Raw genomic sequence first — 144,179 nt, 5'->3', positions numbered from 1 at the left:
AAGGTCACAAAAGAGCCTTCTTGTTTTTTCTTCTCGCAATCGCGAGCGCCTCCTGGTGTGCCCGGAACTGAGAGCTATCGCTCCGATGTTTGGCGTTCTCTTCGCCATAGGTAATGCAAAGCGGGCATACTGGGCTGCTCCGGCAGTCTGCAGCCTTATGTCCCGGCTGGGAACAATTCCGGCACAGATAAACCTAACCTAACCTAACCTAGTCATAGTCATAGTCAGTTGTACGAATGTTCTCATCTATGGCTGATTTAAAGGCTGGCAGATCTGTGAACTTGTCGGATGGTCCACCTGCCGTTTAAAGGCAGTGCAAGAAGCACATTTCGCGGGTGCATCTCTATTTGTACATGTTTCCTAACCATGCCCCTCGGCAGCACAGTGTCGGCAGATTTCTACCTTTCGTGTGCAAGTGCAGCTCAAGTGCCCGTATAAATGGCACTATAAGTACCTAGTAGCGCCAACAAAATCGCGTCACGACAGGCATTCCATCCGATGAAGCAGTGTCCACAGGACACGAGCTGCCTCCTTACTTCAGCTCCAACTGCATAAATACAGTTTACATTGGGGCCGTCTCTCCTTTCAAACATAGATACTCTTCGAGTCGTTCTTTTAAACTCCGCCTCAGACACGGGTCCACTCACCTCGAAATTTGCTGAGTAAACCTCTTTCAAAAGAGTTCTAAAGCAGCAGTATATCCGCCCCCCGTCTGTTGGCCAGTGCTTCTTCTAGTGCCGCTTTGCAGCGGCCTAGATTCCACTGTTTAACTTTAGTCGTGCCGGCGATGTGTGATTGGATCCCGGTGGAAGTGGTCAAAATGGAACTAGCCATAATTGACCCTCTCTATTGTTCTCATCATCATTTTAATTCGGTAGGGACATTCCCTATTGTTGGCTCAATGCTTTGATGCTTCTGTCTTTCGTTTGGCCATTTTTATACGTTTCCAGCATCGGTGTTTAGCTTCTTGGTTTTTCTATGTGCATTGACTTGTTATCCCCTGCGCAGTGCAGGCAACGATCCTTACTTTCCATGCATCTGGCCACGGAGCACTGCATTATGGGACAACTGTCCTCGACTTGTACCCTCTGGTAACCAATGCTGATTCTACCCTGGTTGATCATTACTTCTCGAACCTCTTTGTTAACAAGAAGGATGGCATAACTCAGTCGCTCACTGTTCTTATTCCGAAAAGACCTCTGGATTTTTAGGGCATCTGTATTCTGGCCGACGACTTCAAATATCGAGTCATTCTGCTGGAGAATATACTCAATAATCTCGTCATCCCGGGTTTCCTTTTCGATACCTTTTAGGATGACTGTAGGTATTAGCCTTTTGCCTTCCTTTGCGATCAGGTTCCCTTTGGTCAGTCTTGGAAGAGCAGCCCTCATTGTATCAGCATCGTTGGACGTAGGGAGTTTGATAATTACCTTGTTGTCCCTGGCTGGTATGAGTGCGCTCACTCCGACTTTCAGTTCTGACGGCCTGACGTCCTGCCTCAGTGTTGCCATGATATCAGAAGTAGTCTTTGATTTGTCCGATGCGCTAACAATAACAGCATGGGAAGAACCTGACGCTGCTTCCTAAGCGTAGCTAATCGATCCTGCTGGATCGGGCCAGGCGTCTTGTTGGCCTTGGTAATCAGGACAAGCCTTTGCCTCTTCCAAGCTGCAACCTAACCTTACCTAACTGATCCGATGTTGGTTTTATAATTTGCCACAGCAAAGACAGAATTAATAGGCAAGTTACGGTGAGGTACATTAAGGTTAATCTGAGCAAGAATATTATGGGCATCTATACATTTAGATATTAATTTGTGCAAGAATATCAAACCAGCCAAAATCCTTCTGAATCCTAAACTGAAGATATGAAAGTACTCTAGACGATCATAATAGTTAATTATGAAAGTATTTGATCCAATTCTAAATATTCACCATTTAAAAAATTTACGTTGCACCGATTCAATCCTTGTTATATGAATATTATAATTAGGAGACTATATTATAGAATCAAACACAAGCAAGCTACAAACAAATGGTTTATACACAATGTTATAGCAATTTTTGGGCTTTTGAATGGCTTAGATATTCGCAAAATAAATCCACAGATGTTTGTACGCTTTCTTGGAAATGTGATCAATGTGATGGTTGAATTTTAGTTTGTTATCAAAATAAGTATCCCAAGATCTCGAATCGTCTCGACGCTCATTAAAATTGTGTTGTTGATTTAATAATTAAACACGATTTTATTTATTTTTCTTGTAAATTTAATAGACACACATTTATTTATATTAAAAAATAAGTCGTTTTCATGACACCAAGATAATTAAGAATAAAGATCATTTTGTAGTTTATGAAAGTCATCAATTGATTTTATAATTTTGAATATTTTAAGGTCACCCGCAAATAAAAGAAATTTGGAAAATTGAATTTTTAAAGCAATATCATTAGTAAATATCAGAAAGAATAGTGGTCCGAGGTTGGATCCTTGTTGTATACGGAATAAGGAGAGCCTGAAAAACCACTGATAACAACAATCTGAGATCTGTGCGTGAAGTATGTTTTAAACTAATTTGATAGTGAGCCATCCACCCCAAATCTCTGAAGTTTTAATAATAAAAGTTTATGATTGACCTTATCGAAAGCTTTACAGACATCAACTTGCAAATTGTTATCGATGCTGTCACTCAAAAATTGAGTATTGGATAAGATTTGTTGTTACAGATAGTTTGGAAAAAAAACTATGTTGTTCTGATAGAATATAATTTTTAACATGTGAGAATAATATATCATACAAGAGATTCAAGAATTTTGCTAAGGCATGATAATTTTGCAATTGGTCTATAATTTGTGAAATTCACCTTATCGCCTTTCTCAAATATTGAAGAGATGTGTGCAGTTTTCCATAATAATGGAAAAATACCAGAATCAGTAGATTTATTAAAGATGATATAAAGTGGTAGACACAAAGATTCGGAGCAATTTTTTATAAAAAGAGGAGGTAGACCATCTGGGCCAACACCCTTCCTGATATTCAATGATTTGCATTTTTTGAGAATACTAGACGGTAAGAGAGTGAATCTACCTATATTTGGGCACATGATATTCTGCTGGGAAAATATGAAAGAATCATGAGATGCATTGTATACAGATTTGAAATAATTAGTAAGCAGTGCGCTAATTTCTTGTCAACCGGTTGCAATTTTTTTTATAATTCTGGAATCCGTTGCAACTTCGCTATACATTTTATCGGGTAAACTCGATGACACTTTATAGCGGCTGTTAAAAAACTGAAGTATGCTACCTGTGTTACCTGTAATATTTTCTTGAATATTTTCTATATACTTTGCGTAACATCATTTGATCAATTTCTTGGTACGATTTCTTTTTACGTAGCGGTTACAGTTACAGTAACAGTTAATAATAACAGAAACAGTTCCGTCGTACCGTGAAGACGTCCGGAGGAAAGAATCTCCCACCGCTGGAATTTTTAATATTTACTGAATCCACATCAGTTTACTGTTTTTTTTTTTTTTTAACATAAAAAGAAATAATTGCTTTTTTATGATTTACCCAAATATTTCATTTTGAGGGCCATTTTCAACGAGTTGTAAACAACTCAATATTAGAAAATGGGAATCAAGTTGGGGTAGAGTGGGATTCGAATCATGGACCTTTGAGCCGTGAGTCCGAGACACTAACCACGGGACCACAACCCGACCACGGATTTTGGTACCAAAACGTCTCAAGTGCCAGTATCTGTTTACTTATCTGTTACTTTTACTAATACTGTTACTGTAATTGTTACGGAATATTACTGTTACCACAACTGTAACTGTTGTTGTTACGAATATTGTTATAGTTACATTGGGAGCGCTAAACACACTGTGTCCAAACTCACTTCATGCATCATATCATACACACACACACAACTTAACATCAACGTCACTGGATTACAACACCCTCAAATCTCATCGTCAAATTTTTCTTGGGAAACATTTCTATAAGCTGATTTCTGGAAGTATATATAATACAAATATACTGAAAGAGATCAGTTTGTATGTTCCCAATAATTATACTATAGATCTCGTGAACTGTTTTACACACCCAGAAGCCGTACAAATGCAAGTCAGAATTCACTCAATAATAGGGCAATTCGATTGCTGAATAAGGCTTCTGTAAATAATAAGGATCTATTTTTCTGTACATATCGAGAGTTTAGCAGCTATCTGCTTACTTGTGTTTACAGTCTACATTACGTGATGGGTTAAACAGCCCGTAAAGTAATGCAGACTACAATCGCCTTAAAATAAATAAATGTAACAAAAATATTCAAGATACTCTGCAATTGGTGTACCGATGCAGTACTCTATGCACTATTTGGTGTAGAAAGGTTAAGATGTTGGAAATGTCATACTATGTATACTCTCCTCCAATCTCGTTTGGTCGCTTATGCTGTTACGCATAGCATCTAAAATAGCCCTAATGTTACTGTGACTGTTACCATAATGGTTACTGTAACTGTTACTGTAACTAATACTTATACAGTTATTGTTACTGTTACTAATACCGTTACTGTTACGAATACTGTTATTGTTACATGGGAGCTTTAAACACACTGTCTTCGGATCAGATACTGTTACTAATACTGAAAACAAAGTATTTATTCGAGATTCCCGGTGTGGGAATCTCAATCTGTTGATAGAACTTTGCGGCAGAAAGAAAACACAAATGCGAGACAAAATATTTTAATATCTTAGTAACAAACAACATTCCATAATGTACAAAGATATAATATTTTTATACAAATGACTATCACAGATGAAATATTACTGAGTCTTACATTTCTAAAAATTATAATACTCGTATTGCACCTTTGGAATGACTTTTGTAATATTACTTTATAATATATAAAAACTAAGGATGTCGGAAAACATCAGATTATCATTTGATAATACCATTATCATAACTAAACATAACAAACAATAATAAAGTAATATTTTAAAACAAATATAAATAATAACTAACATAATAATACAATCATCATATTAAACATTTTTTTGAATAATTTACGATAGCGAGAGGACGTGTGGAAAATATGTGCTCACGCACGGGATCATGGCGCAATAAATAAACGACAGAAAAGAGTCAGGGAGGAAAGGGATGGAGGTAAGGATGACTGATGATTAAAGGTCTACAGAAAAGTCGACATTTCAGACGTTACTTGAATACACATGGTGATCGAGCATCTTTCACAATCGTTCCATACCTTTGCATCATGAACAGTGAAAAAACTTGAGAAAAATATGACTAGGAGGAAGCGAAAGGACAGCCTGTGCTCAAAAAGGTTGACAAAATACTAGACAGATATCTCGGCTCATTGGAATGATGAAGAATGTATTATGATGACAGCGAGATACTTCAACTTATCGAGATCTTGATTGTTTTAATGAACGGTGCCACATCATTTGTCTTCTGCTTGTATTGACAAATATAAAATAATATATTTCTCGCGATGAAAAAACCTTATACAATTCAACTGAAGTGAGAGGGACCTCATATGCATTTTTAAAATACATACTTTATGCTATTAGTGATGTCCCATCGCTGTTGCAATCAATTTCTTTTCATGTCAACATATTACAACAGAGATGAAGAACATTAAGGAGAAGTTAATACAGAAGTCTAGGCATCTACAGGGCTTATGACCTGTCAATGGCTGGTTTAAGTGGCCACTTTACACACTGTGTAACATTCACCATTCTGCCTATATTCGAACATCTATATTCCAGTCCTTGTCTACAAAAATTTGGACAAACTCAAAATATTGTTTTCTTTTCATGTTCCCAACTGTGTCGCTAGAAGTCAAAATCTGCTATTTATCAAATCTTCTAAGATAAACTTTTGTTTTTATGCCCCAATGTCCAGAATGTATAGATTAGTCAATTCGTCACACAACTTGGAATTCTTTGGGATAGATTTTCTGGCTTTTCGTTTTTTCTTTGCCACTAACACAGTTTGGGGTGAAGATGGATTGGCATAGGTTAGCTCAAAGTCACGTTGATCGTGATTATGAATATATTGTATACCATTATTTCATCGCCCTTGTTTGTCATTACTACGTAGTTTTACGTTCTTTTTGTTCAGTTTCGTGTACATGTTTTTCTTCATATGACTGTTATAATTGGCTTAAACCGTATACGTAATAAATAAATTAAAAAAGAAAAGAGATCGAGAAAATTTATGAGCTCTATTGCATTTCAATTATTCTATTTGTTATTGGAAAACTTATTTTATTCATTTTTTTACATGCTACTTTAAAATTTAAAAAACTTAAATGTATACAAAAAAATAAAGAAAAAGGATATAGTAAATATCAGAGAAAGGAAATAGAAAGAATTACAATTGAGAACAAAGACTGATCAAACATTCACAGTATTATTGAAAAGTGTCCCTACACCCTCGGTGAGGTGCGATATATTCAAAATTAGAACTGAATAATAATCGTCAGATTCTAGAGTGGATGTTAATGTGGTCTTATTATTGAATTGAAAGCTATAAGAGATAGACGAAACACGGTGATCAAACAAAAAAGACTACATCTCATAAACCATCCAAAATTCTAAGTTTTTAAATCATCACGCGTGGAGATTGTGGGTATTGGAAAAATATAAGAAACTGGTCCCCAATGAGCACATTGTACATATTATAGTAAAACACTCAGTACGGGGGTCAATCGATATGCTCCCGATGTGCGTGCATTATGTAGCCTAATATGGCTACGTGTAAAGTACCGAGCGACAAGTTACCGAGACAGTTTTGTTACAACAGGTCGCTCACTAGTGCAAAATGCTGCAAGATGTTGTTTCATGAGGACAGCCCACGGTGACTGCCACGACTGACGGTGACCACGGGAACATTTACGTGGTGTGCAGTTCGGACGCATTCGTTTACCAGGAAGCTATAGTCCAGAAAAATAGGGACTCTCATCTACTTTGAAATAGGTCGGCGGCGGAGCATATTGATCGACCCTTGCATATGTAGGTACATCAAAACCTCTAGAAATTGTTTTATTTTATATGAATATTATTAAAAATCAGTGAGAAACAATAGCCGGTCGATAATAACCGTTTGCTGATTTAAGATAAAGAATATTCCTGTAGAATTATCAGTCTAGACTTGGCGATACTATATTTCCACCATTATAATAACATTTAGAATTGTGCAATAATTTATTAACACTTGATCGATCACATTGGATACACTAAATTAATAAATATTCAATACTCACCTAAACTCTAATTGTAAATATAATTCATAGCTATAAATACTTTATCACAATAATGTCATAATATATCTTTATTTTAAGTTATTTTCAATTTAAGCTTTTATTTCAAAATGTTCCTACGTGCACACTTCGGTCTTATTGTAACAATACGGAAGTTGTATCTTTTTATTTCTTCTATTTAACAAAGTGATTCTATCCGTGGGTATTGGGTAATTGGGTAAGTCTAGGAGGGTTCCTAGACTTCATTCTCTAATGCTTCGATTACACTACAACTGCGAGAGAACATTCATTATATTTTTAAGTACATTTTTCACAATTTTAAAGAACATTAATAATAAAACTGACAGCCAGTGTCGTAGTTATGGCAACGAGTTACATGAAAATATGAACTAAGGAAATATGTTTATTCTCTTTCTGACACTAATGTTTGCATGTGAATAGTGATTTAATATCTCTTTATTTCTAATTGTTGAAGGCTACGAAATATTTGTCAAATATGAATAAGGCTAGTAAGGCAATAACGTGTCTATTTAGTACACATCAGTAAATTTCCCACTGGAATTGTTACAAAAAACGAGATGTTACAAGTTTCATATGGCATCATTTATCCGGCGAAGGATAATCAGTTGCGTTACATGGTCATTGCCCGTATACATATAATTGGCAAACTAATAGGCGGGAATAGGAATAATGTAAACGTTTCATATACACGTAGCCGAAAAATGCAAATAAGAAATCTACAGGAAACTAGAACTTTCATCACATACAGATGACAGATCTGTGGACTCGTCTAACTCACAAGATAGCCACACCGACATCGGTTAATACGTTTAGAAACTAGAGAGCCGGCACGGCCGAGCTGTCCACTTCCTCCCCCCGCAGCAGACGTCGGTCCTCTTCCTCTTCCTCCTCCGCCCGCGCCTCGGGAGCGTCACCTGTAACAGCGGACAGGTACACCATTACTACCCAAGAGAAACTGCGGGGTGAGGTGCTGGGGCGGGAGTGCGGTGCGGGAGCTGCGCTACTACTATCCGAGAGCAACATCCTGCGAGGGCGGAAGAGCGGTATGGGAACTATGCTACTACTACCTGAGAATGACAACCTGCGGAGGCAGGGGTGCGGTGCGGGAGCTGCGCTACTACTACCTGAGAGCAACTAACCACGAGTGCAGGAAGGCAGCAGGGCCAACGTAGCCAACAGTGCCGGTACTCCGCAGCCCAGAGCCACGGCGCGGCGGTAGAACTGCTCGTCTGCTCCCTCCGACCTGTAACCAATCCTCCACATTACACACTGTTCTAGAAAACAAATGTCTGGATGATTTCACGGATTAATGAAAGACATTACAGGTGCTGTATAAGCATGATGGCAAGTCCATTAGCCAGCTTATCCGTGAAACTCATGGCTCCGTACACAAAGGCGGAAGTAGATGTAGCGGCCCCAACCAAGTCGGCAGTGAACCCTAGGCTGGTCACCAACATGACCGCTCCTCCCAAACCTGCAATAGGACAAACAATAAGTGAGCGTGCCAAACACTGTTTTACAGTTCCACAACAGGCGATGCTAACAATATGCATGTTTTCGAGGTGGGTTTCGCACAGATTGATGAGTGGATCGAGCCAGATAAGTAAATATGGCGCTTATATGGTAATGTGTGTAAATAATGTGAAATGTTTCCCTCAGCAAGGGACACCCCAGTGAGGGAGCATTATTTTTACAAAAATTTTAGAAGGATAAATAAAATAAAAAATGTGAGTCCAATTTATCAAATCTCCTCTAATGTCATTTAGATAAATGATATTGATTAACATGTCACGCTTATTTTGTTAAAAGCGACACTCGTCAAGTTCCACATAGGATACATCTACATCTACGGGTAATCTTAGCGGCTTTTTAATGTCCGCTCTTCACACTGCACCCTGTACATGTTGACTATGTATAAGACATACGGTAAAATACAATTATCCGGACTAATGAATGCCAGACGCTATCTGGATAATTGAGAAAATGCAAAATTTACTGTAAGACCATATTTTTATTGCTTTTAAAATAATATAGCAAATTGGAATCACATTAAAAACTTACTTTAACATATCCAGCAAAGGTAATAGCTTTGATGAAGAAACTCATTTACAAGCAGCTAACGATCAGCATATTTAAATATCCAGTTTACTAGAGTTCGGATAAACGGACTTCCACAATATATTTAAAATGAATTAAAACTACAATTATACATACCGAATAAAAAGGCTACACCGTACACTTCATAAGTAGAATAGACATCTCCCTCGCCGAAGAAAAGCCACACGCAGGCGCCCATGGACAAAAGGGCTCCGAGCAGGAAGGCCCAACGCCGGCCCGCACGGCGGTTCAGGCGGCGAACCACAAGGCTGGCGAGGAAGGAAGCGAGGAAGCCGACTAGCGGCACCGACGCCAGCGCGGCGGCCGGCCGACGCAGCGCGCTGTGGAGGTACAGCGGCAGCAGCGCCTGCCACAGGTTGACAGTCAGACGCGTGCACATGTAGAGCAGTGCGAGGCGGTAGAAGGCGGCGCGACGCAGCAGGGCGCCGTGCGCAGCGGGGCGCGCACGCGCCGCGGGCGCCGGCTCGGGCTCCGCCAGCGCGCAATGGAACCACAGCGACGTCAGCCCCCCCAGACCGAGCCCCATCCACACGACAAGCTGGAACTTTCCCGCATCGTCAGGACCGATCTAGATATGTGCACAATTCGTTACATCAGTTTATAAGAACGACAGTTTGTCTTTGTTTCTGATATTTGAAGGTACGGTTGTAATTTGTGCCCCAAACGTCTATCAACACAACTACCCCGGAAACCAGAAATCTGTGGCCGGTTGCAATCATGATTGCCCATGGTTGCCATAACAATATGACGTTATAATTGATTGGCTATTACAAACACGTGTTCACATAAACTGTGGCGTTACAAAGTGGCTCATTTTTACTAACTTGTTCATGTATTTTTGAGAAACTTCACCGAAACAATCAAATTTTACCATACGTAAATTGGGTATTTTAAAAAATGGGGTATAAATACCCAATTTTTCATAGCACTGAACTTCCTCATTTACACCCTCAGAATGGCAAATATTTAGTGTCCAAAAACAGCCACCAAGTCTCTCTCTCGGCTGCCAGCTCCTGAGCATCCTTCCAAATCAGGTTTGTGTCCCACATAACTGCCAACGAAGTCAGAAGTGGACGTCCAGAATGTCGAGAACCGGAAGCCTTATAAAGATGGCAAGCACGGTTAAGCACGGTGGCAGCCAGCCTTATTGCCTTTGCTCAATGACAGTTGTATGTTGTACTAAAGATCAACATAAATAAATAAGGTATTTATTTCTTGTTGGACTTTGATTTGGATAAATTGTACAAATATGTTATTTACCATGCAAACTTTGAGTAAAAATAAAGCATAGACTTTAAAAATAGATGGACAGAGGAATTGCATTTGATATATAGTTATTAAAGAATTGTAACACAAAGGCTTAAATTTGAGCTTCTGAAGATAGGAATTAAACTAGCTTTTATCTTTGCTGAGAATGGTTAGATATTTGATATCCGCATAAGTGTTTCTACTACCAACATCCAAGTAATTTTTATAATATACCAATTTTGAATAGTCAATTAGATTTATATGACAGAAGCATAATATATACCTTTGCAATGGAAGCGCTAATTAGTCCAATAAATAAGTAATGATTTTCATAAATATTAATAAAATTACTCGATCAACTTTTACATTGTTTAGTTTTTTTTCAAATAAATGAAGCATATTTTAGTCGCCCTAAAATTCATTTATATTTTTTTAGCCCGCTCATAAAAAAAACTCGCACACCTCTGAGACAAACCAAAATCTAAAGTCTGGTCATATAAAAAGCAGGCTAAATCGAAGGCTATGTACGTCGGAATAAACACGTGTGGCATTCCATCCTCTCCGCCTATCCCCACAGAGAAACGGTCTGATGAAAGTAGTAATATTTTAGGTTTAAACATTATATTGAGGGCATGAATCACGAACCTGCTGCGAAGATCCCTCGGTCAGGTGCAGTACGAGCCACGTGGCGAGGTACACCGCCACGTTGGAGAACACGGTGAAGCTGTACCTGCAACACGTAAGGGTGCATCAAGGGCTGCGTCACACGAGCAGGCAATGGGGGGTGTTCCCCTCGGCGATCCTCACCTGACGGCCGCGAGGCGCGTGCGCTCGTCGGGGTCCACCGACAGCTCGGGGATGAGGGCGAGGTGTGACACCTGCACGCACGCCCAGCCCAGCTGGAAGATGATCACGAAGGCCGCGTAGTACACCAGCTGCGCGCCCCAGTGCGCCGTCGCGCAATACACGCACGGGGCGAAGACGAACGGGAAGGAGGCCAACACGCACAGCGTACCTGCAACACACGGCAGTGAGCACGCGACGCACGCGGACCCGCGCGGCGGCGGCACGAGACTAGCACTCACCGAACAGGTGCCAGGACTTGCGGCGGCCGTAGCGCGAGGGGGGCGCCGTGTCGGAATGGAAGCCGGCGAAGGGGGTGGCGAGGGCATCGGCCAGCTGGCCCAGCAGCAGCAGGGCGCCTGCGCGCGCCGCCCCCGCGCCCAGCACGAGCTGGAAGTACACCAGTAAGTAGCTGAACCACATGGAGGCGCACACGTCGTTCAGCACGTGGCCCGCCCCGTAGCAGAGCCGCACCCCTAGGGACAAGCGCTCGTACTCCATTTTCTGTAAAGAATGATATATGTGATACTATTGTAAAAACTAAGGAGAGTCGTAACCCACAAAGCTATAATGATCGCTTAACTTTTATTCAATTAGACAGCCGAATGAAGAAATGAGAAGAAATACAATAGACCTGATCTGACTGTACAAAATCCATCATTACTTCCACGATCATCACTCATCAGCAACATGGACTACGCAATCCTGGCGTAATGTTATAATCCCCTCTCTCGCGCGTGCAGGCATCACCTGCGACAAGGTTCATGAGCACAATGCGAAAGATATAACAGATAGTTTTGGTAATTCATTAAGCGAACTCAAAAATTATTTATGATCTGTAGGTTTCTATAATTTATTATGAAGTTTTTGTTTTCTTATGCTTTTGATTACTTTTATTTAAAAAAAAATATTATTTTTCTATTATTATAACAAAAGTTAGTTTTTTTCAAAGCTTTTGTACTTATTCTTCTTTTCAGTAAATTATTGTTTTTAACACCTCGCATGCTACGAACAATTACAAAGGGTAACGGGTCTAGAAATATTATATATATCTTGTTAAATACTATAATCTATGTATGTATGTCTGGTTGTCAGTCATTGTTCTTCAATAAAATAAATAAATAAGTTTATTGCACAGCCACCGGTCGCCGGTCGCTAGTCGCCGGCGGTCCCGAAGAAAGATAAACCAATTTCCGATAACAATGGCATTCGACGCACGATGACGCTCCGTGGGTATGTTATGCTTACGTGTAATGCAGCGTAGCGATCCGCTCCCTAGTTTTGTTATTATTCTATCTGCTACCGATACTTTTGACTTTCCGGCACTAGCGACTGCGCAGGCAGCTTTGAACGGTCGACTTTAGAAACACAAATTTACCGATATCACTGAATACCTTCACGCCATCAAACTATGCACTTTTATTCACCGATTATTTATGCTTGCTGCTTTATACACGATGTACAATAAATACTACAATTGTGAACTTTTGCGTTTGCACGCCACACACGTCAAACCGCAAATCTGCCACAGGTGAATTAAAATATAAATATTATACTCATTACCTATAGATAGGACAAACTAAACCTAGAAACTTCAAATGTCAATCTGACGTCTGCCGTCCGCGTCTGTGAAAAAATATAATTTGGTAATTTCTTTCTGCTCTGGCCACAGATTACACTAAACTGAAACCAGAGACTATAATATTGACTGAAACCGCTGCTGAAACTATGACAGGGTCTATGTTCATGGCGCACGAAAGGTATGCGGTAGTGTGACCCTACCCGGTTGTTTCGATACAAATTGGATGTCTATTTATGATCTTCGCAATGTGATGCTTATTGTATCCCAGGATAATATCAACTTTTGTTTTGCACGATTCCCGTGACATTGTTTTTTCATCCTTAAACATTTTTATTAAAATTATGTTTTCTTTTTTACCAGTATAACTTTTTTCATTTATACAACGTAACTTTATCGCTACTTTCTAATAGCTTATTCTTACTCCATGTTTATTTATTAAAAGCGGGTTGGATTGAACCAAATATGTACATATGCTTTCATGGATACATTCATGGTGTCAAAAGACAAAATCGTATTTACAATTTAGTTATTTATTTATAAAAATGCATAGCCACGCCGATATCTGTAGGGTTCATAGTCCATAGTCGATGACACACACGTGTTAATTTTTTTTTTTTTCATAGTAGGGATGATGTGAACGTACTGCAGGGCGATGCCCTCCGATTTCATGTGAAATACTCAGAGTTGCATTTTACGAATGTATAGGAATCGATTAAAAATGATGACATTGCATCGTCGGTCATTAGTCTCTTTTAGGTGAACGTGTTAAATTAGTTCACCTAAAAGAGACTAATGACCGACGATGCAACGTCATCATTTTCAATCGAATCCTATACATTCGTAAAATGCAACTCTGAGTATTTCACATGAAATCGGAGGGCATCGCCCTGCAGTACGTTCACATCATCCCTACTATGAAGAAATGAACTACAAAGGAATATGGTATATAAAGAGACCACATGACGCAGCCAACATCAGTCAGTCAGTTCAGTTCACGTCAGACCAGCTCGACGACCTCACACAGTTTCAGCATGTAGTTCAAGTTACTTCTCAACCCATCACATCATCGACGTAACACTCGTCCGACATAATTGTTTATTTATTCGCCATGTAATAAATACGCATTAAACTGCAACCTTCTCTGTCAATCTCACACAGTTTCAGCATGTAGTTCAAGTTACTTCTCAACCCATCACATCATGACGTAACACTCGTCCGACATAATTGTTTATTTATTCGCCATGTAATAAATACGCATTAAACTGCAACCTTCTCTGTCAATCTCACACAGTTTCAGCATGTAGTTCAAGTTACTTCTCAACCCATCACATCATGACGTAACACTCGTCCGACATAATTGTTTATTTATTCGCCATGTAATAAATACGCATTAAACTGCAACCTTCTCTGTCAATCTCTAACTGGGGTAGGAACTCCAACCCAAACCAACAACATTATCCTACATATTTATTATTTATTCATTTTAACACTTTATATACATATACAGTTTATATACATATAAGGGCAGGCATATTGCCTTAAGGCAATTTCTTCCTACCTACCCAAACCGTTCAGTTCGAGAAAATTACAAGTATATGGACATATTGAATCTTACAATTTTATACAAAAATTAAAAACAAAGATGAAAAAATAAAAATACGTTAAAAAATTAACACTTAACTAAGAAGAGAGGAGAGGGGATGGGAAGGAAAGAAGAAGAATAAATGAACAATTTAAATACTGAGATAGTGACATTTCAATCTTGACTTTAATGTAAATAAAGAAGGGGCGTCAATGTTAATTAGTGGGTAGATTATTCCACAATCGAGCAGCGACTACTGTGAAAGAGGAGGCAAGAAAAAAAAGCGATGAAAGGGTATTCAGGGGGTTCTCTCGTCACTAGAACGAAGAGATAGTCCGTGTTGTGATAGAGGTTGGAAGAGCTCTCTCAGATAAACAGGCAAAGTAGGATTATTTCAAATATTGTGAAGAAGTGATAGAATGTGAATGTTTCTTCTATGGTTTATACTGAGCCAGTGTAGTTGCGTGCGATATTCGGTTGTGTGGTCGAATTTGCGAAGATCAAAGATATATCGTATACAAACATTCTGCAGTCGTTCTAACTTATCAAGTAATTCGTTCAAACTTGTCAAGCCGATACCTATACCCGTTTTTAAAAATATTTTACCTGTATTTTCGGTTACTTATTCCCGCTGCCCTTGTCTCCTGTTTTGCGTGATAAATTCTTTATTGTTTTTGGGACCCTAAATACTATTAATTCATAGTATTATGGACCTCAAATACTTATAATTCATAGTATTTACATGAAAAGATAATTATAAATCTCTTCTTGTTCTTCTTTATTTATTGGCTCTATTACTTCCTTACATAGTTGTTCTAGCTCGTTTCGAGTTTTTGATAAATTTACACATGTGTTAGTGCTATATACAAGCTAGTGTGTTAGTATTTAATATTAAGTACACTATATACATATCGATATTAGATTCGAAGGATTTGAACATTTGAAAACTGTTGACTAATAAATGGGGGATTTAAAGGGAGCAAAAAGGTGAAGATGTCACAGTCGAAAGACAATTTTTTTTTTTCGTAATATTTTTTGTAGGGAGTATTTTAACAAAAACCCATCCGCCAAAAGATGTCTTCTCAATCCGAGTGGGCATCAGAGGCCTCTACTTGTAAAGCGTTAAGGCTGTAGTCTGGTAAAACGCTCGCAAAATTAGGAAATCATACAATTTTTCCATTTTAAAACGAACGTTTTTTTTAATCGCGCAATAATAAAAAAATGAAAAAACATAAATTAGGTAAAAACAATATTTTTCGAAGGTATTTCTGTTAAAAAATATACTTAAAAGTTTTATGTAACCAAAATATAATTACTTTTAGACCGGCAGATTACGCCATTTTAAATTTAGACTAAACTTAGGTATCTGGGATCTCAATAAAGACTAAGTATTGAACTAACGTTTGTTATAATAATTTAAAAATAAAAGTGGCCGAAGCAATTTTTTTTTTGTTTTTGAAAAGAAATACAAGCATTTTAAATCACATACGTTTTTGTGTCATTTTCCTTTATTTCTACGTAAAATTTTGCCTTCGGTAATACTTACTTAATTTAATACTACTTACTTAACTTAATACTAAAAAAAGTTATTGAAATATTTTAGTGAAAACTTTTTATTAGAGAATTGAATTCTCTTTTTTTTTAAAAAATGGTAATTCTATTATTATTAAGGTAATAATATTTCATTTATAACAACATCTTATTTACGTTTTTATGACCTTTAGACCTGCCCTTATCGTTTTCGGTAATTAATAACGTAATTAAAATATTGTTTTAAATTAAATATTACAACCAGAATTATCTATTTTTTTTAAAAAAAAGGAATATTATTCTATAAAAAAGGGTTTTAACTAAAATATTTAGATAATTTATTTTTTTAAAGTATTACCGAAGGCATAATTTTACGTAGAAATAAAGGAAAATGTCACAAAAATGTATGTGATTTAAAATGCTTGTATTTCTTTTCAAAAACAAAAAAATAAGATTTTTTGCCGCCACTTTCATGTTTAATTTATTATATTCAAATTATAATGAGTGTTGTATCGAAAATCTTCGAAAGGATTGTTAAAACTAGACTCCTTATCTTTCTTGAAAAAAAATGGTTTGCTGTCGGAGAACCAATATGGCTTCCGGGAAGGCAGAGGCACTGCCGGCGCTATAGCTGCTCACTCTTAAAATCACTCAAAGTCTTGATAGTGGTAAAAGAGTCATCGCAATATTTCTAGATCTCGCCAAGGCATTTGATACTGTGTCTCATTTATTACTTGTAAAAAAACTCAGACACGCTGGTATCAGAGAAAAGGCGCTTATGTGGCCAGAGGATTTTGTTACTTGTAGGTCACAATCAACAATACTCCAAACACCACAAGGAATTGTACGAAGTGAGGATTCCAATATCCTTTATGGAGTTCCACAAGAAAGTGTCTTGGGACCTGTTCTCTTCCTTCTATATATAAACTCTCTGTGTGATTTGAGTGATGGCGGAAAAACTATAGCGTTTGCTGGTGACACAGTTGTTTTGTTTGAGGCTAGTGACTGGAACTCTGTGTTTCAAAAAGCAAATTGTGGTATGAGAAGTGTTTAAAAACTGGCTGGATGACAATCTGCTAACGCTGAATGTGGATAAAACAAAATATCTCACATTTAGTATAAGAGATGAGTCACCACCAGTTTAAAGCTTCATATAAACTCTAGAAATTCGTGCCAATTATTGAAACCAGTTGATAATATAAAATATCTAGGCATTGTAATTGACAGAAATTTGCGATGGGAGACACAGGTTCAGTCCCTGGTATCTAGATTAAGAAAACTGTGTCATGTCTTTAGCTCACTCAGAAACATCCTGGACGTTAGCACTCTTAAAAATGTCTACTTTGCGCTTTTTCAATCGGTGGCTATTTATGGCATAATTGGCTGGGGAGGTTGCTCGACAGTTGTCATGAACCCCCTAATCAAGACGCAAAAACTTATTCTTTGAGTTATGTTTCGGTGCCCTCCGACCTACCCATCTGAACCATTATTTCAATTGTTAAAAGTTCTTGATATTCGTCAAATCTATATCAAGAATGTATTGACAATTTTCTGGTCAGGCGACTACGGAAGGAGGTCCCAACAGAATGCCCGTACGAGGTTTTCGCGTAACCTAAACTTCTTAATACCGAGAACGCGTAAAATGTTTGCTCGGAGACAATTTTCATATATAGCTCCAAGAGTGTTCAACGTCTTGGATGAACATATTAAGTTCTCCAAAACAACGTCTATATTTAAGATGAAGATCCATAATTGGATTGTATCGAGGGGTAGAGACCACTGTATGAGATTGCTTCGGGAATAAATGCATAACATCTCTGCTGTTTTCATTATTATCCATATACGTATATCGTATATGTGTATGTCATCACTGTCATACGTATTATTACATAACTTTTGATTCCATTTTCGACATGTATTATAAATTTTTATTATTTTTGTTTTTCTATTATTATTTTGTATATGGTTTTGATTATTTTGCATATTGTTTTGATTACCTGTATATTGTTTTAATATGTTAATTAATATTTTTGATTTATATATCGAAGAGTCCCGACTTAACACGGAATTTTCTAACAAGTCGGGACATAAAAAAACATATAATTGTGTCTATGTAAAATTGTGTATTTTGTACATTAAATAAATAAATAAATAACAACAAATTTTAGTTCAATATTTAGTCTTCATTGAGATCCCAAATACCTAAGTTAAGTCTAAATTTGAAATGGCGTAATCTGCCGGTCTAAAAGTAATTACATTTTGGTTACATAAAACTTTTAAGTATATTTTTTAACAGAAATACCTTTCAAAAGTATTGTTTTTATCTAATTTATGTTTTTTTTTATATTATTATTGCGCGATTAAAAAAACATTCGTTTTAAAATGGCAAAATCATATGGTTTCCTCATTTTGTAATGAAAATGTGTTCAAACGACAATTTTGCCCTTGAATTAATCATTCAATAAAGTAGTTCTTAGACAAGAACGCCATATGAGCTACAATTCAACAAATAACGGATGCGGGCAAACAAGGACGAACATGGAGATAATTTTGCCTGCCATCAAAAATTTTAATTCCTTGGAATCGCATTTAAATATGACTGAAATGACAATTGTAACCCAATTCAATGATTACCTAGGTCATTCTTACAAATTAAAAAGCAAAGCACAGGGTACACATAAAAAAAAACTGGCAAAATTGGACGGTTTCGTGGTACGCTAGAATAGTTTTTTATAATAACTCAAGGTTGTTTTAACAGCAATTTATCGTTTTTAAAGCAGAAAAACGCGAGCGAGCGGCATTCCGTCCGACGAAAAATGGTGGAATATGTATGAAAAATGCTCTGCTTACAAAAGAACCATAGAGTTATAATATTATAATTCTATGTGAATACCAGAAACTTAAAAGGGTGTAAGTGCCATAAATAACGAAAATGATTTTATTTAAGAAATGGATAGTATGTGCCAAGGCCAATGTCCTACAGAAGGGTATAAATGCCATTGTAGTACAAATAATATTTTATAAAAAATTCTAAAGATGGCGTTGGTTGTAAGTACCAACATCTGTTTTCCTTTAAAAGGTGTTAAGTGCCATCGCCAGTCATATGCTATTTGTATCAAAATGGTTGACAATGAACCGGTCTCTGTGAATAGTGGTGGCGTTAAAAGACGTAAAAAGGGGGAAAAAAGTGCCCAAGTGGCCCGAAAGAAGCTAAAAGATTCTGGACAAGAATATTTTACATCCAATAGAAAGTTGATTCCTGCAAAACGACCCCCAAATCAAGAGGTTTGTACATTGTTTTAAATCTTCACCGGTTGTCTCTACTAGATAAAATGTCACTCATCATGCGCTAGGGATGTGCCAACCTGTAATTTTCTGCCAACCATGACATAGTTTAAATGGAGTATTTGTATTGAATTCAATTTTTTAAATCTCCCGGTCAGAGGTATTTGGGTGAAACTTTATTTTTACTTGTTTTTAGGAGAGCAAAAAAAAGAATTTAAAAATATATTTTTTATTATAAATTCGTTTAAAGATAATTAAACCTTAATAATTATATTTTCATGGATATTTTCGTAAATATTATTATTAATGTGTAAATAACTATGTTAACGGCATATCAGAAAATAAGTTACGCCCTAATGATTGCAACCGGGAGAAATTACTATATCATTATTACACTCCACCACATTTAGTTCCTCTAGTTTAGTTTCTACTGAGTGATAGATATTGACCCTAAGTCCCTAAGATACGCCCACGGTTGCGTACCTATATTATCTATGTTGCTTTCATTCACTTCATTTTTTATTTTAGTGTATCTGCAAATGCAGCTATAACTGCAAAGAAATACCTTTCGAACAAAAGATGTCATTGTTCACGGAATTCTATGCGTTAAAAAACAATGAAAAGCAATCTTCTTTTCTGATGGGATTAATCCATTTGACAGAAATTAAAAGAAGAAGGCATGGAACCTATGAATCTCCTGCTCTAAGTAGGCGACAATGCACCGCATATTATATGCTTCCAGATGGCAAGGGAAATGTTGTCGGTGTGTGCAAAGCAACGTTCATGAACATTTTTTCCCTTTCTCCAAAAAAGATTCAAGTACTACTCGATAAAAAGAAACAAGGACATACAACCTACTTGGAATCAAGAGGAAACATCAATAAGAAAAAACGAAAATATTCAGACGAAGATGAGGATGAAATTAAACAACATGTAAATATGTTTCCCAGACTTGTAAGTCATTATGGTCGAGCGAGATCAGAGAAAGAATACTTAAGTCCAGATTTAAATATACATCGTTTGTTTAAAGCATTTAAGATATCTTTTCCGGAGTCAAAAGTCACATATAAGTTCTACTCTAAAATTTTTGGAAAGGAGTTTCCGAATTTAAAATTTGGCCAGAAACGAACTGATACATGTGCAACGTGCGACCTCTATGTTGCTAAAATAAATGCCGATCCATCTAATAAAACAATACTGAAGAATCAACTTGAATTACACCATCGAAAAGCAGAAAAAGCAACAAAACAGATGTCACTTGATATAAAAAAATCACAGATGCCGAGTAGTAATATATGCACTGCCGCCATGGACTTGCAACAAGTTTTGCTGACACCAACTTTAACTCATGGGCCCATGTACTATTCGCGACAATTATCAAATTTCAATTTGGGTGTGCATATCGAAAATACCGGTGATGGGTATATGCTTATGTGGCATGAAGCTATTACAGGAAGAGGGGGAAATGCGATAGCATCCTGCATTTACAAAATGTTTTCTAATAATTTTATAAGAAAGGAGAATCTCATCATGTGGAGTGACAATTGTAGTGGACAAAATAAAAATAAAATGATGATATTTTTATGGGCATATCTTGTGTATAAAAAAGTTTTTACATCGATAGAGCATAAATTTTTAATGAGCGGGCATTCATTCCTTAGCTGCGACAGGGACTTTGCTTTAATCGAAAAAAGGAAACGAGTAACACATTCCATTGTTCCTGCAGATCTTGTTGATATGATGAAAAATACTCGTGACAAGCAGCCTTTTAATGTTATTTCAATGACATCACATGATTTCATGGATTTTAAATTGGCTGCCGAAACATTTTTGAATACTACCACAATGCAGATATCGAAGGCTCATCGCTTGAAATTCGTAAGTGATAATCCTTTCGTTGTCAAAATGAAAGAGACCCACAACTCTATGGAGCCCTGGAAAATTGTAAGATTATTGAAGAAGAACAAAAAGTTATCGGATTTAGATAATTATTTCTTACCCATGCTGAATTGCAAGAGCAAAATAACAGAAGATAAGAAAAAAGATCTCAAAAATCTAATACCTTACTTGCACACGGAAGAACATAAACAGTTTTATAATAGAATTTTAGATATACACGATGTTGGGTGCTAAATAGTAATTATACTGAATTATAAATACCATGGGAATTTTCATCGTCGTCACATCACTATTATAGATAGATGAAACAGTGGATGTACCTATTTCTTTATTCTCACTAAGGCACTAACACCTTTATTGCTTTAGAGAGCAGGGCACTTTGGCCCTTTTAAAAGAAACTAACAACGGTACATGAGACTTTCTTTTAAATTATTTGTTTTTTTGATTTTATACTTAGTTTAATATGTCTTTTTTATATATTTTTTACTAAACTACATTAAAATATGCTCTTTTGTTGATTTGGCATAAAAATAAAATAATGTTTTCTTTGAATTATTATGTGTATTTTTAATTTCCCGTCTGCTTTCCTTTTTTGTCCATGGCACATAGAGCCTTTTAAGTTTCTGGTATTCATGTATTTTTTTTTATTTTATTAGGGAAATCAACAGTTCTACATACATATTTTTAGTAAACAAACAGATATAGTGTATAAACTCAGAACCAATAACAGATTTCCACATAGTATACAAAGTTAGTAAAGAATATATATATTACATATCAAATAAATACAAACAATTTATACATATAAAAATGTTATTTTCAAGTACTCAATAATCAAAGATTTTTTAAATATTAATTTTAAGAACATTAAGTTACTGTAAATTGGGCGGGATAAGACAAAAATTCTTGAAGAGAGGATAAGGAGGGGGGGGGGGAGATGTACATATTTATTATTATAATGTCTACTAAGTTACATAACACATTTTTAGTTTAAATTTTAAATCTGACAGAGTGATGTTTGTATAATCTATATTTTTAAATTTTGTATTGTACATTGAAAAAGTCCTACGAAAAAAAGCATTTTTAACATACGATGTCTTACTTGTTGGTACATGAAACAGGTGGTACCGTCTACAAATCCTGGCTGGCACATGTATTGTTATTAAACCAAGCAGCTCTGTACAGTCAACCATTCCTGTCACAATTTTGTAAAGCAGTAGTTGGTCCGCACACACTCTGCGGTATTGTAGAGAAATGATTCCATGGAAGGTGGAGGCAGTGAGAGTAGATACATAAGAAATACCGGTTTTGTATTTAAGGTACTTTATAAATTTGTTTTGAATATTTTCTATTCTACTTATATATATGGCATACTGGGGATTCCATATCTGAGAGGCGTATTCCAAATGGCTTCTGACAAATGTATAATATAATGAAATAAGGGCCTTTGGATTATCAAAGTGTTTACTCATTCGAATTATGAAACCTAACATGCTCAATGCTTTGGAGGTAATTTTATTGATATGCGATTCAAAAAGTAGTTTTGAGTCTAAAACAATCCCAAGATCTTTAATTTCGTGCTTTCTCATTAGTACATTATTGTTTAGTTTGTAATCAAAATTAAGAGTTTTTCTTTTCCTTGTGAATGTAATACAGACACATTTATTTATATTCAAAAACAGTTTATTTTCAATACAATAGTCAGTTAGACGATTAAGATCGTCTTGAATCATTAGGCAATCTTCTTGAGATTTAACTTTAGCGTATATTTTCATATCATCGGCATAAAGAAGAAATTTTGAATAACGAAAGCAAACATCAATGTCATTTATATATATAAGAAATAATAGGGGACCGAGTAGACTTCCTTGGGGAACACCAGAGGAGATTTCTGCCCAGTCAGATTTATACCCACCAATTACTACCGATTGACATCGATTACTAATATATGATATCAGCCAGCGCAGAAGATCACCATGTATACCTATAGCCAAAAGTTTGCGTGTTAAGACTGAATGGTCAACTTTGTCAAAGGCTTTGCTGTAGTCAGTATATATAGCATCAGTTTGGAAACCACTTTCCATTGTGTTTAAAATATCATTTGTAAATAAAGTAAGGTTTGTAACGGTCGAGCGTCCGGAGAAAAAGCCATGTTGTTGAGGACAGATATAGGATTTTACTGCATGGAATAATTTTTCATAAATAATTTTTTCAAATAATTTAGCGAATGTCGATAGTATTGAAATTGGCCTATAGTTGTTTGCGTCATTTTTTGATCCAGATTTAAATATGGGTGTGATGTTTGCTTTCTTCCATTGAGATGGAAAAACACATTCCTGGAGAGACTTTTTAAATAATATAAAAAGTGGGAGAGATAAATTTTGGTAGCACGCTTTAATAAAAATAGGAGGGATCCCGTCTGGTCCACTACCTTTATTTATGTCAAGTTCCTTAATGAATTTTCTTACGATTGCTTGGGTTATATCAGCATATTGGATATCAGCTGATCCATAATTAGAGTTATTTTGATTGAACAGAATAGGTATTGTTTTTGGAGTAAAAACGGATTTAAAGTAGTCGGAAAATAAATTGCATATGTCTATTCCATTATTTGCAGTTTGGTTTAGGTAGATAATTTTATTAGGAATAACATGAGAGGTATTTTTAGATTTTACATATGACCAAAAACGTTTAGGATCTGTAAGAATTTCGCTCTCAATTTTTTTATTATAATTTATATAACTAATATAAGATAAATGTTTTAATCTTGATCGTAATAATGAGAATGCATTGTAATCAAGTGGGTTTTTATGTAATTTATATTTTTTTGTATAGAACGAATGAGGCCAAATATGGTTGATAATGGCCTGTTTAATCGGATTCTGCCGCTAGGGGCGCCATGACTGCGAAGACTTTTTACATCTGGTAGTTATTGGTCACAGTATTTAATCCATACCCCATACCATATATTTTATCTATGCACTCGAGTTTTGCCAAATGTCAAATGTCATTTTTGGGCACGGCGGATTTGTGGTGCGGCGTACGACTCGAATCTGATTGTACTAATAAAAAAATCTCAGACTTTTCGAATTGTTAGGGCAATTTCGTCATACCGCGTTTCGGAAAGTCATCACGTTGTGTCAAAAATGATGGATCTCTTTAACGCACTACAACACAATTTCTGCAAATCGATGTGTTTTTAAAGTTCAATAAAAAAAATGTAAATATAGCATAATGTATTGTCTACAATGGCTAATTCCCGTACTGCTGATACCGAAGCCCGTAAATGCCGCGCTGATGCACACGCACGTCATGTTCATGGTGCTGTACCTCATCGGCTTCTTCCTGGAGAGGAAACCGTGCGCCATCTGCAGCCTCCTATTTCTGGCCGCCGTGTTCCTCATCTGCTACAGCGGCATCGGCAGCTGCCTGTTCTGGGCCAACCACTGCGACTTGGAGCGCTGCGACACCAAACACTAACCTGAAGCCCTAATAATCAACTATTCCAATCAATCTGTGTTTTATTTCCCGGGGCCCCCCCAATAAAAACAAGCGCTGGTTTACGAGAATGTTTTATTGCCTCACGCGTGTTGGAAGTAATCTCGCACGAGCGCGTGGCACTGCGAGATGGCCGCCATGCGGGTGGCCTTGCCCTGGAAGCGGCGCCCGTCGGCACTCGGAGCCCCGCGTCCCTCTAGGATGGAGCACACCCTGCAGAATTTATACAATTTTATTCATCCGGCTAAACAACGGCAATGGCTATGCACGTGGGCAGTATGCAACCCCGTCTTCCTTAGTTAAAATAATTTAAAACTACACTGGAACTTCTTTTCACACGGAACAGAAATAAAACATAAATTTATTTAAACACTAATTTAACCAGACATTCAAATTCCCTGCATCGCTTTTTTACTTACTAGGCGTATAATATATTATGATAGTGGTAGCGAATAATCTGTATTAGCAATTTAAACAATATTTTGTCTGTCATGTTTCCAAATAAAATTAAGGTACAATGAATAATAAACAATTCTTTTTTTAAATCTCAAAATTATTTTTATGCCAGGAAACCTATCCATTGTTCTTTTTTTTAGTATATTTTTTTACACGGTACTGTAAAAAAGAGGTTTCAGTTTACTGAATTCTCTAAATTTACAACCTCTATTATCAAAAACCAGAGGTTAGTAGAGATGGTAAACGACATCTATCTGAAAAATCAAATTCAATACTCGTGCGGAGATGTATTCCCGTCGGTACAATCCTTCGAGCTTGATCTATTCTGTGAATCTCACATCACTGAGCTAATTCTGTGGCGAGTAAAAACTCTTGCACGTTTTTATTCTTTCGTAACATATAATTAAGTAATTATTTTAATTTTAAAGTTTGCATGGGAGTCAAACCAGTTAGATCTTGACGCGGGCGACACGATATTTCGAACTACTCGCGTAGATTTGCAAACAAGCGGTCTTGTATAGAAGAAAGTCTTTATAATGTTGGCTTCAGCGACATTCTTCTGAGATTTTTCTCAAGCTGTATTATAGATCGAAAGCAGTATGTATCTTCAATCCGCAGTTTTTCACACCTCCTCGGGAGTGCCCCAGGAATCTAACTTAGGAGCAATGTTGTTCACAATATTTATAAATGACATTAGCAATGAAATAAAATTTTCCAAATTTTTATTATTTGCCGACGACTTGAAAATTTTCTGTGAAATACAAACTCCTTTGGACTGTCTGAAGATTCAGTATGACATTCAAAATATTCTTCAAAGGAGTAAATGAAACAAATTGTTCTTCAATGTCTCTAAATACAATAAAGAGTGTCCAAAACATTTCTTTCCATTTAATCATAGATGGAATAAAGCTTGAACGAGCGTCAACATCCAGGGATCTCGGAGTGCTGTTTGATGCTAAGATATCATTAAATCTACATATAATATCATGATGCAGTAACTCCCTTAAAATGCTTGGATTTTTTCAAATATTCAGATTCTGAAAACGTAGTATAATTCCTTGGTAAGAAGTCGCTCGGAATTTAGTTCAGTCATTTGGTCGCCAAATGGAACCACACATTCCTTAATAATAGAGAGGGTGCAGAATTTTTCTTTGCAATATCTGTATCTCAGGGAGTATGGATATTACCTGTGGCTTTTCCCTGCCGACTTCTTACTAGGAATGCTGGGCTACCAATCATCGTTGAGGAGAAGGGATATTCATTTCGGTGTCACTTTTTTCAACTGATCGGTGGTCGCATACATAATTCAGGTATTCTGAATGAATTCGCTCTATTTGTCCCTGATAATTATCTTCCACAAAGGCAGCACGGGTTGTTCTACCTACCACGATGTAGAACCATCCTGCCAATGGTTATGCCGGTAGGTAGATGTCAATATATTTAATGACAGTGGGATTTCTCTCAGGAAGGCAATTTCCAAATTGTAATATGTATGTTTATTTTATTTGTTTTTTTTTTCTCTTTTATATTTAATCAATGTGTTATGTATATTTTGTAATGTATCAAGAATTAATCGGATACTCTTTAATGTTCTCGATGTAAATGAAAAAAAAATTAATAAAATAAATTAAAGTTTATATTTGAAGCACTAACTTTGTGGTTATTCATTATAATAAAATAAATAAAACAACTTTGTTTTTAACCACTAATTTTTATTTTTTTATTTTTTTTTTTCACCGACCGGTTTCAAAGCAAACAAGCTTCTTTGTCAAGGTTTACGTAACTCATGAATTGATTCCTTTTTATTTTATTTCTATCATGTTCACTAAATACTACATGTGGACCCAATAAATCAACTGTTTTTTTTCTTACACGGGTGGTAATCTGAAATAATTATTTTCGAAGTAAGCCAGGAGAGGACTAAAAGAAATATTGTTTATTTGGTTATTAATTATTGTTTTCTTATTATGAATCGCTTTTTTAATTTCTAAGATTTCTAAGTTGTCTAATTTTAATATTTTATTCTCAACATGAAGTACTTTTAATCCAGTGTCTTTATTGAAGTTATGATTATTTTCTATCAGATGATTTGCAAATTCAGAAAAATTATTATTATTTAAGCATCTTAAGTGTTCTTTTACTCTAATATTAAAGTTTCTTTTAGTTTTTCCAATATATATTGAATCGCAATCACTACAATTTAATTGGTATATTCCAGATTTATTATATTTATGGACTTTGTCTTTGTGATTTTTTAGCAATGTTCCTATATTATTAGTTGTGTAGAAAGCCGGTTTAATGTTTGATGATAGGGAATTTGATAATTGTTTTGAAAAAATGTCATTTATAAAAAGAATCCGCCTCCATTGTTTACGTGGGTTTGCTTTAGCTTTTTGTTTGCTGTGGGAGTCAAATATAAATATTTGTTTATAAGTTTGCGTTTTTGTTTTTGATTTAATATTTTATCAATTAAGTTCTCATTATATCCATTATTATTAGCAATCTTATTATATTAGGGGCATTATTATATGATACTACTGGACGAATTGGATTATTTTCTTTGTGTATTTTCAATAAACCAAATAATTTAGGGGACATTGGATTGGGAGAAATTAACTGATTTCTGATTTTAACACTTGAAAAAAAGGCACTTTTTGAGTCTCTTATTGCGTTTTTTATATGGTCTGCTAATAATATAGGAACATTGTTAAAAAATCACAAAGACAAAGTCCATAAATATAATAAATCTGGAATATACCAATTAAATTGTAATGATTGCGATTCAATATATATTGGAAAAACTAAAAGAAACTTTAATATTAGAGTAAAAGAACACTTAAGATGCTTAAATAATAATAACTTTTCTGAATTCGCAAATCATCTGATAGAAAATAATCATAACTTCAATAAAGACACTGGATTAAAAGTACTTCATGTTGAAAATAAAATATTAAAATTAGACAACTTAGAAATCTTAGAAATTTTTAATGGATTCATAATAAGAAAACAATAATTAATAACCAAATAAACAATATTTCTTTTAGTCCTCTCTTGGCTTACTTCGAAAATAATTATATCAGATTACCACCCGTGTAAGAAAAAAAACAGTTGATTTATTGGGTCCACATGTAGTATTTAGTGAACATGATAGAAATAAAATAAAAAGGAATCAATTCATGAGTTACGTAAACCTTGACAAAGAAGCTTCTTTGCTTTGAAACCGGTCGGTGAAAAATAAAAATTAGTGGTTAAAAACAAAGTTGTTTTATTTATTTTATTAAAATAAATTAAAGCCAATCGTAGGAAACTGGACTGCATCCAAAGACAAATAGCTATCAGATCATGCAAGGGATACAGAACAATCTTCCTGGATCAGCTCACGTTTTGGGGGAATTTCCCAATTATTGATATATTTATATTGTAATTATTTGGGAAATAAAAAAACAATATAACAAAAGTCATTTCAGGATTAAGATCCAACACGAGGTTTACACGATGACCAGGAAAATATATTAGTATGAATGATATTCAAACATTTTCAACAGAGATAGAAAACCATTTTAAGAAGTGAACATGGTGTGAGCATTTACAGGGCTTTGAGTTACCCGCTAGACAGACAGTCATGATGCATTCAAAACATATTGTTGCCGACGTAACGCGGCATATGTTAACTTGGCGGCCCTTCCTATGGCCTTTCAATATATTTTTATCAGGAACTTCAGTATGTGTATGCGAGGTACTACCTCCCCAATAAAGACTAACATTTGTCGCTTTCGGGGGTGGTCATCGCCATACTGAAACACATATAGAATAAAATTTAATAAAATATTATTTACTGCCTATAAAATATATTTACTGTGTCATAGAGAAAAATTATTCATTATTCTGTTTGAATGTTGACCGCCGCGCGGTCGGCGGGGAACTGCGGCCGGGTAGCGGGAGGGGGCGCCCTTATACGTGGCGTGAGAGAGACTGATAGAGCGGGAGAATGTGCTCGCTATCTCTCTCGCCGCGTGATTGGTCAACCTAGTACCGTCCGCTATTGGCCTAGCATCGCCGCCGCACGGCAAAATGTATTGGACTTGGAACTCGGATACTCTTTGAGTTGGATTTTGGACCCCGGATAAATTGGACCCTTGGCTACTTCCCCGTAACACACCCCGCTATTCCCGCCGACGGAGGGATACCGGCCTTACAACCCGGTTGCCTGCTTCAGGATTGCGGCCGCCAGTGCTACTCACTAGCGACCCCGCAAGGGATCTCTAGGCAGCGATACCTCCCCCAGAGCTTATTGTTTGTCGGCTGAGGCCTGCCTACGCCCGGCACTCTGCGTTGATATCAGCCCCTACAGTATACAGTTCTTGTGACTGGCGCGATTGCTACGGAAGCCAGTCATCCGCCGCGTCTGTTACACATATTATGATGATATAAATGCATGACATGTCTATTTGTAGCATTCACGGAGGAGAATAAAAAAAATATGTTTTTAGTGGGTAGTTCACAAATGCTGATTTTAAAGAAACCTAGTTTTAATAATTACCCAGCGATATTAAAAAAGCACTACTTTTTAATTCTAATTAAATACTTAGTAGTTACAAATATTTTTTTTCCACATACGCTCCTAGGCGGAGCATGTGGACATCACCAGACGCCTCCAGGAGACCCTATCGCCGGCCAGCATTCGCACCTCCTCCCACGTCAATCCCGTGTGCCTTAATTCCACCAAAAGATCACCATCGATGGCCTTTCAGGACAGAGGGAGCCCGTAGATGTTAAGAAAAGGCAACTTGGGTTTAGATCCTCCTGAGGCATGTAGATGTAGTAAGAAAAATTATGTAACTGCTATTTTAAAACAGTTACCTTTCCAAAACCGCGTCACAAAAATAAATTAAATTCTTTAAAAAAAAACAAAAACTAAATCAACAAGCGCAGAAGTAAAAAAAAAAAGATTTTGCATTGTGCGAAAAATTGAATGCATTGCCAAGACTCATACCAAATTTATTAAATTGTCCGTAATACCTACCTTCTGGTATATATTATAATCTCCCAAGAAAACAGTACATACACATATACGCATGAAATCTTGCCGCTCGGTCTTCACACCACTTCAAACCCGCAGAGCCCCACGCCCTTGTCCATTCAACAGCATTGAAAACTAAATTCTAAAATAAATTAACAACACCAAAAAAATGAAGGTGTTTTCACATGGAGAAGCAAATTAAACTAAAACGGTGTCATTAACAGTTGTAAGCGTTTTGAGAAAAGGGGGAAAAATCACACCATTGTAAAAAAACTGGGAGACTGCACTGTTCTAAAAAAACTAAGGGCCAACACTGTTTTAAATAAACAGCGTTCCAAAGAAATCCTGTTTAAATTCTACTGGGAGTTATTTTTTAAAGTTTTTATGTGAGCTGTGAATTATACTCTTTGATAATAGTTCATGATTTGCAGCTCATAAAGATGAGTAGAATATTTTTAAAATGGGTTTATACCATTTGACATCCACCGTGACGCACGCTTTCCTTTACTCCTAAAACAGGCTTTGCAGACAACATTAGCGAGGTCTTGAGAGTCTGCCACTGCCTCTCAATATATTCCGTTGGAGTCGAGGAGTTTTGACCACCATTGGTGTTTTATAAATTTGCTCGTCTGTTAAAACGTCGTATAGTGGCAGGAATTTTCAGCTTTTTGACGTTGATGGGAAAAAAGAGGTGTTTTTACACTAGAACATTTTAAACTGGCACCTGAAACGCAAGACTGATCATCTTACCTTCACGTAGCAAAAGTGATCAAGATACACTGCGATTGGTGTACCAGTACAGTACACTATGCACCATTGGGTGCGGAAAGGTAATATAAATTAGGAATCAGGTTGTGGACCTGTGGCTAGTGTTGCGGACTTGCGGATCAGAGATCCGAGGTTTTAATAGTGAGTTATTTACAACTCGTTAAAAATGGCCAGCAAAATTGAAATATTTGGGTAACTTATAAGAACGCTAATATTTCTTTTTAAATAATAAAAAAATGTATGTATATATGTCATAAATTAAAAATACTTGGTTCACTTATTTATTTGGCCAATTAGCGCTTTCACCCTCTAATGGGCATCTTCAGACTGGTAAATATTATACAGTGTAAGGATCATTTATATAAAACTGAAAGTTATCTTAATTGTAGGTTCATTAAAAAAAACACATTGAAAGAGATACAATACATAATATTTCAATGAAACGATAGGACAAAGTTATTGAAAACATGGGTTGGCGGTGTTATTGCAATGTACAGGGGCTAATAAAGATGAGTTTGTAAATTCTATCTATTCTATCTTTTGATTCGTCTTCATTTAAATGTGATGCGTAGTTTGATATATGCGTATTTAATAATAAAAATAATCATGGTATTAAAAAAAATAACAATTACTTAATCTACTACATATACAGTAAGGTAATAGATTTCTCTGGATCATGTCTAGTCTGCCTAACTACAGCCTGGGTACAACCTGCAGAGGCAGATATTTTTATGCAAAATAAACAATAATATTACTACCTACTAGTTAATTAGCTACACAGTTATACAATATTAATTTATACCATTTATTATGTAAGAATGTTTTTGAGTAAATTTTCCTATATTTTTCGACCTAAACCAATTTTTCATAAATTTATTAAATTGAATCCGGGTCATGGTTTTGCAATGTTTGGGTAACATATTTAATATTTTGGGGCCCAGAAATCTAAAATTTCTTTGCTCGAATTCAGAGTTTGTGGTAGACCCCATGACCCATCCTCTAGTTTGACTTCTGGTAGGGCGGGAGTGTCCCTTTTGGGATTTGATAGAATAATAAACGTTTAAATGCTCTTTCCTATATATGAACCGGGACAATTACATGTTACTTGGTCGAATAAATAAGTGGAAGCATACCAAATATGTATTTTTAATTTATAACTTATATTTCAATATACAGGATGTCCCAAAAATCAACGTCAAGCCAGAAAGGGGTGATAGGTCAGGCGGTGACCGTTATAAGAAAAATATTTTTTTTAATCTTAGTTGTGTACTTTTAAAATTAAAGGTATTAAAGAATAAATAAATAGAGAAAATTTACACCCCGTGATGATCATCCAAGTAATGTGACTACATTTTTTTTTGGTGATGTAACCCTGAATAATCCTTCTGTAAATTACAGTCTAAAATTAAAACACAACTGCCTCAGTTTTAAAGAAAATAACACTTTTTCGCACAACCATATACTCAAAATTATTAAATGTCCCAACTTTAACTGACTGTACTGAAGAAAAAGTGTACTACGCTATTTTGACAAGTAACTTCAAAAGATATCGAATTTAGTCTGAATTGCAAAATGGTATGACACCTGCTAGATTATTTCTTAAATAAGGAAAAAAAAAAATTCTAAAGAAACCTGATTTCATCCTAATTCTTTTTACTCAGTTAAAATGCTTCTAATGCACGCTAGGCTGTCTCTAAGTCTGTAATTTAAAGGCACAAGTGTGAGTGAGACAGATAGTGACGCCACTTTTACCAAGATGTGTGAGACGGATAGACATGCCATTTTGACAAGTGCGAGTGAAACCGATAGCGACGCCAACCTAGCTGCATAGGCACAATGTGCAATACTGCATACGTTACACTCCTTTGTTTACCGCTCATCTTTCAGTATTCTTATAGATTTCATGCTTACAACTTTGGCTTTGTTCATTCAGGATAATAAATGTATGTACGAGGGGGGACCCAAAAGTAACGGGAATCACGCTGTGGTGGGGAGGGAGAGTGGGGATACCTATTTTTGATCCGGTGTCCGTTAGGGACTCATTTCCTGAATTAGTGTGCGAAGTTCTGTCGCTGTGAGTGTATCAGTTTGTCTGTGGGAATTTTTTTAGTGAAACAGCTTTTTCCGTTTCGCCGAAAACGAGATGGCCAATTTTCGAGAGCAACGCGCTTCTGTGAAGTTTTGTTTCCTGTTAAGGAAATCGGCCACGTAAACTATTGTTATGCTTAAGACTGCTTATAAGGATGCTGCCCTAAGTAAAACCAGAGTCTACGAGTGATTTTCACATTTTGAAAATAGAGAAATGTCAATTGAAGACCAACCCCGTTCAGGACGCCCCTCAGCGTCAAGAACTGACAAAAACATCAACAAAATCAATGCTCTCATTCGTGAAGACCGTCGCCGAACCATCGATCAATTCTGTGAGATGTCTGAAATATCATGGAGTTCAATTCAGAGGATTTTATCCGAAGAGTTGCACATGAGAAGAGTTGCAGCCAAATTTGTCCCTCGCCTTCTCAAAGGCGAGCAAAGGGAGCGTCGACTTCAGGCATGTTTTGATCAACTCAAAGAGGACCCTGAATTTTTTTTCAAGGTGATTACTGGTGATGAATTGAGGTGTTATGGATACGACCCCGAAACAAAGCAGCAATCAAGCCAGTGGAAGACACCTGGCTCTCCTCGTCCCAAAAAAGCTCGCCAAGTAAAGTCAAACATCAAGACAACTTATTTGGTTTTTCGATTGCAGAGGTGTTGTACATGCGGAGTTCGTTCCCCGGGTCAAACTAACTAAATTATAAAACAATTATGGACAGACTGAATCATGATCTTAATAGTGTATCACTGTGGCTAAAAATTAATAAATTAAAATTAAATGTTAACAAAACTAAATATATGAATATAGGAAACAAAAGAATAGAAATTACACCATCAATTGTAATAGAAAATGAAAAACTTAATGAAGTCACTGAAATTAAATATTTAGGTGTAATGTTGGATTCAAAACTTACATTTCACCAAAACGCTAAGATGGTAATAAATAAGATTGCAAAAAAAATATCAATTTTGGGAAGGATCAGAAGATTTATTGATAAGGACTCCTGCAAAACTATTTACAAAGCAATTATTGAACCACACGTTAACTACTGTAGTAGCATTTTATTTTTATCAAACAAAGAAAACATAGATAAACTAACTGTATTACAAAATAAAGCCTTTAGAATCATTTTGAAAAAAAACAGATATACGAGGGTAAAGTCGATGGTAAATGAAATGAAATTATTAACATATAAACAAAGAATATTTTACAATACAATGATATTTGTTCATAAAATTATAAACTCTAATAAAAAAACAGAATTTTGGAAAAAAATTGATCGGAACCAGCATGAACACAATCACAATACTAGAGAAAAGAACAAAATTAGACTTCCATTTAGGAAAAAGGCAAAGTCACAAAATTCAATTTTATTTAAAGCAATTAAAAAGTATTACGAAATGGAAAAAAATATTTATGAAGAAAAAAACATATCAAAATTTAAAATAATGGTCAAGACATATGTGATAAACAATTTATAAATTAAATATATTTGCAATGTTATTATTAGAACACACATAACAATATGTATGATATGTGTGCCCTATTTTAAGATTTAAATAAAAAATAAAAAAATAAAAAAAAACTTTTAACCAGAAGTTCTACTTGGAGGTTTTGAAAAGATTGAGGGAGAGTATCCGGAAGAAAAGAGCAAATCTTTGGCACACAAGCGACTGGTTCTTCCATCATGACAACGCGCCGGCCCACATCGCTCTCTCCGTAAAGCTATTTTTGGCCAAAAACAGCATCACTTGTTCACCCCTCTACTCACCAGATCTAGCCCCCTGTGATTTTTTTTTGTTCCCCAGACTCAAAAGGGACATGAGAGAAAAGCGTTTTGCCACAGTGGAGGAAATAAAACAAAAATCGCTGGAAGGCCTAAAAAACATCCCGATAAGTGAATCAAAAAATGTTTTGAACAATGGAAGTATCGTTTGCAGAGGTGCGTTATGGTCAAGGGAGAATACTTTAAAGGTGATCAAAATTTGGAGTAAAAATGTTTAAAAATTAAGGAGTTATGACGAAATTCATGTTTTTCTGGGTCCCCCCTCGTATGTATAATATATTGTCGCTTGATGTAATTCAATTAGGAATGAGGAATGAGTAATCAAAATCTGCGCATACAAACATCAATTTTGAAATTCAGTTAGGTGTATATTGTATAAGATCGTGTTTATTATTTAACTAATAAGATATTTTTTCTTATGCTTAAATGTATTTTTCTTTACTTAAAAATAATTTATTTTAAAACGAAGACTTTTTAAATCATCTGACACTAGGGGTTAAAAATATTAATTAAAGAGGGGGTACGCTGCTTAACCCGCCTCGTATTACTCGGAAAAGTCAAAGGAAAATGCTGTGTAGGAAAAGATGTTTAAAATTAAAGAGAGTGGTTCCACCATAGCTTCAAATCGGCCCAAAGTACATTCTTAGGAAAATTATATTATAGATACGTACTGCGGACCGAGTGCTCGTACGGGCTCCGGCGGGCCTTGCACGCTGAAGGCGTCACCGGAGCTCAGCAGCAGCAACGTGTCGGGGGCAACCGCGCAGCGCTGCGCCGCGCGCGCGAGCGAGGCCAGCGGGGGTGCGCCACGCTCGCGGTGTACGAGGGCGTAGGGAGGCCGCGCCCCCGCTAATGACAGCTGCGCCACTTCCTCCGCCAGCGCCGTGGCCTCGCGTGCAGCCCGCTGCAGCTTCTCTACCAGCAAAGCGTGTTGCGCCGCCTCTCCTCTGGAGGAAAAGAAGCCGCTTTGCATAACATAATACGACAATGACCCGTCAATTTTTTAATTTATTCATTTAAAATTACATTTATATACAGATTCACTAACTTATTATGGCTTTTTAGGCTGTCTTTATTATTATTATGGATAACTTATATGGCGCCATTTTCATAATATATTACCTCAAGGGTCTATGTTATAAAATTTCACAACTTCATCCCTATTGATGTGCAGCAGCCAAGTGCAAACATTTTTCTGAAATGCATTTGCACCTGCGGAGTTATTTATGACTATTGGAAGACGATTTAAGAATTTACGAGTTAGTGGTCGGACCCGTGTAATTTATCCTTCACGCAGATCGTGATGTACCGTGGTAAGGCATTCTTTTGAGTAATTTGGGGATTTTTGTGTGCTACAATCTTTGGACTTTTTCCAATAGTTCGATGTTTTTAGTAAAGTAGTAACTCTATACTTGATATCCATACTCCAATAAAGGTCTACAAAGGTCTCGGGTTCAATTCCCGACATGGTTGACATGAAATATTTATTTAAAAAGGTGTTTTTACACTAGAATATTTCATAGTTCCTGGACTGGTAACTGAAGCGTAAGACTGATCATCTTACCTTCATGTAACAAAAAAATGATCAAGATACAATGCGATTGGTGTACTACTGCAGTGCCCTATGCATCATTAGGTGCGGAAAGGGAGTTATGATATTATGATGTATTTAGATAATAATACTAGGTCTATAACTTAAAATCCGGAATTTTTTTAGAAAATTTGAGCGTTTATTAAAATAAATCTTGTACAATTCTGTTATTCAAAGAATTGTTTATCGGAAGTTACAACATTTCCCCATATTCCTGGCAATTTGCGAATGCTATCCCTAAAAAACCGGTCATCTTTTGAATCAAAGAACGAATCGAGCCAATTTTAATCCCTTGGACTGAAGTAAAGCGTATTCCGGAGAGTGCATTCTGCATCAACCGAAACAAATGGAAATCAGAAGGCGCCAAATCTGGAATATACGGCAGGTGGGGCAGAACTTCCCATCCGCTATTTTTCAAATAGTTTTTAACAGGTTGCGCAACATGTGGCTGAGCGTTGTCATGTTAGAAAATCCATGTCTCGTGTCTGGTCTCCCATTTTAGCCGTTTTTCTTTCAATGCTCTTTTTAAACAAATCAGTTGTCAGTACAGCTCTACAGTAATGGTTTCACCAGGTTTTAGAAGCTCATATTACACAACTCTTTTTTGGTCTTTATCTTCTAACTTTTTCGGCTATCCAGGCCGCTCTTTGTCATTGTTATCAAAATCACCACTTTTAAAGCGTTGAAACCACTCAAAACACTGTGATTTTGCAAGAGCATGTTCGTCATACAATTCCACGAGCAAACTATGACTTTCGGCTGCAGTTTTCATTGCAAAAAAGGGACTCAGCAAAACTTCTCACTAATGCTATTTTTTTTGCCAATTTTCAAGATTTCCCGTGATTTAAAAAAATATGATGTGCATAACCATTGGACCAACTACTGCTTTACAAAATTGTGACAGGAATGGTTGACTGTACAGAGCTGCTTGTTTTAATAACAATACATGTGCCAGCCAGGATTTGTAGACGGTACCACCTGTTTCATGTACCAACAAGTAAGACATCGTATGTTAAAAATGCTTTTTTTCGTAGGACTTTTTCAATGTACAATACAAAATTTAAAAATATAGATTATACAAACATCACTCTGTCAGATTTAAAATTTAAACTAAAAATGTATTATGTAACTTAGTAGACATTATAATAATAAATATGTACATCTCCCCCCCCCCCCTCCTTATCCTCTCTTCAAGCATTTTTGTCCTTTTTTGTCCTTATCCCGCCCAATTTACAGTAACTTAAATGTTCTTAAAATTAATATTTTAAAAATCTTTGATTATTGAGTACTTGAAAATAACATTTTTATATGTATAAATTGTTTGTATTTATTTGATATGTAATATATATATTCTTTACTAACTTTGTATACTATGTGGAAATCTGTTATTGGTTCTGAGTTTATACACTATATCTGTTTGTTTACTAAAAATATGTATGTAGAACTGTTGATTTCCCTAATAAAATAAAAATAAAAATAAGCAAATCAAACATTGTTGACTGATTTTGACTGATTTTGACAGTTTTTGAATAGAGCTTCAAAATGACATGTATGTCAATGATTTGCTACAGCGCATACACAAATGTTAACACCTAGTGTCAAATTCCGGTTTTTAAGTTATAGGCCTAATATATTTCAGTTCTCTATCTCCTTAGATTGGAATTCGGAACAATAACTAAACAAAATATAATATGGGTCTTACTTAAGCAAGCGAGTGAGGACATTCTCCCGCTCCAGGGTAGTCTGCAGCCGCGCCAGGACTCGCCCTCCAACGAGAAAGCGGATATTGGTTTTGTGTTTTTTCCCCGCTTCGGCACCCAAAACTGTGATCGCTTGCAGCTGACTATATTTGAAAAGATTACTTATTAAATATTAATTTATATTTACACTTCTATGGAACAATTCTTATTAAATAGATTTGTTGGTGAGTTTAAAAGTGATCTTAAAATATATTTTTTATTATTGTTCAACTAAGTCATGTCTTCGGTTTCATGTTATTTTAACGACACTGTTTTTTTAAAGATTTATACCCGTATGCAGAGACAAAACTTAAGGTGAGGAAAGTACATTCTAATTTCAAATGCAGAGAATAACCCGAAGGTGAAGACAATAGAATGTACTTTCCTCACCTTAAGGTTTGTCTCTGCATACGGGTATTAGACTTTTAAAAAAATATTAACAGTTAACAGCTCATAATGTCGTCTCGGTACTGACATTAACATATGGAATTGGAAAAACAAGAATGAAAGATTGCTGAATGCGATTTCTTGGCTGAATGTGTGGTAAAACTATCTAAGAAAGCTGCATAAATGTCAAGATATGGATAAGTAGAAATTTCACATTATTTTTTATACTGGTTCCGTCCCGGTACTAACGCGGTTCAGACAGCAAGCAATATCAATGATGTGTACGGGCCAAACACTGGGAGTGAATGCACTGCAAGTTTTATATTTTCTCCCTTCCGCTCGGAAAACTTCAACCTCAACAATAAATCACGTAGAAGACCGGAGACTGAGGTTATTAGGACTATATTAGTAAAGACGAAGGATTGAAAGCGATAGTGGAAGCGAACCCTTCTCAGGTGACAAAACAATATTAAGTCATTTACATAGAGTCGGCAAAATAAAGAAGCTCGAGAAGTGGGTGAACTGAATGAATGCCAGCGGCGAGCTCGCTTCGATGCCTGCATTTCTTTGCTGAGGTAACAAAATCACGGAGGAATTCCAAGTCGGATCGTTACTTGCGATGAGAAATGGATCTTGTTCGACAGCTGTTGTTGGCATTCATCGCAGTGGTTGGATTAAGGGGCTCTAGCCAGACAATGCCCAAAACGAAAGATCATCTAAAAAAAGCTTATGGTAAAGGTATGGTTGTCCTGCGTCGGTGTAATCTACTACAGCTTCGTAAGATCTAGCTTAACGATCTAGACGCAGACAATAATGGACAAGTTTTCAGTAAAACAACTGAAGCTAATCAATCGCCCATTGCTCATTACTTTTTCTTCGCAACAACGCTCGGTAACACACTGCACTAACTTTTTACAGGGAAAAAAAGTTAACGTGAAAAATACCTTTATAGCATTTGTTGACTCCCAGCAGGACTTTTACAGCAATGACATCAATCAACTACCATGAAAATGAATAACTAGTATAAAGGTAATAGTATATTATTGAATGAATGAAACAAGAGTTCTAAATTTGTTGCAACAGGGAGGGGAAACATTTTTTGAGAAAGGAATATGGAAGTCTAGGCATTTACAGGGCTTATGATTTGTCATTGGCTGGTTTAAATGGCCAATTTAAACACTCTGAATATCTGAATAACTCCCTAGGGAGAAAATCTTGCCTGTCTACAAACATTTCGTCATTGCGCCTGCAAAATCCGCCAGACATTTTTTTTTGCAAATTTCGTTTTTTTTCCGCCCTGCCATGTAATGAGAAGAGACGGATTGGCCTATAAAACCCTTTTTTTATTTTAAAGCTAGTTTAGAAAAATGCAAAATAAGCTATGTATTTTCACCTGAAAAATGGCTTTCAAAATACGCCATGAAGACTCTGTTCACATATCGCATTTTTAACTAAAGGTGAAAGCTTACTATTGCGCTTGTTAATGACACATAACGGAGTTTGCACCTACTCTTCCCTCAGAACGCTCTTTTTGCCAGTCTTGTTGTGACTTGCAGCATATACAATAAAACATATTTAAGTTATTAAGAATATTGTAATTAATTACTTTACAGTTTTTTTTAAAATGTATACGTTTATTCAAAGAAGTTTTTATTTTAAAAGCCCGGTAAGTGATATAACAGTTTTTTTTTTGTTCAACCATCTCATATTAAAGACATTACAATAACCTTTTAGAACTTTAAAAATGTTCTTTACAAAGTTTACCTAAGAATACTTGTGTTGTTATAGTATGATGTACATTTATACTCAACATTTTTTTGGTATGTGTATTTTTTGTACATACACAAATCTGGATTTCTCCCGAGGGGGAGTAGGTATATATTTTTTATCAATATTCCTACAGAGATGAGGTAGAATTTTTTCAAATTCAGGATTATCGATATTCGAGCGTTTACAGGGCTTATGACCTGTCATTGGCTGGGTTGAGTGGCCACTTTACGTTTTTAACAACATTCCCCATTCCGCTTATTAGCGAATATCGACATTGGTATCATTTTGATTCTTGTATATATCTTGTTAAATGAGAAAGCTTTTGTTTGTTAAAAACGTAAAGTGGCCACTCAACCCAGCCAATGACAGGTCATAAGCCCTGTAAACGCTCGAATATCGATAATCCTGAATTTGAAAAAATTCTACCTCATCTCTGTAGGAATATTGATAAAAAATACATTTATACTCGTACATGAATAAATAATTTTTGCAGACATATTATGTGGTAATAATAACTTTAATATTTGGCTTAAACCATGGATCGGTGTGTATAAAATTGTGTAATTTATTTTTTATCATATAATTAGAAAATAATAATAGGCTGTTAGGTACAATATTTACCTTAAAAAAACTGTGGATGTTTCATTTATTGTTTGTTTGTACATTTTTTTAAGCTATCGAATACAATTTTTCGTCTAGTTCAAACATTTTTTAAACATCAACTGAAATATTATGTACATACCCAATAATTAAATGATTTTTAATAGTATACTTAATTATTTTACATTTTTCTTGATTTTGTTATAAATGATGTGCCTGATCATAAACTTATAAGTATTTTAATACTTTTTTGTATTTGGGGCATTTATAGATAATGTATCCATTAGTTTGAAGCTTATAAATGAACTAATTAGTTTGTTGTTTTGGTTACAACAGGTAACATACCTATCTGCACCTAAAATTAGATCCTTTAGAGCATAGCGATTAGTAAACATGGTTCTGAACGATCATCATCATGCTGAAACTCCAAGAAAATCAAGCAAACAGCATTAGCAACAAAAGTAGCGCAGATAAACTGGGAACATGTAATTATAGGTTTATATTGAACCACAAAATGAGACAGTTTGAATGCGCTGATTCTAACTGCAACTCAGACGATGATCTGTTGACTAATGAACCAAACACAGAGGACAAGCGAAAAGTGAATAAAATATTACGAGTCCTGGGTAAAAAATAAAGCGGTATTAAAATATATATGTATATCGAACGTACAACACAGTTTTATAATCGCTCCTGGTAAAACTCCTAAAAACCGTTAATTTTCCAAGTAATCCAATATTATTTTTTGTGAAGTTGATCAGTGTGATTTCCACTACAAACCAGTGTATTTTCTGTAGTAAAAAACTACGGCACAGTTCAGTTGAGTGTGTTTCAAAAAGTGCATTGACAGTTGTTATTCTGAGCTGTCCTTCATCACAAATTGTTACCAATATTTGACCTACCTACATAGTTGCTACTACCTATAGATACATTCTTGTATCTGCGTACTATGGTACTTATATACTCAATATATTCAACTACCTGCTAACTACGAAATAATATATGAAATAAGTACTTTAAGTATTCTCATATTCCAACCACATTATTATCATATAAAGTCACTATAGTTATCTTAATTATATAATATTATTTATAATGGCCCCAAAAAAGGAAATAAGATTGAAGGCAACGGGTTGTGAACAAGCGATGCCAGCATCTGTAGCCCCCCCTCCCCAATCTCCGTTTTCAGCCAACTTAGAATTGAGTAATGCCATCTCTACACCTCAGATAGAGATTAGGAAAATAACTGAGGGATTAGAAAAAAATAAAAACGAAGTTCTCCAAAAAATTCATGTTTTCGAAAAACTGTTCTACGAGATGCAAGAAAAGTTTGTTGAAGTTAGCGGTAAACTATTGGTTGTTGAGAAGGAAAACTACAATCTCAATACAAAATTAACGCGATTAGAAGAATCTCTAGGCACAAAACTCTTGCGTTTTGAAAGAGATGAAAACCATCGCGAGCAGCTCAATCGAGTTAACAACAATGAAATATCCGGATATCCCCAAACTGCCAACGAGAACCCCATGGACATCACTATCAAAATATCGAATGTGTTAAATACTCAGCTAAGTAATGCAGATATAGACACTTTTTATCGCGTGCGGCAATTCCAACCTTCCAACAAGCCTAAGAATATTATTATTAAATTAAAAGATATCAAGAAGGAAGAATTTGTCGCATCCAGTAGGAAAAAAAGAGGAATTACTTACTCCGATATAGGACTTCCGGGTTCGGGTAAAGTCTTCATCAACAACCACTTGACCCTCACTAACAAGCAAATCCTTTTGAAAACCAGAGAGGCAGCTAAGAAATCCAACTTTAAATATGTATGGGAAAAAAATGGCATAATCTTTGCGAGGAAAGACGACACTTCTCCATTACTCAAAATTACCTCAGAAGAAGACACACAGAAGTTTTTTCGACTTTCATAGGACACATTTTCTTATTTTGGTTTGCGCGACCTCTTTGCGTATTTATACTTATCTAATTTTATTGACTTTTTTCTTTATCACTGTACTTACACGGTATACCTGTCCCAATGTATATGTCCCACTTTTAATCACCCTTTATCCCATAGTTTACCTTTACCCTGTGACCCCTATTACCTCATTTTTCCTTATCCTTGTTATAAAGTTGACCTATTGCAATATCGTTCAGATATATAATTATAATATCTCTTTCATTTTATATTTGTATATGTACATAATTCTGCTTAAGATAACTTCATTTCCCCGGAAAAAATGGACATATTTTGTGTATTTTAGTTCTTTTAAATTCTTTCCTATTGTTTATAAAATTAAATTTATTAATTACTTTTTACGGGCGAGTTAAACATTTACTACCAAAATACAACGCAGTGTCCGTCGAAAAGTAAAGTCAACACAACAAGTTCATTTTTTTAATAATTTATTGCCCGAAAAAAATTATGTTAAAAACTCGTTTATTTATCGTAGCTGCTCCAAATTTAATTTACTTTGTCCCCATTTAGATATTTTTAATACAAAATTTTGTGACTTCAAAAAAAAACTTTTTGAAACACTGTAAAATAAAACATTTGTCAGGGTGTAATAGGTTTATGTTTATTTTATTATAATATCAAAATTTTGAATTGGTCAACTACTCGTATATTATGAAAATCCCTCTCCTCCACTCCTCCACTCTATTTCCTCATGTCTTATATAATATATTATTTTTTTCTTTACTATGTAACATGTTCTCTCATTATATTTGTGAAAAACTTTAAGTGGATGTATGTACTATTTTTTTATATTTTGTATTCTTCTATAACAACTGTTGTTTTTCCTTAGTAAATAAAAATAAAAATAAAAAAAATAAAAAAACAGTTAGTGGACAAACAATTTTCGTCAAAACAGCGCAAAGAAAAATAAGAGAAACATCCTGCATTTATCATGATTTAAATATATCTAATAGATCTTTTCTATGCGGGTTAGTTACTGAGCAAGCTCGCCAAAATGTGTTCAAATTTTTCTGGAGCTTGTCAACCTTGAGAAGCTAAAAAAGCCCATATTTTGGGCTCGTGAATATCAGAAAAATAATCAAGAGGCGACAACAATCAAATGATATCAGTGCTTCGAAACGCCAAATTGGAGTCGACTGCTTCTTACCCACGCTCAATGGTAAAAAAATTAAGAGTATGCAGAGATTTTTTTCAACACTACACTGGACATCACGAAAGATACATTTACCCAATGGATATCATCTAAACAGATAGATAACGGTCAGAAGACTCAAACAGCTAGAATACGAAATAGTCCCAGCACTTTTTAATCCGAGTCTGTGAAACAGTGGTTAGATCCACAGACTAAAGATATAATACTGAAAGTTAGATCTATCAACTGCCTAAACTTTAGAGCCATTATTGCCGCTTAACTAGTGCGAGAGCATACATGGAGGATACATTTAAATCGTAATCAGAAATGCATACAGTTTATACGTTCTGGCGTGCAGAGAATGGCAAAACTCCCGTCAAAATTTTTGCGTGGTTTAAATATCAATATTTAAACCACGCACAGATCAATGTGACATATTATGTGTATCCTACAAGGAAGGAAAATTAAAAAAGAAGTATATCAACTTCACTTAAGTAAGAAAAATGAGGCAAGAGATGCAAAGAAGCTGGCTATTGCATCCTGCACTGACCATCATTTAGTTGCAACAATGGATCTTTAGAGCACACAGCTTTGTCCAAAACGTTTAGTTTCTGCTCAATATTATAAGAAAATAATATGAAAGATGTTTTTCTGTACGTTTGGCATGAAGGTAATGGAAGTGTTACAGCAAATGAGTTGATTTCTTGCATCATAGACTTTATAGAAGAAGAAATTCATAAGGGATTTACAACAATCATTTATCGGATGGCGGCGCTCACCAAAGCAAAAATAAAATCCTCTGCAGTGCTCTGGCAGACGCAGTGCATTGGAGTTACTTATTTTAGAAAAGAGGCACACGATGATTGAGGTAGATAGTGTTCATTCGACCTTGGAAAAACAGTGTACTCCTCCATTATACTCCCTTAGATATTACGTTGACCGCATGAAAGCTTGACCATCTAAACTCTAAACGGTACATTATTAAGCATATAGATTATAACTTTTTCAAGGCTTACGACACACTCTCCACTAATTACAGCACCATTCGACCAGGCAAAAAAGTTGGAGATCCTACTGCAACCTAGATTAGAGGGTTGCTGTACAACTAAGAGGAAATTATGTACAAACTGAGACATATTGATAACTGGACACTACTGCCCTAAAGGAGGCGAGATTTATATGCAATACCGCTACCATTGTACACAGGGCCGAAAAAAATTGACAAATCTAAGTTTGAACCATAACAATCTTAAAAATTTTATAGGGATGCATCGAGACTATCTATCACTTCTTTTATGATAATCTCAAATACTGATTTTTTAAATTATAGGTACTATCTTTGTATCTTTCAAAGATCTCAACAGTTTTGAGAAAAATTATGATTTTACTAGTAGGTAGTTGTTATTATTGTTTATTAAAATACTGCATTGAGAGGTTAATTTATTTTATCAAATGTTAACATCATTATTACTGTATTACTTATTATGAATGTATATGAATAATGTTTGGTTTTCTTCTTTCAACATGTTTATTTTTTTTTGTGGCTTCTTTTTCCTAGCCACTGGGGTAATTAGTTACTTGAACATCACGTATAATACTTTTTGTTCGATTATTTATCTATCTATCTTATTCTGCGTGTGTTTATTTCTCTTTTACTCGATAACGATTTAGTTAGGTATATCAACTTTTAGCTGGGGAAGATAAAGGTTTGTTCGAAACAGACTATTGGCTTGGTTAAATATGTCTTACGCATGAGTTAAAAATATAATTTAACAATAAAAAAAACAATCATTAACCATTTTTAAAACCCATTTTGTCTAAAATACGCGTTCATTAAAATCCCCTATGTGCTGCCTCTACTACAAAACGGATTTAAAGACTCAAATAAAACCAGCTATGTGCCTTTCAGCCACAAAAATATTCATTAAGGCTTAAATATTAAAATATCATTTTATAAAACATCATTATACTAAATCCGACGTAAGGCTCTAATTTTGTGTTTATTTGCTTTTTAAGAAATGCGAGACACCGTTGAGTAAATCAGTTTTTTCCTTCCGAATTTGCAGGCGCAGCAACGATTTGGACATACTCAAAGCATTGTTGAAACAAGAGTTAAATTTGTGCAACAGAGGGGGAAAACAGTTTTGAGAGGGAAATATGGAAGTTTAGGCCTGTCAACAAACATTTAGACAAACTGAAAACATTATTCGAGAGTTAGCTATTCAGAAGCTATTTGTGGAAATAGTGAGTAGACAAGAATGATAATGATGACTGCTATAGGGTAATGGAATAGGTTTTAGGTTAGATTAGTAATCACCTCAGTATAGGTTAGTAATTCCCTCGGTTTAGGATAGTAATCACCTCAAGTTAGAGACATGAGTCCCGCAGCACGGGTTGTCATCCAGCTGCGATATGGTGACCACGCGGAGGGGGCCCTCACGCTGGTCCTCAGGCAGACCAGCCCGCAGACCCGGGGGGCCCTGCCCGGGCGGCAGCGTGCGCACGTTTACGGGCAAGGCCTGGCGAATAAGGAAGTTGCAGCGCCGCTGGGCATCCTCCAGGGCGCCGCGCACCTGCTCCGGAGACCCCGGTACCTCTACGTAGCACTCGCTGGCCCCCAGCCACCAGGCGGTGGTGGGCAGCATGTGCTCGCGCTCCAGCACAGCGGACAGCAGGTGCTGTCCCGAGTGCTGCTGCATGTGGTCGAAGCGCCGCTCCCAGTCCACAGAGAGTTGGACCCGAGCGCCCTCCGGGAGGGGCGAGGGGACGTAATGCAAAACTTCCTTTCCGCGCCTCTCCACCTTGAGTACGGCCAAACCGCCCAATGTGCCCTCGTCGCTCGGCTGTATCGCCAAATTTTATTTATTTAGGATAAAAACAGCTGTGCAGCTTATAATGCTTATATTTAGACAAATAAAAAGAGAATACAATAGCCTACTAAGTTTGACAAAATAATGCGATGATTTAAATAATACAAAAAATAAAGTAATAAGAAATTGCAACAAAACAGCAGACAATGGGAAAGGAAAATAAGGAAAGTGACAAGGAGTAATAGAAGATGAATGAAGGAAAGTAGGAGTGTAAAATTACATTTGACTTATATATGTATGAAGAAATAAAAAAAAAACAAAAAAACATCTATTCTCCGTTATTCTGAATCAAGTTTGTTAGTTCTTTAATATAATAATTCCGCAATAATAAAGTAGAATAATTTCGCCCCAACTTTCTTCCTACATATCTGTCTGAATCTTATGAAAGTAAATAAAGAAGAATATTATACACTACCTGACCGCCACCTTCGGGAAATAAAATTGTGTCATCGAGTATTACGCAGAATGCACGGCTCACCCCCAACTCTGCTAGTTGGACTTCTTTGCATGACTTTACCTGTGCAGTCCACTGTAAATTATATAATCATTACTCGTCTTGCTTTTTTTTTTTAATTTACAAATCATATAATTCAAAGTACAAGGGACTGATATAATACTAAAATATTTTTAAAAGTACATATTCAGAACAACAAAGAAACAAAGCAAAAGCAAACACCTTTAATATCACAACAAAATATAAAACAAACTTGAAGAGTTTCATAGACAAACAAAATAAATAAATAAAAACACCTCCGAGAATAGAGAAAGTGGCAAATCTAGGACTAAGCTGAACAGGTCGTGTCTTTTTTAATTTATTTTTTTTGGCAATTCATCCTATGGAGGATGATTTCTTTTTAAATGTTTAGATTTTAAAATCTCGAGCCACAGGGTCCTATACTCCGAAGTGAAGTAAGAAATGAGTAGAGCCTTGAAAGCATCTGGACGCCAGATAAATATCATATAGCACGATAAACATGTGCGGATTCGAAGCAAGATTCGGATATATAAAAAAAAGGTGTCAGACCAATCATGGTGTATGAGCGTCAGAGATGAAAGTACTAAGGGCAATCATAAGGAAAACCCTAAGGGGCAGAATCCGGAGTCGAAAAATTAGATGGATTTGCGATACCCGAGGCATAGTACAGTGGAGCAGAACAAGGAGAAGATTCTGGAGAGATTTCATCGAAATAATAGACAGCTCCGGAAATCCCAAATGGCCACCGTCTGCCTGGTAGACCACCGAGGCGATGGAAGGACAGCTGAAACTCAACGTCTCGGGAGTCAGCTTCTAGCTGATAACAGAGTTGTGCGAGAAAAATCTTAAAAAGAGACTGCCAGCAAAGTTAAAAATTACATAATAGAACCTTCGTACTTTAATTACTACGAACTCTTTATTCCCTTGTTTAAAAACTGCAAGCTCCGTTACCTAGCCTTCATTTCATATTAATATATTATATATATATGGTTAAAAAATATCCTCGAGTGATCTGTAGAAATAATCGTAGCTGCATTCAATTTGTCTACAAAATTTTTAACATATTCGAAATACGAGGTAAATATTAAAAATAAATGGAAAATGATTTTCAATAAAAATTATATTCTGTTACAACATAAATCATTGATCTCGAGGTGTCTTTCAGATCAGCACGTTGCAAAGCAACCCTCAATTTATTTTAATCAAATGTCCAAGAGTAAATCTATTTATTACATTTTAAAATCTTTAAATAGTACACACAACATATTTAAAATATATATATATATATATATATATACGTAAAAGTTGTAATAAAAAATGCTTAACCTTATGTCTGAATCCTTATTCGTCATTGATAATGTATACACTAGATACAGCACTAAGCGCCCGTCTTGTGTTCCATTCAATCTAAGTTCCGGAATTTATCTTACATTTTTAGGTTTATGTAAAATATTTTGTCATTATTACTTCCGACGTTTAATTTTTTATTTTAATAGTTATAATTTATCATTAATATAAGATTAAGTTTGTTAATATTTTTTTATTCTGTTGTAATTTTTCTTGATATTAAGTTCTATCTTCCTTCTAATTTTACTGTAAGTTTCTATTTTCTGTTAAATAGGCACTATCAGGTTTTGGTGGGTTTCTCTGTTAGTGCCTATTTCAATTTATGTTGAAATTTTTATTGGTTTGGATATGTGTTTATTATTACAATTGATATTTTGATGTTATTCTTGTACTTATATTTTTCTTGTCTTTTATTTGTATGTATATTGTTATTCCTGTCTGTTTATGTTTTTCTTATGTTTATAAATGTAACTTGTTTTTGGCCGATGTTATCAAGTTTTGGTAGTAGACCCTAATAAAGAAAAAAAAAACCTAATTTGTAGTCAGTAAACGTGAAGCAAGCAGCGTAAAAAGACGCGACATACAGTGTTTAATTCACAGTAAACTGGCATATATAGCTAGTCTTTTTTACTCAACTGCACATTTTATCCGGCAATGTTTACGCGACAACGCTTATTTATCGGAACATAATTTCAAACAATCGTTCTATAAAGCATCATCTCTATTTAATTATACCTTAGTGTTATTCATATGAATAAATACCAATATTTTTGATATTTTTTTAAACCTGGGATTCGTAACCACCTTTTTTTATTTCCGTAATATGTGACAATAATTTCTATAGGTACCTCTTTCAAATAACTGTCTTCCTGGCATTTAAATACCATTTTTCTTATCAATTATTTTAATTACCCCTATGTGCATCGGCAATCTGACATTTGACAGATTTATTTGAATTTTGACATTTGACGGCAAAGATCAAAGCACAGATAAAATGCATAAGGTATCAGTTTATTTTCTTCTTCTTCTTAGTTTTGTATTGGCTTTTTTCACCCCTAACTGGGGTGTTCTAGCCAGTGTCAAGTTTGAAATTGACCTATTCAAATATTTACACGTGTCAACAATATTTTGAGTTTGTCCAAATTTTCGTAGACAAGGACTGGATTCAACTCCCCGGGAGCTGTTAACATTAACATATTACAACAGAGATGAAGAACATTTTAGAGAAGGTAATATAGAAGTCTAGGCATCTACAGGGATTATGACCTGTCATTATATATATATTTGGATAATTTATATAGCGCCGTTTTTGTGAAAATCACCTCAAGGGCGCTGTACAGTAAATAAATATCCCACCACGTCTTGCAGCTACAGAGCGCATGGACGGTTGGGATTCTTGTTCCTCGTCTCCAATTATGATATACAGGAGCTAGATTACAGCACGTCTTGCAGCTACAGAGCGCATAGATAATAAGAAATCTAGCCCCTATTTGCAAGTTAAGAGATTTAGTGATATTTAAAAAATATATATTACAAACAAATTTATAAAAATAGAAGTTAGATAACAACAAGTCTTGCAGCTACTGAGCGCATGGACGGTTGGAATTCTAGACCTCATTAACTAAATTTGTATATTTGATAGTTGATAACATTTACCTATTGAAGCTAGATTACTAATCGTCTGGCAGCTACAAAGTGCATGGACGAGTGAAATTCTGGCAACTTAAAATTATCAATAAATTTACAAAAACAAACATTGAGCATAATAGTCAATTTGTAAGGTGTTCGTGCTAAAAAGTAAACAATAAAAAACTAAACAGATAAAGCACTTCAACACTATGGATGACATAACAGATAAAAATATCCGAAGGGTAGCCCTCGTAGATGTTCGGTAGTCACTAGTCACTGTTGCAGTATCGCACATGTGCAAACACATGTTTATTCTAAATTCCTAGAAGATGGTCCGGTCCACGTGTAGTTGCCGAAGGGGGGAAAGAAGTTTATTGTTCCAACGACTTTGTATCCATTTCAGTCTGTATTATTTCGTTTTATAATGAGAATGAAATTCCCGCTCAATTTTATTTATTTTTTACATTATTATTAGACAAACGGGTGTATGAGAGTGGTTCGAGGATTGACGTATCATTTTGTGTGTACGAGCATATTGGAAAGAATATTTTAAATCTATTGAGTATTTATCAATAAGTTCACTTTTGGTAGCACTGTTGTAATTCATCGTGGGAGGTAGTATTCTAGATAGTTAAATCTTGGCTGGTTTAAGTGGCCACTTTACACACTGTGTAACATTCACCATTCTGCCCATATTTGAACATCTATATTCCTTCAATTCTTTCATCTGTTGATGTTTGTGAAGTTAAAGAGCTGAAACCTTTATTTATGCGGGTGAGACACAATGTGTAAAGTGGCCACTTAAACCAGCCAATGACAGGTCATAAGCCCTGTAGATGTCTAGACTTCTATATTACCTTCTCTACAATGTTCTTCGTCTCTGTTGTAATATGTTAATTTACACATGTGTTTGTACTAAACATACAAGTTAGTGTGTTAGTATTTAATATTACATACACTTTACATAATATATAACTTATTTACAACTTAATACCATTTATAACTACATATTCACATAAAAAAATAAAAATATGTTTATTGGATGGGGACAAGAGAGTTGAAATATTAATAAGGAATGGGGGACGCTGGTTTTGGAGAGGTCAGATAGGAACTCAGGATAACAATCATTTATGGGAAATAAAAATGCTTTTATTGGATGCCTTCAGAGGCACTCAGTTCACGCAGAGTTCGTCCTCGGAATAAAAGGATGGGGGAGATTTGATTTTTTGTAAGGCACTTAGAGAATCCGACAGGATAAGAAACTTGCTATATTGTGAGCTTAAAGCGTACTTGACAGCTTCTCTGATTGCAATGCATTCCGTTGTAAATACAGATGCATTATTGTGCAATTTGTACAATTTTTGGGAGTCGTCGTCTTCACAATATATGGCCGCACCCGTGTAGGATGACCATCTTATCCATCTTGACGACCGAATACGGTTGAATGTACACCGGGTCTGTAGAGGGCTTTCAACTACGAATGTGAGTTCAATATTTGGGGTGTAAAACATTAAATGGAAAACGATAAAGGGGAAGAAGGTCTTTGGGGTTAATGTTAAATTCAAAAGATTTGTAAAAATTAAAACTGTTGACCAGTAAAGGGGGCGGTTTATGGGACCAAAAGAATTATGATGTAACGCAGTCAGAGAGAAATTTTACTTTTTTGATGAGTAGGTTACTTTTTTGGACGGAGCATTTTAGCATAAACCCATCCACCAAATATTGTCTTCTGATTCCGAGCGGGGCATCAGAACCCTCTACCTGTAAAACGTTAATTAGAGAGGACTTATTGCTCCAATGACTACCTAGTCTCAGACTTTGGGATCGGATCCGGTCTAGTCTTTGGAGAGTCTTTTTTGAACACGGTTCTAAAAGGAACGAGGCATAATCGAGATGGCTCCGGATATACGCAGTGTAAAAAAGTATCTGTATAAAAGGGTGGCTCCCCCACCATACTCGCGAGACTGCTCTTAACGTATTCAATCCGGCTTGACACTAGTTTACTTTATGGTTTGTGTATGAGTTTCATGTAAGACGAGTGTCCAAAATCACTCCCAAGAACTTAATCTGGGTCGTAAACGGGACTATCTCACCTCCGTGCTGAATTTTTATGGTTGGTATTTTCCGCTGTCTACAAAAGGTTATGGCGTTACTTTTACCAGTCGATAGATCTAAGTCATGTTCCACCAACTAATTCTTGATGTTACTCATACCTAAATTTAGAACATTTTCTAGATTCTTTGGGTCCTTCCCATTTGCATACATGAAAAAATCATTCGCGTACTGAAGCAAACTTGCTTCCATAGGAACAATGCCGCTGATGTCATGCGTATAGATATTGAAGAGAATTGGTCTCAGAATTGAACCCTGGGGCAGTCCTTTGCTTAACTCTCTCCACCGCAGCATGACCGTGAACACTGATTTATACCTTTCTGGAAAGAATCAAATTTGCCATGAAAGACGTGAGCTTTCGCGGGATTCCAATTCGCAGCATTTTAGTTTCTAGAATATGAATGATAACTGTTCCGGACGCGCAGGCAGATTTATAAATAGATTATTGTAAAATGTATCATGTATGTTAACTTAGTATAGGGCTTCGGTGTATGTGATAAAGTCAAGTGCTGAATCCACAATAAAGACGAGAAGTTTCACTTTCGAATTCTGCCTTGACTACGCCGAGGGCAAGTATAGATTAGGAATAAAATTAAATGTTAATATTGTGTATTCATATCTGTATGTTGCTCGCCGCGCGTCGTACTGGCGACTAAGCTCGCGCTCGGGTGGACGCCGCTATTTACGTGGCCGGCCGTCAGAACAAAGTGAGTGGGGGAGGCCGGGCGAGTGGTCATCCGTACCCCCACTCCCCGACGGTGGCTCTCGTACACAGTGGCGGCCGCGCGCTCGGGCGACGGGCAGTGCGCCGCGAGGGCCTTATAATGGGTACACTTCAAATAAATAATCAGTTCGCTCAAGACAGTACTACTGCGTTTTACTCTCCGCTCCTGCCCTCCGCTTCCCGCTGGACTTCGTGCTTCACTGGCTCCTTCCGCCGTGACTGCCCTGACTGCGCTCGCCTCTTTGCACCAACAGGACGCGTTGGAAAGCCCTTTTCAGGACTACTGAGGTGAACTTAGCGGTCAGTGCTTTCTCGGTGCGCCGGACTCAGGCCCCCCATTTACGCCGGGTGGGCCGATTGAACGGAACCAGGGAGACGAAGCCGCCACCCCCCACTGTAACGGGTCGGTTATAATAACATTGTCGTCATTGCTCTATTTATGTCCAGACAGATACCTATTAAGAACTCCTTCCTAGTCAGAGTGGCTCTGATCTCGGATGTCAGAATTGACACGCTTTGTGCTCTTTCTTTTTCTGAATCCAAATTGAGATTCGGGGAGAATTTTTAAGCTCTCCACAAACCAGTACAAGCACTGTCTCACCATATGTTCCGCCACTTTCAACAGTGTGGAGGAGAGGGCTATGGGGCGGTAGGAAGATCCAATCCAATTCGGGTCATTGTTGGGGTTAAGGATAAGGATGATGGATTGGGTTTTTCGTGAAGGGGGGATGTTTCCTGATTCAAAGATCATATTGATCAGTGACAAGATGTAGGAGAGGGTAGGATCGCTGTTGTGTTGGATAAAACTATATAGGATACCGTCAATCCCTGGAGCTGAATCGTTAAGTCCGGCCAGAACAGTCTTCAGTTCATATAAACTGAAGCTTTGATCCAACCAGCTTCTATAAGTAAACTGGTACCAATAGGAAGACTCATTCCACTTATTTTCAGTCTGCGGGGCTAGCTTGTTGGTGAACTCCTCAACCCACCCAAGGGACTCAGGGCGTTTCACTAAAGGAGTAAAAGAGCCTCTAAATCTACGTATTATGTTCCAAACGGCCGAAATAGGCACATCTCGTGACAAAGAGCAACAGAAGTGTTTCCATCCCTTTCTTCTCTTGTTTCTCGAGAGACGTTTTGTTTTGGCTTCAACCTGTTTGAAAGTTAACAGGTTTTCTAGGCTCATGTTTGAAGAGTAAACTTTGGCTTGTCTTTTCCTTTTCGAAACTGCCTCCGTACATTCGCTATCCCACCATGGGGCTGGAGGGGGTTTATTTCCATTGCTTTTTTTCCTTTTAGAGACATGTTTGTCTGCTGCATTGACGATGTATGATGATAATTGTCAGTTTATATTACTTTGTATAATTTCAATCCCACGTTTATTAGTTTCGCAGAACGTGTCCCTCGCAATCAGCGGGAGTTACCTTTATTGTTCTGATATTTTTGTTTTGTGTCCGTGTTTATTTATTTTTTTTCTCGTTTTATTTTATTGTCTACAATTACATCAATGTCTAATTTATAAATAGATTCTAATTGTAAAAGTTCAGTTATATTTAATTTTTCAAAGAGTAAATTCTTTAGTTGGCGTTAAATAAGTGAGGTCATACCTAAATATTTTATTTTGCTGTTGTTGTAAGTAGTCTGTTTATGTAATTTTAGATTCCTATTCACCATATTTGTTGTCTATAACGTATTTTAGATTTAACATGTATATTACAAAATAGATGAAGAACTTAAAAGTTAATATATTCAATATTCAATATTCTTCTTATTATTCTTATTCAATATTCTTCAATATTCCCTTCTCTAAAGAGAAGTAAGGTCACTGTTATGTTGTATGAAGCTATATAAGATACCGTCAATCCACACAACAGCTTTAGTTCAGATGAACTGAACAGTCTTCAGTTCATCTGAACTAAAGCTATGATCCAACCAGCCTCTATCTGTAAACTGGTACCAATAGGGAGACTCATTCCAGTTATTAGCAGTCTGCGGGGCTAACTTGTTGGCGAACTCCTCAACCCACCCAAGAGACTCAGGACGTCTGACAGGTGGAGTGAAAGAACCTCTAAATCTGCGTATCATGCTCCAAACGATCGATATTGGCACATCTCGCGACAAAGAGCAACAAAAGTTTTTCCATCCTTCCCTTTTCTTGTTTCTTAACAGGCGTTTTGTTTTGGCTTCTGCTTGTTTGAAAATCAATAGATTTTTCAAGCTCATGTTTAAAGAGTAGACTTTGGCTAGTCTTTTTCTTTTTAAAACTGCCTCCGCACATTCGCTATCCCACCATGGGGCGGGAGGAGGTTTACTTTTGTCATTTCCTTGCTTTATAGGGACATGTCTGTCTGCTGCTTCGACAATGTATGATGATAATGCTTCATAGCATTTCATTACATTTTCTTTCGTCGGAATGGGCAGCTCGTTCACTTTGAGTTCAATGTCATCAGATAAGTTCTTCCACTTAACTCTTTCCGTAATGTACCTCGGTCTTCGCCTTCCCCCAGGAGATAGGCCACTTTGGCAATGTCTATAGCTGAACATGATGTCGACCAATATGGGATAGTGGTCACTACCAAGGGTGTCTTCCTTGATGGACCAATGCAGTGATGATGTTATTCCAGCACTGGAGATTGATAAATCTACAGCACTGGGTCGATGGTTTGGGAGTTGGAGACGACTTGGGGAACCATCATTACGAACACACATGTTCACCTCATCTAAAAGATCAATAATGTCTCTTCCTATTCTGTCGCATGTCGGAGCGCCCCACAGGGAGTGATGAGCATTAAAATCTCCAAGAACAAGGAACGGGGGAGTTAATTTTTGGAACATAGAGAGGAGCATTGACTTTGAAGGTTTATTGGATGGGGAAATATAGATGGATAGGATAGTCAAGTCATTAACCTTTGCAGCCGTCACTTGAAAAGGGCAACCTGCAGGCTTGACGTTGACCGGGGTAAAGGGAAGGGAGTTTTTGATGAGAAGGGCAGACCCACCCCTCCCATCATCGTGATCATCCCGGAGACAATGGAACCCCCGGAACCTGGCATTAGATCCCGGGATCATCCACGTCTCCGAAATGGCCGCGAGAGAGATAGATTCTTCTTGCAGGGTATGAAGAAGATCTTTTTTTTTATTAAGGAGGCTATGGGCGTTCCACTGTAGAATCCTCATCGGAGGAGTCATTGTGGGTATGTAAAATTGAATTAATATGTTGAAGTTGGTGGGCAACGTTGGATGGTATTTCAGGATTATTCTGAAGGAGTGAGAGAAGTAGATTTAGGAGTATGGAGATTAATGATGTATTGGGTGATGAACCTGTGCTGGGGATAGCACCTCCATTGGACCCAGATGGAAGTTGTCCATTCGGGAAAAAAAGGAGGGAGGAATCAGGTTTGGGAGTATTGGATTTGGAAGGAAGTTTTCCTGATTTCGACTTCCTCTCCACTGATTTCTGGAAAGACACTGACGGGTTAGGTTTAACAGGGTCTTTGGGTCTTTGGGGAATTGGCGCTTTGGAAGCGATTTCTGCATATGAAACCGTTGCTCTTCCATACATCTTAGAAGCCTCAACATACGAGATGCTTTTATCGGCCATTGTATGCTTGATGTTCTGTTGCCTTTTCAGTTCTGGACATATCTTGCTGATGGTTGAATGATTTCCAGAGCAGTTTAGGCATTTTTGCGCATTCTCCGCTACAGTGCAGGTCTCCCCATTATGTGGAGAGCTACATTTGTAGCAGCGTGCGGAAGATCTGCAGATGGTTTTTGTGTGCCCAAATTTACAGCACTTGTAGCACTGGATAGTCGGAAACACGTAGAGCTCTACGGGGAGTGAGACATTGAACATTGAGATGTGGGATGGGAGTGCCTAGGAGTCGAAAGTCAGGACAACCGTGCGGGAAGGTTTCCATTCGACTACGTCACCTGTTCTCAATCGATAATTCAGTCGTCGGGCTTTTATTACTTTACCAAACCCGTGGGGTACCTCAGCATTCTCCACTATGTCCTGTTCGGACCAGTGTGAGGGAATACCTTTGGTTACACCCTGTTTCGTAACCTGGAAAGTAGGTACAAATGCGTTATATTTCGCTGTTTTCAGAATTTGTGATTTGACAAATGAATTGGCTTCGTTCGCTGTCTTGAACTCCACAGACACTCGGTTACGGCCGACAGATTTAATTCCGTTCCAGACCGTCCGGATATTATTCTTATGGAGGAAGCGACCAAAGACAATATCGTAAAAGTTGGTTGGGGTGTCGCAATCTACCTGGAATTTGGTGACATGTACGATGAACGGAGCTCGGTCCATTCCGTTGTACATGCGGGATTGTGTTTTGTTTGGAGGTGTGGGAGTTGGAGTTACTGTGATTGTATCCTGCGATGTGGTTGGGGTTGCAGAAACAATTGGTCGTGAACTGGGAGATTTATGAGGAAGGACGCGGTCTGAGTCAGAACTCGACTTCCTTGGTTTTATTAACCTTTGTTTTTTGGCCCTTGAGACCACAGTTATGAATTCAGTGGCGTCCGGAACAGATTCCATTGTGCCACCAGACGAGTCAGAACTTGACCCATCTGGAGGATCTGGAGGTTTTTCTATTTCATTCATCTTTCTAAGACCAAATAGAACTTAAGAAAAAAAAAAAACAATAAAATATGCAAGGTAAAAATAATATATCTGATTGTATTGTTACCTGAGTGGAAGGTTATGGATAAACTAACATACAAATTAAATAAACTAATTAATACTTATATTAATTATTCACAGCACTAAATAAAATGATTTTGACACGGATTACACTAAATTAATATGTTAATATCTACAAATCACTTTTATACATCCACCACCTTTTGTTAGTCATAGACAAATCTTTATTGCCCTAAAAGGGGACTATGTGTAAAAATAAATGACAAAAACAAAAATCATGCGTTTTTATTCTTGGGCTAGCTTTTCGTTTCCGTCAAACAACCTTCGTATATATCTTTATATATATTTAAAACTTTAAGTACAAATAATAAGTACTTTGGCGGACTTATTGCTAAAAGCAATATCTTTCAGCATACCAAAAAACAGACAGATCAAAAGAAGAGATTGGTGAAAATTTTGTACTAAAAACACATACATATATATATAAATAAAACATGTATAATCTAGGATCAAAGGATTGTTGGGTTAAGATAGTAAAATATAAAATGGAAAACACAATTGGCGCCGGTAAAAGTCAAAATTTTCACTCTAAGACTGCCATTTTGTTTCGTACCTACTTCTAGGTGTCTAGGCCTCGAGTCTATATGATGTTGCGTTAAGTGACATTTCCACTTCTACCGCCATGAATTTTATTTCAAAATTTTGTTTTGATGATTTTGCTCCGTTTTCTGCTGTTGTTGTAGCTTAGTTTTTAGTTATTTTTAATAAGACCCGTGATATGAATTTTTATTCGATCTTAGTTCTTCATTATTTATATTTATAGTGCGATGGGATATTTGAAAATATGCATTATAACCATCGGTCTCGTAGTTGGCTCGGAAGTCCTATACGCTGTTGTCAGGAAGTTGTTCGTCAAAAAGCAGCAAATAAACACTGTGCTGGTGTTCAGTGATACGTGTCCCTCGTGCGCGCAGCCTAACAATAAGTTGGCGAAGCAGCAGCCGTGCTGCTCGCGGAATGTAAACATTCTCAAGCGGCTGCTGGACAACACGCGCACGTCCCTAGACCTGTGCTTGCTGCTTCTGACGTGCCCCGTGCTGCTGAAGGCCATACAGCGCGCGCATGCACGTGGCGTATCTGTACGGATCATTACGGACTACGAAATGGCCTCTGCTTCCAATTCTGCAATGATCGACCTCCATTTCGCCGGTGAGAATGCAAAGCGATCATTATTTAATGCGGGTCCCTGATTTTTCTCTTGCATCGAATAGCAATTAGGAATGTTTAAATACAGTGTCGGCCCTCGATTTTCGCACATTAGTTCGGTTTATGAAATTGTATGGGAATGTTAAATGCTCGAATATCTAGGGATGTAAAAATATTATCAAAAGGTGTATTTTAAATAGTTTATTTATCAATAATGCATTAAAAATATTTATTTATTAATATTATTTATTATATAATCAAATCAATGAGGTGTGCCAAATGCTATAAATAGTATCAAAAGCAGCCAACTGCATATTTAGTAGGTACTTAATAGAAATAGCGTTTCTTGTTATGTTGTTAACCTTTAGGTACACACGCTTGGCTAGAGCCAGCTGGAGGTTATGTGTTAAAATTTCAACGGTCTATTATAAGACCATTTTTAGGTATCTTGTGCATTCTAAACAAGTTTGAGATATCCTCCATATGCAGAATGCGCATTGGGCACTGCTGCAATGGTTCTCACCTGTTCAGAATCCGGGAGAAATGTCCGGGACTCTGCCATTTGCGAATGTCAGCTAGATGACGAAGATTTAAACCATATTTTTTTTGGATGCCCCATAAATGATTGTTATCCTGATTTCCTATCCGGCCACTCTCTGATATTAATATTCCATTCCCTATTCATATTCTAACTTTCCTGTCCCCACCCAATAAACGTGTATTTAAAATCCTATGTAAATATCTAGTTGTAAATGGTGTAAAGCTGTAAATATGTTTTATTGTTATATGTATATATTACATTAAATACTAACATACTAACTTGTACATATTAATTATATTACTAACACATGTGTATATATGTAAAAAAAAAAAAAACAAAAATACTCGACACTGGCCAGAACACCCGAGTTGAGATGTGAAAAGGCCATGAAAAAATGAAGTAGAAGAAGGCATCTTGTGCTCTGCAGCTGGCTGTTGGGCACACCGATGTGAGTTGCAATATTTTAAGTGGACAAAGGGGACCTCTCCTGGCTCTTGCTAGAGTATACGGGACATGCTCGACGGGTGTACTCCCGGTTCTAACAGGCTTGTCCCCTTTAGATCTGGACATCCAGCGACAATCCGTTTTCCGACGATCGAATTTCTACTTATAAAGAAAGTACTCCTCTGTTATTGATGGTGTCCGTCTACTCCCAATTGAAGGAATGTCTCAATCCGATAAAAAAAATAATTCTTTAAATGCTCTTCTCGATGCTTAGTAATTGCGATGGGAATCTTCCTCTACAGGGACGGTTACCTTCCTTTTATTTTCCTTTAATCAGTTTAAAATATTCTCGGGTTATCCCTGATCACTGGACTACGCAGTTTTATAATTTAATGAAAAATTATCAGTTTTGAATATTTTCGATCCCCCTTCGTGCTGCTGCGGATATCCTAATTAATCTTCTGAAAACATCCTCTGATCTTGTCCCTTTTCCCCTCTCTATGAATACCGAATGGAGCTTCTCGGTACCTTCCGTGGCCCTGTTTTAGGTCCTGTCGGATGTACAGATCTGGTGGCTTGCAAAAAGAATTTCAAGGCTTTTAAAAAGTTTTGTAATCATTTCTAGCCCAGGAATTTTTACATCAAAAATAGCCATAAACACCAAATGTTTCATAACCAACTGATATTTTGCACATGTGTTCTAGATGTGGTACAAAACTCCCCACCCCTCCCCTACTTGGGACATGAGATATTTCATTATACAGGTGTCCGGTGGTATATTATATACATAAAATTGTTATAACTTTTAAACTCAAGCAGCTAGAATAATTTGGAGTATTGCGTTTCTATCACAAAATTACGGATTTGTGTATTACAAAAAATAGAAGTTGAAAGGGCAACATTGTTTCGCTATCGAGGCGTAATTAAAATACTATTTTTGCTCACTGCGACGGCGGCGCTACGGAAATTCTGTAAAAGTTACAATATTTGCAAGATAAGTTACGTGCCTTGAATAAAATAAAAGCTTAATAAATAAATCCGTAATTTTGTGATTAAAACGCTATGCTCCAAATTATTCTAGCTGCTTAAGTTTAAAAGTTATAACGGTTTTAAGTATATACTATATCACCGTGCCCCTGTATAATGAAATATCTCAAGACCCAAGCGGGGAAGGGGTGGAGAGTTTTGAGTAATAATTACGTACCACATCTAAAACAAATGTGCAAAAAATTTGCCGGTTATGAAGCATTTTGTGTTTAAAACTTAAAATCCTGGGCTATTTTGCGCATCCATCATGTCCAATCAATTTAATCCCAGTCAGTGAAGCATTTACTTCCCTCTTTTTTTCATACCAATGAAATGCATATTATGTACTTCGGGATTACCAGCACAAATCATTGAGAAATTTTTCCGTGTATGTGGGCACTGCCAAGGAGACTTATGTCTTCAGATGTGGTGTGTGCTGTATGTGACGGGCAAGCGTTCACTCTTCAGGGATGCGGATGGTCAGAGATTTATCAGGGATGTTAGAGGGTTTGTGAATAGGATTGATAGGGAATTTCGCGAAAGATGTACTGTGTTACAGTTTTGTCAGTATTGTCTTTATAATGTGATATATTATATTTTTTAGAGTGTGTATTGGTGTTCTATTGGTATTTGAGTGTGTATGGAATCTTCTCCCTTCCACTATCAAAGATGTGTCTACAGTATCTATGTTTAAATCACACCTGAAGAAATATCTCCTTTCTCTTCTTTAATGTCTCCTCTTTTTCTCTCTATTTATTCCCTTTTCCCACTAAAGTTTAGTATCAATGGTAACTCATTTATATCCACATATCGTTAGTTTTATTTTTGTATCTTTTTTGTTGAATTTTTTCTTTTTTTTGCCTCATAGATAGTTTCCATCACAGATTTGTCAGTTTATTTCCTCATTAGATTGTTAATAGTATTCTGTATTTATATTCATTTTGTATCACCCGTCAACAGTAGGAGTGCTCTCCAAAACTACAGTTGTATTCTTATAATAAGATTAACATTGTAACACTAATAACTCTGAGGTGTAATGGCTAAGACGCTACCCTCGTGCACGGAGGGTTCCGAGTTCTACTTCCTGTGAGATGATAAAAAATTCAATATGATTTTACTCTAGCCTGGGTGTTCTGTGCACCTCTCGGCCTGTTGTGGTGCGAAAATAAATAACAATTATTGTTTATTTTGTGTGAAACAGGACCAGAACCCTAGACGAATGCTTTCCACTCGACGGCTTCTCTCGGGTTAAGATCCCGAAAGAGGAAATCAAGCGGAGGTGAGCATGCCTAGTTCGCCTATTACGCTCGAGGTCCTAGGTTCGATTCCTGGCAGGATGGATGTGAAATATTGACTAATGTTTCATTGTTCCCGGACGCTCCGGGTGGAATGTGACACTGATCACCTCACCTTCTATGCAACAAAAATTATGAAGATACGCCGCAATCGGAGTACCGATTCAGCGCCCTATGCACTATGTGTGTGAATAGAGAAATGATGATGATAACCGTTTTCTACTTTCCTTCGACGTACATTTCACAAATGTAATTATTCCAGGAATTCCAATCCGCTGTAAGCCGTCCGTATCCATGATGCACTGCAAGTTCTGCGTGGTAGACGGGTCCTGCGACACTGGGGGACTTCTGGTGCACGGTTCTGCCAACTGGACGACGCAGGCGTGGAGGGGCAACTGGGAGAATGTGGCTGTGACCGGGCAGCTTGCATTGGTAACTGCCGCACACCGAGCTTTCCTGCATCTGTGGGCTTCCCTCCCCGCCTTGGTGTTGCCCGAGCCCCCGCAGTTGTAACCGTACGCTGAGCGTTCCTCCGCCTATAGTTATTTATAATGATTCATGCAGCTTTGCCCGTGCGGTGTTACGAAGAAATTACAAAGTATTTGTCAGCAAAGCGACAGACTGGATAGTCACTAGTACACACACGTAGTACCTAGCGTAAATTGTGTCAGTGCACCTTTTTAATTTTCAAAAAAGAAATTTTCTGAAGTTATGAGAAGTTTTTTCAGGGTGAAAAATAGTCAATGTCACTTCTCACTCTTCCTGCTATTCTGCACCTCAATCCGTCGGTCTTTTGCGAAGTAGCATCGTTGAGCAATAAAAAAAAATCTGTGGGAGTGAGGCGTTTTTTTACGATAAAAGTATCATACGACACTCATCAGCTCTCTGGCTATCCCTATGCAAAAAATCTCGTCGATCGGTCGCTCCATTGTTAGGTGAAAAAAACAAAAACAATTGGACAAACACACTTGCAAAAGGGACTGCAAATTTATAATATTAGTATAGATAAATGTACTATAGTTTTTAAGATGTTTGCGTTCGTATGATTCACCCATACATTTTGGAAGCCATTTTTAACTAGTTATAAATAAAATGAATATTTGAAGCGCTAACTTTGTGGTTATTCTTTATATAATAAAAATAAATACACTTTGTTTGTAACCACTTAATATTTATTTTATTATCAATCGGTTTCGAAGGTACACAGGCTTCCTTATAAAGGTTTGTTATAATTTTAACGTGTCAACTAAATCGAATACATATGGAGGTAATAAGTCAAAGCTTCGCGTTGTGTAATTAAAGTCATTAGCAGTCCAGGTTAGTTAAATTGACTTGCAGGGAAATATAATGTGTACAGTGCTTAACCCACTCCACCGTGAATAAAAACATAATTTGTTTACAAATACACTATTTCATTTAATTAGTAATTATTTCAAATAATTATACATACTAAAATTGTTAAATACCAAAATGACATGTTTGCCAGCTTTGTGTCGGAATGGTTTAAATAATTTAACGCTCGAGCATTTTCCGACAAAATGTTAATTAACAATAGTTTTATTTTCCCAAAATCTGTCATTTTTTTATAGGTTGATAATAAGTTTGTCGTATATTATTCCGAATAATATTACGAAGTATGTCAAATGAACCAGCCGATGAATTGTCATTATGCCACAGGCCCTGTAAATGTTTAGCTTCCATATTCCCTGATAATGTATTTTGTTACAGTGATATCTGTGGTCGCCTTTTCTCTAATTCCATTGTCTCTGTTGAGATACCTATTTTTCTCGTGAGGTTTAAATCAGAAAATTAAAATTTATTGCAATAAAGAGGAATTTTTTTTTTTGGAAGGCAGTATGGAAGACCTGTCATTGGCTAGTTTAAATGGCCACTTTACGCATTGTGTAACATTCACCACTCTACCTCTGTTTAAATATCCTCAACTCTTCCTCCTTCCTTTTCCATCGATGGTTTAGCCAATACTAACTTGTAAACAAAAATACGTACTAAAAATATTGACAGCAAAAGCCTCTCAACAAGATGTACTTCTAAAATGATCAGCTATCCCAAGTATTGTCAGTAAGATTCTAAAGTGGATTTGGAGTATTATTCAAAAATGCAACAGAAAAATTAGCGAAGCCGTAAGCAAACTCCTGTAGAGTGATTGATTGTCCAATTGTTACGAGAATGCCGATACTCATTGTGTGGAGTTTTTTCTCTCGCTGATATTCCAGACAGCATCGCAGCATCCATCATCTGGGTTGACGATAATACCTCTCGGAATAATGATCTCAGTAGTAGATATTGATATTGAGAAACTGAATTCGAACAGTAAGAAACTCAACATATCGGGCTTCGGGAATGCTGACCATTTGTCCAGTCGGGAAGTATTGACATACAATTTTAGAAATAATATATTTAATGGATTAATGTACATGAGCGTGAAGGAGAATGGAACATGAGTGTGCCCCGTGGGGAGTCACACCTAACCTAGTTTACAGTAGAAAACACCTCCACTAAAGTCCACTACCACATCAACAGGTGTGATACACTTCACTACCGCTGGCAAGCGGTTGCCGCGAAGCTCAGCATGTGGGGCGACCTTCAGTCACTCTTGGTTTTCTTCTGTCGCGGAGACTGTTTGGGAGACACCTTAGTCGCCTGAGGAGATTTTTCTGGAAAAAAGAAACCACATTACTGTTGTTAGTCGATTCTACGAGAGAACATTAAAATCTAAAGTAGCGTTCACACGAGGATGGGACGATATCGTCCCGTCCTTGTGAGAAAAGAAATTTGGAGGATAGGACAATGAATCTAAATATTATGCGATTCCATTGAATCATTTATAAATCTATTATATTTTTATATTAATGTAAACTGTGTTTTTTTTCTCTTTTAGGCTATAACTGCTTTTCTATTTCCTTAATATTATTTTTATTTATGGGAAACATATTCGATAACCATATTTGCTGCAACAAATTGGTTTCTTAGAACAGGCATTTGCCCATATAGGAACCGATAGCAACATTCTTCTTTTTCTTCCTCTTCTTTGGTCTTCTGTCGTCCACTGCTGGATATAGGCCTCTTCCATATCCTTCCATTTTTTTCGATGCTGCTTGCAGCCAATTTTTACCCTCCACAGCAGCTATGTCGTCGGACCATCTTTTTTGAGGTCTATACTCCCAAGGTCTCTATCTTGTGGGGTCTTGTCTCGCAACATGTCCTTCAGTCTTGCTACGCGATCCATGATATCCGCTATTCTGGTTCTGTTCCTAATTTCCTCATTTCTTATTCGGTCTCTTGGGGTTATACCGAGCCCGAGCACGGATCTTTCCATAGATCGCTGTGTGCATTTGAGCTTTTCTACATTTCTTTTTGTGAGGGCCATGGTCTCTAATGCATATGTAGTCACTGGCAGTATACATATACATGATTAGGCATACTAATATTTCTATCTGCTGACCCTTCATATACTGAGCCTACTCCTAGTACAAGAAAAAATTGACAGTGTTTTTTGTGCCATCTTGTATAATATGAAACATATGGATATAAAACAAACACCACATTTCACACTAATGGAGTAATGCGTTAAACATATTCTTGTCACATTTTGTTGTCCTGTCAGAAATTGAATTATATATTGTGTTGTGTACGTAATTGGTGCTGTTAGGTTTATGTTTTTTGTAATAATATCACTGTAATTATACCGATATAGCACTGTGTGCACAACAATAAACTTAAACAAAATAAAATATATGTATAAATAAGTGAATGAAAAATAAACATTGATTCTTGTGAAGGCAACACTAAATTCTTATTCTTAGGACCTCGTCCAGCTGACTTCTTCCGATCCGAGAAGTCGCTTTTATAATTCAACTGGGAATTCATTTTTGTTAGAAGAGTTAAAAATAACAAATTAGTTCGTCCACCGACAATTAAATTTCCTATACATCTTGGTATAAAAAATTTATATTTTTTGCTCACTCGCTCGTAATGTGGGCTGTCATGTATTCATTTTCTCAGCGATATGCGTGAGAACTACAGCCTAGTTGTATTATCCCATGGACCTGTCCGGCAAAGTTGAGACTGTTCACAGAGCTGGGTGAACCCGGCTTAAAAGATGGTGAGGACAAAATACTTATTAAATCGGGCGAGAGGAGTTATTGACACGCAGTCATAAGTAGATAAATGGCATGTGCACTCACTGTTGATCTGAGAAAGCAGCTCCTTGGGCAGCCAGTCGTAGTCCACGTCCCGCCGGGAAGTGCCCGTCTCCGGACGAGCAGCACGCGCCAGGTGCGCACTGCGGCGCTTGTGGAGCCCCGCGAGCCCCGCCTGGCCGCCGACCAACGCCAGCACCAGCCCCGCGCCCAGAAACACGTACAAGAAGAAGGTCTCGCCGTCCAGCCCACCGCCCAGCTCCGTGACGGCCACGGTCTGGTTGTACACGGCGCGCGAGTGCGCGCGGCCCGCCACGTCGCGGTACTGCAGCGTCACACACAGTCCGAAGGGGCGTCCCGCGAACGGCTCGGCCGGCACGAAAGAGTATGCCAGCGTGGCCTGCTTTTCGGGCGCCACGGTGCGGCCGAACCACACGGCGGAGAAGTTCTGGATGTGGAACGAGAAGTCCACGGGGTACCGGAAGGACGCCTCCAGCGACTCCAGCAGCAGGTCTTCGGGGCCCGTGTTGGTGATGCCCACGAGCAGCTCGGCGGGCCGGCCCGCCGGCAGCTGCAGCTGCTCGGAGCCACTCGCCGGCAGTCCGAGATGCTCGGAGCCGCCCGCCGGCTTGGTGAACAGCACGGCGATGTCCGCGCGCGGATCCGCGTCAGCGTCAGCTACTTCGGCCTCCCCCTCCACGTCCACTGCCTCGTCTCCTCCGTCCTCCAGCTCGTCCTCTTCAGCTCGTACCATGAGAGGTCCTGTTAACGGTTAATTCATTAAAATCCATTCATAAGCATGCCACGTATTTTTTTTTAAAACGATCACTTCACTTTTCGAATAGCCGAACATTTAAAGTTTGTTCTACTCACCATTATCGAAGGTAAAAATGATCGCCGGAAGAACTAAGAGCCATAATAAAAATAAACCTTTCATTTCTATGCTCTCACTTGCCGAATATTCTTATGACTACTGCTAGATCGTGAATGACAGTTACTGGTTATAGCGACGAAGCGCACAGCCGCTGGCCACGAGACACGACACAAAATAAAATGTGTCCAACTGGAAATACGTGGAGGAATTGCTTATCGAACTCTATTTTTTTTATATTGTCTATGATACAGTACTTACGTAGGCACTCGGTAATAAATATCTAGTGTAAGCCTAATAACTCTGAATGAATTAAAATCAACCTTAGCGAAAAAATGTTTGTCGAAAATAACCGTTCACAATGAAGTCCTATTACCGACCCTTATTCATAAAAGCAAAGTATGGAATTGGAAACAAAAAACAAGGATGAGAGTAGGCCGAATGCTGTAGAATGAGTGGTAAAACTATGGACAATAGGTGCACAAATGTTGAGATCCACGCGTTATATGAGGCTGAGATCGGCATAATCGAAATTTATTCTGGCATAGGAAAATATTTCAGGAACGAAATATGAAAGTCTAGATATTTACAAGGCTTATGACCTGCTAGTAATAATAGAAATGTGTGGAAAGGAGCCGCAAAGGGGGGCAAAGTGGCATACGAAGATCTAAAGCTGGAAAGTCTGAGGCTTAGAAGACAGTGAGCAAAGCAGCTACCTACCTAATTCAATATCTTTACCCTGATCAGCCTCTAATAATGGGCAGAGAATGCTGGCTACGAGCTCACCCAGATGCTTACGGGTCACGGTGGGTTTATGAGCTACCTGCATCGCTTCAAGCTCTCCGAAATCGACAGCTGCCCATGCGACGATGAAACTCCTCAAGATGTCCCTCACCTGTTGATGCATTGCCCCCTTTTCAGCTTTCAAAGACAACGGCTGGAGGCGCGATGCAGAAGCTTGGGTGAAGATCTATGCGACATCCCATCGGTGATAGGTAATAAAGAACTCACACGAGAGGTAGTATTATACATGATCAATATAGTGCAGGCTATTGGTAAAATAAACCAAAGTAGGGAAGAAAATGCCGAACACTCCTCTAGTGGAACGGAAGGCCTGTTGACTACTGCCAACAGGCCGGCTTCTCCTGAAGAGTTTTGAGTGGTTTCCTCTCCACATAAGCAAATGCTGAGAAGTTCCTGATTGGCCCACATTAGTATATTCCACCTGATCCCAACAGTTTAGATCAATTTAAAGAAATTTAATTGCAGAAAAATCCACTTTTGAAATATAAACCTTGTATATTATAAGCAAGGTAAACAATAAAGCAACTCCCATATAAAAAAATTTTAAAAAATGGGCAGAGAATTGAGAAAGTTGACAGCTTTAAATACTTAGTTCACCTAACTAATGAGAATGGAAGCATGCATAAAGAGCTCGCAACCTGCCTAGGAATTACTCGAGCAACTTTAAACACGATGCGCGCATGTGATGACCAAATATTTGTTTTAATGAAAAATTTTAGGTACTAATTTTAAGTCAAATTAACTTCAACATATTTCATAATACAATACTTCAAGGGCGCTTTTGAAATTTGAATGACCTTATCGAACTTCTTAGCACGATGACTCTAAGATGAATTTTTTAGTGCTACATGTAACAGTCGGCTGTCTTTTCTTATATTTTTTTTAATGGCTTTTTCACTTCCTTATTGGGGTGTTCTTAGCCGGTGTCGAGTTTGAATGATATATTTTATTTATAGATAGTCAGCTATCGCAGATATTAACTAGTTATTACAATGGTAGTGAAAAGCTTGGCAAGCGTACGCTAACCAAACGTCAGCATCCACAGGATTGAGAAATCCTCGTCAGTTATGAAACGTTCATCGATTCAAGCCGGCAATATATATATAGATCTAAGGATTCCTTTGATCAGTACACAAACTGTCGAAACCGTCACAAATCGCAGCAAGCGCTCGCAAACATCCACAAGTAAAGCCAAACGCCCTATCCACTAACCCATCCGACACCGATCTGATCTACATTTTTATTTTTTTTATTTTGTTTATTAAGAAAAACAACAGCAATACAAAAAAATATACACAACATTATAAAAAAAACATAAAATAAAGCCAAATCAGTTTTCCACATAAATACAATTATAAAAATCCAGTTCAGTTAAATATAATTCTTAGAAGTGCATGTGTGCGAGTTTTTTTTGTGTGATGATGCGTGTGTAAAAAAGTGGAGTGTGGTTTTGGTAGGTATGTGAATATGTGTGTGATTGTATATAGGTGTGAGGGTAGGTTTAAGGACAGGGTAAGTGTGTATTTGATATGAGTGAATAGAAACAATTTAAAATTATAATGTAAAAAGATATATATATATATTTTTGTAACGACACATAATTTTTTTCAAATAATAGTTTTTTAATTTTGGTTTTAAAAGTGAGTTTACTGTAATTAAATATGTCTATGTTATTGAAAAATAAATTATAATTACGCGTCAAGCGAATCAGAGGAGAGTTCTGTGCATAGTTGGTGCGAACTGTGGGTACATGGAAAAGAGATACATAACGTTATAACGTATAAACTATGAATATGAAGAATAAATGAATGAAGACTGGCGTCTATCAAATCCCTTGTAGAGGGGGTTTTGCGTCTATACACAGTTTTCACTAACACCGATCTACATACCGTATGTAGATCGGTGTTGGATCACAACCAAGTTAGAGGTGGTTTTGGTTGGATTCACACGGTTGCGCTTGTCGCGCTCGACAAAATATATACGTCTATGGTTTTGGATAACTGACGTACCATTACCAATTTTTCAATAATCTATGCCAATCTATGCTGACAGCTGACAAGTGACCGAATGTTGGCTGAATGCACTGAATGTTGACTGGGATCTCGGGTCTCCAGTCCTCTGGTGGCTGACAGCCAAACTTATTTGTTTTAGTGAAAAATGGAATTGTGATTGCTGAACCCTTCTTAAAAATTGCTCTATTTTTACAATTTTGCCTTAAATATTTGACTTATCTGAAACTATGGGAGAGTCAGAATACAGTAGCGTTCTGGAGGAAGGTGCTTTGATTTATTCGAACGGGAAGCTTTATATCGTAACGCACTTAGAATCTCAAGACTCTTCGCATGATTGTGAAAATACTGAATCGGGAGAAGAAGAAACTTTTACGTTCGACCCGGTGTCTCAGAACTACGAACAGGCTGTTCTGCACACTGATTCAGAGTCCCAGGGATATGAGTCAGCCATTCCGCGTTCCGATCGGGCTGTTCCGCGCTCCGATTCAGAGCTCGAGGGCCACGAGTCGGCTATTCTGCGCTCGGATTCAGAATCTCAGAGCGTCTCCGAGTTGCAAACCGTCAGATGCTCCGATAAGGCCATTCCGCGCTCCGACGAGTCCCAGAATTTTAACCGAGCCATCATGTACTCCGACTCTTCTAGACAATTAGGATTGCTAATGATAAATGGTGAGTTTTAATAATTTTTTCTCCGTTGTAGTAATATTTAAAAGAGCGTTGCAAGAATATTTGTAAGATATTGTATTGACCCTTCTTAAGAATATTTTAGACGATATTAGATATGCCATGTATGATAGGAAAGTCACCATTCCAACTTTCCTGGATTTCAATAGCGCTTTATTATTGTACTTCCATTTATATGACAATAAATTGTCAAATGTCACGAGTCACTGCCGGATACGCTTGATCATTGACAATCATAAAAGGTTGCAAATTGTAGATATGCTGAAGGAATATGTTGAGTATTAACTATATTATCTTTATCTTTAAGGAGCTGAAACCTTTATGATGTTGGTCAGATTCATTTAAATCCTGAATTAATTTTTAGACAAGGAAACCTTTTTAGCATTGTTCTTTTTTTAGTATACATTTTTTGGAATGTATCCCCCGTGCAAAAACAGGATCCAGTGAAATAATCAATTCACGCGTCTCAGACACTGCCAACAGCTCCCACTATAATAACAAGTAATGGTCACTTGCAGGGGTCGCCCCTCCTGCGGAGTGCGTGCTGTACGTGTGCGGGCGCTGCGGCTGCCAGACGGACTCGGCGGAGGGCTGCCGCCGCCACATGCTACGCCACCACCCCCCGCCCCCGCCGCTGACCCCGCCGGCTCCCGCTATCAAGTACAACCCTAACCATTTACTTGCGTGCGCCTAAGAAAATTTGATGTTATTTATTATTTATTTATCCAGAAGTTTGAGATTCAAACCCCAACCTACCGCAGCTTATTTTACATTTTCTAACACAGTTATTTACGACTAACAGAAAATGGCCACAAAATCAAAATGTTTATAAAAATAATACCAACAGAATATTCTTTAAATTATTTTTCACAATTATTTATTGCCAACAATATTAATTTTATTTCAAAATATTTAATTTAATGAATGTCGATTTACTCGCGTAGGTCGTGTACGCATGAATATTGGCTGCAGCCACGCACACCGCGCGAAGTGCGCAGCCGGCTGTGCGCGGACTGGAGGGCTCGTTGCTCAGTGCGGCGCTGCTCGCTACGCTTCGCCAGTGAGGCGGACGCCATTCTGCACGCGCGCTGCCACGCGGCCGGCGCTTTCCGCTGCGCGCTGTGCGGTGCCGCGTTCGCCGCGTGGCGCGCGTGCTCGCTGCACTTGCTGGGCGCGCACGCGCGCTCCTTGGACGCGCTGCGCTGCCCGCGCTGCGCGCACCGCGCCGTGGGCGCCGCGCGCCTGGCGCGCCACCTCGCCTCGCACCTGGCTCCGGACCGCGCGCGCTGGTACGCGCGCAAGCGCTGCCCCGCGTGCGCCAACACCTACGCCAACTCCAAGTCCCTGAAGAAACACATCCAGGCCGTGCACCATAAGCTGAAGCCCTTCAAGTGCAACGTGTGCGGACATTCTTCGGCTACTAAGAACATGCTCCTGGTAAGTACCTCTACTTTTGTCATTTGTCGATAGTTCACTCTATTTGTATTTATTTAGTTTGTAAATTTACAATTTTACATAATATGACTTTGCTGAAAACATGATGTCTGCGAGTATGGGAATTGCGTACCTACGGAGAGACTTTGCTTAAGGTATTTCTCGCCGGTCAGTTAAACTGTGGTAGATTATCAGAGTCAATTTCACAAACTTCACTGTCTTTATTTTATAACATCAGATTTCTTAAGTACTTACCCATATTTTTATCTTTATTTGTTAAAGTAACAGTTGTAATATTGTTTATTCCATATTTGTATTTTTTTTACACATTTTTTACTTACACCCTTATTAAAAATGTAAATGTGTTTAAATAAATAATTAATATATTATTTATCCCTAATGTAAACGAAGCATTTTGTTAGAAAAGTGGATAAACTTCCAGTAGCTTAATCACAAATAACTATTGACGTGATAATAATTTCTCACCATGGTTGTTTATCGTATTCGCGATCACAATCAATGGAACATCCGTGAACACCGAATATTGAATGTCAAAATATTTACGTTTCGCGACGTATAATCCTGCTGCGCAATCACAAATTTTAATTTCACTGGTGTAAATATGGAAAATACTCCAAAACTGCTAGTTTTATTTATTTATTATTTATCACGCTATTTATTGCATTTAGCCGGCGATTGGCAAGCCAAATGTCAAGAAAAGCACTCACCATAGTAATTGTAATTTAATTTTCACTTTTTTGTATTAGATACTCCTTACTATTTTGCAAATGCAATATATTGTATTATTTTTAAAGTAAATGCCGATTTTTCGCCAGTGAACTGTATTTATTTACGAGAAAAACAATAAACAAACCGACACGAGCGTTGACTTAGAGATTACACACGCGTTGACTTATGACTGCGTTAACTTAAGCATGTTAATATTGGTCATTGTGATCGCTCAAATGTTTAGCATGTTTTTAAGCATGTCGATAGTTATTTGTTATTTTTCTTTTTTACATTTTTTTTTGCACCACAACAGGCCAGGAGGCCTAATTACAGTGGTGAATTACATCACAGAGCAACCCAGGCTTGAGAAAAATCACATTTTAATTTTTGTGTTCTCACCGGGAATCGAACCCGGAACCTTCCGTGCGTGAGTCAAGAGTCTTGACCACTACACCATTATTGAGCTACAGGCAATTCAATTTTTTCTTCACAAAACATGCATTTTTTTATATCACAGTTTACGACCACTTCAAGAAGTCGGTGCTAGTAAGCACTGATAATAATAATATCTCGGGTGAGTTCTTTATTACTTGTCACCGATGGGATGTCGCAAAGATCTTCACCCAGGCTTCTCGCGCTTCATCGCGCCTCCAGCAGATGTCTTTGATAGCTGAAAAAGGGGCAATGCATCAACAGGTGAGGGACATCTTGAGGAGTTTCATCGTTGCATGGGCAGCTGTCGATCTCGAAGAGCTTGAAGCGATGCAGGTAGCTCATGAACCCATCATGACCTGTGATAATCTACCATTATTCTACTATTCACCTGAAGTCAAAGGCATGGAAAATTGCAGGGAAAAACATTTTCAAGTTCACTCAAATAATGATCGTTCCAGATTTGAAGGGACCTGCTTCTTATTATCCTTTTGGCAAAGCTGAGCGGGAAATCGTCGAAATCGGGGGCTGTCTTCTTGAGCGTAGCCTCCCGAGCCTTTTCGTCAGCCTTTTCGTTGCCAAGGAGTCCGCTGTGTCCCCTTATACAGCCGATGTACATGTCCTGGTGTCTATTACAATAGGGTTGACTGAATTTCGGTCAGTTATTGCATGGACGCCAGATTTGCAATCGGTCAGGATAGTTATTTTCTTCCATCTGTTTGGTGGCTTCTTCAAAACAGAATGGGACTTTTCTGATCGCCAACAGTTCCGCCTGAAAAACAGAGCAGAAATTGCCAAGTTTCAACTTTCTCGACGGTAGCTTTCTGACGCCATTGTAGGGTACAAAAGCTGTACCTACTTTGCCGTCTAAGAGACTGCCATCTATGAAGATCCTTAACTCTTCCCGCCCCATCCCAAGCAAAACCTGATCATCGTAGCCATGATCTATCAGATGGCGCTTCGCTGGATGAGGAAGTGAGATGTAGTCTCCCACTCCCTGATGAAATCTGTTCTGCGGCAAGTCTGGCAAGGTGAGGCTCTTCTTCACCTCATATGCATCTGCAAGCTCCCTGATCCTCAGATCGAGTGGCATGAATCCACTCAAAACCTGCGCTGATACCGAGGAGATCGTCCTGTATCCCTCGCATGACCCGATGGCTATTTGTCGTTGAATGGAGTTCAGTTTTTTCCGGTTGACTTTCTTGTTGACCGCGTCCACCCACACGCTTGAGGCGATCGTGATCAGAGGCTCTACAGCGTATATTTGCTGCATAACCTCCGGTGACGACCCCATGTCCGGCTTATTATATGTAATACTTTTGAACGTGTATCCAAGAAGCAGTCCGTTTTTAAACTTGTAAACGTTAATGTAGTTGTGTTTGTTGAGGAAGATCTGCCAAACTATTCTTGATCCATCGATTCAGGTACACAAATCAGTATTAGGGATAATATTGCAAAAACCGTACATAAGTCCTTGACTTAATAAGACAAATCTACATGAAAAAAGGATATTCACAAAATCGGACTACTCGGGTGATAGTACATCATGCGCACTCTAATAGGAGTACAGTAAGAAACAACTTAATGATACCGAAACCACGTATAGCATTATTCCAAATATAATTCCTGTATAATGTATATAACCGTGTGTTGGAAATCTGAAAATCCAACATTATTGAAAAAAATAATCGCTTCTCGGTTGACAGGCATCAGAAGAAATCCGATTTTTTAATTTATTTTTTTATAAATAGGATAACTAAATATATTATTACGAAATTCCATCGAAGCGTTTATAACATTTTTTTTAGTAGACTCTTTTTTTCATTCTTTTAATTCTATTTGTATTTTTGGAAAATATATTAAACGATTAACTAAAAGGTATTTTGCCGCAACAAATCATGTTCGATGAAAGCGACAGATGTAGGTGCACCGTGGCTTTTATATAGAGATCACATAAACACAATAGCTGTAAAATAATAGCTGTAAAAATCCCAAATAAAATAAAATAAAATAAAATAGTGGATAAGGCGTATAGACTAGAATCTCCGAGCCATTCGCATCACCGGATACACTCGAACTTCTTTACTATACTTATGTACGTAGTCAACTCGAATTTGCTTCGCATGGTCCCCTCGATATAATGTATTTATTAATCAAATCAAAAGAAATTTATAAGGAGCCTGGAATCATTTTATCATTTTGGTAACATTGAAAATAATTACGGCAAGTCTTAGATTAAATTGAATATAAAATCATTACAAAAAAGGCATTCGGTATTTTTTATTTATTAGCAATAATAACCTCCGTGGAAAACGCAAATGTTAACAATTATTCTTTTCTGATAATCTTAATCTATTTCCTTATTAACGGACTTATTAACACAAATCTTTATGATATGTATGTACAGGCACAATGAATTAAAATACAAATAGAGGAAATTAAAGCTAGGACAAAAAAAAAAAAAAAATTATTACCTTGGGACAAGATTTGGTCCATCTTAGCGATTGTTTAAATATAGAAAGACCTGCACCAGAAAAGTCCAGATCTTGTCTCGAGTTTACAATGCGACACGATCGTGACATCGGTGCACGAAAGCCATAGTTTGCGCTGTGCTGATCGAGGAACGGCGCATTATTATTTCGCAACCGGCGGATGCCACTTGTTCCAGTAACGATGGTACATCAATTAAGCCATTTAGTAAATTAAACATAAATATGGAGTCAATGTTATTTCTACGTTTTTGTAGACTCGAGATCTTTAACATTGACTCCATTTCTCTGTAAGTGTAGTCTCCCTTTTAGAGGCCGATCATCCGTGCTACTTTTCTTAGCAGACGATGTTGCGCCGTTTCCATATGATTTATCTAGCCTGCATAGAAGGGAGACCAGATCACGGAGGCATTTTCTAAAAGAGGATGGACAAATAAGCGATAGAGTGCTTTAACCATTAGAATATTAGTAAAGTCACTAGATGTCCCGCTAACAAAACCTAAGATTTTTAATGACTTATTAACCGTACTATCAATATAATCATTAAAGGTAAGTTTACAGTCCACGATGACTCCGAGGTCCTTATTAGACTTGACTACATCTCGATTGATATTTTATTTGTAATCAAAGGAGATAGGTTTTTAACTCGATAAAAATACATTATTTTACATTTTTTAATATTTAATTATAGATTGCTGGCTTTGCACCACGTTTTTTTTATTTTTTTCATTTACCACATTCGATGTTTACATCTTTAACATAATTTATGAAAACTTATTTGGTCTTTTTATGTTAGTCAATCACTGTTTTTACATGACTATGTTTTCTGAATAAAATAAAAAAAGGTAACTTAATTTTTTTTAAACTCTGTATCGTTTCCTAGAAACAGGCCAGTAGAACAATAGTTCAAGTGTGGCATTACAATCGATCGGTATACTAATTTACTCTAGTTCTTCTAATTCTTCCTAAAAATTCTACTTTTTTGTAATTGTTTTTGTTACCAATATTATTTGTTTATTTGTTTAAATTTAATGTTGTGCACACAGTGCTATGTTAATATAAATCTAGACAATATTACGAACAAAAAATAAACCTAACACAGCACCAATTACGTACACAACACAATATATGAAACAACTATCTAACAGTACAACAAGATGTCAGAAGAATTTGTGCTTTGTGTGAATTTACTAGTGATTGTGTTTTTATTGTTGTGAGTATAAAATGTAGTGCGTGGAGTGAGGTGTATGGAGTGATGTGTATAAGATGTGGTGTTTATGTAGTGTGTATTCTGGTAGTACCTAGTTTAGTATTAATTGTTTCCGTTTATTTTCAAAGAGGCTAAATGATACTAATATTACAGTAACTTTAAACTTTGAAGTAGGGCACACATAAGCAAATTCCTATATGTGCTCCAATAATAACAATAATAACATTAGTATTACTAAACATTAAAATCTATAAGACTCAGCTTCCGTTTGTAGCAGAGAGCTGAGTCGTTAAAGATGTCTAAATCGTACATCTTCTCAATTTTAGAAAAGTTACTAACTGCTCTTCCTAAGAGCGAATTTTGAGCTGCTCTGGTGTTGCATTTGTTGTAGCACAGTAATACAGTATGTCGAGTGCGACGAATAGGAGTATTAAAGTTTATTTCAGACAGCAAATCGGCACAATCAATCCGATTATTTAGCAAATTATAAACGATTATGAAAACATTATGTGGCCAAAAGTTTAGTTTATTATCAATCGTTATACCTAAATACTCCATTTCATCGACTTGTGCAACCAGTATTAATATATTTTTAATATTTGTCTATCTTTCTTACTTTTTTACTTTAATTTTATCGTGAATCTTGAAATATGGCACACATAAATGTCACAGCTCTAATAATAACATTGTGTAAATATTTACATTTAACCAGTCGGAAATTCTATATAACTCTCTCTGCGTTACCATTACAGACATCGCGCAGTCTAACAGACTACTTCCCATGATATATCATCCGCAAAGTCTAATTTCACATTCGCTCGCATGTTTCCAATATGAGGCCAGTACGGATCCTCAGAGAACTCCTTTTTTGTTTTCTTGCTCTTTTGAAATTGAACTTTCAAATCTTGTTATTTGTTTTCTATTCTGTTCTGCTAAGCCTAAAAGCTATAACTTTGTTTGTTTTATAAGATATTCAATAGCCTCACATATTTAATAAGCCGACAAGTCATTTCTGCTTCTCGAATATGAGATGTTCTCTTGTAAAAATATAATAATTCAGATTGGCAACAGTAACATCCTATAAAATTTGCAATTTTTCAGATACGACTTTTATTCTTAGCGGGGCAGTATAGTTAAAATATTCCTCAAACCGCAGTGTTTCCATTTCAACAACACCCAACTTTTCCATTTTATGCATTAATGTTTTTCTATCGGCTGTATCAAAAGCCCCTTTTAAGTCCAAAAATTAGAGATGAAAATAATCGGATGAATTTCCTAATTGAATGAATTAAATAATCGAATGAATCATTCATTTCCAGTATTCCATAGATAATAGAGGTAGATTATAGGGGGTTAAACAGGTTAAAACAAAAATAATTGTGGCTAACCCCTTCCAGGATGCTAAATAAATATTTTAAATTTTCAAATAATTGATTCAATCAATTCATTTGTTCATTCAATTAATAATTCATTCAAATGAATGACTGCATTTGAATTTTCATTCTGATGAATTTAGAAATCAAATACTATCACAATATACAAATTGTCTCCACTGATTACAGCGGCTTCACATGAATATTTATTTCTGAACCCCGACTGTTCATGTTCATCTATTGTTTCCTAAAAATTTATTATGTGTTAGCCTAGCCGAGAGCGCTATTTCCCTTACCGGTCGTATCGTTTCCAGCTTCACACGCGGCAGCACACGGGGGAGAAGCCATATGCCTGCGACTTCTGTCCCTACCGCTCTGGAGACATTAACACCAGGAATAAGCACCGCATGCGACACACGGGAGTGAGTAAATTTTACATCATCTTCTGTATGACAACGCGTACGTCTTTGTTTACATTTTAATATTTGTCGTCACGATTGCAGGAGTTTCCGTATCGATGCGAAGAGTGTCCGTACCGGTCTATTCAGAGTGGAGCCTTACGCTCGCACGTGAAGAAGCATCACCCCCACCTGTCGGCTGCCGGTCCCACGTGAACTCCACGTCTCTAGTGACAACTGGTGTGGCATATGCTGAGGAACCTATTGATATTGTGCGCAGTTTTGAGTATTGCAGGTGCAGAAATAATAAAGTTCAAAAACGGATATTAACCCTTTAGGGTTTATTATACAAATAAAAAACTCGCACACTCAGTCAAGGACCAGCGGACTTTAAATTTAAAGGTTCAGATCAGATCAGATACACTTGGTAGTAGAATACTACTCCTTTGTTCCCGTCCTGGCTTTATGCCGCTATCTAGGCCTCCGAGGGCCTGGGATCATCTCTCTCTCCAAAGGGCATGGCAAAAAGAAGCAGAATGCCGTGTTTAATGCTGGTTTTTACATGTTACAATAAGTCACATTGTAACACACGAACATTGTGTCGTTCTATTTGACTAAATGGCGTCTTAAATATATTATGTACCTTATTTTTACACATACCACTTCAATATTTGTTTTTGAATTTTTAAATGTAAATAAAAATGTACATGGAAACCATATTAGTTTTATGTCATCCAATCAGAACTAAGTGTATGAATTACAGTAGAACTCTAATTATCCGAACTCCGATTATCCGAATCGCCGATTATCCGAATCACTTTCAGAATTTCGACGAAGGCTAGACACAAAAAAATACATTTGAAAGATTGCTCTCACATGGTGGGGGAAGCCCGGAGCTCGGTTAAGGTAAGGTCGGTAAGGCAGTCACATTATGACACACGTAGAACAAGTTGAAAGGCTTAGGAGCTCAAGAAAGGAAAGGGTGAAAGAAGAGAGTGCCGAGGAAGGTGACATTATTGTCGAAGCAGACACGGGACCATCAGCTATTGAAGCATTTGCCGGCCTTGAAACTGCGTGGATGGAGCGTTAGCCCTAGTGTGACCACATGCAACTTCTCTGTCAAGCGAATGCGCGACTTGGCTGCCCGAAAACGGATAACGACAGTCAAACAGCTTACTATGAACAGCTTAGATGTTCAGCAAGCGATGACTTTCATTTACAGTACGGTACGTACATACTGTACTAACGTACAGCATTTGCGAGTATGCTTAACATGTAAAAGTGTTGCCTTTTCATTTAATGAATTGAAAGCTTTTTTTATTTGAAAATAGTTTTTTCTCCCATTTTCAACATACATACAGTCATGAATTCAAATATACCCTTTTTTCGGAAAAAATAAAATTATGCAAGTGAGGTCCGGTCCCAATTGATTTGGATAATTGTAGTTCCACTGTATTTCTTTTAACTTTTATGGCTAATTCTCACCTTTTTTCTTAATTTTTCTTCTTTTGTAACCATCCGTGTTATAACTGAAAAATCTGTAATTAGTCTTATTTTTTTTAAATATAGTTAACAACGTAATGTCGTTGCGCCGGCAATATCTGTTAAGTGGCATTTAGAATTTTTTTAAGGAGATAATTTAAACAATGTATGTTTTGATGATGAATTTTATTTTTAAATACATTTTTATTCATGACAAATAGGAATAATACGTAATTTTATTTTGATAAAATATTAAACTATATTTTGTTGAAACAAAATTGCGAAATCTTATTGAAAAAATAAATCACTTAACAGATATTGCTGGCGCAGCGACGATAAGTGAAGTTATTATACCAGTTTTTTGACAAAGACTATGATTTCTACAATAAATAAAAATGAAATAAAATGAAGAACTTTTATTTATGAATGAGAAAATACGGTTTTTGGCCAATGATAGCGATAAAAGTGATATTAAGCTTGTAATTCAACAACAAAATATATATTCACGAATCTTTCGAGTTAAAAATATAAGTTTAACTCATTTCTTTTTTTTTTTCGTAAGGTTAACTCTTCCAGTGCCTCGATTATGAACACTATCTTCACCTGTCTATATCGAGACGGTTTACTTAACTTCTGTACTATCTGTATCTTAACTCGGTGGTACGTTCTGCCTACTTGTCATATCACCATCATATGATGGAAACTAGCCAATGGAATGACCGCAAACAATTAGTCCGCGTTCCTTACATCATTAACATTTAAAATAGTTCTCATTTTTATTTTAAATAGGCTTTTGTAATAAAAAGTGCTCACTTCAATGCGATTATAAACTCCAATAAATCCCAATTCAAGCAAAAAATGCTCGCTTGAACATGAATTTTGCATGACTTTTGGAAATCACCTAGACGGTACACTTAACGATCGTCTGTATGTATCTACCGATCTGTACCGATCGACTACAAAGCCGGCTCTTACAACACCTTATTACGTTTATAGGTGTACTTTGAGATTAGATATTTGTAAAATAATTTTATTGTCATACTTCTGTTACTGAGCAGAATTGTACACATCGCATGGGGCTCAGATAAAATACGCTGATGTTCATGCATGTTTATCTATAGAGACGATATGCGGACACTCGGGCTGTTACGACCACCGGTCGCTGTAGAGGCCGACAATAGACAAACAACTTTCTAGTTACGGTCGCTTAATCCCTAGTAATACGGACAATTACCTCACCGGGAATATAAACTGGAACTTGGTACAAATCCACAGGTGGTCTACCATCTTTAAACTTTGAAATACTTTTAATAAAAATCAGCATTAAATATATAAAGTGAAAGCTTCAAATCAAAACACTTTATGAGTGCTGTACGACTTTACTGATGATATTTTTAAAAATGAAAGGAATTTTCTATATCTGTACAAAAAGAAACAATGAAGACAGTCGGTGTTTATTTTTTTGTAATTTAAATTATAATAATCACATCTTAATACTCGATAATAGAATGCATTACAGCAACCACACTTGCGCGGGAATTACACTTACCGGTCTACACTCGCTTAATTGCTCAGCTTCTTGCTTCCTTATCGCACAGTGGGCGAGTCGGTCGTATCGATCACCGTTTCACCGACTGACTGATCAATCGCCCTGAGCGGTCGGGCCCTCGCTTCTATCCGCTGACTCGTCCGAATGGCTCACCCGCTACAAGGCCACTCGGCCTCACCGCTCACTGTACTAATCGCATGAGCCGAGCGTTCGGCAGGTGTGATTCCCGTTTGCTGGACTGCCGCGTGAAACTGTCATTAAACTTTCAAAATGTAGGTTGCGAATGGTGACGGATTACGACTACTCATTGTGGTGCCAATGTAGCGGATGTCTGAATATGTCAGTTTACTTCGCACCGCATCCTCCGAGTTTATAGAATCTTCTTGAGGAGAGAGTCGAGGGCGTGCTGCACGGTGGGAGCGAGGGCGGGGGCGGAGTCCGGAGCGGGGCAGGGCGCGGGCGCAGGCGCAGCGGGCTCGCTGCACAGGATGCTCATGATACGCTGCTGCAAGTCGACCTGCGCACGGCTGCCGTCCGTCGCCACGGCCGCCGCGCCCAGCTCCTGACGCACGCGGCGCTCGCGCTCCCCGCGCACGAACCCCAGCACGGTGTCGTACTGGAGCACGGTGAGCGGGCAGCCGGCCGCCAGCTGGCGCAGGTGCCCGAGCAGTGCGGCGCGGCCCGCCACGGGCCCCGAGCTGCGATACTCTGCCCAATTGCGCTGCAGCAGATCCAACGCGTCCTCCAGCGGCATGTTGCGGTGCTCCTGCGCCAACCCGTGCAGGATGTTCAGCGTGAGGGAGTGGTGCTCCAAGTTCTGGGGCATGACGAGGATGGCGTACAGACAGCCGCGCGAGCTGATATTGCCCAGCACCCTTCCAATAGGGACGTCTTCATTGGGAAACAGTAGATCCACCACCAGCCCCAACCTCTTCAACTTGCTCTCGATGAACTCTGCGTATTCTCTGTAAGAATAGTATATTTACTCGATATTAATATTTGAGGCGATAACTTTTATGGTAAATAATTTAACTAAATATTTTCTTTGTGTAAAATCACTAAATAAATTTGATCAGACAACTGGTTTACACGTCGAACATATACGACTCTTGTGAATTCTTTCTACACCGAAGCTAATCTTCTAGTCTAATCTAATCTAAACTCTACAAGTCAAGGGAGGGAGGAAATCGCTCAAAGAAATAAGTGGTATTATAGTGACGATGCGCTTATAAATGCTTTTTATAGTTCTCATTACAGTAAATACCATCTTTTACGCCCCCAGATTTAACGTTTTCCTGCTTTTTACACCGAAATGTTCAAGTCCTATTTTTTTTTTTACATACAAATTTACCCCAAATTAATGTTTTTAAAATTTTTCGAAACCCCGGTTTTACATTCAAGAATTTTTGAAATACATTCCTTGTGTCATAAAACTTAAGTAGGTCAACACCAAAATGCCGTGTTATTGCATTATTCTACCAAACACGATAAAAGTACGTAAACAACGCATCTTTTCTAACCTAATGTATTATACACATAACTTTAGTATGAATAGACAAACATCTCTCATTACTGATTTCAAGGTCGTAAAATTTCCGAAACTGTCCTAAACATTATAGAGGAAATAACAATGTTACGCGAGAATACATAAAAAGGCTAAACCATTGTTTGAAACTAAATTCAAAAGGGCTGTAATCAATCCTTTTTTTTACTGTTTGGTTATTGTTGTTTAGGGTCAATTTTTAATATGTTTTCAAATGAAATTCGCCATACTGACATGTTACTTAATCTTTAATATACTATGTGAAAAAACTTCCCAAAGTCCCTGTGTGGTAACCTGATGTTACCCATACTAAATTTTATTTCCTAGCCGTTAAAATATAATAATTGTGAAATAAACTTCACATACTCTTAGATGATAATCTTATTGATCATAATTATTCATTTTGAATTGAAAAATACCTCAAATAAAGCATTTAAATGTAAATTATAACGAAATTGTCAAAAAACCATATTTCATGTGACAACTCGCACAGAGCGTTAGTATGTCTGCGTACTGACTACGGGCTACTGGCGGCTCCTTATCTCTCTGTTACGATTATGCTTGTACACTATACGGCTATACAGCCGTTAAAAAATTAAATCCAAATTATTATTTTATAAACTGTTATAAGTTCTATGACACCTTTCCATTTAAGGTGTAATGACATTATTTTTATGTTCACAAAAGTCAACACTAAGATCAAGCACTTGAAGATTGATTTATTCTCAAAGTGGAATCACACAAAGATAATATTTCTGCTAGATTCATTTAGGAAATTCTTAATACCAAGTTTTTTTTTCCTTTATTAGGGCCTTCTACCAAAACTTAATAACATCGTCCGAAAACAAGTTACATTAATAAACATAAGAAAAACATAAACAGAAGGAAATAACAATATAGATACAAACAATAGACAACAAAAATATATGTACAAGAATAACATCAAAATATCAATTGTAATAATAAACACACATCCAAACCAACAGAAAAACCTACCAAAACCTGGTAGTGCCTTTTTAACAATTATAGAACAATTACAACAAAATTATCAAAATATTAACAAACATAATCTTATATTAATGATAAATTATAACTATTAAATTAAAGAACATTTAAGAGAAGGTAATATAGAAGTCTAGGCATCTACGGGGCTTATGACCTGTCAATGGCTGGTTTAAGTGGCCACTTTACACACTGTGTAACATTCACCATTCTGCCTATATTGGAACATCTATATTCCTTCAATTCTTTCATCTGTTGATGTTTGTGAAGTTAAAGAGCTGAAACCTTTATTTATGCGGGTGAGATTCATCTAATTGAATTATTTCACCTGCATAATAGGCAACGCCTGAAAATATTATTTTTTCAATTTCTATACTTCTTCATGGACCAGGTAATTTATCAACAATATTTTGAGTTTGTCCAAATTTTTGTAGACAAGGACTGGATTCAACTTCCTGGGGAGCTGTTTATATTAACATTTTATAACAGAGATGAAGAACATTTAAGAGAAGGTAATATAGAAGTCTAGGCATCTACGGGGCTTATGACCTGTCAATGGCTGGTTTAAGTGTTTTATATATCTGTCTCAGGGTACTCGAATTTTTGTAATTTTCGGAGATCCTGGTGGACAAAATATTTCATATAAAATGATCTAATATACCTAAATGTGATATATTTTTTTTTCTTATGTATTAGGGTTTATTTGAAGATTGCAAAAAATTTCGTGGTAATGTTCAAAGCAGTTGCTGAGATATTAATTAATGAATGCGAATTTGCAACGCTGGTTACATCATAGGAACGGGCGGGTCGAAATGATTTTCTGTTCGTCTGGTTAAGGACACACGGAATATTTTGAACGCATTCTCGTATGTTACTAGAACAAATTCGGCCTAATGGTATTAAGTGCGTGATTATTTTATGGCGTACAAATACAGCCGCGATAGCAAACGGCTTCTGGGCTTCATCATCATTTCCTTTCCGCACCTAATGGTGCATAGGGCACTGCATTCATACACCAATAGCAGCGTATCTTTATCATTTTTGTAACATGAAGGTAAGATGATCAGTCTTACGCTTCAGGTACCAGTCGGAAATAGGAAAGATATAACTCAGTTTCCAGTGATCTGGAAAATGACCTGAAGAAAGTGATTTATTAAATAGAAGAAATAGTGGATAAGCAAGAGTTGAGGCACACTTTTTTAGAAATAATGGTGGAATATTGTCTGGTCCAGAATTTTTATTTTGATCTAGGAGAAGAAGTTGTTTTAAGATGTCTTTAAAATCAATGTTAACATCGAATAAATTATAATTTGTGGAAGTTTCGAATATTGGGACATTATTCATTGTTGCGGTCGTGGATTTAACAATTAACACATCTTAGTCATTTATAAAAGGGACTTTACTACTCGCTTCCGTAGGGAGCAAACACGATCCGCATGTTTTCGAGACGAGATTTTAAGGGCCACCGGTTGAGAGAGGAATGTCTCTAGCGAAGTTGATGCCGAATGATTTGTAAAGTACGCAGTGTCTCTGACGGATTTAAAGTGAAGTTGGATTCGGAAATTAAATAAACATTTTCAGCATAGAATCCAACAAATCAGACGTCACATTTATAATTGAACTGAGACAGCTTTACTTCCGTGTCATAATTTTAAATCGATATTTCACATCCACATTTTAGTCAGTATGTTTTTCTAAGAGCAGCCATCGAGTCAAAAGCACTCTCCGGGATTTTAGTTCTATTTCACAAACAGAACTGTATTCTTTATCCGCCTGGATACACAACTTTCATAAACTCTTCTTAAACATCTCCTCCTCTTCTGTTGCGGTAGTAACAAATAGGGTGATACATCAGCAGAGTATACTCACGTCAGGGCCTTGGAGACCACGATGATCTCGCAGTCGTTCTTCTCTGGCGCGCGGTACGGCTCGGCCCCGCGCGCGTACGGTTCTTCAGCCCACTCGGGAGCATACGGCAGGCGGCTCGGGGAGCGCTCCCGGTACGGGGGCGCGCCTCCCTCTGCCCCGTGGCCGGGCATCCTGGGTGACGAGACAACATTAGGTGACATATAGGGAGGGAGAGCCAGTGCCTTAGAGTGAAGCCATATTCACCATACGGAGGACAATACAATATTGCTGGACCTATTGTCCTCATGCAAACAGCGATGGTGATTTAAAGACCATGGGTCTTCTGATCGATTTCGCTCAAAAAAAGCTATTTTTTTTGCCAACAAACGTGATACTCTTTTAATTCTACTTAATAAACCGTGATTTTAATCGAATTTAACAGCTTTCATTGCCCCTTTCACTGTGTGTTCGCTTTAATGCACGGAGGGCTTCAAGGACAGGACAATAGATTACCCCCAGCACTGCCCATGGCCACATCGTACTCGTGCCAACGCGCATGGACAGGACAGTAAGACAAATATTATTTTTGCAGCGTTCCGTGTGAACTACAGCCAAATTGTCCCATTGTCCTATCCTGTGAGGTCGAGGCTGCTCACGGAGCTGGGAAAGGCAATATTGTCCTATCTATTGTAATGACCTCGCGTGTACTGAGCTTAAGGCACAAGACGCGAGGTAGGTTATGAACTTACACGGTCCCACATCCCGCCTTATGACATGCGTCTATCTCCGAGCATTTCTCCGACTGACAAATAAATTAATACATTGCTTTTATTTATTTAGGGCTCCAATATTAATTTCTACGGAGACAGGCGACTCTAAGGTTTAGAGATATTCCCAAAGTTTGATTGAATGGCTTGTGGTTTGTTAAAGTGGTTTTTATGCATTTGGAGTATAATATAACTAATTTTATCAGGGATTGTGAAATGATTTTTTAATAAAATGTCTGTAACAGACGCACGGAGCATGACATAGACATTTTTGCATGTTTTTTTTTCGTAATTTCTTATATCTGAACCTTAAGGGGTTTTTGCATCCCTAGTACACACGGTGAATATACTACAATTACAATTACAATACCTCTGCTTGTTGGGAACAGCGCTCCGGACCACGACCACGCGGCCGCGGCACTTGATCTGTTTGTTCTGGATGGCGTCTTGAGCACTCTCTGAGAGCTGGAACTGGACGAAGCCATAGTTGCGGTTGACCTTGACTCCGAGCACCTCCCCGAAGGGCGCGAAGGCCTCTTCCAGCTCCTCGGGCTCCAGGTCGTCCGGCAGCCCGCCCACGTACACCCGCGAGCGCGACGTCATGTTGTCCTTCATGTCCATCTCTTGGAGCTGCGGCATTTCCCGATAACAAAAACTGGACCTCTCAGGATTAGAACACACTTGCGAACTTTCTTTATCGGTACTCATTTTATTTAGCACGTTGTCATGCAAATGTTTATTCTTAAAACGGGCGATTGGTCGCCCTATATATATATTTTTTTTAAAACAATAACAGATCACCGATAATATTTACAGATACACACGAAACAAAATATTATCGGACCCATTAATCTTTTATAAATGTCCAAGGTATGAATGAGAGTTGCGTGATCGTAAGAGAAAAATATATTTTTAAAAAAGAGTAACCCGTTAAGCCTCTATTTCATAGGCTTGTCAGATGATGGGAAAGAGAAAATATTGAGACTTTACTTACAGAATGCGTTGAGTCATTAGAACAAATTCCCGGCTAATCGCATTTAATGGTTTTTTATTCTTTCTACGCATTATTTCCCCCACAATTTTCACCCCCACGGAGATAACTGTTGACTCAATGCATTATGCACTCATGAATAGCCTCGATATATTTCAAATATTTTTAAATATAGGTGCAAGATGTTGATTTCAAATTTTATGCTGTGCGCAGAATAAAGATTACTCTTTTAAAGCTTTAAAAAAAATATTTTAAAAAATTGTGGGAGAAATAATGCGTTGAAAGAATAAAAAAAGCTTTAAATGCGATTATCCCGCAACTTGTTTTAATGACTTAATGCATTCTGTCAGTAAAGCCTCGACATGGAAGGGAGTTAGAAAAATACGCTACAACATCAAGACCAATTGAGAAAAAAAACTGCGTTAGATCTTTTCTTTCAGCTGGCGGTAACTGAACCCGTGAACCCCGAAGCCAGCTTCTGTGGCCGTCTAACCGATTGCATCACGGCACTTATTACTCTCCTGAAGACAAATTCAACATTTTATATGTAGAGCGTACTTATGGTAAACTTCTTCTTCTTCTTCTTCGTCTTCGTTTTTTATGGCCTTTTCACCCATTTTCAGTTAACTAACTAACTAACTAACCATCACGCCATTTCCCCGGAGGGGTAGGCAGAGAGGATAGAACGCCACACCACTCTGTCCTGGCACACTTCCTTTGCTTCCTTCACATTCATACATCTTCTCATGCACGCACGTCGATTATTCCGACTTTTCACATGACCACTTTCAAGAATTTGTTGTACTTGATAGTACAACAAATTTTCAGTTAGTATTTATATATTTTGAAAACTGTACATATTGTATAACATATTTACATCTTAACACCATTTATTACTAGATATCAACATAGAATTTTAAATGCATGTTTATTGGGTGGGGACAGGAGAGTTAGAATATGAATAGGGAATGGGATGTTTATATCCGAGTGGTCGGATAGGAAATCAGGATAACGATTATATTTCCAAAAAAACATGGTTTAAATCTTCCTCCTCGAGCATTCAGACATTCGCAAGCGGCAGAGTCCCGGACAGGTGAGAACCATTGCAGCGGTGCCCGATGCGCATTCTGCACATGGAGAGGCTTTGCTGTTACATTCGGCTTCAGTCGGAAAAGATGCCTACCCTTGCTATGTGCGAAGTTGCTTCTCCCTTGTCATAACGAGAAGATCACCCAGTGGTAGTAAATTACTATGGACAAGATCCCCGGAGTGGACAGTCTCCTTTGACATAACAATGCTCTTATTTGACGCCTCCGATAAACAAATAAATCGAGTTTCCACGCAGAGCTCGTCTTCATAGTAAACGTCATTACATACTAAACATCAACCAGATTTTTTAAATATAAAGAATGTTAAATTTTGTACATACCTTTTTTTAATGACACGAGTTATTCTTTTAGATGAACTAGAATACGTATCGTATTTGTTACATCCACCAAGCTAAATCATTTGAGCGAAAAAATACAAAATATTCCAATTCACTATTCGTTTTCTGCCACAAATTTTAGCCGACTGCCCACAGATTATTTGACATATGACGGCCCTAGACCATAGATTTTTCTTCTTCTTTATTTATTGGCTCTTTCACCTCCTTACTGGGGTGTTTTAGCAACATCGATTTGCATACAGGTCAAAACAAAATGGCCGTCGTATGGGGCTTTAGTAAATCTGTGTAAAGCTAGGGTTTCCTTTGACAGCGGTGCCCGTATCTTAACGGCCGTAGTGAATGGTGATGCGGTGGACAGCCGTCGTAACGGTGACTAGAGAGTAGTTTCCTAGGAAAACAATGTTATCAACACCGTTTAACATCGTTTTCCTAGGAAACACAAATAAAAAAATATTTATAGGATATATTATACTCAATGATGGCAAAAATATTTTTCGTACAATTTTACTATAGTATAATATATACTGAATTACAAGGAAAAGTTACATTACAAAAGGCAATCAATATCATCATAATTCCCTTTCCGCACCTAATGGTGCATAGGGCACTGAATTGGTCCACCAATCGCAGTGTATCTTGATCATTTTCGTTACAGGAAGATAAGATGATCGGTCTTACGCTTTAGATACCAGTCTACGGACTATAAAATATTCTAGTGTAAAACACACTTTTAAATAAATATTTCATGTCAACAATGTCGGGAATCGAACCCAGACCTCTTGTATGGTATGCAAACGCGCTGACCACTCTGCAACATGAGGCTGACAAAAAATATATACAAAGAAATCAATATACACAAATAAAAAATAATTCAACAATGTTTTGAGTATGTCCAAATGTTTGCAGACTGGCTGGATTTTCTCCCAAGGGAGTATTTTATTTATTTATTTATTTTTTATTTATTCACACTCTTTATCAAAATACAATTCCATGTTCACTTTGCCCAGCTAACAAGGGTACATACCCCGTTCCAAGCTAGGCAATTACATTTAATATATTATAATAGTTAACAAATTAATATAGAGCACAGAAAAACAAAATATAAACTTATTCGGATACACATTTTGATTCATATACATACAGACATACACATATATACACACATATATATAAATATACACATGTACATACACACACACGTACATACACCCATGCGCTTACACATACATACATTCATAAAAACATAGACAATTTATTTATGCGAAACTTCATGGTTGTCATCTATAAATATTTTTTTTTAAAATTATTCCTTATTTTTTATATTTTAATATTTAGATCTAAATTTCTCTCAACAGAGAGGGAAAACATTTTTGAGGGGGTATTCCCCCCTATTTGGAGTGGCTTTATGACCTATCATTAGCTGGTTCAACTGGCCACTTTACACATGGTAAAGGTTTCAGCTCTTTAACTTGACAAAAATCAACAAATTGATGAGTTGAGGAAATGTGGATGTTTAAACATGGGCAGAATGGTAAAGGTTAATAAATGGACATTTCTAACTCACTATTTACACTAATTGATACACTTAACATTGGGATAGGGGATAGTTGAAAATATTCAAAAGTCACTGCACTTTGCTTTTTAAAAATGGTCCAATCGCCGAATCCGACACTTGTCACTAATTTATCACAAAGCTCATGGAAATAATAAAAACGTTTGGCAGTCACGTACTTCTGGTTTGTGGTTATACTATTTTTAATAGTAAAATGCAATTGCAGGCACTTTCCCGGGAAGCTGTGGTTGGTGTTGATAAGTAAGATGAACAGTTGTGAAGAACATATGGTATTGCTGTTTTTACTGGTCGAATTTTCGATAAAAGGACGGTTTTTTTTCCATATAACCGTTTATAATGGAAACCTTCCTCTCGATCTCTGATGGTAAGAAATGAGCTTCAAATACCTGAAAATGCAATAAAATATATATATTAGCTGTATGAATGTATAAAATCATGTAACTCTATTAAACATATTTTTCATTCATTCTACTTAATGAAACAATATTTTTAGGTTAGGTTTTTTTTATTTTACAAAAAACAGTCATCAGTTGTTATTATCATTGAATCAATGTAATATACCATTAGTTATTATTAAATCAATGAAGATGTTACAGTAAAAAAATTGAATAAACCTAGTCTTGAATTTGATGTTGGAGTAAAATCTTTTCGCCTTTATCCACTTTTCTCTCAACATAATGTCTTTTGGAAATGACAAAAGATGAACTCTAGGACCCCTTGAATAATTTCCATTGCAGTTTGATACACTACACATGCCGCTACCACTTTTTTCAATTAAATAGATTTTAATTGAACGAGAAAACACAAGCACGCCGCTCCGGGTCTGTTTACAAATAAACAGTGGCGTCGTGTCCAGTCACGCAGTTGCGTTAGTTTGTATGGCCCCATAGTTTATTATTCGGCAGACGGCAGTAATGGTCGTGCGCAGGTCTGTATGTAGATCGGTGATGGTTTTAGCCAGTGTCGAGTTTTTGATAAATTCACACAGCGTTTATTTATTTATTTTCAGTTCACAAACAGTAAAAGATATCACAATATAAATACAATTTATAAAAGAAAAAAATAATAACACTTAACGTCTTTCACCAATTATATGTGAACACAAAAGAAAAATGAAAAATTGTGTGTAGACCAAAATTTAGTTTTCATTGTATGTTATTAAAGCAGTTTATTGGAATTTTTATAAGATTAATTTTATTTAAAATATATGCCGTTTATACAATCGAATAGAATTTCACTAGAATATTAATAAAGTCTAGTAGTAATAATAAGTTGTCTTAAATGTATATCAATAATTATAGTAATAATAGTCACAATCAAATTTAAAAAAATATATATGCAAGAATATGAATTTAAATAAACTTAAAAATATAAAAGATTAAAATTTAAATTAAATTATTGTAAAAATTAGTTCGACGATATCAAATACATCATATTATATACAAATGTAAATATTAATAATATAAGCATTTAAATAAAATTAACAAATGTAAATATGAATATTTGAGTTATCAGAAAGCCTAATATCCATCTATAGGTCTGTCTTCGCCATCACTCTTCCAAGAGTATTTCCTTGTTAAATTTAATTTATTAGAAATAGCAGCTATTACTCCCAGTCCCTCTTTACATGTTGACGCACTTGATTCACGATCTCTTATGTACACCGTGTAGCGGTCGTCAAATAATTCTCCACTAAATATTGTAGAATCAGCGTTGCCAAATCTACTGATTTTTCGATAGATCTACCGATTTTAGGAGCAATCTACCGAATTCGATGGTAATTCCACTGATTTTTAAATATCCCGAACAATTGTTTTTTTCGACATAACAGCAGCCACATCTTTCCCCACTGCTCACTACGATTTTTTAATAATAGCTTACAAAATGAAGTTTATTATAAACGAATTGCTTCAGTAAGATCAACATATCAGAATTAAAAGATGAATGGTTGTGTTTTTTTTTGTAATGATGTAATATATGGAGCTGAAGACACCATCAGAGAAGCAAGTCATAATTTGTTCTTACTCTAGATTTCTTGCAGGTACGAGTACTACTCGTAGTAGCAGTGGAAAAAGGTATGGTAGCCAATATTTGTAACAACGTGTAAATATTTGGGTGTAATTTTTAATCGCATTTATCTAAGCATTTCAAAGCAGATTTTGGAGTAGGGGTGGTGATAGTCATAGCTGTTTTCCACACCTGTAGTCTGTGTTCCACACTTCAAGTTCTGCTTTGACGACAGATGTACTTCTTCCGGGTAGCACTGCCGAATACATGAAAATTGCGTCTTCAATTTCAGAACTGGCCGCAAAATTTGAAGGTAACACATCAGATAATGCCAATACTACTTTACGGTGTTTCGCAAACCTCTTGATTAATTGTTGGATTGTGTGCTCTAGAAATTGATGAATAAATTTATTTTGTAATACGGCATATATTTACGTCAACAGTTGGAATGTACTCGATGAACATCTCCTTGATGTTTAACATCTTTAAATTTATTAATTTATATTAATAAATTTAAAAGATATATTTATCGCAAGCACAGCGAGACTTGCCCCATATGCGCAATGTCAGTCATCTCGTCAGCGAGAATAGTAAAAAAAATGCTTCCTTTACTTCACCTATTTTCTTATGTTGAACAATTTCACCACAAATGTCTATTATTTCATTTTGGATCTGAGGGCTTGTGTAAAGGGCATTCTTCTGAGATGTGGCCAAATGCTCAGAAAGATCTTTGTCCCCAGATTCAGCTGCGTATCACAACAGTGCTCGAAAATTACCATCATTCTGAAGTGGTTGTTCAGACTCTGGTGTAATGTGGATCCGCCCCAAATCAGTTTTACCTCTTAAGGCTATGCCTCGTTTGCTGCAAAAAAATATTTCTTTTACCGTAGGGATTAGTTTTTTTCGGTTTTCCTGTTGCTGTCTCTTTCTCTCAGAAGATAGTTGCTCATCGACTGAAATAGCCTGAGTAGACATTATTTTAAGGAAGTTATCTGCCAGTTCTGAATTTTGTTTGTGGTATCCTGATTTTGCATGAATTTCAAATATTTCTAGTGCATTTTTCCACTTGCAAAAATGTTCGGTTACAAGCTGGCCAATCCGCTGATGGCCTCCTTTACCTTCATCAAGCGAACGTCTCATTAGAACGCAAATTCTGCAGAACGCTCCACTTTTATATTCAGAATATGACGACAACCAGGGGAATCTTTCCATCGAATTTCATTTTGTAGAAACGGGAAACTTGTAATCATTAGGTGGGGTCCAAGGCTCTTTTAAAATTTGCACATTTAGAATTGTTTAAAATCTGATTACTATTTACGTACTCTTGTATTTATAAGGCAAGTGTTTTCTGTTGTGTTAACTTGAAGTCAATTCACACAAATGACAAAATAACTTCGTTCACTGCAAATTGCAATCGGCTTTACTAGTAATCGGTGATGACTGGCAGCACACAAAGCGACGAGCGAGTGCACGAAGTGCGAGTGGGATAGTATGGGGATACATTACAATACCGTACCGATACGGCACGAAAATATACGAAGATTACCGAATGCGATCGGATAATTGACGACAGCCGGCGGCGGGTGGTAGAGAGGGCGAATCCAAAATACGTTATTAGTGTAATGATTTGTAATAAAATAAGTTATGCCGTTCGCCTATCCTTATTTTAATATTATTGAGGTGGATATTCAGGGAGGGGGTTTGAACCCTCCCCCTGGCTACGCCCGTGGTGAATATTCTAGGTAAGATATTGAACCTTGTGAAGTAATTTAAGAAGTAGATGGAACTGCTAAATCGATATAGTATGTTGACAGTGCCCAGGCAAGATGATGATGAAGTAAATGGCACAGATAAGTAACAAATGACATTCGATGGATAAGCAATTGTCGACGCTTGGCAAGCGCGTGGAGCCAACTTTATGATTCACTCAAATGTTTCTCTAGGGAAATTTTCATTTTTTATTTACGCTTTATTTTCATTTATGCTTCAAGTATTAAGCAGCGGGAATATGCATGGGAAATAAATCTTACTCGTCGACCTTGCCGGGATTCAAACACAGGGGTGGTATTCTGAATCTTCTATACCCCCTAGAGAGTGATTTATTTGGGGAGTTTTATTTTTTGTATTCATTTACACTGATCAATGAACGTAAAATAAGAGTTGCTAACTCTACCAATTTTAGGAGAAATCTACAGAATTTAATGGTAATTCTGCCAGTTTTAATATTTTGAATAATTTTCTATTTTTATGACATAACAGATAACAGTCGCCACCTCTTCCCTCCGTCGCACGGTTTTTGAACTGTTTGTGATATAAGAAACTGTTTCGTAAAAAAAAACAGTTAAGAGTAGTGTGACAAAGTCGTAGCCACCTCCATCCCCCCCCCTCATAAAAAAGGCAAATTGTTTCGGCTGATAACGAATCTATCAAAATCTGTCGATTTCAGCTTGATGGAGGTTGACAACTCTGCGTCGAATAAATATGAACACGTGAAATCAAACATCGCGTTATTATGTATTAAATACGCGCTATAAAGGATAAAAGCGTTCAGAATACCAGCGCTGGTATTACGAACGAACTCAATTTTAACGCGTTGTAGCACGTATTTACGTAGCTACTAAATACTTGCTATAACGCGTCGAAATCTCGTTCATAATAGCAGCCCTGGACAAAATTATTTATTTATTTAATGCCAAGCGCAATTACCAGTACACTACGAGGCCTACACGTTTGTAAGATTTGTAGGATCAAATGAATAAACAAGAATAGCCGCTAAATAAATTTCAGATAAATACAAAAGCATCTAGGATCTATCATCTATATATTCTATCTTCTATATATATATATATAAATGAATCGCCGTGTTGTGTCTCAAAAACCCGAAAACGGCTTGACAGATTTACGTGCGGTTTTTTTGCAAAATTTTCTAATTCACGTACTCAAGGTTTACAAATAATAACAATTTCAATATATTGAGTAGAAAAAAAGTTAGAAGCATAGTTAGATTCTTACGTGATTCTTACACAGAATGAACCACTGCCGGTAAGTGGCGTAGAGTTTGACATTTGCAAAAATAATTATTTATTTGAAAAAATATTATTCCATGTTTGGAATTCAACCACTGACAAGTACCAAGATACCTACGTAATTAAATCCAATATTTGAATATTAAAAATGTTTAGTTTTGGAATTCAATCATAAACAAGTACTTAGGTACCTAGATATCAATGAAAAGTATTTTTCCTTCGATCCGGAAAGTTTTTGCACGCTTTCACGATACAGCCATTTTTCTTTTATTATTATTTATTTATTGACGGACTTATACAGTCCATTCCAACAATGGTAAACACATTTTGTTATACTAAACACAGGTACAAATGCAATAAAATACAACGAAATAAAATTAAAGTTAGGACAAAAAAATAAAAATAATACTACCTCAAGACAAGATCTGGTCTATCTTAGTTCTTTCTTTTCTTTTGGTTTCGAATTAAATGTCAAGGTCACGTCGAAACACGGCTGACGATCAAAGAATTACTAAATTTGCGTTGGGCATGGGTTGAGTGCCATAATTTTAGAGGGCTCAGGGTAAATCACGCTCTGAATTTTCTTAATTAACACATATTCCTGTATTTTCTCCATGGACTATTGGCACTAGAGTAGTGATTTTGATTTGAGCGCAACGAGGCCTCTTAATCAATAAAATAAACGAAAAACGATTGCTAAACCAGCAGGCAAGCCAATGTTTGGAAATTATTATAATTTTTAGTTTTATAATTCAATCATAAACAAGTATTTATCAATGAAAAGTCTTTTTATCTTTATAAGGATAGTTTTTTCACGCTTTCACGACACAATTGGGCCTTTTTTTCAAATACTAAATTTGGTTTCGAATTAAATGTCAAGTTCACGTCAAAACACGGCTGGCGATTAAAGAATGACTAAATTCGCTTTTGGCAAGAGTTATAACATAATTTTAGAAGACCCAAGGTAAAACGCAGTCTAAGTTTTCTTTATTAACACGTAATATATTGTAAAATCTGGCTAGCGGTTAAATAATAAGCGTTGAGCATGAGTTGAGTGTCATAATTTTAGAGGCTCAGATTGTCAGATTATGAGTCAGATTGTTTTTCATTGGCACGTATTCCTGTATATCGTGGTCAAACTGTTTTTCATTGGCACGTATTCCCGTATTTTCTCTCTGGATTATGGCACTATAGCAGTGATTTTCGCACAATTTTGATTTAAGCAAAACGAGGCCTCTTAGCCAATCACATGAGGAGACAGAACGAAAAACTTACCCAAACAACGAATTTATAAATAGCTTAAAAAAAGAATAATAAATAACGTGTGTCCTTATTTACAAAATAACGTTTGCTGAACCAGCTTATAGCAGGCAAGCCAACGGTTCGGGAATAAAAACAATTTTTAGTTTTGGAATTCAACCATAAACAAGTACCTAAGTTCCTACTTAAATTCAATATTTGAATATCAATACCTTTTAGTTTTGGAATTCAATCATAAACAAGTACCTAAGTACCTTATTTTTAATGAAAAGTCTTTTTCCTTTAGTTCGAATAGTTTTTGCACGCTTTTACGACACAATCAAGCACTTTTCTTTTTATTTTAAGACAAATTAAAATTTAACTGCAATATACAAACAAGAAATACAAGGGCGTCAAATAATTTAACTTGCGAACAACCTAGAACAGAAAAAAAATAGTTTTGTATATTCAGCAATAAAGTTTTACAATTCACTTTCTAATGACCTAAAAAATATACAAAACATATACGTACTTAAAAAAACACCCAAACAAAACAGTTCTTACAGCCCGTGTTCGTGATATGTAATGTTAAATTATCGACTTTGTATTAAAAATATTGTGTCATAATAAATTATATACCCTCAGACCAGCACTTTTGCTGATTGGGAATATTTCGTACAAAAAAATATGCAATGTGATGAAATATGTAAAGTTACAACGATGTATTTTGTCATTTTCGTAATTTATTGTGTCAGATTAAATTTCAAGCTCATATCAAAACACGGCTGGCGATTAATTATTTAAATAATTACTAAATTCGCGTTGGGCATTAGTTGAGTGCCATAATTTTGGAAGGCTCAGGGTAAAACGCTGTCTGACTTTTCTTCATCAAAACGCATTCGCATATTTTCTCCATAGATTGTGGCACTAGAGTAGTGATTTTTGCACGATTTTGATTTGAGCACGATGAGGCCTCTTAGCCAATCACACGTGGAGATAAAACAAAAAAACAAATCCTTATTACGAATGCATAAATAGATTAAACAAGTCCAAAATAAATAACGTGTGTAGTTAATTACGAAAAAAACGTTTGTTCAACCAGCTAATAGCAGGCAAGCTAACGTTCGGGCAGGACAACATCTTTCGGGTCCACTTGTATTATAAAAAGTATCGATCCACTCTAATTTTACCGTGTCGTGTGAATTGAACTGATTGTAGCCTCTCGTAATTCAAACTTCAAATGTCAATAACCAGTATAACTATAACCACTGCCTTAGATTTTTAGGTTAAGTACACGGTTTTATTTGTGGCACATACGTTAGGTGATGAGTTATGATTGTGAGATATTATTATGCGGAATGCTGAGAAAAGATAAGAAATTAATCCTTTCTGTGCTGATTGATGTATTTACACTGGCGAAGTCAGCGGCGTGGACCGTGTTGCACGGTCCCGTTTATTCACGGGCCATTCCTAAGGAAATAATAGTTTATTGTTCGGGAATTTACATGTTCTAATTAAAGGAATTAAGGGTATGCTGCCTTTGAAGCTAAATTTAAGACACACAGTAAGTATACAAGCTCTTTGCGGTATTTTTATGTTGACATTATAATTTCATCAAGTTAGGATGATCAAGTGAATGTATCGTAGTTTATCGATAGAATCGTTAGCGGCTATCGATTAGCAACAGAAGAGTTTCGTGACGGGATCGGTTTGCGCAGGATCACGATGCAGTGGCTGCGCTCGGTGGCCTCGTGGCTGTCCAAGCGGGCCGCGCGCGGCAGCCGGCTGGCCTTCAGCGACAGGTACCTGCTGGCTACCAACGTCGCCATCTCCGGCGGGCTGTCCGCGGCCGGAGACTGGCTGGAGCAGCGCTACGAGGTGTACGCGGGGCAGCTAAGCGGCTGGGAGCGCGCGCGCACGGCGCACATGGCCTTCTCGGGACTCACGGTGGGCGTGCTGTGCCACCACTGGTACCGCCTGCTGGATCGCCGCCTGCCCGGGCGCGCGCTGGCCACGGTGCTGCGCAAGCTGCTGCTGGACCAGCTGCTGTTCTCGCCTGTCAGCATCACGCTGTTCTTCGCGTCCGTCGCGCTGTTCGAGGAGCTGTCGGCCGCCGACTTCCGCCAGGAGTTGCGCCGCAAGTTCTGGCGGCTGTACGCGGCGGAGTGGGTGGTCTGGCCGCCCGCGCAGTTGCTCAACTTCTACCTGCTTCCCCCGCGCTACCGCGTCCTCTACGATAACACCATCTCCCTGGGTTACGACATTTACACCTCCCGAGTCAAGCACTTTAAGGGGGACCCTGATGCCGCAGATCCCTTATAGCCCGACTCGCTCATCTTCGCACTTACCCGTGCATCTATTCTTCATGCGTAAATATGTGCGCCTAATAGATTAGATAACTAATTTAGATGTTTTTAATGTAAAATACATTTTTTATTTTGACTCGTAAAAAAGAAACTGCGCGTATGAGCGTACAGATTTTTAACTATCCGAAATGGAATGGATTCTTGTTAAAATATCTTCGACCGATAAGGTCTGTTAATATTATTTAGTCTTTTTGACATTATAAAGGATGTAATCGAGTCCATAGTTTATAATATTATACAAACGATATACATACGGGGTTTAGCAAGTCGCAAAAATGATAATTTTGATATTTCATCACAATAGAGTGGATTTATTAACTGAGTCGTCTTATTTTGGAAACATTAATAAATGATGCGCCTTTCTCTTATTTTTTTTCAAATTTGCGTAAAGCAGGGTCTGCTCTGACTCGATGATTCTTAACTTAAATATGTTTATTTTTGAATATTCCATTTATACATATTATCATAACATACATACTGTGTATTATTTTTGTATCTGTTTTTTATCTTCAATATTATTTGGTAACTCTGTGTAGTATATAATTGACGTCCTACTTACTACCTACTAAGTTAGAGATTTATGAAATAATTCATTATAACACTATTTTTATCTCAATTGTATAAATAAACAAATTAGAAATGCGCAATATATTAGTATGTAATATGCCAATAATTTATCTAAAACACTCCAGTTTGTTAGTGAAAATTCTCAGTGGAAGTTCATTGTAATTTATTATTAAAATAAAAGATGAAAATTCACAAATTTGGGAAAACCAGTGACCAGTTTGCTCCCAGTCTCGAAGATGCCAGGAAAGTTAAGAAACGAGTCACTGGTTTCGGATTTAAGCACTCTATAATAAAACACAAAGGATATCAATTTAAATTACGCATAGTAAAAATTATTCATCAAATAATAAGTGCCGTCTCACTGACTGATTTCATTGTGGCGATAGAAAGGTTTATATTAAAATTTAATAAGCTAAATTAAGTATATACATCGCTAACATTTACTCATTTAACTAAGGTACATAACATTAGTTCAATTTTATTTTATATTTCCACGAAACGTGAAGCATATTGAAAAAATTTAATTTTGGCTTACAAAAATAACAAAACAGTGATAATAAAACCTCAAGTCTCATCGTACCAAATTATTTTCCATTCCACAATTGTGTGTCTGCAAAATGTGGGAAAATCCTAATAAGAGTATTCTTTTTGCTTATCTTAGATGGGAATAACATTTCTGCGGTCAGTACGGCTTTGGCTAACATTACACATTTAGCGAGCCTTTGTAAATTTCCCTTTTGGAACTAAATCAAGATAGGAATATTCTGCCCATAATTAAACATCTGTATCCTAATAAGTCCCCCGAGGATTGAATCCAGTATTTATTTACGATGATTTAGAAATACTAGGAGAATACTCCTATAGAATCAAATCATATCAAAACTTTATAAAGTCAATGAGAATTTCAACAAAAACAGAATTATGAGATAAAACTATAATAAAAATATAATAAGATTGACAAAAATAATAGGCATGTACAATTTCCCAATAGTTCTAAACTACTTGATAATATTATAAAACCAATGTAAAGAATCTGCCTTGGCTGTAAGTAGATAATAATTTGAAAGAAATATTTTTATATGTCAAATTTGTTGATTATTTATAATAAATATATTATTAAAATGAAGGATTATTTATTATTTATTTATTTACAGACTTGTTCAGTTTATTAAGCTATGAAAAATACATTTGATTTTTTTTCATATACCTACAGGTATGATTAAAATAAAATACAGCCGAAGAAAATTAAAGCTAGGTCAAAATATAAATAATAAATACTTTGAGATGAGAATAACTGATTTCTACCTGCCTACAACGGTGATGTTACTTCCTCATTACGAAGGGAAAATGTTACTTCCTCATTACGAAGGAAAAATGATAGGCCTCATTTGGAGCTAATACGTGAGTTGATACATAAATATCCCGCAGTTATAAAATGAGAGTTAGGTTGTGACATGAACTAACGACACTGACCACCAGTTCAATGTTGGTATTAATTGTGATTACAATCACCGAGTAGTTGAACTACCTTAAAGGGTCGGTAAGGGAAGATGCAAAGTTGCATTATGGGTATGAGCGAGTTAGAAATATTGTAAAAACGTCTTCTGTGGTCAGTGAGATGCGGAATATTAGAGAATTGAGGAAAAGGGCAGGTGTTTTTATTTTGTACATTTTACACTTCTTTTCTTGCATGTCTATGCATTCAATATCATCTATGATTCTGCAATACCGCGTAACTTTCAATTAATTTTTTTACAGAGCGACCTAACATCTATCCTGTCAGCACAAAACTTTAGAATTGAATCAACCAAGAATACCGCTGGAGTATTTTATTGACGACTATAATTATTTAGAGTAAAAATATCAATGATTTAAAACTAATGGCTTTTAGTCCCTGTAATGAATTTATGCTAGTAGTTTATAATTGAGGTCGGGCAGTATTGTAGTATTGTAGTATTGCAGTATTGCAGTATTGCAGTATTGCAGTATTGCAGTATTGCAGTATCACCGACGATATTATTATTAGATTAGGGTAATTCAGGTTCTGCGGGCATAAATTTTGTTTTTTGTAAATAAAAATAAATGTTTTTTTTAAATACTTAACGGTAGTTTATTTACAAATGAAAGAATACAATAAAGGTAATCAAAACATCCCATCGTGTATCCCGATGGGAACTAGCACGGCCAGGAAAAGCAGCAGGTTGCGGGCGCACGTGCGCAAGTCAGGGGCAGCACGAGCGGCTGCAGCAGGAGCGTGAGGCGCCGCACCTCGTGAGCCACGCACACAAAGATGAAGGAGGTGAGGGCCAAGTTCAGGTTAGGCATCCCCGGGAGCAGAACCAGGACGCCGTGCGTGTCGGCTGCCAGCCACACGTGATGCTGGCACACGAACAGCTCGAGTGAGATGTCCCCGAACCAGGCCAGGAAGGAGGAGTAGCGCGTGCGCAGCGCCCCCGACAGGTTCCGCAGCAGCGCGTAGGCCAGCGCGGGCAATGCGCCCGCGTAGCCGTGCAGTTCTTCGAGCGCACGCGGCCCGGCGCCCAGGCGAGGCAGCGCGAGCCACGCGCCCAACACACCCAGCGCGCCCAGCGCCACACCGACGGCCGCGCGCGGCGCCAGCAGGTTAGCGTGCGACGAGTCGTCCAGCAGCTGATGGCGCTGCGCCAGGCGCCAGCACGCCGCCACGACGGCCCCGGCCCACAGGGAGTAGCGGTCGCTCTTCCAGCGTTCCCACCACTGCCTGATGTCGTCGTCCGTGGTCACGAACAGCGCTTTCCAAGGTCGGGTTACGAACACTTTTTCAAAAAACACTTCGGACATATAGAGTACGGTTATAATGGCAAACAGACCCAGAAACTTGAGCGCCAAGTAAGAGTAACGATACGGGTGACCCTCGCTGGTCCGAGCGCTCACCAGGGGTGGCAGCGCGAGGGCCGAATACAGCAGGACGAGCCAGAAGGACAAGAGAGGCACGAACTGATAGAACTGGTAGGGCCGGTTCATGGTGAGGCAGAGAGCCACGGTCATGAAGTTGAGGCGGAATAGAACGCGCAGGAGGCGCACCAGCCCCGCGTCCCCGGTGTGCCAGACGTAGCAGAAGTGGCCGTAGCCGGACAGGAAGAGGTAGGCGCTGGCGAGGGCCCGCAGCAGCATGCGGTGCGGCAGGTGGCGCGCGGCACCCGTGACCTGCGCCCCTAGCACCAGCAGCTGCATCCAGCCGCGCCACTCCGCTGTCTGCTCCCGGTGCAGCACGCGCGGGCTGCTGGCCTCCTCCGTGAAGAACAGCCCCAGCACCAGCACGTAGCCCACGGGCAGCCAGAAGCTCCACTCCGAATAGTATTTGTTTTCCTTCATGAAGAAGTTAGTGCGGTCGCAAAGGTAGAAATAGGTGAGGATCAGCCCCAGGATGGCCATGGCTCGCAGAGGTTCCTCCGCCCCGAGCCTCCAGCTGCGCATGTGCCTCACTATGCCCAGCGTGCACGCCAGGACCATACTGGAATATTTAAGAAGATGAGATCTTGTATGTTATACCATTATTTTATTGCCCTTGTTTGTCTTCGCTACATAGTTTTATGTACTTTTTGTTCAGTTTCTTATGCATATGTTTCTTATTATATAATTGTTGTAATTGACTAAGGCCGTATATATAATAAATAAATAGCAAATGGCCGGACAGGTCAGTAACATACATTTTAGTTCTAAAAACAAAAAACGTACATAAACAAAAGCCATCAATGATCCGAATGAATTTAATATCTATTCATATATAAACTTTTGATCAAGAAGCCACTCTTTTATTTTGCTGTTGTTAAATTTGAGTACTTTTGGCCAATAAATTAAAAATCCGTACCAAGTACTGAATAGTTAAGGGTTCTATTACCACCATCATCTATGAGGCGCTTAAAGCCATAGGAGATTAAGCGACATTTGACATCAATTTAATCCAAGAATGTAGTTTGAAGGAAAAAAATTCTAGTTTTTCAGCCACACTTACTCGAGCACCAATATTGAGCTGGAAACTGATACACAAAAAATCTGTATGGCTAAGTTAAAGTTTCACAAAAAATGATGCCAGAGAAAATTAATATGGGCTGTCAATTTACATAATTTACTTCCTTATCATTTATGCTTTGAAAAAATCGTAACATTAACCATTCTCTTAGCCATTTTGCCAAAAACTGTTTAAATAACGCTCAAGTTTCTCTGGCTCTCAGTGTCTCTGTGTGCCTTATGTGTAAGCGTGCAACATGGTTATGTTTGAGATGAATTTAAAATTTGCAACTATTAAATTAGAACACGCTATCAGAGAAGAGTAAACCGATAAAAACGTACCACACGAGGAAAATAGAGAAGGTGACAATCTGCAGAGTGGTGTAGGGCTCGGGTGAAGCGCAGCAGGTACCATCGTCGAAATTCATGTGATCGTTGCAGTACATGTTGAGCAGAATCTGCGTGTCGTGGCGGAGTGCCGTGGGGCTCAGAGAAACTCCGTCTTCGGACATGGCACCCCCAGCCACCAACTGCGAAGAGCCCCACAGTTTCACGCTGGAGTGAGTCAGCATCTAAACACATACGTATAATTTATGTTTATATCCATAGTGTTTATGATCATCATTTAAAACATTGTTGCATATATATATAGGTATTTGTGCGGATGTCGGAGGAGTGTAGAGGAGCCAAATAACCCGCAGCGGTGGCACGTTTCTTGGCTCAATATCTGCACAGTACTTATGTCCAGCGCTTATATTGCTACTATTATGATGTTTCGTTATTATTATTGCTGCTTTTACTGTTTACTTATATATGCATACATATATTATTATAGATACAAATTACTGTAACTAGAACATAATATAAAAATAATGTAAATAAATGCCTCGACACGGGTTATGCCCGGTGAGAAAATACAATACAGACAGTTCGTTACTCATTATGTATAACAGTGATAAGTCAGGACCCTAGCCCGGGTAAATCATCCTATTGGATTATAATAAAAAAGTATATATTGTTCCAGTAAGGTAAATGGGCCAATCAACGATTAGCCGTGGCGCATTTTGGTTAAAAAGGCATACACCACATTGAATAGTATAGTTTCAATTAATTCCGGCTGATCCAACAATTAGCCATAATGTTTTGGCTGGATACAAATTGCGCCCGATTGAACTTTTAAGTTCTTTTTCCTATCGCTTGAGACTTTGTATGTCACGTCATTGTCATTGTAAAGATGGTGTCAAACAGCAAAACTGTACCACAGATATTAGCACTCGCAATATCAAATATTGCGAGTGCTAATTGTGTGGAATCTCCAAGTTTAAACAGCGAGCCCAATGGTTTGGAAGAGTGAAAGATTTATTTTATGAAAAATTTATGGAATATTGTGCACAATTCCAAAGTTATCTTAACTTAACCCTCTCTCCGAAAGATCTAAAATCTCCGCTGATTTACACAGTGACCAAATAAAAATATGGCCAATATGTCTTCTTTTTCAATTTTCTGTAGACTCGAGACTGTTTAACCTCTTACAGGACAGGATTATCCTCTTGTGATGCTGCACTACAGATATCTCTCCAACGTTTTGAGTGTCTCTCTGGTGAATGCTGTCCATTTGATATTTCATTGGATTCTTTTGGAATTCCTTCTTTGTACATGTTCATCGTCGACGCTGTCGTCTCATAGATCTTTCGGATTTTGTCTAAAATGGCAATCCGGCTGCGACACATACATACCTCTGTTGCGGCGTCGTTGTACAAGTCCAACTCTTGCGGTGTGAGTGGACCGCCCGGGAGCCACAGCACTGCGGCCCCGCTAGCTGCCAACCCCCGCGCAGGCCCTACCAGCCGCGACAGGTTGCTGCGGAACTGCGCTAGCGCCTCTTCCCCTCCCTCCAGGGCTCCGCATCCCGCTACCACTACGCTCGGTGCCCGAGCCCCCTTCTCCCTAGAACCCGGCTAATACATATTACATATGTTGAAAAAAATAATTACACCGGAATTGCATATTTTTTTACCTTATTATGTACAAGGTTTATATTTATTTACGTCAAATGGACAGCTGTTCATTTGTTAACTTCAAAGAAAAAATCTATAAAGTTTAATGTTTTTAATGCTTGCCGCGCTTGGCTACTTTACAAGGCATCAGGTTCTCGACGTCCTGGATGCACCGGAGCTGGCAGCCGATAGAGATGCATGGAGGCTCTTTGTGGACACCATATGCTCCAACCAGGGAGCGGACAAGGAATGATGATGATGATATGTTTATAATGGTAAGGATGTGGGATGTTTCGGCTGTAGACTCTTTTACGAGCTTCTCTGCATTTGCTCTAATGACGAGGAAACCACAGAAACCTCGCCAGGAGAAGGCAAAGTGTTGTCGTTTGTTGACAGACTTTTCAATCCACTTGAAGAGTCAACGATGAATTAAGTATGTCCAATTGTTTGTAGACGGGCTGGTATTCATTCTGCAAGGAGTTAGGATTTTAATTTATTGCAACAGAGAAGGATAATATTTTGAAGAGGGGAATATGGAAGTTTAGGCATTTACATGGCTCATGACCTGTCATTGGCTGGTATAAGTGGCCATTTTACACGTGTAACATTCTGCTTATGTTTTAACATCCACATTTTCTCAGCTCTCTAACCAGCTAATGAGTTACGGAATCAACTCACCAATCTCGAAACTGCTGCACCATCTTGGTGGAGACATAGGGACTCCAAATGAACTCAGCAGACAGCCTGAGTTTGTTGTCCACAAACGTGAAGTTAGAGTGTGCCCGAGCGGGGGCATCTTGCTGCACCTTTATGTGAGCTGGAACAGTCCTCCGTATGTCAGATACCAGAGCTAGCTACTACAATATATTATATTATATTGCTGTCATTCTCTTTCGAAACACAGTGCAATTCAAGCTGTAGTCTGGTAAAACGAACGCTAAATTAGGAAATCATACGATTTTGCCATTTTAAAACTAATGTTTTTTTTCAATCGCGCAATAATAAAAAATAAAAAAACATAAATTAGATAAAAACAATATTCTTTAAAGGTATTTCTGTTAAAAAATATACTTAAAAGTTTTATGTAACTAAAATATAATTACTTGGGATTACCGAAAACGATTAGGGCTGGTCTGAAGGTCATAAAAAAGTCAATAAGATATTGTTTTCAATTGAATTACAACCAGAATTATCTTTTTTTTCCAAAAAAAGAGAATACAATTTTATAAAAAAAGGTTTCAATTAAAGTATTTCAATAAAAAAAAAAAATTCAAGTATTACCAAAGACATAATTTTAGGTAGAAATAAAGGAAAATGTCACAAAAATGCATGTGATTTAAAATTCTTGTATTTCTTTTCAAAAACAAAAAATTAAAATTTGGCTGCGGCCACTTTCATGTTCAATTTATTATCTTCAAATTATTATAACAAATTTTAGTTCAATACTTGGTCTTTATTGAGATCCCAGATACCTAAGTTTAGTCTAAATTTGTAATAGCGTAATCTGTCAGTCTAAAAGTAATTTATTTTAACATATTACAACAGAGATGAAGAACATTTAAGAAAAGGTAATATAGAAGTCTAGACATCTACAGGGCTTATGACCTGTCAATGGCTGGTTTAAGTGGCCACTTTACACACTGTGTAACATTCACCATTCTGCCTATATTTGTTCATCTATATTCCTTCAATTCTTTCATCTGTTGATGTTTGTGAAGTTAAAGAGCTGAAACCTTTATTTATTTATGTAGGTGAGATTCATCTAATTGAATTATTTCACCTACATACTATGAAACGCCTGAAAATGTTATTTTTTCACCTAGTATGTTCACATGTTCACCCGTGGGATTTTCAGACCCTATGAATACGAAAATTATCAATTACGCGATAAATACATTTTATACGCAATTGTCCGATTGTCGTTCTGTCTAATCTTTCAAAATAAAATTAGCTTCAATTCAAGACATAAAAAAAAAATCAGTTAAGATAAAACAGAGCTATAATATAATTTAAATGAATAAAAATATAATTTGTTCTATGGGTGCTTATCTTTTCTGTGAATTTTATAATACAGATCGGCTGTAGCTCTGTGTAGTTATCTCTATGAAATATAATTAAGATTAGAATCTAAAAAGATAAGCCTTGGAAGATATTGTCAACCTTTGGTACATGGTATTTTTAACGGCTGACTTTGCCATTATAATTTAATCTTTGTATATATTTTTCCTCTGTACGTGTGATGTCACCGAACTCCTCCTAAACGGCTGAACCGATTTACGTGCGGTTTTCAGAGAAATATAGATCTTTGCGCTGTGCGTGTTTGTAGATGTTAAAATCTTCAAACTATATGTAAAAAGTTTTGTAGGAGCATAAATTTTTTATTCATCGATCTACCAGAGTTGCATTTGAGGAGAATGCATTTACAAAAAAATGGAAAGGTGTGGTTTTTTGTGTTTAAAAAATTTCGTTTTTGAATTTTTACAAACAGCATTTGTTTTTTGTGGATCTCAATCAGATTCTTTTATTAAATTCTTTATAATTTCTACCCATTTATTTCTTTTTACTGGATTTTTTGGTAATACTAAAATAATATTAAATTCAATACATTTCAAAAAATCGTATTCCAGCATAAGTACACCCCTCTGTTGGTGAGAAAACCGGAGTTTGGCGTTTGCAAAAATAATGCCATATTTGAAAAAAGATTAATTTTATGTTTTGTAATTCAACCATAAACAAGTAACTTCTTAGATTCAATATTTGAATCTTAACAATTTTTAGTTTTGGAATTTTAGAGTTTTTGCTTTGGCAACAGCAAATCACACAATGACGAAACGAAAATATTAAAATGTCACTTAGTATATAGTTTATCGAAAATTCGAGTATCAAAAAAATGTTTGCTGAACTAGCCAATGGCAGGCAAGCCAATTTTCGGGCAGGACAATGTCTGTCGAGTTCGCTAGTATCAAATGAAATTTTATCAATAAAAAAATAGGACAATTTAGCAAAAATTATTCACGATATACAAAGAATAAAGGACATTATAGTTGAATTATTCCAGTAAAATGGCTAAATAGTGCAGAGCCAATTTTACCATCTATAAAAAAAACATTATAAAAAATAACTTATATTTATACGAAAAAAAATTGTCTTAATAAAACCTTTAGCCACTGCTTACTAAACGGAATAAAGATTTTGGGTTTGAATCCCGCCTAAAACGCATTAATTGTAAATAAAAAAACTATAATGTTGAGTTATTTCTTTAAAATTTGAAAGTGAAAATTTTGACCCTACGTTAAAATCATTAAACAATAAAAAATAATAAAGAACTATTCACAAACGGTACTTAGGAGAACACACTATACTAAAGGATTGAGTAATAATCCGCTTTTAGAAATAATGTTATCAACGAAAACGTAATTAGTAAATAAAGACCATTTTTTTTCAATGCATAGGTTTCATGTGACTCCTCCTCCACAAATGAACTATTTATCCCGATTCATAATTTATTTAGATTTTTAGATAACTTTAAAACAAGAAGAATACAAAGTATTCACAGCACGTGTACATAATGAAAGGTTTTTTACTATTAGGCTAATAAGTTAGTTATGTTCGGGGCTCGCAGTCGAAATGCTAAAATAATTTTGTTCACTAAAAAAATGTTTATTATTACTGAAGTATGTCAAATGGATAGAAAATCATATTATGTCAAATATATATGTACATTTGCATTATAGGAGATAACGTTTTTATGAGCGGCATGACAGAAGATAAGACAGTAAAAACAACACTGGCCAGCCAGCAGATGACGGCACGACGGCAGTCTTGGTCTTGAGTCTGACAGGAAAAGTATGGCGTATCAGGCGTATATCACGTATCCTTAGACTATTTGCTTCGCTTCGATATTTTAAATTTTAATTAGCAAAAAACGTGAGAAATCTTAGAAAAAAACTTATGATTTGTCATCTCTTTGCTAGAAACTACATTTATATTTTTTTTTAATAAAAAAAACACCACGAAACAGGCCCAAAAAGCGACTTTTTAAACTGGGTCTGAAAAGATCCACCTAAGTTTTTTTTCGAGCATCGGGCTTTACGAGTTAAGTAGATGCATTCTCATAAAGATAAAGCGATAAATCCAACAAATACTTAAAGATGGTCATTTTAAAAGATAATCGGCGAGCACGCATGAGAAGATGCATGAATGAAGAGGAAACGAGGTATGTATACAAGGACAGAGTGATATCCTCTGTCTATCCCTATGGTGAAACGGTGGGATGATTTGTTTGTCAGGTTTTAAAAATGTTTTTAGAGATTCAAGATACACCGATTGAGAAAATTACATCTTTGAATAGTTTTGTGTGGCCTCCAGCTTTTTGAAAATTTGCGGATTTGAGTCTTACTAGCTTTTTGTTTCTATAGTAAACTAATAGATGTAATTAAATTTCAAACAAGAGTTTTGTCATTTATTTAAAAACCACCATATACTCTCTAGAGTATGTGGCCTAATTGGTAATTTCGTATTGAACATCCTGTTACAGTCAGCGTTGCCAATCTTTCGTCAAATTATTATAGCTTCAAATATTGTTTAGTAAAACATATACATATTTAACTTTGTTTAAAATCATTTGACCAACCGCTTTTTGGACAGAAGTGACAGAAAAGAAGTTTATTCCTAAGCCTAGATAAAGAAACAGTTGTGATCTGGAACCGGTGTGCATTTTGTAGACAAATTATTCTTTAGTGCAAATATACAAATTGTTTTATAATGAAAATCCCAAAGTAATCTCATTTATCACAATACTAAATAAAGGACATTTACTAATTGAAATGGTATTTGGTAACAAAAGAGCTCAGGTAGTAAAAATAACTCACCCACAAAAGAATGATAGAGTTGCTGAACACGGGAGTCCCCGATGAAGGCGAAGTGGTTGTAGCGCCCCCAGAAGGCGAGGTAACGGAAGCAGTGGCGTGTGTCCCTACACACACACACATAATTACTTATCGAGACGCTGAGCCTTCCTTCTTTTATTTGTTTATTTACTTCCAATATAAATTTTACTAAGTGCAATAATTTAAAACATTATTAATTTAATATGAACCTATAAATAATAATAATTTCAAAGTACTATTAGGTAAACAAGTACATGTAAATTGTATTAAAATTGCCTTTGACAATATATAAAAAGCAAATATGAAGAAAGAAACAATTTACCCATTTCTTTCTTAAGTTAACGCATTCAATGTTTATTCTAAGACATCACCCAAAATTGTGTCTTAAAGAATTAAATCAGCGAGAAACTTTAAATGGCACCTATGCGCGATTAGCTTATGGTGACTTGTAGCTCTTTCTCTGAAGCGGAATTACGGCATGGCGGAATATCATATGAATGATCAGATCGAAACAGTTTGTAGTAGTTCGTTGAAGATGTTAGGATTCGTCTTGCGTACTGCCAGGGTTTTTGGTAATACACGAGTATTTATTTATTTATTTAAGAAGGTACACATGAACAGAAAATGTAAAAGGAAAAATAATGAAACCCACTGAGTACTGAGAATTCTTTTTTAACTCGTTGGTGCGAAGTAGACTCGAAAGTGGCTCGATGATTTGGGGACCGTGTGAGTTGAAGTACTTATTTATGGTGGAGAGGGTTCAGAAGAAATTTCTTCGGTTTCTCTACATGAGGGAGTGCGGATATTATCCATGGCTTTATCCCACTGAGTTTCTCCAGAGTGTGCTCGGTTACATCAGTTTGAAGACCAGATGGAATACACATTAAATAAATTTACATTTACATAAATACACATTTAACTACGCACTTCTTTCGATTGCTGCGCGGTATTATTGACAACCCTGAAACTATGCGGAGCATTAGCTTTTATATTCCGGATAATTACCTTAGACAGCGTCAGCATAGACTGTTTCACATTCCAATATACAGGACCACCCTGCCGATGGTTATGCCTGTGGGAAGGGCTATCTTTATGTTGAACAATATTACTTTGGACATTGACATTTTTCAAGTCTCTGAGGGAGTTTTTCGTTACAAGATTCTCTTACTTTTTTGACATATTATTCTCTGGATATTATGTTTACTTATGTGTTATTTTTAAATATACCTAATTTTACCTTATTATTTTAATTATTTCTATATGTATGGATTAAGATATTCCAATTTGTAATAAGTAATAAGGTCCGGGAGTACGTGAGTAGAGATGTATGGCCTTACGTTTGAGAGTAACTGTGCAACATGCAGCCGCGGGGTTGCCATTCGTGGTCCCCCTTGTATCGCCCGTCAGATAGTAGCCACGAGCAGGAGTCCGGCCCTGTCATGAACCAAACATAATCATTAGATTTTCTAACAAAATAAAACATTTACAATAAACAATAAGCACTATCGAGAGTCAACTATAATCCCATCGGTTTGGTAAAATGATAATCGAACCGGCGAACTCTCAAACTAAAATAAAATACATTCGGCTTACCGTACTGAAGGTGTAAGAGTCCATGGTAAGCTATAAATATTATAACTAAAACTACGGCAATCTTCTTACAATTGGTTATATTTATTTCATCGATAAACTTTTCGGCAGAGGACCGCTTTGACAATTCAACAACCATCTTTTACCATTTTTATGTTTAATGTTTTAATTTCCTGCCCGTCTATGTCAAATTCTATAAATCACTGTCAAAAGTTTCTAATTCTATGGAATTATATCGAAGGTTATGTTCATAAAATCAGGTCATGTCAAAAGCATACACAATTGAATTAAATGTATGATAAGATGTATAAATATGGAAGAAGCTAGAAACGAATGTCAAGATAAACGCATGTAATATTCCACCTTCTCTGCCTACCCCTACGGCTACCCGATCTCTACAGATTAGACACTTGCTACTGGGAAAGGGTAGTTCATAAACGTCGGTTGGCCATTACTTTACTGTTCGCTTTATAACCAAACAAATATATGCATATATGTTCATAAGTGCACTATTTTTAGATTAAAAATAAATAAGTGAATCATTATTGTACTCTTAGAATATATTTTTTTGCTAATGTGGCTTCCATTTTCTTTACGGGGTGCTGGTTAAATGTATACTATTCTTCATGCCGCATACCCTTTCCTGGTTTTATTACGTGGGAGTAATATTTTTTCTTTGCTATATTATAATCATTACGTAGCTTACGTTTTTGATATTTCGTGTTCGCCAGTTTGTTTTCCAAACTTTATTTTTGAAAATATGTCTGAGAAAGTATATACCTGCAGTATTCTTAGAATCTATCCTAATAATGAAATTGTGAAGTAAAGGAAACCATAATCTACCTCTAATATCGTCGTAATAACATACATAGCTTGGTTTAATAACAATACATGTGCCAGCCAGGATTTGTAGACGGTACCACCTGTTTCATGTACCAATAAGTAAAACATCGTATGTTAAAAATGCTTTTTTTCGTAGGACTTTTTCAGTGTACAATACAAAATTAAAAAATATAGATTACACAAACATCACTCTGTCAGATTTAAAATTTACACTAAAAATGCATTATGTAACTTAGTAGACATTATAATAATAAATATGTACATCTCCCTTCTCCTCCTTATCCTCTCTTCAAACATTCTTGTCCTAACCCCACCCAATTTACAGTGACTTAATGTTCTTAAAATAAATATAAAAAAAACCTTTGATTATTGAGTACATGAAAATAACATTTTTATATGTATAAATTGTATGTATTTATTTGATATGTTATATATTTTCTTTACTAACTTTGTATACTATGTGGAAATCTGTTATTAGTTCTGAGTTTATACACTATATCTGTTTGTTTACTATAAATATGTATGTAGAACTGTTGATTTCCAAAATAAAATATAAGCTGAAATTTTTTGAACTGCACGATGATTTAGATACCCGCAACGCCTGTTTACTCTCGTTCAAAGAATAAATATATTTATTCTTTGTAGAAGAGTCCCAACATCTCTTCAACTCTTCCATATTATTGTCGTTATAAAATCTTTTCAATCCACTTTTATTCAACCAGTTCGCCTTTCATCACAGTTTACCTTTAAAGTCAGTGGAAAGTTCAGCCGCCAAAATAGGCAATGCTAATCCAGAAACAGTTTTATAGACCTCTGAGATCGACAGCAGAGATAATTTTTGACCACTCAGTTGTTTGATTTACAGCTCCATCAGCTTTTTTTTTATGCCGTCAAATTATGACTGAATGTCAGTTGTGAAACATATGTGGCTCTATAAATAACAGACAGCGTTAGGCACTTGAAGGCCCAAGGTAGCCTTGCTGACCCTTAGTACTTTCGTAAACAGCGACGCTGCGTTGGTCAATCTATTATTACAACCAGTTACGTCTATTAATTACCATTTCATGAAATATTTTATTTTTCTGATTTTTCGTGTAAATGGCTGGGTTCTACCTCTGCCCAAATTCTCTTTCAACATGAAACCCACAGTCTTGTGTGATGAAAAAGAAAGTCTGTTTCTTATCTACCTATTATTATCAAACGTACCACTGTCCCTTTAGTCCTCTCCTCGGCTACCTCCAACGAGCAGCAAAAGAGCGTAATCTGCAAAAGTGACAATGGTATAAGGTATATTAAAAAACCTAGACCAACATGATTATCAACACCCAGATTTAGGTGGTTTTGATAATTTTCTATATGTGCCCCATTTGGTGGGATCACCATTCCTTTTATTATAAGTGAACAATGTTCGAGATCGCCAATCGCTGAACCAGCTGTAAATGACAAAATTGACATGTTTCTATGTTTCTAATTTCCATTTCTATGGTCAAATTTCATTTTCATTTGTTCGCGATGGCCGCCGTCTCCCCGTCCGAGGTTTTTATACATATTTAAAAAGTTTCTTGTCATTTCATTAGATTTATTTTTCTGTATTAGAGTTTAAAAGTATATCGTATTTATTATTTCTTTTTGCTTCCGCGTTTGAATGACAGGCATCTAGAACATTTATTGATTTCCGAGTATTTCGACATCTGTCATCGATTATCTCGTTTAAATCGCTTTGTTATTTTTTTCCAACTATTAACATTCGACACAAATGTTTTCAGAGGCGTTTACAGAAAGAGTTGATGTCATTGATGAAAGAACCTCCGCCCGGTGTTTCAGTCGATGGCGAACTGGTCAGCCAGAATCTTACACAGTAAGTTGAAACTATCGAATTGTAAATTCCGCCTATCTCCATTAATCTTGCGGAGATGGTGGGTGATGTGGAGTGATGTTGATGTAATTTGCTGTTGCAGATGGACAGTTCACATGGAGGGAGTATCGGGAACTCTATATGAAGGAGAAACATTTCTTCTGCAGTTCAAATTCACACAAAAATATCCTTTTGATTCTCCTGAGGTAATTATATGGATCCTATTTATATTATCAGTAAATGACTGTCCATATGCCCTGTAAATGCCTCATCCAAATCTTTGTTTTTGTCAATATCTGTGTATATTTTATACAAAAACTATCGATGGTGTTCGGCAGAAATATGACTTCCGAATCAGACTAATTAATGTTGCACTCCAATTACACGTTTTTTTTTTTTTTATTTCTGCCCTCCAATTGAGTGAAAACTTAAATTTTTTTAATGATTACAAAATCATGAGACTGATCATCTTACCTTATGTAACAGAAAGGATCAAGATACACTGCGATTGGTGTACCGATGCAGTGCCCTATGCACCATTAGGGGCGGAAAGGGAATGATGATGATGATGACAAAATCATACCTTGATTTTGGACAACGCGTCTGGAACCGATTGCCTTCTCACTTCTAGCGCGCATCATCGACAGTCTCAGTCAGTTCTGACCTAAACTCGAATCACACTTTTTCCTCCCTAGCGGTGCATTAATCTCTCCGGTAAATGTTGAACCGCAGGTGACCTTCATCGGGAACAACATCCCGGTACACCCGCACATCTACTCCAACGGTCACATCTGCCTCTCCATCCTCACGGACGACTGGTCCCCCGCGCTGTCCGTGCGCTCCCTGTGCCTGTCCATCGTGTCCATGCTGAGCAGCTGCAAGGAGAAGGTGAGTGTCCGCCCCGCCGTCGGAGTACCGGTCGGTAAACCGGCCTCTTCATCTATGCGGTAGTCGGCCGTGCTGTCAGCCAAAAGGTGAAGGGTTTTGTCCCTCCACTACTGATCAGCGCAACCGCTGTAACCTAATGCCCTTTGTGCTTGCTGTTTTAGAAGCGCCCGGCGGACAACGCTTTCTATGTCAAAACTTGCAATAAGAATCCAAAAAAGACGAATTGGTGGTATCATGGTGAGTATCCTTAAAGCTTACTATTGGTGTTAGCTAAAAGTATTGCGCGAGATTTAATAACATTTTGTTTTTCAGATGATTCCGTGTAGTGAACGAGTGGAATGTTTAGCTGAAAACTTATCAAATTGTGTGTAAACTAAGTTAGTAGTGTAACTAAAGTTCAGTGAACCGACATGTTCTTCCTGTCTCCGTTATCGGGGTGTGACAACCATGACAAGTATCCACATTCCAATTTTTTGATAATCTTATCCTTTTGGGCAATTACTATAATAATGAATAATTTAGTTTATCGTACTTAAAGTTCCAATTATCCTGTTCGGTCACTCGGCTGATTTCATTTTATATAGTTTTTATTGTCACCGATGTTAGCCGAGCAAGTGCTATTTTGGATCCTGGTGTTGTAGGTTTATTGTTAATTAGTCGATACACGGAGTATTGACAATATCGAGTTTATTAAAGGATGGATGTATCGAGTCGAGGCAATAATTCTATAAAAATATAATATTACAGTGCTAACGATCTGTTTCAAAGTACAGTAGTGCGCTCATTTTATTTGAGTTGCTCTGCATCATCACATCAGCAACAGCAGTAGCAGCGGGGGGCTGAGCGTCATGAAACTTTTTCTGTTCTCTTCGCGGTATAAATCTCAGAAATGTAACTCATATAATGGACGATCTACCATGTGCACCTAGCCTGTAATAATAATATAAAATAATGCATACCAGAAGTGGCTGTATCTATAATTTGAGCTTTGTGTTTCTCCATTTACACATTTTTTTTATTTTGAAAAGCTTATTATAATTATTTTAAAAAGTGTAATAACTAAACTGTATCATAAATAAAGTTATAATGAGTAACCCGTGTTTTTTTTTTTAAATGAAGAGATTTGCTGTCTGGCATAAGAAGTTATTTTAGAGCTTTACTAAGGTTTTTACATATACTTTAAATATCATGTTTTAATATTACTGCCTGGAGAGATGTCAGCATTCTTAGTTCTGTTCCAATTGTTTTTTTAATAATAATAATAAAGGAAGGTAAGAAAATAAACAATAACCTTTCCATAAATTTTATTATAATATAAACAGCATGGAAAAATTGCAGTTCATGCAAAGTTTAGTGTTTCTTTGTAGCTAAGATCATCAGCTCATGTTTTTATGAAAAAAAAAAAACAAACTCGAGTGGATGCCTGAAAATTCTTTCTGCGCATTATCAAATCAGGAATCTGAGATTTTATTGCCAGGCATTTAAAAATAAAAACAGGAATCAATTGTGGTAGAGCGAGCTCTGTTCTGCGAGTTCACAAACTACCACGCGGCCATAACCTAGTTACAATATTTCTTTTGTTTTTTCTTGCTAATTGCGAGCTTGAGTTTATCCTTAACTTAATATGTGGCAATCTTTATGATTTATGAAATATGTTTTTTAATTAATGACAGAATGACACTTTAATCCTCTATGTTTTGATAGACCGATAACTGATTTCATCACTCTCATTTTAAAAAAGAAGTCGCATTTGACAAAACCCATCAAACTAAAAATCATTTTATTCTTAAATACATTCAGAAAAACATGCGAATTCAAGTGACACCCTGTTTGATAATTACAATGGATTTCCAAAAAAAAAAAAAAAACACTAACTACATAATTAGTTTCTTCACTTTATTGTTTCAATGTGGTATTTTATTGATGAAAGCCGGTTTGCGTCGGCAATATCTGTTAAGTAACATTCTAAAATTAAAATTTATAAAACAATGTACCTACCTTTTGATGATGGAATTTTATTAACATTTTTTTTTATTGATAACAAAGAGGAAAAATATCTGATTTATTTTGAAAAAATATTTAAGTTTATTTTGTTAAAATAAAATTGGGTAATCTTAATGAAAAATTCAAAACACTTTTGAAAAATAAAAAATCACTCGGCAAATATTGCCGGCGCAATGACAAATTACTCGTACTAAAGGTATTTTATTAATTGGATATGTACAAAAAAATTACACATATATATTTACAGATAACTCCCTCGTGTAACAATTTCATGTTACCATAAGATTCTCCAATTATTCAAATAACAAGAACAAATTTCATGATTTTTGGTAATATTTTAATAGTTAGATCTAAGAATAATTATTAAGATTTTTTTCATTAAAGTGTCGTATTACTAGCAAGGTCATGTCTGCTTCCATGGTGTGGCAGTTACTCACCAGGTCTCTGGTACTATTCCCTAGTATGAATGAAAGGAATATTTTAACTGAAACCCGAGGCTGATCATCTTACCAACATAGTTGTTAACATAGAATAGTTGACGTACCGATACAGTGCGAGGGTGAGTAGCTCACACTCGAGAATAAGCAACGTACCTACTATAATTATTATTTACATCACTGATAACAATTAAAGTAATTTTTTGTGAATGCAGTTAATTGGTAGAATTCTATATTAAAATTTGGTAAGGTATCCAAAATAAAGTACTATAATGAAAATAAACTATAAGTTTGATAATGTCCCGACAAGACGAAACGTGTTGCATACACTCTTGTATATATTTAAAAAACATAAGTAGAATTTAATCCAATTATAATATTTTATTTTGGACACTTAACCAAATTTTAATAAAACTAATGTTTGAAGGATTAACTGTGAGATATTGATTTATTTTGTGTAAAATAAATACACGGTACAAAGGAGCTATCGTTTTCTAAAACTGGTCGGCATATTTAATATAGTTTAGTAATTTTACACAAAAGATTTACAAAGTTAAAATATTTGATGATTAGTAATAAATAAAAATCAGACTAGAGTGTATTATTTTCAGTAACAAATTTTATTTTGAATACAAGATGTTTATATAAAAACTGTTTTTTCTTCAGATTATGTGCTGCAAAAATGTTATTTTTATTTTCAATCTCTATTCATATTTCGACCTGTAAAATTATAATGATTTAAATTGTAAAAGAGGAAGGCAGCTAGGTATCAAAAAAATAAATAAAGTCTTGATAGATTCTTTACATTGATTTTTTAATGTAGTAAAACCTATAAAATCAATAATATTTTTATTAAAAAAATATTTTTAAATATCTATCTACTTCAAACCAAATAAATATAATGTAAGAAACAATATTTTCAGTATGTCCAAATGTTTGCAGGCAACTGGATTCCACCCCCTAAAGTTATCAACATCGACATACTCAACATATTAATAGAAACTCAAAATTAGAGTCCACATGTTTTTTCTTCTTTAAAGTACTCGCAAAATATTTTAGTAACTCGACATTGGCATATGCATCTTCATCATTGCCCCTAGCATACCTATCGGTGCATCGTAACTCGATCCTTTTTTGCTATATGAAAGTAAGATAATTGGACTCACGCTTTCGTGTCAGTCCAGGGACTAATGTCAACCATGTCAGGAATTCACTAGCCATCTTGGTATTGATAGATACACAAAGACAATATTTTAAAGATATATTTTTCCTTCACTGACAACGGAACCCTCGACGTCAGATTGCAGATTGTCGTTGGAAAATCTATTTAACATTGCTACAGAATTTATCATAGATACACTAAATCTCATAAATAAACCAAAAACTAAGTTTTCAATATTCCATTTATAAGTATTTGTACTCTAATATCGTTTAAAATAACTAAACTTATATCTGCCAGTTTTATTAACACAATACATGTTTTGTCAAAACGCTATAGCTGACAATATTCTTAAACAGATTGTGTCCGAAACTGGTCAGAGTTAGATAATTATTTTAGTTAGGTGAAACAAAATTTGAGTATAAAATGCAGTTTACATCTGGAAAATATAATATTGTTTTGTCCCAGGACTCGACCGTTGTCCATGTGTAAACAGCAATTATTTGTAGGACAACCAAGATATTGCCACCGAGATAGACAGGCAGGCTAGAAAGTGGAAATCTGCGGAACAAAGATTACCCCCACTACCGTGCGCGGCCACACTGTCCTCGTGTGAACACACGCGGACAGCACCTTGTAATAATACCGATTTGCTCGATGTGAATGTGTCGAGAAAATGGAGGCAGAAAAAAATCATTTTTATTTTTCAGTTCATAATTTAACAATAAATAATATTTTTCATGAACTCACTCGTAATAAATGTCGTTGTGTATTCATTTTCGCAGTGCTCACGTTTGAACTGCGGCTGAACTTTCGTATTGTCCCAGCGTTCTGTCCCGCGCGGTCGAGGCTGTTTGCAGAGCTAGGACAAGACAATACTTTCATATCTATTGTATTGTCCACATGTAAATGACCTTTTAATAGCAATGCAACTTAGAAATATAATTTACAAAAATCGTAAAAAAAAATCTAGGAAGAGGCTTCGGGAGCAGCAGCTGCTGCACTCAATTTAGTGATGTAAGAATTGTGGTTCAGTACAGTCGCCACGAGTCCATCCTTGTTTATTTCAGGCCCGTCATAAGAATAATCCAGAGTCTGGTTCTTAAGCGTGGTCATGCGGCCACCGAGAGCATTGAGGATAGCGTTGCCGGCGCAGATGTCCCACTTCTTGATGGAGGTGCTGTGGAGGTAGAGGTCGGCGCGGCCGTGAGCCAGCTCGAGCACCTTGTAGCCGGCACCTGCTGCCGTCGTGATATCCGCGCCGTGCCCGAAGGCTCGCGTCGCCAGCGTTTTCACGGGCCCCTGGTGGGACATGGACAGAAGTACACGCGGGCCGCCTTCGGGAGCTCGACTTGGTGCGAGCAAATCGGGGGACAGCTGCTGCGCCACCCACGCCCACGACGTGTTCCCCACCTTAGGCTGGTGGATGACCCCTATGATGGGGACCCCCTTCACTGCCACGCAAACCATGGTAGTCACGTACTGGTACAGACCCTCTGTAAAATTATCATTTATTATTCAAGATTGGATTTGCTATTTCTCCAGTACCTACTCGAATAAATAATTGAGATAAAAGACAACTACAATAAAAGTTGCTTATTTATTATTATTACTCTTAAAATACTGCTAAAGAATCTCTCTAGAGACAGCGCTGTAACATCGTGTTACATTAAGTTATAGGACATAAATATTTTTGAATACAGGTACCTATTTAAAAACAAAAATTTAAGCTAAACCGCTTATTAAACAATAACATATTTTCTATCATTTGTAGAAACAATCATATAATTGAGGCCTTTTATAGCAAAATAAGATATTATTTTTTTAAATAAGAGAGATATATCAAATTTCGTATTCTATGTAGACTCATGTGTCATCATAGCCCCGCCCCACAAGGGCTAAAGAAATAAAAAAAAAATAGTCAAGTCGAATGCTATTTCTCAATACCTGCTTAAATAAACATTCACAAAAAAAGTACACAAATTATCAGGGACACAAAGGGCTATGGAATGAAGAAAGCTGGGTATTTCATTATAAGACAGAAGAACTGAGACATGGATAAGAGTGAGATTAATGATCACCGATGTGGCCTGCAGGTTTGCCGACCAGAAATGGAGCCGGGCTGGTCATATAGCCAGAACCTCAGTCTAGATGGACTAAAAAGGCCCCGGAATGGCGACCCAGAATAGACGGGAGTGTCGACAGGCCTCAGGCAAGGCGGTCTGATGACATAAGATGGGATGCAGGAAGCGGTTCATTGAGGATGGAGATGTGGAGATCTAAAGGGGAGGCCTATGTTTACCATCGGACCCGAGAGGGCTGATGATGACGACTTAAATATATATTTAAGATAAAATGACAACTAAAATTATTTACATTAAACATTATCAAATTTACTCAGAAAAATCATTACGAATGATTTAGAGGTCAATGTGATTTTCGGAATGTTTACACTTGCAGTATAGGTAGTAGGTATACGGAACTACTTGGATGGTTGTAATATAATTGTATATGCCCGTTGGAAGAGTTATCTTTACGTATGTCTAAAAATATTTATTTGGCCTCTGAAGGATTCTCTTCCAGGTTAAATTGATATTTTTGTTTCTAAATTATAAAGAGATATGTAGCTCAGCAGAAAGAGATACAAGTACTTTTTTGAGAAGTAGCTACCCGAATTTGGATTCCATGTTCATACTGAAACAAGATGCTCGACTTTGAGGTCACACTTACAGGCTGGAGAAAACAATTCTAAACATATGAAAGCGTTTCCTGAGCAATCGTTGATAGTTGGAATAAGCTGCTCTCAACAACTTCAAAAATGGCCTATGTGTTTTGGATGAGTGAAAATCCACCAAAAACTAACTTCATTCAAATAGATTTAAGCATATCCCCTTTAAAGCCGTCTGGTAAAATACTCGAAAAATTAGGAAATCATACTATTTTGCCATTTTAAAATAATGTTTTTCAAAATCGCGCAATTAAAATAATAAAAAAACATGCGTTAGATAAAAACAATAATTTTTCACATATTTCTATTAAAAATATACTTATAAAATATAATTACAATTCGACCGGCAGATTATGCCTTTTAAAATTTAGACCAAACTTTGGTACTTCGATTCTCATATAAAGAAAGTGCTGAACTAAAATTTGATCTAATAATTTGAAGATAATAGATTGGATATTGAAAAAGCCACTGCAATATCTTTTTTTTTCTGACCAGAAATACAGGCATTTTAAATCACATAAATTTTGTGAATTATTTCATTCTTTCTATGCAAAATTATGTCTTCGGTAATACTTTTATAATATTGTAGTTGAAACCTTTTTTTATAGAACTGTATTTTTTTAAGAAGAGAATTTTGGTGGTAATATTCAATTTCTAACAATATCTTATTAAGATTTTTACTATCTTCATAATGGGCATACCGGCCCTTCGATGGTCGCGGATGGACGTGTATTCTGTGCTCTGTATTTTAATGAAGAGTTTAAGGAATTTAAGAGGCGGGTAGGAACTAGGCAATGCCGGCCGGAAGGGAGATGCTCTCTCACATAAACATATTCTGGATAAGAGAGGCAACATAATATGAGTTTTAATGGTAGGTAAAACTCTTTCATTACACAATTTAAACCAGAATCAATATCGTGTTGTTTTTACTTGCTCACTTAAAACTAAATATTAAATCATTTTGGGCATTTACGGAACTTTTTTTTGGAAAAAATAATATTTTTCTTATGATTTACTCAAATATTAAAATTTTGGGGGCCATTTTCAACAAGCTGTAAATAACTCATTATTCATCATTCCCTTTCCGCTTCTAATGGTGCACATCAATTGCAGCGTATCTTAATAATTTTTGTAAAATGAAGGTAAGATGATCAGTCTTTCGCTTCAGTCCAGGAACTATGTAATATTATAATAAATATTTCTTGTCAACCATGTCGGGAATCGAACCCGCGACTTCTCGAATGATAAGACGAACGCGCTGACCTTTACACCACGAGGTGGACTCACTATTAGAAAATGGGAATCGAGTTGCGGTACAGTGAAGTTCAAACCTCTAATCTGTGAATTTACGACACTAGCCAGGGGACCGCGGCCCGGGAATGACCTATCGGCTGTAGACGAGCGCCGATTTGGATTTGAAAGGGTCAAATCCAATTCTCAATATAATGTCTACAAATTCAAATATAGGGAATCAAATGTGCGCATGAAAACATGTTCAGATTATAATATGCATAGATCGTATCGAACACCTGTGAACTCTTTAGTGGCATCGAGCGGATCGATCCATATGGACACATCTCCGGGGTGCACAAACACGCTGCCGAGGTCGGCGATGGAGGGGAACAGCGCGGGTTCCGCCAGCGCAAGCGGCAGAATGGAAGCGGTGGGACACGACGTCGGGCCGGCGGCCTCCTCTTCCGAGCGGATGTGCACGCCGGGGAAGGCGCGGGACAAGCTGTAGTACATTTCGCAGTGAGACGCGAAGTCCGCGTCCGTCACGGGGTCGTTTGCGCCTTCTTGCGTCTTTCCTTTACTCTTCACGTGCAGTTCTTCCTTAGTCCCGGCGATCACTTTCTTCCCTCCCAGTTGGGTGGCCTCTATTGCGCCGATGAGAAGGGATTTTAGATTGACCATATTCTCTTCCGCCTCCTCATTGGAATACTTAGATCTGCTAAAGTGGATAAACAATATTATGACGCCGACGAGCGCGACGAGGAGCCATCCCGTGCGATTTAACCTTATAGTACCGCCAAAATTCATGTTCGTAAACTATATTGTTCGTTAATTAATTATCATCCCATCTGAACGTTGAAAAGAGAGGATTTGAGGTTTACTTTCACCGCTCGGAGGTTTCGCAATATATTCATATAAAAAGAAACGAGATCGGAATTAGGGCTATTATTCATTTCGGATTATAAAAAAAGAGCCAGGTCGAGCGACACATTCTACGTACGTCAAAACAAATTTTGACATTATATTATTTTAAGGAATTCGAGCCGCAAAGTTGTCGGTTGTCATTGCTGTCACATCTTCAGAGCGCATGCCAGATGACAGGTCAGTATCTATGAAGTGTTTGGTTGGTTGGAACCATAGACTAAAGAAATATATATATATATATATAATTTTTTTACCCGACTTTTCGAGAGCTAAATTATAAAAAACTGACAGTTTTTTTGACAAAATGTATAAATTAATCGACTTACAAATTTTTTTAAGATATGAAAAAGTTCTAAGATGGTAAAGTCTTTGAAAAAAATATCTTGAGAAGATCTAAAAATCATTCCTCGCTTCTCAAATGAATTCCGAACCGAACTATCTATAAACTCTTCCATCTTGTAAAACATATCAAAAAAGGCTTCAATGCTTGTAAATTCACGGCACTCCTCTCCGCCAACGTAAATAAAGCGTTCGATACTGTCTCTGGCAAATCGGTTCTCTGTTCAAGATGGAATTCTTGAGTTTCCCATACTTCCTGATCCTTTTTATATTCCACTTCCTCTAAATTGTTCCTTCAAAGTCAAATTAAATGGCTACTACTCCATTGAATGATTCCTATCAGCAGGAGTCTTTTATTAAAGTCCTCTCCGGTCTCTAATCCTATTCAACATTTACTTAAGCGATATTTCAGCTCCCACAGATCACAATATACACATCGTACAATTCGCAGATGACACGGCACTCATATTCAGCTCCACCTAAGCTCCTTAAGCCACCGTGAAAGTGAAATGTTAAGCTAGACTCTTCAAAGACTGGTGTAGGAAGCGACATATACACATCAATCCCGTCAAAAGATCCACCACTTTATTCTCAAGGTGAAAAATCACCAAATCAATTATTTTTTTTAAGTCCATACCCCTTCCCCCCCCGCGAGATAGCAATGTTTGTACAAAAGATTCCTCGGACAGAACAAAAAGACATTAGCTAAAATCAACATCTCTACGAGCGGGGGTGTTACTAGAACACCCCAGGTCTAGTATTCCAAACGCTCTCGCGGCTGTAGAAAAACTGTTTATCTCGTGAATTTTGTATATGGTGTTTTCTACGGCCGCGAAAGCGGTTTAGAAAAATATGAAAAAGAGAAACTCCAAGAGGTGAATAAAACCACAAAAAAAGAAGTAAAACCTTTCGAGTTCTTCTTTAGTCTATGAGCTCTTCTATGGTTCTTCTTCTTCAGTTGTCAATTATTGTCAATAATATAAAATATAATATGGATATGGAAATCTGATGGAAATGGCAGCCGAGTCTTAAGTCTTAGTATGTGAGTTCGCGAGTTGGTTGTTAGTTCTCGTAATTTTTGTTATGATCAGTCCAAATAAAGCTCAAAATCATGTGCGAACATCAGTGGGAGCCTTTGGCGGAGGTCCACTTTAATTTAGGCTCTACCAAAACTGACGAAAACTATATATTTTGTTTGTGTAGCAGGGTTTTTCTCAGGTAAATGCAACAAAACCTGATACTTTGTCGGTGATTTATTTATTACATATAAATTTTTAATAATATATATTTTTTTCTAACAGAAATAATTTCCACGTGTACGCTTCTATTCTGTATGATAAAGAGGAGCAGAGCGTGAGCGACATCGAGGAAACTAAAGTCGTTCCACTCGAATCCGATGCCAACATCCACGTGCATTTTTCAGATGAGACGTCTCATCGAGAGGTGAGAATTCTCCGATTTGTGTTCGACCACCCGTCAGATGCAGCGTAATTTTGTCGCTTTAATCGTGAACTTGTTGTATCCCCAGAAAGACGAAGGCGTGAGCTGCTACTGCAGCGCGTCTCATACGGACAACAACTACTCCACGGATGAGCACGAGGCCGGGCCCCTGCGGCCGCTGCAGCCCAGCGACAGCGGCGCCGACCTGAGCTTCCCGCGGGAGGATTACTCGCAGCCCTCGTGGGAGCGCTTCTGGGCGCTGCACTGGGAGCGACTGATCTGGGCGTCCTGGATAGACAAGTACAGCGACTACATCGACCCGGCGTACCTCGCCGGCGGCGGCCCCGAGCGGGAGCACCTGTCCGACCCGGGGCGGGAGGCGGCGGAAGGGCCGCGCAAGGCGCGCTCCTATTCGGAGAATGACCGCCTGCGCAGCCCATCCGGGCGCCAGCCGCCGCCTGCCACCGGCTTGTCGGATTCCATGACCAACGTTACCGGGATCACCGACTACGAGGCGAGCGAGGGCCGCCTGCCTGGCGACTCGTCGGGCTCTGACCTGAGCCTCCTGTCGCCCAGCGCGTCGGAGGAGGAGGCGCCGAGCAGCACGGGATCCTCGGAGCGAGAGGCGCTGCAGCCGGAGCGCGCGCCACAGGACGAGGTGGACAACTATTGGCAGGTTTTGTGGAAGAAACACTTCAACGAGCAGTACTCTCTCCACTACGCTAACTACCTGAAGAACCACCCCGAGCCGCGGTACGATGACTCCCGGGAGCGGGAGGACGGCGCGGACTGCAGCGAGAGTAATTCGCAGGAATATCCGTCGGTCATTGAAGCCACGAGAGCTGATAGTGCAGATTTGGATGCCCAGAACTTACCCCCTAAAAAGAAAAATAAGAAACGATCCGAAAACAAATATGTACATTCTGTGGGCTATCTGCTGCAGTCCTTGGTCTTGGAAGCCGGGACAAGCACCGGCGAGGGGAACGGATGTCCGGAGGTGGAAAGTGGCGCGGGGGGAGCGACAGAGGGGGAGGGAGGCTCGGCCCCTAACCGGGAAGGGCCCCTTCCTCTCTCCGGTGGCAGCATACAAGACAACGGAGACAAACCTCCAAATCCAAACAACAATCCCATAACTTTAAAGAGAAGGTATGAATGGATATTTTGTTGTATTTTGTACTTACGTAAGGAGAATTTTTGGTTATTTCAGTCTGTAATTTTCATGCCTAAATCTTAAATCTACAGGTCTCTAAAATCAACCTCGGAAAATCAACGTTTGTCATAGAAGGCAAAATAAGCAGCTCACTCTAGTGTCCTGATACTGACCCTGATTTACAAAAGTGAAGTCTGCGCAATATGCACGGCTGAAATAAACATTATTGTCAAATTTAAGAAAGAGGTGTTGCAAATACAAACAGATAACTGGAGATGGACTCGACAAATGTCGGAATAATTGGCGAGCGTTTACGGGAGATGTATGAAAGTAGGGCTTGTGTTTGGCAGCAAAAGCAGTGTTTGTATCTAGAGCATCTTGTTTTTACTACTACTGCCTAAGGTGAATCTTCAATTCGGCATTGTCCTAGGAACCTATAGAGTTTAAATTTTAACATCAGTCATTCGAGTGAAGATAAAAATTTCATAACTTGACAAAACACCTGTCACAAAGTTTTAAAAACTGGAACCTACACAATCAGTTTTTAATTTCAATGAAAATCAGTATTCCGATCAATACAGCAATATTTTTTTTTAGTAAATAAAAAACATGAAAATTAATTTAAACAATAAAGGGTGGGTGCTATAGTAATTGGACATGGACACTCTAAATCTAATGGTAAAAAATAAGTCAACATTTGTATTTATCTCCACCACTCATTACATTTATTTATCATTAGATTTAGAAAGTCCAATTACTGTAGCGCAGGGGTGCTCAAACAGTCAATCGAGATCCACTTGTCCATCGTGAGTATTTTTCGAGTCGATCTAGAGAAAAAATATCCGTGCATATTGTGCGGAAAACTAATATCTATGCCACGATACACCCTACCTAGACGACAATCCTGCATCACCGATACTTGCAGCCTCTCAAGAGTCGATCGATCATAGTCTAACAATATTGAGGTAGATCGCCAGCAAGTCTGAGCACCCCTGCTGGCTACAGGCTAGTGTCCAATTACCAATTACTATAGCACCCATCCTATTATCCTGTAATACAGTGATGGGTAACACATTGTTTACAAATTATATTCGCCCAAGAACGAGCGATGCGCTATCTTCCTTTAGCGGGTTTACATCGTTTCTCTTTCATATAGGCTGCAAAAATGATAATTATTCCTAGATTTGACACGGCACCAGAATCAAGCCAGGTTTTTTTTCAGAACTTTGACATGCCGAGCTAAAAAGGTTCCCGACCACCGCTATAGTATAATCTCTTAGGCGTATATGTTTAAAAATAAAATAAATATTTATCAGAAACATCCAACAAAACATGCTACCTGCGCTTCCTTAGTTGTTTTTGATTTAAAACATTGATGTGAGCGAGTCATACTTCCAGTCACGAGAGCGATACCGAGGAGCCCGGGCTGGACAAGGTGAAGGCGGCCTTTTCTCTCATGGGGTACGAGTTCGCGTCGGGCGACGGCGAGGGGAGGGACTTGGTGGGGGAGGTAGTGTACCGCAAGAAGCACATCCGCCAACAGAACCGCCAACTCAAGCTCCCGCGTATCAAGCCCGCCCGCCACACCTACTTTGATGACGACGGACATGCATTGACATCCAATATTGACAAGGTGCGCATAATTTCTTACAACTGAAACAGAACTGAAAAAAGTACACAAATACTTGTGCTCTTCTCGGTGATGTTTCGAATCATATCAATCTATTATCGGTGTTAGTATATTATTCTTAACATAGGATTCATTGAATCACTTATAAAGGTCAATAAAATTATAACTATATAATATAATTCAACAATCGGTAAGTTAAACCTAATAAATGAAAAAACTTAAAACAACAAACTTAAATCAATTAACACAAATCTAAAGCCAAGCTGTCTTGTCTTGCAAATAGGTTGATGTTTAAATCAGCCCACAAATACTGGAAATATGTAAAGTTGTGAAAACTATTTTCCATTTTGGATATTGGTAGAGTTTTATCTTTCTTATTAAATAGAAAAAAAACTCCCAAAGAGTGAAAAGTAGCAAAGTAAAATTGGAACGGAATATTAATTATATAACACACGAAATTCTATCTTCAATAAGGTCATTTTTTACAGGTAAAGCAGTTCTTGAAAGAAGCTAATGAAGAAGAGATAATTAGAAGAAGTGACGATAGTTCTGATGATTCACACTGTCTCCCCAGTACTAAACTTCTCCCTAAAACTCTCGCTGATATACGCAGTTTACCGTGCTCCGATAAAGCGGATTCTTCATCGGTTGCTGAAGAAGATTTAGTCGATGAAAAAAAAGAAGTACCGTGGAGATTAGAACTAGGAAGCTCCACGGAAGACAGCCGAGATGGTCGCGGGAAGAGAGAAAAGAAGAAGAAAAGGAAAGTGGGTAAGAAGTTGCCATCGGGAATCCCCGCCGAGCTTGCTGCGGATCCCGCCCTCCTCAAGTACTGGTACAAGCGCTACTCCCTGTTCTCCCGCTTCGATGAGGGAGTCCGCTTGGACAAGGAGAGTTGGTTCAGCGTCACTCCCGAGAAGGTGGCGGAGCACCTCGCCGAGCGCTGCCGCTGCGACCTCGTGGTGGACGCCTTCTGCGGGGCAGGAGGGAACACCATCCAGTTTGCCATGACCTGCGAGAGAGGTTAGTAGAGCTGGGATGGAATATGGAGAGGTGAAATAACAGAGGGACGGAAGATAAATATTTTTTATGGTTGTTTTGCAGTGATAGCTATAGATATAGATCCAGCCAAGGTGGAGTTGGCGCGCCACAATGCGAAGCTGTACGGAGTGGAGGATCGTATCGAGTTCATCGTGGGAGACTTCCTGGAGCTGGCCCCGACTCTGGTGGCCGACGTGGTGTTCCTCAGTCCGCCCTGGGGAGGGACGCACTATACTCAGGTCACTAAATAATTCTACTCTGTACATTCATACGGATGGATTTTTTCTTTTGGAAATCAAAGCAATGGTGTTATAACTAATATTATGAATGTTTCTCAATTATACATAAATTACCAATTTATTAAAGATGAACGATACTTAAATCCACAAATTTGGAATAAGCAATCACCAGTTTCACCGCTTTCCGACATCTTCGAGACTGCTATCTTTATCACAAAGTTAAATGTATTTATGCGAAAACAGTTCGTTTAAAGAATTCAAAAGTTTTACAATTCACTTTCTAATGACTTAAAAGATATACAAAACATATACATCTTAAAAAACTTTTTCTTACAGCCCATGAGTGATATGTTATGTTATTTTATCGACCTTAAATAGTGTCATAATATATTATATCCCCCATACCAGCACTTTTGCTGATTGGGAATATTTTGTACCCATAAAATATGTTATGTAATAAAAATTGTGAAATAGTAATTGAATTGAATTTTTTTTATCTGAAAGACCTTTTTACAAAGAGTTACCAGGTAAATACAAGATTTTATGTGGATAATACGAAAGTTTAGATTAGATTAGAAAGTTATGAAACCGGTAACTGGTTATTCCAAATTTATGGATTCAAGTATCACTCGTCTTTGATTTATATAGTAAATGACAATGAACTTCCACTGAGAATTTTCGCTAACACGCTTGGTTCTAATACATAATAAATAAAACTCGCTAATGTATTGTAGGTTGCGAGCTACGATCTGGAGAGCATGCTACTTCCTGTGGCTGGTTCTCAACTCCTGCAATCTGCCAGGAACATTAGTCCCAATGTGGCGATTTTCCTACCGCGGAATACTGATACTAATCAGGTACAACATTTGCTACTACTGTGAGCCCTACGATTATTGAAGTCACCCCCACCTCACAACGTTGTGTTCGGTTTCAGCTGGTGATGATGGCAGGGCCCGGTCAGGCGGTGGAGATAGAGCAGAACTTCCTGGACAAGAAACTGATAGCGCTCACGGCCTTCTACGGGGAACTCTTGAACGAGTAGACCAGACTACAACATTTTACTTCTGAACCGCGTTTACAATATATTGATTTTATTTGGTGACAGTGTTTAGTATGGTACTTATCAGTTTGACTTCTTGGTGAGTGAAAGAAAACGCAGCAAAATAAAATACTCTTATAAATGTGTAGAATATACGATAAACGCGAATAAACTATTTAACCCATTGGACGCGAGCGACTAAACAGCGAGTCGCCGTGTACTTGCACTGTATGCGGGCATCTTGCGTACGAGTCGCAAGTTTCTTCTGCGATAACTAAGTGAAAACGTAATAGACGATGGCGAAACTCTTACTTAAAAAATCTCCAATCTTTAGACTACTGACATCTTTTTACATACATATGTCCAAAATAAAGTCTTAAGTTTATCAAACAATGCTTCAAATAAGAGTTCTAATTAGGACTAAATCATTGGCGGTTGAGAGTTTTCCGAATTGATAACAAACTATCCCACTGCGGCGGCCAGCGCGGGTTTACTATTGTAATATTACCAATATTCTTTGTTTTTTTTCCCTCAATGGAAAGGAAATCAACAAACAAATGTTTTGAGTAAAGTCTTTTTTCTAGAATTATTATTCTTTAATAAGTAAATGTTGTTAATTATTATATGTACTAAAAAATTTGTAATTATTAGATGAAACTTGTTTTTTTAATGATGATGTATTCAAACTTAGTAAAATTTTGATTTGTATTCGTAAAAAATATATGTTTTCGTGAATAGTGTGCATCATGAAAAGCTACTTTTATGGCTTCACAAAATGATAAATTTGAATTTTGAAAAAAGGCATTTTGAAAGATTTACACATTTCATTTCCAAAATTTTAAATGTCGGGTACCGGAATTAGCAGTGATGAAGTTTCGAATAATCCTTTTTATGGCGGCTGTGGTGCGACAAGTTTGTATGGAAAATAATCTTCAACGTTTATTAAGTTGTAGTGACGATTTAGATGATTATTTATATTTTGGGAATTTACTTCTCCCAAAGACCTCCCGGTCAATGATGATTTCAAGTTGTGTGGGTTATTATGCTTTAAACCTATAAATTAGATTAAGTGAAATGACTGCCACGTGTGAATATTTTTAACGCGTTCAAAGGGTTAAGCAATAATCAATTAGAGACAAATAATTTAAGAATCAAACTCATTAAGAAAGTTTTACCAAATAATTTATTTTTTCTTAAAGAAGAAAAGCAAATTATCGCCACATTATATCGATTAATTAGATAACTTATATTTTGAGATTGAGATTGATATATTATGTAGAATTACATACGAACTGTTCAAACAAAAAAATTGCAATTTAATCTTATTACAATCGAAATCAAGTCTTTTAACACCAATATTATTTTAAATATGTACTTGAACTGTACTGATTGCTTGTTAAAGGATTATATTGTCACGTGCCTACTTTAGCTGATGCATGTAACTCCAAGCCTGCGAGGTCACATTATAAACTATTTCCTTTCAATTTCAGCGCTTGAATTTATTTTTATAAAAAATGTCTACTTTTTTATGTGAATTTTCTGTTTTATCATACAAAGTATGTACGTATTATATACATACATAAAATGTATCGCATATCGCGGTGATTGTTACAACTAAGTAACTTTAATACCAGCACTTGTATATTAGTAGCATTCGCAGAGGAAAATACAAATATGTGTTTTTAGTGGATAACTCAAAAATGCTGATTTTTATGTTACCTAGTTGTAGTAATTACCCTATGAAATTAATACCTTCGATCCTCCAATTCCAGCTCCTCATTATGTTCTGTGATATTATCCATGTTAATTAACACTAAGAAATAAATAATTAGTCTTGTATCATATTGTGGGATAATTACTATGACTAGGTAACTTTGAAATCAGCATTTTTGAGCTACCGACCAAAAACACGCATTTGTATCTTCCTCCATGAATGCTAATAGGCAAGTCGTGATTCATTCAAATCATATTATGATGATTTGTACGCATGACTCGTCTATTTCTAGCATTCATTCATGGAGGAGGATAAAAAGATGTGTTCTAAATGGGTAACTCACAAATGCTGATTTTGAAGTTGTCTCGTACCCCGCGATATAAACAGGTTACTTACTCTTTATTATTTTTAGTTTCCTATTATTTTAAAAGTAAAAGCAGTAAATGTATGCTGCATACTGCCTTTTTTGTATTGTCTCAGTTCTTTTATGTGAGTAAACATGTAAGTAAGGATAATTGTGTTTTTTTTGTTTGATTTCCCGTTGAATATAATTTTTATTTTAAATACCAACGAATCGCATCTAATTTATGGTAGATGTCTGTTTGTACAATCTGACCTCTTAATTGTCCAAACATGATATAAATTACAATAAAATAAATTGTGATGGGAGTCGAAGGATGTTTTTTTAAAATGATATTCCAGTCCTCTTCCCATTACACACTTCAGTTTACTTTTGTATGCATTTAATTTATTTTGTTATGAACTTCAAGAAATGTTTCAAGAACTGCTCATTGTGTATCATGACCATGCAATGACAAACACGCAACTGCGTGACTCATTTGGAAACGAATGCCCGCCTGCCGTCACCTGACCTACTATCATTTAAGATGTCTTTAAGGCAGTGCAGAAGGTGAATAATACATTTCCTGTGTGTAAACAATTAATAATCAAAACATCTAAATTGCCGATTACCTAGCACGGATGTCAGATTGCTGACAGGGAAATAGAAAATTACTTTAATTACGTGAATTAAGAAGTAAGGAGAACATTGTAGACAACTACTAAATAAGCATCGGCACCCTTACCTTAGGGGTACCTGCGGGTGAGCAGTTACGCATTCACTCAGTTTGGTCAGTAATTCCCGCACTCCATTACTCATCCTGTACATTATACAAGGTGTAATAAAGACACATCGAAGCATTAACATAATTTTTATCTGTCATCTCCAACTGGGGTAGAAGCTGCCTTGCATTTTCTTCAGCCTGTAGCCGTCCACCCCCGAACATAGGCCTCGATCCTTCTCTGTGCCGAATGGACTCTATTTGAATGCTTCACACTATCATTTCTCCGGCGGAGCTGCAGTCGTCCGGAGTTTCCGGTAGCAGTTCGAGGGCGCCAGCACAGGAGGCATTTTGTCAGTCTATGGTCTGAGCTGCGAGCAACATGACCAGCCCAGCGCCATTTCAACGTTGCAACTCTTTCAATAATGTCCAGCGCTCCTGTTTCGGTTCTTATGATTTAATTTCTTACTTTATCTCTAAGACTGATCCCCAGCATCGCTCGCTCCACGGCATTAGGTTTTAAAGAACAAATTTGATTCAACTTATTTCATAGGAAAATTAAGCATTATAAATTAAACATTAGAAAGGTCAGATACAAAACTGATTTTATTACAAGTAACTTAATATACAATTTAAAAGTAAAGATTCGAGAGTTTTAAAATGGGTGTTAATCCTTCATTTCCCCTTCCTCATCTTCATCCTCAGCACCGCGGATGTACAGCACGTTGTTACAGCGGATCAGGACCTCGCCCAAGTTTCCTGCAAATTGTTTTTTTTAAGTTAGAAACAATTTAGATGTTATGAGTCATAGTGAAATCATCATCTTTCCCCTTTCTGCATCCAGTGGTGCATAGGGCACTGCATTTTTAAACCAAATGTGTATTTCGATCATCCGTTACATAAAGGAAAGGTTATCAGTCTTATGCTTCAGGTGCCAGTCCTATTTCACACTCACAATTGTATCCTTCATCCGCCTAGGCACAAGACATAAGATTATATCTGAAAATTCTTAATATTTCTCTACTATAGATATGAAAGGCAATGTTCGAATGGTTCTCCTCGATAGACTTGATAACTACCAGACCGATTTACGTGCGGTTTTCGGATAAATTTACGTCTTTGCCGCGAGAAAGTTTATAGCTCATAAAATCTTCAATTTATTAAGTACAAAAAAGTTAGGAGCGAAAATGTTTTTTTTATCCATCAGGATTGCATTCGCCGAGAATACGCATACAAAAAAATGGACGGATGTTATTTTTAAATTAAATTTTTACAGACAACATTAATTTTTAAAGGATCCCAATCAGATTGTTTCACTGAATTCTTTATAATTTCTACCCATTTATTTATTTTTACTGGATTTTTGGTTTTACTAAAATAATATTAACTAACATTCGATACATTTTTGAAAATCGCATTTCTTACTAAAGTGCATCCCTGAGCAGAGTTTGACATTTGCTAAAAGAATTCTTTATTTAAAAATAATTTATTTTAATGTGTTTTCGAATTCAAACATAAAAAAGTACTTAAGTAGGTACCTACTTAAATTCAATATTTGAATCTCTACATATTACTTTAAGATTTGGAATTCAATCATAAACAAGTACCTACTTACCAATGAATAGTTACAACATCTTTTTTACGTTTATCCAAATGGTTTTTACTTAACATTTTTTAGTAAATTTTTGTAAGTATACTTAATTATGTTTAATATTAAGAGGAAACGCGGTATGACTTTTCTTCATACAAACGTATTCACGTATTTTCTCTCTGAATTATGTCACTAGAGAAATGTTTTTTTTACAATAACAACACAAAAAATTATCACGCCGCTTCCCCGCAAGAGATGATAGAGCGCCACATCACTCTATCTTTGCATTCAGATCTCGCTTTCTCTACATTCATAGATCTTCTCATACACGCGCGCTGATTATTCTGACTTTTACCATGTCCTATTTCAAGTATTTATTGGATTTGGTTATGTCATGTCTTTCACAGTCTTCCTTTATTTCTACATCCACGAACATTTGCATTGTATATATTTTAAGCCGTTCTTTCGTAATCCATTCGCTCTACATATCCAAACCAGCGCAGTGCTCTTTTTTACACATTATAGATATTTACAATTGGCGTGTCCCTATATTGTTTCGTTTTCAAAAAAATGCGTACACCTATTTATCAAAATTATCTGTCCTCACAATTTATCTAAACCGAAACACAAATAATAATGTATACGTACATATCTAAATTGGACTGAATACAATAATCGATATCAAACTTTCGATTATGTTTATTTAATCTATTTAGCACGAACTCAAATCTAGCAATAGCAAAGCGTTGCCGGGTTCAGCTCGTTATACATAAATACAAAGAAATATTGAACAAAAAATACTAATTAAATGTGAAAATATTATATAGTGTCAAATGTTTACAATAAGATTAAGATAAACAAATTAACGTTTAAAACCAGATCATGAAAATATTGAAACTCCGGATGCAATGGAAGATCTACAGGACACTTCAGTTCATAAATTTATTTGTATTATTAAATATGCAGGGCTCGTTGATTACGCAGACAGGGTAAGCCGAACAGCGTTTTATATTTATTTAAACCAATTGACAGGTTATTAAATAAACCCTTGTGGATTGTTATATTAACAGTTCATTAATTTAAGTAAGTTCAAAACAGACTTGCACAATTTAAACCCGCGCTGTGCTGGCAAATATTCTCTGTCCCATGGGCAAATAAGAAAATGGGTTTTTCTGTACGAGGTGTTAGACTTTGGAATGAGCTACTTCTTCGTATGATTTTTTTTTTTTAAGTACCCTAAAATTTTATTGTACCTGCGGAAAAATTGATTGACAAATTGATTGAACAGAGTAGATAAGGAAAGGGTCATTTAATAAGAGAAATTAAATTAATGAACTTTGAATTTAAAAAATGTAACATATTTTATTTTACATAAAGCGGATATTTTTATGTCATGTTAAATAATATATGATGAGCAAAGTAGCGTAAAAAAAGACTACCCTGGCAACACAAAATATCTATTTTGTTTTCTTTGACAATCTGACAGATGGAAAAATAATTAAATTTTTAAGTAATGTATTTGCTACTCACATGCATTTGCTACTTACACGTGAAATGTGATCCCATCCTGTTTCTTTTTGATCCTAAGCAGTATTTCTACAGTTTAAAACGACACAACACGGCATAGCTTAATTCGAATCATGAGTTGCGTACTGAGCGACGTCTACAATGAAACTAATGGGGTCAAATGTAAAACTACTCCTTTAAGAGTAGTTTAGTCGCCTTCTGTTTGATGCGCGTATGCGGTTTCTGGATTAATCTTAATTTTATGGTCAATACATTAGAAATGCTGTTACATGTATTTCCCTCTTACCTGTGCAATTCCCATCTACGTGTTCCTCTGTGTTGGCTAGCTGTAGATTCATGTAACCATCGACAGACACAAGGTATCCTTTATATTCGTGGCCCCATTTCAACTTTACAAGGACGGCTTTTCCTGTTAGACTGTTGAGGAATGGTTTAGGGTTTATTGGCATAGCAGCAGACATGATTGATGATATTAATTTATCCTAAAAATACATTAAGAAAAACACTAATGTTGTGAAAAAATTCATTTAAATGTGACAGGCAATGAAAACGCTAAGCGATTAAGGATATATATTATTATGTGTTTGTGAAAAAAAAATCTAACTCAATCAGTCACATGTTATAAAACTTACCTAGATATAATTTTAAGAAATAAAATAGCCGGCAAACACGCGTCCCAATTGTCAGATTCACACAAACCATAGATTAATACCCTTTTTTCGTTTCATAAACGAAAGATGGTTAAGTGCGTTCAAACTATTCTTCTTCTTAGTTTTTTATTGGCTTTTTTCACCCCTAACTGGGGTGTTCTAGCCAGTGTCAAGTTTGAGAAAGTCTTATTAAAATATTTACCCATGTGTTAGTACTATACATACAAGTTAGTGTGTTACATAGTATTTAATATTACATACACTTTAGATAATATATAACTTATTTACAGCTTAATACCGTTTATAACTACATATTTACATAAAAATTTTAATATATATTTATTGGGTGCGGGTACAAAAGAGTTAAAATATTAGTAGGGAATGGGGCGTTGATTTTGGAGAAGTCAGATAGGAACTCAGGATAACAATCATTTATGGGGCATCCAAAGAAAAAAATATTTAGATCTTCCTCCTAAAGCTGACATTTGCACATGGCAAAGTCCCGAACATGGATTCTAAACAAATGATAACTATTACATCAATGTCCAATGCACATTCTGCATATAGAAGATATCTCAACTTTGTTCAGAATCACTTTGGAGAACCAAGGCTTTTCTGTTACATTTGGTTTCAATTGGAAAAGGTGCCTTCCTTTGGCTTGGGAGGAGGCTATCCAATATTCTTGCCATGTGCAAAGTTTTATTTTATTGAAATGAAATGAAATGTGGATGTTTCTTGATTCAAAGATCATATTCATCAGTGACAAAATGTAGGAGAGGGTAGAATCACGGTTGTTTTGGATAAAACTATATAGGATATCGTTAATCCCCGGAGTTGAGTCGGTAAGTCTAGACAGAATAGTCTTCAGTTTATCTAAACTGAAGCTTTGTATTTTTGTTTATAAAAAAGTCATTTTTTTTTCCATCGCACGTTTTGAGTGAGTGAACGGTTTTTTTATCGGGTTAATTTACGGATCTTTGTTATTGAAAATATCTGTGGATGTCAGTGTCATTTGTCATTCGGTTTTAGTTCGTTCCGTGGCTGCTTTGTATGTCAAATTTATCGACTGCGTAAACGTAGAATGACTCGTTTAAATATTTTTTATATTGAGTGTAAAAAGCAAAATTAAATATGGAAATTATATCCATCGAAGATAATTCCGAACCTGTGGCAAATAGAACTAAACGCGGTTTTTGCGCAAGATTGAACACCAGAAGCACCTATAGTTATATTTTTAATATTTCGGTGTCGATTATTCTAGTCGTTCTTTTTATTCTCGTGATATATTTCTTCAAGGATTACTTGAAGGCTGTGTTGTTTTGGGTGGAGACGCAGAATCCGTGGTGCATATTCGGTCTGTTCGTGTTCCTGTTCACGGTGGTCAGCTTCCCCGTGACGATCGGCTACCTGGTGCTCATCATCACCAGCGGCTACCTGTTCGGCATCCTGCGCGGGCTGGGCACGGTGCTCATCTCCGCCAACGTGGGCGTGGCCGTGGCGCACTACTCGCTGCGCGCGCTCGGGCGCCGCCTGCCCGTGGCGCGCGCGCTGTCGGGCGACGCGGCGCGCGCGCTGCTGCGCGTCATCGCGGGCCCGCAGGCCTTCCGCATCGTGCTGTTCGCGCGTCTCACGCCGATCCCCTTCGGTATCCAGAACACCATATTCGCCGTGAGTACACTCGTTTCTATCCTCTCTAGAATTGTGAGAACAATCGCACTTTGTACAATTTGATGAAATGCTGCAGTCTTGCACTGAAACACCGATTGTTTTTACAATGACCGAATCTGTGCCCCCGACTCGCTAAATAATAGATTATCTACTAATGCCCATCTTAACCCCGATGCGTTGCGGCACATTCTGTTTCCTAAAAATACTCTCAGGTCTCCGGAGACAATACAGTCCTGGTTACATTTAAAGTTTCGAACTTAAATAACTCGCCGATGCGTTCTCCACTCCCCCCCTAGAGAGCGTTCAGAGTACCGGTCCACATACAGGTACACTGACCAAAATAATCAATAATAAATCGTATTTATGTATGAGATGATATTTTATAAAATGGAACTGTAATTCCAAAATATAAAAAAACTGTAAAGTAGTACATATTTCTCGCCGACTAATCATAAATTAAAATTATAAACAACTGACTAATGATGGAGCCTCGTGGAACTTTAAATAAAGAAATCCCCCCCGAGTAGAGAATATAATTATAATATATTTATAACCAGTATATTTATATTTATTTATATCCATCGCCCAAAAAAGATATGTTCATAACTTGTTTATTTATCATAGCCGCTCCAAATTCAACTTACTTTGTCCTCATTTAGATATTTTTAATTCAAAATTTTGTTACTTAAAAAAATAACTTTTTGAAACACTGTAAAGTGAAACATAAGTCAGTGTGCAATAAATTTATGTTCCCTTAATTATGTTCATGTTATTATCATATTAATATTTGAATCAGTCAACTATATTATGAAAATCCTTCCCCTCCACTCCCCCACTCTATTTCCCCATCCCTAAACTTTCTTACGTGCTCTTTTTTTTTCGATTGTCTTTATTATTATTATGGATAACTTATGTAGCGCCATTTTCGTAATAAAATACCTCAAGGGCGCTTTACATAGTGATTCTTTTAAATTTGTATTTTAAAACATTTAAGTTTGTAAGTAAAAATTCTTGATGGAAGTTCATTGTAATTTATCATATAGATAAAACACGAGTGATACTTTAATCCATAAATTTGGAATATCCAGTGACCGGTTTCATCGCTTTCGCGACATCTTCAAGACTGGTATCTTTATTAAAAAGTTAAATGTATTTATACAGAACAAAGGTAAGGATAGATAATTCAGTTATATGTAAGTAAATTAAATAAAATTATTTTTATCCTAATGATCATTATCAACAAATTTTATTTGGGTTAACTAATGAATTGATATAATGCTATTTTAATGAGTTTAAGTATTTTATTTTATTGTTGGTGTCCCATCCTTCGTGAGTGTGGTTTTGTAAATAATGATTTCTGAAAAACAAAGGGTAAAAAGTCATTAGTAAAATTATATTACAATCGGTAAAGTAATGGAGAATGCACATGTGTTATCTGTTCATTAAGTAATTCTACGTCGGGTTTATTTTTTAATAACTGTTTTCACAATTTTCGTTCATATGTATTCTTATTTTCTGTATACAATATATGTAAAAGCTGTTGTTTTTTTCCCAAATAAAAATAAATAAACAAATGCTTCAGATATATGAGAAATCATAGAATGTTTCCGATGACAGGTTTATTTTACATTATTTTATTTATATTATACAAATTTATTTTTTAATAGGCACTATAAAGTACATGTTTAAAATATATTTCTTTAGTTCTTTTTTTTTAATTTGATGGACTTGATCGTGCCATGTCTTTCTTGGTTTTCCTCGTTTTCTGCATCCATCAACATTCGCATCGTAGATCCTTTTAGCAATTCTTTCGCGGTCCATTCGCTCTGCATGTCCAAACCAACGCAGCACCCCTTACTATGTAATCGGTACTGTGTTAGGATTGTTTTTATTTGTAATAACATCATTGTATAATACCAACATAGCACTGTTTGCACAACAATAAATATAAATAAAAAAAAATTATTTAAAAAAATGTTCCTAAAACTCGCACGCAACAAACGTAGGCAGCGCTGTTTTTTTATTAACAAATCTAGTACTCATTATTATAATCACTCGCCTATTCAGAGACTATATAAACTTGCCGGTGAATTTAGCTGTATTGGTATCTTTTTAAGAAACACTTTTATTAATGGTAGAATAATTTACCGGATCATTTAGCCATTTTGTGTCAGAGTCCCAATATTGTTTTTGTGCCTTTATTTATATAATATCATTTCTATTTATGTTTTTGTGTTTGTTCATTTTATTCAAATGTACATTTTATCATTTTGCAGTTTGTGAACGTACTCATGTAAAAATAATTTTTCCCTATTTATACTTCTTCTTATGCCATTTAGTTTAATCAACAATGTTTTGAGTATGTCCAAATGTCTGTAGACATGCTGGATTTCCTCCCTAGGGAGTTATTTAGATCTAAATTTGTTGCAACAGAGAGGGAAAAAAACATTTTTGTGAAGGGAATATGGAAGTCTAGGCATTTACAGGGCTTGTGAACTGTCATTGGCTGGTTAAAATGGCCACTTTACATTTACATTCTGCCCATGTTTAAACATCCGCATTCCCTCAACTCTTATATCTATTGACCTTTGTGAGGTAGAGGAGCTGAAACCTTTATCATGTGGGATTATCATGTGAGATTCATCTGTCTGAACCAATTCACCTACTAGGCAATGCCTGAAAACAATTTTCCAATTTTTCATACTTTTCTTTTACCGGGTAGTTGATTCAACAATGTTTTCAGTATGTCCAAATGTTTGTTTGTTCTGTCCAAACAGGCTGGATTTCCTCCGTTGGGAGTTATTTAGGTCTAAATTAGCTGCAACAGAGACTTCCGTATTCCCTTCTCAAAAATATTTTTCCTTTCTTTAGTACAAAAATGGTACAAAAATGTATTATTTATACAGTGTACTTCTGGGGGTGCGATATGTTATTTGACAGCAAAATGTTTTTGAACAAAAATTATCAGTTTATCCCGGGCGTTATTGAATTATCTGTTTATAATATATATTTATCGGTGGTACATTTTGCTAGGTGAGCAGCGTGAGTGGGCCGCAGTACCACGCCGCATCGTGCGTGGGACTCCTTCCCGCGCAGGCCATCAACGTGTACCTCGGCTCCACCCTGCGCTCCATGCATGACGTGCTGCAGGAGTCCCACCTCACGGGATATGTTGTCTTCGCTTGTCAGGTAATTCTCTCTTCCTTCTCCCATTCAACAGTCTCGACTAGTTTAAATGAGAAAGTTCAGTGCTACGGGAAATAATGTTTTCTTATGCGTGGTACAAATTGGAGCATTCAAATGTACAGTTAAGTTTCTTAAAAATGTCTAATAAAAATGAAATACTTTTTTGTGATGTTTGTGATTTTGATGATTTTTTTTTTTCAACTTTTCTAGAGTCTAGAGCATCGTTTTTCAACCTTTTTCATGACACGACCCCCCTAGTATCAAAAAATATTTCGCGACCCCCCAACCCTTTTTTCCATGTATGTTAAAAATATATAATACTTACAAAAATTTTAGGCGTTTGCGTTATTTGCAATCTGATATAAACATATAATTAAGTATTAAGTACGTAAAACATATAATTTTAAATTGAATACGTGGCCAATTGATAACTAACAAACAAATACAAACATATTAGATGTATATAAATAAATAAAATATATCGTTAGGGTTAAGTCTAAGGGAGTCCCCAGCGCCATCTGTTGGTAACACTAGGAACTAGTGCAGGTTCCGGATGTTAGCAACAGATGGCGCTGGTAGTCCGAAAGATCCACAAGTTTCGAGACGTTTCTTTATGCTTCGAGATAATTCTTGCTAGAATGCGCTGGCCTATAAATACGGCGGTCGACCGCGGCCATGGCAGTTTGATGCAAGACAGCGAAGCAAGTGGAATCCGAAGCAATCCTGATAAGTGGAAACGATTCAGAAGTGTAAATTCGGTGTTATATGGACTGTAAGGTACCTTGGAGTTGGAGTAATTATAGACTGATTTGTGAGCGTAAGTCACGC

At 36.9% G+C, this 144,179-nt stretch overlaps 14 protein-coding genes and 1 long non-coding RNA gene across 20 annotated transcripts; 8 read left to right on the top strand and 7 right to left on the bottom strand.

The window, feature by feature from the left end:
• Nucleotides 1-6,135: 6,135 nt before the first annotated feature.
• On the bottom strand, nt 6,136-13,188 carry LOC148273374 (major facilitator superfamily domain-containing protein 12-like). Of its 4 annotated transcripts, none has more exons than XM_088238809.1 (8): nt 13,081-13,188; nt 11,760-12,021; nt 11,482-11,689; nt 11,320-11,404; nt 9,523-9,994; nt 8,632-8,782; nt 8,448-8,551; nt 6,136-8,222 (listed from the first exon to the last, which is right to left on the bottom strand). In XM_088238809.1, exons 2-8 carry the CDS (start codon nt 12,016-12,018, stop codon nt 8,125-8,127), a joined length of 1,377 nt encoding a protein of 458 aa, XP_088094935.1. In that variant the 5' UTR covers nt 12,019-12,021; nt 13,081-13,188; the 3' UTR covers nt 6,136-8,124. The 4 variants fall into 4 exon arrangements, 3 of the variants coding, with proteins under 3 accessions (XP_088094935.1, XP_088094936.1, XP_088094937.1); XM_088238810.1 differs by having other exon boundaries at nt 12,766-13,147; XR_015824597.1 differs by having other exon boundaries at nt 7,372-8,222; nt 8,376-8,551.
• A 6,135-nt stretch (nt 13,189-19,323) lies between these two features.
• Nucleotides 19,324-21,979, top strand: LOC148273373 (uncharacterized). The gene is made up of 2 exons (XR_015824598.1): nt 19,324-19,496; nt 20,025-21,979. It is a non-coding gene; the product is annotated as an uncharacterized LOC148273373 (long non-coding RNA).
• A 2,391-nt stretch (nt 21,980-24,370) lies between these two features.
• bc10 (BLCAP apoptosis inducing factor bc10) lies at nt 24,371-25,446 on the top strand. Its single transcript, XM_088238808.1, has one exon. The coding sequence runs from the start codon at nt 24,630-24,632 to the stop codon at nt 24,873-24,875; it is 246 nt and encodes an 81-aa protein (XP_088094934.1). The 5' UTR covers nt 24,371-24,629; the 3' UTR covers nt 24,876-25,446.
• LOC148273371 (alanyl-tRNA editing protein Aarsd1) lies at nt 24,952-49,899 on the bottom strand. Its single transcript, XM_088238807.1, has 6 exons — nt 49,757-49,899; nt 47,502-47,615; nt 46,578-47,059; nt 38,312-38,452; nt 35,690-35,965; nt 24,952-25,106 (listed from the first exon to the last, which is right to left on the bottom strand). Exons 1-6 carry the CDS (start codon nt 49,793-49,795, stop codon nt 24,977-24,979), a joined length of 1,182 nt encoding a protein of 393 aa, XP_088094933.1. The 5' UTR covers nt 49,796-49,899; the 3' UTR covers nt 24,952-24,976.
• An 8,746-nt stretch (nt 49,900-58,645) lies between these two features.
• LOC148273370 (mitochondrial cardiolipin hydrolase-like) lies at nt 58,646-63,705 on the top strand. The gene is made up of 2 exons (XM_088238814.1): nt 58,646-59,233; nt 62,799-63,705. Exons 1-2 carry the CDS (start codon nt 58,852-58,854, stop codon nt 63,047-63,049), a joined length of 633 nt encoding a protein of 210 aa, XP_088094940.1. The 5' UTR covers nt 58,646-58,851; the 3' UTR covers nt 63,050-63,705.
• l(1)G0320 (signal sequence receptor subunit 1 l(1)G0320) lies at nt 63,687-67,716 on the bottom strand. Its single transcript, XM_088238813.1, has 3 exons — nt 67,570-67,716; nt 66,742-67,458; nt 63,687-65,211 (listed from the first exon to the last, which is right to left on the bottom strand). The coding sequence occupies exons 1-3, from the start codon at nt 67,631-67,633 to the stop codon at nt 65,141-65,143; spliced, it is 852 nt and encodes a 283-aa protein (XP_088094939.1). The 5' UTR covers nt 67,634-67,716; the 3' UTR covers nt 63,687-65,140.
• Nucleotides 67,717-70,381: 2,665 nt separating this feature from the next.
• Nucleotides 70,382-81,020, top strand: LOC148273368 (uncharacterized). The gene is made up of 5 exons (XM_088238796.1): nt 70,382-71,052; nt 71,586-71,727; nt 72,012-72,504; nt 79,049-79,156; nt 79,238-81,020. The coding sequence occupies exons 1-5, from the start codon at nt 70,611-70,613 to the stop codon at nt 79,346-79,348; spliced, it is 1,296 nt and encodes a 431-aa protein (XP_088094922.1). The 5' UTR covers nt 70,382-70,610; the 3' UTR covers nt 79,349-81,020.
• A 1,032-nt stretch (nt 81,021-82,052) lies between these two features.
• LOC148273367 (uncharacterized) lies at nt 82,053-90,030 on the bottom strand. 2 transcript variants are annotated; one of them, XM_088238797.1, is made up of 4 exons: nt 89,744-90,030; nt 87,694-87,978; nt 86,578-86,748; nt 82,053-83,128 (listed from the first exon to the last, which is right to left on the bottom strand). In XM_088238797.1, the coding sequence occupies exons 2-4, from the start codon at nt 87,960-87,962 to the stop codon at nt 82,534-82,536; spliced, it is 1,035 nt and encodes a 344-aa protein (XP_088094923.1). In that variant the 5' UTR covers nt 87,963-87,978; nt 89,744-90,030; the 3' UTR covers nt 82,053-82,533. The 2 variants fall into 2 exon arrangements, with proteins under 2 accessions (XP_088094923.1, XP_088094924.1); XM_088238798.1 differs by having other exon boundaries at nt 87,694-87,953; nt 89,744-89,919.
• Nucleotides 90,031-98,769: 8,739 nt separating this feature from the next.
• LOC148273366 (mpv17-like protein 2) lies at nt 98,770-101,453 on the top strand. 2 transcript variants are annotated; one of them, XM_088238804.1, is made up of 2 exons: nt 98,770-99,170; nt 99,254-101,453. In XM_088238804.1, exons 1-2 carry the CDS (start codon nt 99,138-99,140, stop codon nt 99,926-99,928), a joined length of 708 nt encoding a protein of 235 aa, XP_088094930.1. In that variant the 5' UTR covers nt 98,770-99,137; the 3' UTR covers nt 99,929-101,453. The 2 variants fall into 2 exon arrangements, with proteins under 2 accessions (XP_088094930.1, XP_088094931.1); XM_088238805.1 differs by having other exon boundaries at nt 98,776-99,170; nt 99,325-101,453.
• Nucleotides 101,454-102,624: 1,171 nt separating this feature from the next.
• On the bottom strand, nt 102,625-113,213 carry LOC148273365 (N-acetylneuraminate (7)9-O-acetyltransferase). The gene is given in 8 exon segments (XM_088238799.1): nt 102,625-102,765; nt 102,768-104,032; nt 104,872-105,101; nt 106,266-106,476; nt 107,205-107,343; nt 111,398-111,501; nt 112,753-112,849; nt 113,009-113,213. Coding segments are annotated over 8 exon segments (2,265 nt in total). The 5' UTR covers nt 113,145-113,213; the 3' UTR covers nt 102,625-102,682.
• Nucleotides 113,214-115,306: 2,093 nt separating this feature from the next.
• LOC148273364 (ubiquitin-conjugating enzyme E2 W) lies at nt 115,307-117,685 on the top strand. Its single transcript, XM_088238801.1, has 6 exons — nt 115,307-115,384; nt 115,615-115,706; nt 115,807-115,909; nt 116,436-116,591; nt 116,753-116,828; nt 116,904-117,685. The coding sequence occupies exons 1-6, from the start codon at nt 115,310-115,312 to the stop codon at nt 116,915-116,917; spliced, it is 516 nt and encodes a 171-aa protein (XP_088094927.1). The 5' UTR covers nt 115,307-115,309; the 3' UTR covers nt 116,918-117,685.
• A 2,732-nt stretch (nt 117,686-120,417) lies between these two features.
• LOC148273363 (putative inositol monophosphatase 3) lies at nt 120,418-125,233 on the bottom strand. Its single transcript, XM_088238800.1, has 2 exons — nt 124,449-125,233; nt 120,418-121,687 (listed from the first exon to the last, which is right to left on the bottom strand). The coding sequence occupies exons 1-2, from the start codon at nt 124,957-124,959 to the stop codon at nt 121,161-121,163; spliced, it is 1,038 nt and encodes a 345-aa protein (XP_088094926.1). The 5' UTR covers nt 124,960-125,233; the 3' UTR covers nt 120,418-121,160.
• Nucleotides 125,234-126,331: 1,098 nt separating this feature from the next.
• Nucleotides 126,332-134,180, top strand: Tgs1 (Trimethylguanosine synthase 1). The gene is made up of 8 exons (XM_088238803.1): nt 126,332-126,633; nt 126,717-126,858; nt 126,944-128,001; nt 129,404-129,638; nt 130,124-130,658; nt 130,740-130,915; nt 131,650-131,772; nt 131,850-134,180. The coding sequence occupies exons 1-8, from the start codon at nt 126,527-126,529 to the stop codon at nt 131,955-131,957; spliced, it is 2,484 nt and encodes an 827-aa protein (XP_088094929.1). The 5' UTR covers nt 126,332-126,526; the 3' UTR covers nt 131,958-134,180.
• A 1,137-nt stretch (nt 134,181-135,317) lies between these two features.
• Nucleotides 135,318-138,603, bottom strand: SmF (small ribonucleoprotein particle protein SmF). The gene is made up of 3 exons (XM_088238806.1): nt 138,480-138,603; nt 138,134-138,329; nt 135,318-135,488 (listed from the first exon to the last, which is right to left on the bottom strand). The coding sequence occupies exons 2-3, from the start codon at nt 138,306-138,308 to the stop codon at nt 135,397-135,399; spliced, it is 267 nt and encodes an 88-aa protein (XP_088094932.1). The 5' UTR covers nt 138,309-138,329; nt 138,480-138,603; the 3' UTR covers nt 135,318-135,396.
• Nucleotides 138,604-139,531: 928 nt separating this feature from the next.
• LOC148273360 (transmembrane protein 64) lies at nt 139,532-143,408 on the top strand (the record flags this gene model as incomplete). Its single annotated transcript, XM_088238815.1, has 2 exons — nt 139,532-140,165; nt 143,199-143,408. Coding segments are annotated over exons 1-2 (747 nt in total), but the record flags the coding sequence as incomplete, so codon positions are not given.
• Nucleotides 143,409-144,179: the final 771 nt, after the last annotated feature.

This window comes from Micrasema longulum, unplaced genomic scaffold (assembly GCF_059751315.1).
Source record: "Micrasema longulum isolate JH-2025_06_02 unplaced genomic scaffold, ASM5975131v1 h1tg001970l, whole genome shotgun sequence".
NCBI lineage: Eukaryota > Metazoa > Arthropoda > Insecta > Trichoptera > Brachycentridae > Micrasema > Micrasema longulum.
The sequence above is the reverse complement of the archived record's forward strand: the minus strand, read 5'-3'. Positions and strand labels throughout refer to the sequence as shown.

Excerpts from the sequence above, each read along its gene's own strand:
- bc10 (XM_088238808.1), top strand. The coding sequence starts at position 24,630 with ATGTATTGTCTACAATGGCTAATTCCCGTACTGCTGATACCGAAGCCC.
- LOC148273363 (XM_088238800.1), bottom strand. The coding sequence starts at position 124,959 with ATGAATTTTGGCGGTACTATAAGGTTAAATCGCACGGGATGGCTCCTC. Across the intron at positions 121,688-124,448 it reads TGCCACTAAAGAGTTCACAG|AGGGTCTGTACCAGTACGTG; the intron begins GTGTTCGATACG and ends ATAATTTTACAG.
- LOC148273371 (XM_088238807.1), bottom strand. The coding sequence starts at position 49,795 with ATGGTATTTAAATGCCAGGAAGACAGTTATTTGAAAGAG. Across the intron at positions 47,616-49,756 it reads AAGACAGTTATTTGAAAGAG|TGGACTGCACAGGTAAAGTC; the intron begins GTACCTATAGAA and ends TATAATTTACAG. Across the intron at positions 38,453-46,577 it reads ACTCATGTCTCTAACTTGAG|TCAGCTGCAAGCGATCACAG; the intron begins GTGATTACTATC and ends TTTCAAATATAG.
- LOC148273366 (XM_088238804.1), top strand. The coding sequence starts at position 99,138 with ATGCTGCCTTTGAAGCTAAATTTAAGACACACA. Across the intron at positions 99,171-99,253 it reads AGCTAAATTTAAGACACACA|TTTATCGATAGAATCGTTAG; the intron begins GTAAGTATACAA and ends AATGTATCGTAG.
- LOC148273374 (XM_088238809.1), bottom strand. The coding sequence starts at position 12,018 with ATGGAGTACGAGCGCTTGTCCCTAGGGGTGCGGCTCTGCTACGGGGCG. Across the intron at positions 11,690-11,759 it reads CAAGTCCTGGCACCTGTTCG|GTACGCTGTGCGTGTTGGCC; the intron begins GTGAGTGCTAGT and ends CGTGTGTTGCAG. Across the intron at positions 8,223-8,447 it reads GCTGCCTTCCTGCACTCGTG|GTGACGCTCCCGAGGCGCGG; the intron begins GTTAGTTGCTCT and ends CCGCTGTTACAG.
- LOC148273370 (XM_088238814.1), top strand. The coding sequence starts at position 58,852 with ATGGGATATTTGAAAATATGCATTATAACCATCGGTCTCGTAGTTGGC. Across the intron at positions 59,234-62,798 it reads GATCGACCTCCATTTCGCCG|GAATTCCAATCCGCTGTAAG; the intron begins GTGAGAATGCAA and ends TAATTATTCCAG.
- LOC148273367 (XM_088238797.1), bottom strand. The coding sequence starts at position 87,962 with ATGCCGCAGCTCCAAGAGATGGACATGAAGGACAACATGACGTCGCGC. Across the intron at positions 86,749-87,693 it reads GCTGTTCCCAACAAGCAGAG|GATGCCCGGCCACGGGGCAG; the intron begins GTATTGTAATTG and ends CTCGTCACCCAG. Across the intron at positions 83,129-86,577 it reads GTGGTCTCCAAGGCCCTGAC|AGAATACGCAGAGTTCATCG; the intron begins GTGAGTATACTC and ends CTATTCTTACAG.
- LOC148273364 (XM_088238801.1), top strand. The coding sequence starts at position 115,310 with ATGTTTCTAATTTCCATTTCTATGGTCAAATTTCATTTTCATTTGTTC. Across the intron at positions 115,385-115,614 it reads CCGCCGTCTCCCCGTCCGAG|AGGCGTTTACAGAAAGAGTT; the intron begins GTTTTTATACAT and ends AAATGTTTTCAG. Across the intron at positions 115,707-115,806 it reads GTCAGCCAGAATCTTACACA|ATGGACAGTTCACATGGAGG; the intron begins GTAAGTTGAAAC and ends TTGCTGTTGCAG.
- SmF (XM_088238806.1), bottom strand. The coding sequence starts at position 138,308 with ATGTCTGCTGCTATGCCAATAAACCCTAAACCATTCCTCAACAGTCTA. Across the intron at positions 135,489-138,133 it reads CGTAGATGGGAATTGCACAG|GAAACTTGGGCGAGGTCCTG; the intron begins GTAAGAGGGAAA and ends AACAATTTGCAG.
- LOC148273368 (XM_088238796.1), top strand. The coding sequence starts at position 70,611 with ATGGGAGAGTCAGAATACAGTAGCGTTCTGGAGGAAGGTGCTTTGATT. Across the intron at positions 71,053-71,585 it reads AGGATTGCTAATGATAAATG|GGGTCGCCCCTCCTGCGGAG; the intron begins GTGAGTTTTAAT and ends GGTCACTTGCAG. Across the intron at positions 71,728-72,011 it reads CCGCCGGCTCCCGCTATCAA|GTCGTGTACGCATGAATATT; the intron begins GTACAACCCTAA and ends TTACTCGCGTAG.
- Tgs1 (XM_088238803.1), top strand. The coding sequence starts at position 126,527 with ATGTGCGAACATCAGTGGGAGCCTTTGGCGGAGGTCCACTTTAATTTA. Across the intron at positions 128,002-129,403 it reads CCCATAACTTTAAAGAGAAG|TCACGAGAGCGATACCGAGG; the intron begins GTATGAATGGAT and ends TCATACTTCCAG. Across the intron at positions 130,916-131,649 it reads GAGGGACGCACTATACTCAG|GTTGCGAGCTACGATCTGGA; the intron begins GTCACTAAATAA and ends AATGTATTGTAG.